Here is a 121,611-nt window from a genome sequence, read left to right on the forward strand (position 1 = left end):
CTCTAAGTTAAAATTATAAAAATCACAGGGTGGCCATATGTGCATCTCTGCTTGCTTGTTATCAACTGGCTTATGAACAATACCAACAATTCCTATCTCGTATAGTTACTGGTGACAAGAAATGGTGTCTTCATACTAACATAATGACAAGAAAGGAATGGCCGACCCCAAACAAAGCAGTAACTCCCATGCAAAGACCTGCGTGCATCCACAAAATATAATGTTATGCATCTGGTGGAACAGCAACAGTATGGTGAACCACGAATTGCTTTCCTAAGATGTAACCATCACTGCTGACATTTATTGTTGATGACTGAGACATCTTGCAGACAGAATTTAAGAAGAACGAGCAGGAAGACTGTGTAACTACTGCAACTCTATGATAATGCCCACATGCTTTCTACTAGAATAACACAAAACACTATACAGGAGTTGGGTTGGGAAGTCATTCTGCACTGAACTTATTCACATGATCTTGCAGCTTCAAGTTTCCACCTTTTCTGCTCTCTATAAAACAACTTTCAAGGAACTTCCTTTCCAGATGAAAATACGGAATTGAAAAGTTACTCCAGCATTGGCAGACAGTTGTAAACAGTGAAGAAGAATATATTATTGATGACTGAAGTCTCTATTCTATGTATCTGTTATGTTTATTAAACTTACGGAAAAACATTAGAAACTTATGCAGCAACCTAATATATGAGCAAGAACTGTAGGTGACTGAACTATCCGGTAGGTGCATAAATTCTCCCAGCTGAGCTTACAGGTGCTGTTTACAGTTTGCTGCAGTATCTGTCACTGTAATAAGAGGAAGATGTGGTTTATGCATGATGACCTCTGAATACATTTCAGTAGCACTGTTTGAGATGCACTGAATGACATCAACCCTGTCAGATAGAAAGTAGGGGAGGACAGTTGCATGGTCCTGTCTGTTCCCCTGATCTCAACATTTTGAATTATTAACTATGAGGCATGAGACAACTTTTTCATGCACAGATATTCCTGTGATTTTTACAAGCCACTGTAGAACTGCAAGTAACATGCAAATAAGTGAATTTCCAGACCTGCTGCAAATCTAATTACTTGACAGTAGAGTTGAAATGGGAAAGTAGAAATGGAGAATTTTATACTGTGTACTCAGATAATATTTTTAACACATTACACGATAAAGTATTTTCCTGACACACACGTATGATTCTTCACTCCCAGCCAAACTCTGGTTTGATCATATACATGTGTCAAAGTTTCCAATGATGAATTCATATAGCCTATTTGTTCACACACATGCATTTGATATGTGTTTAAAGCAAGAGTTTCAGCCTATACTGATATTAATTGCCATGAAGAAAAATAATCCTAATCCTACTCCTAATTATCCAACTCCCCAAGACACTATCCAAATTGAACCCTGCCTGGAACAGTTCCGTCCTCCGTCACAGCGGGACCCACCTCCTCTTCCTCAAAATCACCCTCTCCAAACCTTCCAGGAATTTCTCACTTCCAGCCTTGCCTCTCAATCTTTCTTGAAAAACCTTAATCCTACTCCCAACATCACCACAGCTGAAGCCCAGGCTATCCTTGTAACCATTGATGCCACTTCCTTATACACAAATATCCCGCATGTCCAGGGCCTCGCTGCGATGGAGCACTTCCTTTCGCGCCGATCACCTACTACCATACCTAAAACCTCTTTCCTCATTACCTTAGCCAGCTTCATCCCAACTCACAACTTCTTCACTTTTGAAGGCTAGACATACCAACAATTAAAGGGAACAGCCAAGGGTACCAGGATGGCCTCCTCGTACGCCAACCTATTTATGGGTCACTTAGAGGAAGCCTTCTTGGTTACCCAGGCCTGCCAACCCAAAATTTGGTACAGATTTATTGATGACATCTTCCTGATCTGGACTCACAGTGAAGAAGAACTCCAGAATTTCCTCTCCAACCTCAACTCCTTTGGTTCCATCAGTTCACCTGGTCCTACTCTAAATCCCATGCCACTTTCCTTGACATTGACCTCCATCTGTCCAATGGCCAGCTTCACACATCCGTCCGCATCAAACCCACCAACAAGCAACAGTGCCTCCATTATGACAACTGCCACCCATTCCATATCAAACGGTCCCTTCCCTACAGCTCAGGTCTTTGTGGCAAACGAATCTGCTCCAGTCCTGAATCCCTGAACCATTACACCAATAACCTGAAAACACCTTTCGCATCCTGCAACTACCCTCACAACCTGGTACAGAAGCAAATAACCAGAGCCACTTCCTCATCCCCTCAAACCCAGAACCTCCCACAGAACCCCAAAAGTGCCCCACTTGTGACAGGATACTTTCCGGAACTGGATCAGACTCTGAATGTGGCTCTCCAGCAGGGATACGACTTCCTCAAATCCTGCACTGAAATGAGATCCATCCTTCATGAAATCCTCCCCACTCCACCAAGAGTGTCTTTCCGCCGTCCACCTAACCTTCGTAACCTCTTGGTTCATCCCTATGAAATCCCCAAACCACCTTCTCTACCCTCTGGCTCCTACCCTTGTAACCGCCACCAATGTAAAACCTGTCCCATGCACCCTCCCACCACCATCTACTCCAGTCCTGTAACCCAGGTGTACCCGATCAAAGGCAGAGCTACGTGTGAAAGCACCCATGTGATTTACCAACTGACCTGCCTACACTGTGAAGCTATGTGGGAATGACCAGCAACAAACTGTCCATTCGCATGAACGGGTACAGGCAGACAGTGTTTGTTGGTAATGAGGATCACCCTGTGGCTAAACATGCTTTGGTGCACGGCCAGAACATCTTGGCACAGTGTTACACCATCCAGGTTATCTGGATACTTCCCACTGACACCAACCTATCAGAACTCCGGAGATGGGAACTTGCCCTTCAATATATCCTCTCTTCCCGTTACCCACCAGGCCTCAACCTCATACCTTACCTGTCGTTTAACAACATATTTGCCTCTGTACTTCCGCCTCGACTGACATCTCTGCCCAAACTCTTTGCCCTTACATATGTCTGCTTGTGTCTGTATATGTGCGGATGGATATGTGTGTGTGCGATGGTATACCTGTCCTGTGTGTGTTTGTTTGTGTTTCTATCAACATACCAACACTTTCGTTTGGTAAGTTACATCATCTACACATAAAATTCAAGCTTTCGCAACCCACGGTTGCTTCATCAGGAAAGAGGGAAGGAGAGGGAAAGACGAAAGGATGTGAGTTTTAAGGGAGAGGGTAAGGTGTCATTCCAATCCCGGGAGCAGAAAGACTTACCTTAGGGGGAAAAGGGAAAGGTATGCGCGCGCGCGCGCGCCCACACACACACACACACACACACACACACACACTGGAAACATGGAAACAGAGAACATTATATTACATACTCTGATAATATTTTTAAATCCTTAAAATATAATAATGAGTTTTTCTGTTACATGCTTATAATTTTATAATTGTTCAGTATGTGAAAGGCTGTTTGGGTCATAGACAGGTGTCAAATTTTACAATAATCAGTCCACACAATGAAGATTATTCACTTGCATTTGAGAATACAGCAGAAGTTTTAGTGAATGCTGAAATTAATTATGACACACTCTGATTGTTATAAAAATATATTTATATAATATATACATAAAAGCAAACAATCCTAATTCATTAACATACAATACATTAAACACAAGTATTTCAGTTTGAATGTACAATTCTTGATAAAATATGATTTCCTGATTCAGTTAAGTTCCTTGGTTTCACTTTTCAGAAACAATTTGATGGTTGCTCAGCTTCTTCTGGAACTAAAGTGATTGTGTCTTGACTTCAATTGGTTACTGTTTCTGGCAGTGATTATATCAGAGATCACTGCTCACAGCACCTATAGACAATTCACGCAGTCAAAATATTATGTAACAGACTATTTGACAATGCTGCTGGAACCTAGGACACAGTGTTTACACAATGAACTACAATTCAAGGTACAAAACATCTTTCTGCTTTATGTTAACCTTTGGTTTCTGAAGGCCTTATGTCTCCTAAAAATACAGAATGCTGCAAGAGTAATTCCACCACTGGATCATCTTTCTTGTTACTAAGTCTGTCATATTCAGCTCCAACAGACCATAATGATTCCAGGTCATAAGTCAGTCTTGCAGTTTTGGAAAAAATGTGCAATGCAATATTACCTGAAATAAAGGAACTGCTTCAGATTAATGATGATTATATATAAACATTACTGGAACAACACAGGCAACCTGGCCCATTAACTGTATCCACAACCACAATCAATCAATAAAGTACATAAATTTATATTATTAATTGTATGCTTCCCATTTCTGTTTGTCAAACAGTCTCAACAGGAAGGAAATTGTCAGATAAAAACATAGCCCAGAACAATCATTACACAAAGCAAGAAAATTTCAAAGAGCTAGGGATCTTACCACATTTTTAATTTGTTTGAATGTCTGCCCTACTCTAGTAATTTTTGTTTTTGAGATGCTATTCCACCAAAAATACTGTCATTATTGCCACTTATTGCCATTATCTTGTTACACAGACACGTTTCCTGTCAGCATCATTACTTTTATCTGTGATGCTGTTGTATCCTGGGGCTGATACCCCACACAGTACAGCCCAGGCTGCCTACTCGGCTGATGTCAATGGCATAATAACATGTTTACGGTTAGGCTTGTGGAAGTTTCCGCTCATCCAGATTGCACCATAGGCAGTGCCAAAGTCAGCAAGCTATTTCCTTATGCCAGTCACACACGCAAAAAGAGAGTGTGCAAGTAGTCTTCCACTTGGCCAATATTTAGGAGGCCACACATCCAAAACAGCAATGTTCCAGTTCCAGTGGAATTGTACTCCAGTGAAGTGAAATGATTAGCAGCTACGTCTGCATTCTACAAGTGTTTATCCACGAGTTGCTTAGCCATGGTCATCAAGTAATCTTTGAGTGAGTTTCCAGATTTCTACTCTAATTTACAAATATTTACAGACTACACTGTGTCCAAAAAGCTAGTCTCAATTGGACTCTGATTCAGGAATGCATAGCTCATCCAGTTTGGATTTTGCTTCTAAGTGAGTTTTAAAGGACTTGTGTAATTTATCCAGAGTCTCTTCATAGGACTCAGACTACATATACTGCATCTTGAATAAATGTAGTGACTTATTAACACTGTCATTTGTAGTTCTGTAGATATGTTGGAGAAACTGACATTTATTTAGAGTGCACTACAGCACTCTTTCAGTGCCATTCCAGCCAGTGTACTCAACTAAATTAGCTTACAAAATTGCTACTTAACACTGATTTGTACATTTTATAAATACACTGTTAAAATTTGATTCAGTTTTTTGCAAATACCAACTCCCAAGATACTGTAGGATTCAGAATTTAACTAAAGATACAAACAACTTACGCAAAGATAATTATGTGAATCTCTCATTCCTCACGCTGTATCAATGTTGTCTTAATGTTTCCAAAATTATCTATCAAAACTGCACAAAAATAAGATACACAACTAAGATACAAAACTGTACTGTACCTAGATCCATGGCAATCCAATCCTTTGAGTCTTTACCTTCTATCTCTGGTATTCTATCATGTGGGTGTCGTTTCTTTTTGAAAACTCTTCTTACAAATTCTGCCGTTGCATACATATGCCTTGGTGATTTTCCAGTGACTATTACCATGTAATTCACATACTTAATTTCAGGAGGTACTGACACAACAAAAATATCTAACATATTCTCTCTCCTGAGGATACTCACAAGTTCCTCTATTTCAAAAACACCAGTCACTCCTCCTGCAAATGAGACAGTGATACTATAAGAATTTTTAATATTGGTTATAGAATTTATATCATTTTCTACTATTGAAAAGTAATGAAAGAAGTGTTTGGAACAGGTAAAAATATGTATACTGATTTCAAGCAACACACACAACAGTAAAACGAGCATAAAATAATTAAAACATTGACCTGAAAATAAGTTTTAAATAGCTTACTTTATATAATAAAATGTGCTAAAATCAAGGGTGTGTTTTAGTGACAAAATGCAAATTTATCAATGAATACGTGTAAAATGAAAATGGAAAAATGACATGAATTTAGTGTTTCATTATAAGATTTGAAAACTTTCACATGAAATTCATGCCATTATAGTAAAGAAAGTTAAGACAGACTGTAATTTCACACAAGCAGCTTAACAGCTCATGCATCCAAGCTGCTGATACGAATAACATACAGAAGAATGGAAAATTAAATTGAGGACATGCTGTATGACAATGAGTTTGGCTTCAGGAAAGGTAAAGGCACCAGAGAGGCAGTCTGATGTTGTGATTGATAATGGAAGCAAAACTAGAAAAAGCATTCCACAGTGTAAAATGGTGTACAATGTTTAAAATTCTGGGAAAAATAGGAGTAAGCTGTAGGGAATAAGGCTGGAAAGACCAAGAACGAAATGTTCGGGTTAAAAAGGGTGTAAGACAGGGATGCAATCTTTCATCCCTACTGTTCAATCTGTACACAGAAGAAGCAGTGAAGGAAACGAAAGAATGGTTCAACTCCATATAGTGAAGAAAACATGTGAAGAGTAAAGGAACTTCATGCAAGGGAGCAACACCTGATAATTTGAATCTGAGTTCGCAGTATGTACAAAATTTAAGTACTGTACAATGAGAGAGAACAAAACAACAAACAACACAAAGAGATGAAAGAGTTATTTCAAACAAAATAGGTATGAGAGGTACATATTAAGTTGTCTGTCTGCTCAAAACAAGCAGGAGAAAAAGATTAAGGTTTAAAATCTTGATGATGAGGTCATTAGAGATGGAGTACATTCATAAATGGGGTAAGGTTGGGGAATGAAGTTGGCTGAGTCCTTTTCAAGCTTAAAGAAAACATGGAAGACCTATATCTGGCTCGATGGACTAGTATTTGAACTGTTGCCACTCCAAATATGAATCCCCTGTATTACCACTGTGCCACTTGCTTGGTAAGATGCAGATGATGGTAAACACAAAAATTAAGAGGAAGCTGCTTAAAGCATGACACCATCATACAAACTTATGATAGTTACATGGTGGAAAGGGAAGAGCCTTCCAGGAAACAGCTTTAATTTAAAATGTAAACAAATCCAAAAAATACTTGGAACATCTTAAACATGAAAGCTCAGCATAATAGCAAACTTTGGAGATAAAATGTCAAAAAGTGAACTTATTTTAATAACTTCAATCTAAATGTAAAACATCCAACACGTCAGCAGTTCCCAACCTTTTAGATGTGTGGACCATACGCTTGTGGCAATGGTTCAAATTAGTCCAGCCAGCTGGTTATAGGTTTTCCATGGTTTCTGTAAATAAGTAATTCCTGTACCCACAAGAGAATCAATACCTGTATTAAAACTGGTTAATTTTAGCCTCAAATCATATCTACAGTCATTCTATTTCTGTACTTATTTTTAAAAAAAAGTAAAACTGAAAAGGCTCATTCACATAGATAGTTTCTCGAAAAGCCCACCAAGTGTCTCAGTAAATAGTAATTTAACAATATCTCCAGAGAGACTGAGCGAAATGGCATAATAACTAACGCCCTCAACTCGCATGCAAGAGATACGCGTTCAGTTCCCAGGTCAGCTATCCACATATCGGTTTTCTGCAGTCACCCATGTCACTCTGTGCAAATGGTTGCTCAAAAGGGCCATGGTCACTTCCCTCCCCTCCGGTAGTAAGAAATTTAAGCAATGCTAATCTCTCATAATCTTAGCTGTGGACAGGATGTAAAACACCAATTGCCCTTCCTTCTTCTTGTGTCAGGATATTAAATGAGCAAAATTCAAGCGAGTCATTCTTGTGAACACTTGTGTCCAAGAAAATACCAACTTGAAAATTATGATCAGATTGGTTTGTTTGGGGGAAGAGACCAAACAGCAAGTTCATCGGTCTCATCGGATTAGGGAAGGACACGGGAGGAAGTCGGCCGTGCCCTTTCAGAGGAACCATCCCAGCATTTGCCTGGAGCGATTTAGAGAAATCACGGAAAACCTAAATCAGGATGGCTGGACACGGGATTGAACTGTCGTCCTCCCGAGTGCGAGTCCAGTGTGCTAAGCACTGCGCCACATTGCTCGGTCTATGATCAGATTGTGGCACATTATGTGTTTACTCCATGAGCAGCCAGCCAAAGCTGTGTATCGTACATGCGAGGAATGACTGCTTAAATGCTTCTGTACCTGTTGTAATTAGTCTAATTTTATCCCCATGGGCCACACAGGGATGATATCTAGGGGGGCAAAAATATCTCTAGATTCTTCACTTAAGACTGGTCCCGAAATTATGTGAGTATGCTCTGGCGGGATAACTGGTGCCTTTCTTCAAGTGTCTGACAGTTTTGATTTTTCAGGATGTTCTTGACACACTCATGTGGATCAAACAAACATGTCACCATTTGTACTGCCCTTCTTTGAACACATTCAGTATCCCCTGTTAGATCTCTCTGGTTTAGGTACCATACAACTGCGCAATATTTTAGGATAGGTTGCACAGTGTTTTGTGAGCAAACTCATTGCAGTTCCCCCATATCCTACCAATCAACTGAAGACTACCACCTACTTTTCCTATGATTTAGCCTATACAATCATTCCATTTCATATCAGCACAAATTGTAATACCCAAGTATTTGTATAAGTTGACATTCCAACTATGACTTATTGATACTGCAGTCATGGACACGATTCTTTTGTGTTTTGTGAAGTTCATAATTTCACATTTCTGAACATCTAAAATAAGTTGACATTCTGTCTGAATATTAGTGCAGCTTTTTACAAATAACACTTCATTATATATAAATGCACTATCTGCAAAAAGTCTGCCAGGTTATTAATATGCAGTGGGAACAGTAAGGGTTGCAAAATGCTTCCTGAGAGCATGCCTGAAGTTACTTCCATGTCTGTCAATGACTCTCCATCCATAACATGTTGCATCCTACCTACCAAGAAACCCTCAATCCAGTAATTTGACACTTCATACAAACATTCTTTTGATAATAAGAGTGGGTGTAGTGCAGAGTCGAATGCTTTTTGAAAGGCATGAAATACTGCATCTAGCTACCTGGTTGCCTTGATCCATGGCTTCTAGGAGGTTGAAAAGCACAAGTTTGTTTCTCAAGACCGGTGTTACCACAGTACTTGCCAGTTGGCATGGAGATATCATTCTGTTCAAGGTCCATCATTATGTTTGAGCTCAGAATCTGTTCTAAAATCCTACAACAGATAGATGGCATGGATACTGAATGGTAGTTTGTGGATCACTTACACTACCCTTCTCATATCAGTGTCATACACGTTGCTAAAATTGGGAGATGGGGATATACTAGGCATGACCTATACTGGAATAGGAAAGAGCAACAACAGTTGGCTGAGCTTCTTGCAGACAATGTACAGAAGGGGGGTGGGGTGGGGGTGGGGGGGGGGCATCATCACACACAGCAAGATCCCTGTAGTTACTGGTGCAAGATCCCTGTAGTTACTGGTGTCAGACATGCACCTTTATAAAGTTAGAATCAGGATACAGGCACGCTGCTTTAAAAGAAATGAAAGTAATAGAAGAGCCTCACAAAATGCTTAAGAATGCACAGCAAAGTAAGGTTAGCTTATTTCATCAAAATATTACAGGTCTGAGTAATAAGGGAGGAGAGCTTCTTGCCTATTTGGAAAACTTAAAGAGCTCTGAAAAGATAGACATCCTGTGCCTGTCTGAGCACCACATAACCACAGAGTTAGATAAGTTACATATAAAAGAATACACTATAGCAGCTTACTCATGTGGAACTAATATGGGAAAAGAAGGAGTTCTTAGGTACATTAAGACAGAAGACAAGTTCAAAAACAATAAGACAAGTAGATTTTGTAGTGATCAGCACAAAGAAGTATGCTTCTAAATTAATATTGAAAAATAGTTCACTTTTAATTTTAACTGTATATAGACCACAGCAGGGAAATTTTGGACTGTTTATGAGGACATCTTCAACTTTTGTAGTCCTGTCTTCCTCAGTTGCACGTAATATTACGGTATATTGATAATTTTTACTTATGGACCGTCTGACAGCAACTGAATAAAACACAATTTTAGGGCCATACGCGTTTCGCTTTTATTTTCTGCAAGGCATCATCAGTGGCAGGTTGCGTGGACAATTTCTGACATATTACGCTCCTGTTGCATTTTTGGTGTTGTTCTTCTTCTTATGAATGCCAATTTTCGTTTTTTTTTTTTTTTTTTTTTTTTTTCCCACACTCCACAGCACTATGAACTGAATGCTTGTTTCAATGCAATGTTTATGAGGAGCCTGGATTCCTTACTGTACTATCTGTCAGACGGTAGCAAGTAGTTAATATTCTGTGGTGACTTCAATGTACACCTTCTATGGGATTCTGATAGTAGAAATGACCTGGAAACCTTATTTGAATTCTACAATTTGATCACAATAATTATTTTCCAACGCAGGTGGATAAAGACAGTAGGATTCTAATTGATAATGTGTTCTTTGGTGAAGCTCACAGCAAGAAAATAACTGTTTACCCAATAACAAATGCTCTCTCTGTTCATGATGCACAGTTAGTTAGGATCAATAACATCGTGCCCTACAGTTTGGATACTCCTCAGTGGAAATCAGTAAGAATAATTAATGGCTCCAGGACAAATGTTTTTAAGAATAATTTACAGGAGATGACTTGGGATGAAATTTATAATGAATTAAATGCTAACATAAAATGTAATCTATTCCATAATAAATTCATATTATTATTTGAAAATAACTTTCCTTCATAAGTAAATCAGGAAGGTCACTAAACAGCCATGTAAAATCCATGGACTATTAGAAGGATTAAAGAATCCTGTGAAAGGAAAAGGGAAATGTATCTTTTGGCAGGAACAAATAGGGATCCTGCAGTAGTTACACACTACAAAAATTGCTCAAAATTAGTAAGAAAAGTTATTAAAAATCAATGAGTATGCACATAATGTCAGAAATCAGTAATTTCAACAACAGACTTAAGATTATACGGAATGTAGTGAAACATGAGACAGGACAACCAGCCACAGAAGAAGATAACGTCACTATTCAACTGAATGGAAGTGCTATAAATGATGAGTCATGGGTAGCAAATATATTTAATAATCACTTCTTAAATACTGTAGAAAGCATAGGGACAAACATTTCAAGAGAAAAATCACAGCAATATGTTGAAAAAGTGACTACCATAAAATTCAGTCATGTGAATGTATCACGAACATCATCTGAAATTAAGAAAATTATACATTCTCCCAAAAATAAAATCTCATCTGGTTTTGATAGTGTTTCCAATACAGTACTAAAGATTTGTTCCTGCAAAATAAGCTTAGTCTCGTCTGAAATATGTAATGCCTCACTAACTCAAGGCATTTTTCTAGAGAGACAGAAATATGCCATTGTTAAACCCTTCTTAAAGAAAGTTGATAAGTGACATATCAATAACTACCAACCTGTTTCACTGCTGACATCATTTTCTAAAATTTTTGTGGTGGTGAAATATTTCAGAATAATATCTCACCTTAGTAACAATAAGATCCATAGCAAATCACAGTCTGGGTTTCAGAAGTGTTGCTCTACTGAGAATGTCTTTTACATGTTCACTCACCAGATTTTACAGACATCAAATAATAAAATAGCACCAGTTGGTGTTTTCTGCAACCTACCTAAGACATTTGACTGTATCAATAACAGTATTCTCCTAGATAAATTGAAGTTTTATTGGGACTGATGGAATGGTCAACCAATGGATAATGTCATATCGAACCAAAAGAACGCAGAAAGTTGTACTTAGTAATTCAATCAATACAATTCAGGGACATAACTCTGACTGGGATGAAGTCACATATGGGATTCCTCAAGGCTCAATCTTAGGTCCACTATTGTTCCTGATATATGAAAATGATCCTCTGTCTAATATACAACAAGCAGAATTAGTTCTTTTTGAAGATGAGACTAGTATTGTAATCACTCCAAGCATACATGCAAAAACAGAAGAAATGGTAAACAAAGTTCTTAAAAGTATCATTGACTGGTTTTCTGTGAATAGTCTCACCCTCAATTTTAAAAAGACACAACATACCCAGTTCTGCACATCTAGGGGTACTATACCAATGGTAAGTGTAATACACGGTGAGGAAATAATAAATAGGGTGGAAGCTTCAGAATTCTTAGGTATCCATATTGATGAGAGCTGAAATCGGAAAAAGCAAATTTTGTAACTCCTAAAATAATTTAGTTCAGCCTTGTTTGCACTTAGAATCATCGCAAATCCTGGGGAGAGACAAATCAGTAAGTTGACATATTTTGCATATTTTCATTCATTAATGTCATATGGAGTAATGTTCTGGTTTAACTGATCTTTAAGAAAGAAAGTATTCATTGTGCAAAAAAATGCTGTAAGAATAATATGTGGTGATCACCCACAATCCTCTGGTAGACATCTGTTTGAAGAGTTGGGCATTCTGACTACTGCTTCACAGTATATCTATTCCCTCATGAAGTTTGTTGTAAATAATCCACTACAGTTCAAAAGGAACAAGGATGTACATACTTACAATACCAGAAGGAAAAATGACATTCATTACTCCACATAACGTAGTATTTAGCACAAAATTGATGCACAATGCTGCAACAAAAATTTTTAATCACTTACCCAGTGATATAAAATGTCTGACAGACAGCAAAGTACAATTTCAAAACAAACAGAGAAAGTTCCTCATTGAGAACTTCTTCTATTCTACAAAAGAATTTCTGTTACTGTAAAGTGTAAAAGGTGGTGGGTAGGAATTACTAATTAACATCTGTATATCTTCTTCTTTATATACTTTTATATTTAAAAAGCTTAGAAATGTTCAGAATGTAACCACATGTACAAATTAATTTGCACTGTGAATGTAAAATGTTTTGTTCCACATCATTATGATCTGGTGCGCAAAATGATCCATGGAACATGTAACTAACTTGTAGATGAGTGTGTCCTGTGTTTCCTTCCAACTACTGAGTACAGTCTGTGGTCTATTACAATTACAAGAGGGGCTAACTCACTTACAGAAAGTGATATGGATTCCATCAGGTCCTTGGGGCTTGTCTAATTTTACCTATTTCAGCTGTTTCTCAATCCCACTGGTGCTAATATCTGTGTCCCTCATCATTGCATCAGTGCAACAATTAACCAGGAGCTGCACTCCTGTAACTTCCTTTGTAAAGAAACAGTTGAAAATGAAGCTCAATATATAGGGTTTCGCTTTGCTACCATTAACTTCAGTTCATGTGTCATCCGCAAGTATCTGAACACTAAGTTTAGTGCCTGTAGCCAGTACACCTAAATGGAATTTCTTTAGGTTTTGTGAGATATTTTTCAACAAGATTCTACTACAGCAGTCATTTAATGGTTCATACTCTGCCCCTCTGACAATAAAATGTGTTTAAGTCAGCACCTCTCCATCTATACTGTATACAAAAAGGCGACAGCTCTTGTCTCAGCAGCACCACAGGAGAGAACATCATTCATTTGTGAATTATTTGCATGAGTTTCAAGAGAGGCAACTTATTTTCATTTACCTGGGTGTTTAGTAGTTTAATTTGTAAATTTCTTGCATGTTTGTGTGCTTAGCAGGTGCAGTCTAGCATTTTAATTACTATGAGTGTACAGTCCTGCTATCTTCAGTAAGGGTAGGGACTGGAATTTCTGTGTTCAGCTACACGCTGAGTTGGTGAGCCTTCACACACAGCTCCAGGTGGTGCCGGATTCGGTCACACAACTTGAGTCTGTTGCCAACAGGCACCACTGTGGGGAGCTGGATGTGGAGATCCAGGGAATGTCCAGCATGTTCCATGTGCCCCCCCCCCCCCATTAACCACTACTGTGGTAACCCCAGTTACTGCCTGCAACTGAAGTTTCCTCACCCATGGTCGAGTGGAAACCCGTTCTGAGGTGTGACAGGCAGCAAGACTTTCTGGCAGGCTGATTGAATGGCCTCCACAGTGTGTCTGATAGACAGATTTCAGGGGCCAGCTGTGGCTGATAAAGATCCTGAGCCAGATGCAGTCTTATGTCCTGTTTCATAAGAAGTCTCTTGACCTGCAAGATCTGTGCATTCACAGAGGGTGGGATGACTGGTAATTGGGAGCTCCAATGTTAGGCACATAATGGGACATCTTAGGGATATGGCTCCCAAGGAGTGGAAGAAATCTGCTGTGCACTCTGTGTGCATACAGGGGAAAGTTATCCTAGATGTGTCATGAAGAGCACAGGGTGCAGCCAACTGCAGGTAGTGGCTCATTTTGGTACTAATGGCGTGTATTGCTTTGGATCAGAAGAGATTCTCTCTGGTTTTGTGTGTGTAACTGAAGATATAAAGACTACCAGTCTCGCTTGCAAAAGGCAGAGCTCCCCACCTGTAGCATCGTTGACAGGACCAATTGCAGACTTTTGATATAGAGCCACGTGGAGGGGCTGAATCAGAGGCTCGCACAGTCCTGTGACCATGAAGGCTGCAGATTCCTTGACTTGCACCTCTGGTTGTAGGGGCATTGGGTTTTGCTTAATAGGTCAAGGGTCCATTACACACAGGAGGCAGCTACATGGGTAGCAGGGGTAGTTTTTGGAATGTACTGGGTGATTCTTTACATTTGAGGGTGTCAGGAAAGAACAAAAAGGGCTTCAGTCTAGGTCACTCACAGATGAGGGCAGACCTAATAACCATAGGTATTATGGTAGTAAACCGTTGTCGCTGTGTTGGGAAAGAATCAGAGCTCCAAGCCCTAATAGAAACCACTGAAGCTCAAATCATTACAGATACTGAAAGCTGATGAAAGCCTGAGATAAGTTCAGCCAAAATTTAAAAAAAGGGCCTAATGGTGTTTAATAATGATAAATTAAATACAAATGGTGGTGGTGTGTTTTTGGCTGTTTGAAATAGTTTATCTCGTAGCGAAATTGAAGTAGACAGTTCCTGTGAGTTAGTATGGGAAGAAATTAATATTAATATTAATAATGACAATAATAATTAATAATTGCTTTCTTTTACTTACATAAATGATTTAGAAGACAATCTGAGAAACTCTCTTAGATTACAGATGATACTGTTTCTTCATCTACTCTACTAAACATTTAAATCTTTCAACTTGTTATACTTGCTTTTAGTACTTTACTAATCATTATTGCTGCAGCTTCTTCATGGTAACTGATACTAGTTTCAACATGTATATCCTCAAATGGATTAAGTCCATTTGTTGCCTTTACATCTAACACATCTCCACCATGAGTGGATTTTTGAACTGTGTGTTCTCTGTAGTTTCCAGACAAAGTATTAATTATTTTTTCACATGATATCTTGCCACACCTACTACTTACAAAATTGTAACTCTCCCAATCAGTTGTTGGGTAATTAAAGTCTCTGGAGTCCACTTTCAGAGCTTTTGAAGACAGATCTCTCGGCAACAGGGCAGATTGACAACAATTTCACAAAGCTTGTTTCTTTATTAAATTCAATGCCGACATTCAACTACAGTTTAAAAAACAACAGTGATATTCACAAACAAAATAAAAAAATGATACTCATCATCCATTCATTAGCCTAAGCATGGTACCAGAAAGAAGTGGAGTATGTAGCAATTACACAACAATACAAACCCAAAATATTGGATGTCATGGTGATGAAACTTAAGCAAAATGAAGACAAACAACAAACAAAAAAGGTGTAATAGTTTGCTACAGCACAAGTAACTTCAAAATAGACTGTGATCACAAAACAGAACATGCAGGAATGTTTCTTGCTTTTAATGGTCTCTATGAGCTCCATGAGAAATGAGTGTCATTCTTCTTAGAAAGTTGATCACGCTGCAAATAGATTGTTTACCATATCCTATTGGATTCAGATAAGAAGATAGAGCTGGTCACTCCATCATTCTTCATCACATAAGAGTGTAACAACTCACCAGTGAGAAGCTCATTAGAGAAAGATCCATCATAGTATGTAACATAAATTCTACACAACAAAGTTCACTATTTTGGCTGTCTTCTCTTGCTCTTACAATATTAACTGCTGTATTACTCACATAAATGCAACTGTCTGCCATATACAGAAGATACAAGCATACTACTGTGTTAATTTAATGCATCAGTACTGTTGCAACAACATATGTAACTTTCACATCAATGTCTTTGCTTCCTCAACTAACTGTAATTTTTACATTTTTTTGTTTCAGTTCATGGAAAACAGTGTCTCTGCCTGAAAATTATTTCCGATTCTTAGGTCCTACTACAGTTTAGGCCTTTTTGGTGAAAAGCTTACTTGTTTGACAGTCTTTTTGCTGTGCCTATATGAGACTTAGCATCTCTGCTGTATGGTGACTAGTAATCTATTTTATTTTATTTGATTTTATTTTTTTTTCCATAATACCGTTATTATTCCATCCTGGATTTTTGACTGTTAGAATTAAATTCAATGTATTAGAATCACAGGATAAATTAAAACAAGTATAGCTTTGCAAATGTCCAGTGTTATACATAGAAGGACTTCGCAGACGTACAGGTTGTAGAAATCTTGTAAGTAATTAATGTCTCTGAATTCTCATTTACATATCCACTGACTAAGAAAATACTAACTATCTAACACAAAATAATACAAAGTGGCATTGTATGTTGCGAGATATGAGACACGGTTTAGTTGCGTCAAAAAGTATTAGCCTATTTAGTTGGTCCCGTTTATCTTTCCTTTGTGAGCTGAAAATATATGTTGAGTATGGAGCAATATGATTACTCTATCAACATGTGGTGTTTGTTTTGTTTATGATAGCAAGAGAGGCAGACACAAGAAACCAGGTACCAGCACTCTCAAACAGCACTAGAATGCTCAAATTAATGCTGATTCGATGAACATATTGCCATTAACTATACCTTTAGACAAGCATGGTAAGACACAGCACATATATTTAGAACATAACCAAGGATACTGGCATGAATATTGATCATCTGAACAATATTTCACCCCACCCACTGACTCTATGTCAGTTGCTATGAACTGTGACATTTCAGAGAGGAAATAATAAATCCAGGTACACAGCTGAGTTGATACTCCACAGGCATGCAGTTTAATTAGAAGTTGATTGTGGGGAATGGTATCAAAAGCCTTATGGAAATCTAGAAATTTGGAATCAATTTGAGATCCGCTGTTGATAGCAGTCGTTACTTCATGAGAATAAAGAGCTAGTTGCGTTGCACAAGCAAGATATTTCCTGGATCCATGCTCATCAATATCTCTGAGGCAATTCATAATGTTTGAACATAGCATATGTTCCAAAATTCTACAGCAAACTGACATCAGTGATTTTAGTCTGCAGTTCATCAGATTACGCCTCTTCCCTTTCTTGGGTGTTGGCATGACCTGTGCAACTTTCCAGTCTTTAGACATTGATCTTTTTTGTTTTCTCAAATGAGCAGCTATATATGGTTGCTAGTAGGGAGATATTATATCAGCATCCTCTAAGAGGAATGTAATTGGTATACAGTGTGGAGTGGAAGTGATCTGAGTTGCTTCGCTACACCAGGGATACCTACTTCTAAGTCACTCATGTTAACAGCAGTTCTTGATTTGAATTTTGGAATACTTACTTCACCTTCTTTGGGGAAGGAATTTCGAAAAACCTTATTTAGTAACTCTACCTTAGTGGCATTGTCACTGGAGACATTAACATCACTACTGTGCAGTGAAGGTATTGATTGTGCCTTGCAGTTTGTGTACTTTACATATGACCAGAATTGCTATGGATTTTCTTTCGGGTTTTGGGACAGAATTGTTTTGAGACAACTATTAAAAGCATCTTGCATTGAAATCCATACTAAATTTTGAGCTTCTGTAAAACTTCATCAATCTTGGGAGTTTTGCATTATATTAAATTTGGCATGCTTTTCTTGTTGCATCTGCAACAGTGTCCTGACCTATTTTGTGTAATATGGGGGGCATTAGTCCTGTCTCTTAGTAATTTATATATAGTATCAATTATCTGTCATGTTACTCCTCAATTGCTCAGGATTATTTGCTGCTTGCTAAGAGGTCAAGTAAGTTTTGCAACCGTTTACAATTTGAGTGGGTTTCTAAACTAATTAAATAATTTTTGTAGGAAGCATTTAATACAATTTCAAATGTTGTTTTATGCCTACTATCAGCTCTGAACATGTAGCTTCTCCAGCATTTTGAGGGTAGATTGATATTGTGGTGTACGTACTGTAAGACCTTCGGTACACACACCATCAGATTATTTGACTTGTCGCTCTAACGAAGTAGGCGAGTGTCAGCAATATGTCTCGTGGTCTTATCAAGGCATGTTTATCTTCTGTCGTTAGGTCAGACAATAGAAATGCCACTTGCACACTTAGAGTAGCAGATTGATGGTGACGAACTTTAAACAGAACTTGATTAATTTTCACACACGTTTATTAAAATAATAACATGCATAAACATTACATAACTTGATTCTGGATGCTATTTACAATTGACAATCTGAAGTTCCTTTGGTCTTGGTACGTTAATTTCATTCTCACATATCTCTGATACTTGACAAAGTGTCTATACATTTATCTTCATGGCTATGTACAGGAGTATGATAATCTTCTTAGGTGCAGACTGAAACTTGACTATAGACTGGTACAGACTAATGCAGACTGGTGCAGACAAATGCAGACTCACTAATCGGAGGTCTGTACACTCGTTATAATACCTCGCGCATTCAGGTATCACTGCGCGAGTGTGATCCGCGAGGAGAAAAGGTTCTACGTTAGCGGCAATCTCATTGGCTGCGTTACATATTAATATGCGGATCGGCGGAAGCAGAATTTGGCCCGTCTCTACGGCAGCGCCATCTCATAGTGCGGAGACGGACGAGCGCTGCGCCTGCGCTGTTGTGCTTAGCGGGGCGCGCTCTAGTGGGAAAGTTGTGTACGCGCTGACTACGCGGAACACAACAGATATCAGATTCTATGAGTGGGGTACAATTCTGAGATGATACTCAAGTTTTCTTTGAACATTTCAACAACTATATCATCTGGGTTAGGAACCAACTGTTGCCTGTTGCCCCAACTAGAAGTACTTGATCCTCTTCATTCTAAATCCAACTCAGTGACTGAAAGTAATTTATTACTTGGTCAAGACTAGCACTCAATTTCACAATAACTGTGATGTAGACGCCTGGTCCTAATGTTTCTTGCTGTAATTAAGGCTACTGTTGTTTTATAGTAATTCAATTATGCAACGAAGCATACATGTATGTCATGAATGAAACAATTTGTCACATAGAAACTCTGTACTGAACTGGGACTCAAACCTGGAGCTCTCTCTCTCTCTTTTTTTCTTTTCATTTTTTTTTGTGAGAACTGGCCTTACTGACTGAAATATCAAGGTACAACACATCTTCACTCAAAATTTCGTATCTGCCAGAACCTCCATCACACTTTCTAAAACTTCACAGAAGCTCTCCTGCATACCTTGCTGGACTATCGTTGTAGTCAGAAAAAACAATGATAGTCGAGTTTAAGCTTGTTCTGTTTACCTACATCACACATTCTCTAATAGCCAATGAGTGTTCAGTAGTGTTCTGAGACCTCTACTGTAAATGTCGTAGCCAATGTGAGCATTAAACGTGATCGTAGAGGGTTGAACGTGAATTTCTACTCCATTTGTTGCAAGTTGTCATCGCCGATGGCAGTGGTAAGTGACAAAATCTACATAAGCAAGCGAGAGACATAATTTGCAGTATACACACTTTCTTCAAAAGTGCAAAACATGTGTATGTGTGTACCACAACTCGTGCTTGGAACCAGCAACACAGCAATACTCGTCTGTGCCTTTATCTGATCAAAGCATAATCATTCCTGGCATGGCCACAGCACACAGTTCATCATGAAGTGAAAGATTCATGACGGAATACCATCAATATTATAATGTCATAGCACATGACAAGGCACTGTGTCTGATCAATACAGATTTCCTCTTTTATCATTCAAACTTCCTGTCATTTCAACACAGAAAACTAAACAGTTGCTGGAAGCCAGCAGGGTATAACATTGGTTACCCCAAAAGTGGTTTTACCAATAACAGGAGAAAGCTGTGCTGGGAGTGTGTATAGGATGTGTTTTACTACACAAGTAGTCACAGGATATGATGCATAAGGCATGAAAATGGTTTGAGGAGGGGATAAGATTTGCCAACAATGTTGCAAAGTTTCAAAATATAACAAAAAGCTGATCTGAGGGGCTTGGAGAAATAGTAACTCTGGCGCACCTAATTTCAGGAAATCATAGTCTCAGTGGAGACTTTGAATGACAAATTCAAGGTGCACTATTTGCTTGTAATAAGTGGCCTGGCAGACATCCACTGTTTTTATAATGAAAATATGTAGTATCATATTAGAAGGGAGAAAGTGTCCTCACATAACCCACTCAGGAAGTTGTTGGAAAATGTTCTGCTCTAAGCGCTATCATAGTAATAATTGTTTGGGTTTGAAGCTTTAGCATTAATGGAAATTCAGGTATTCCTATAATGCATCCAACTGTTCTTCTTAAATGCCCAAACATGTTTCATATCCTTGTTCCATCATCAATGGGTATCTTTATACAGTTCTGTTTTAGGTAATAATTATTCTAATGAAATAAGGCCTGAAGACAGTGTCTGAAGAGATTATTACCTTATTTTCTAGAATGTTGGTTTATTTGGGAACATCTTTACTATTTGCCAGTAACTTGCCATCTGCAGCTAAATGATTTTACTGTGAGTTTGGTTGGTCATGTAACAGATCACTTTATCAATAAGTGCAATTTTGTTATACAAAAATATTTCACTGTAAGTAGCAGCATTACTTACAGCAAAATATAATTATGAAATATTTTTGTACAACCAGCTTAAGTTTACAGATGAATTAATGTGTTACATCACCAACCAAATCACAATAACATCATTCAGTTGCAGATGGCAAGCTATCCATATCCAATAAAGTAAAGAGGGTCCCTCAAAAACAACATCCTAGAACAGAAGGTAATAATTTTGTCAGATAAACCGTTTTTAGGTCTACTTTCTTACAAATAATTATTACCTAAAACAAGTGTGCATTTTCCAAATTGTATAAATACTGTCCGAGAATGGCACAAAGGTGTTGTGTGTTTGGACATTTAAAAAAACAGTTGTTTGCACAATAGGTGATCCTAAATTCCATAATAGTATCAAAAGTCTTTCTTAAAATTGAGGATGACTCCTACAATGTGTTGTTTGTGGAGGATGACTCCTGATATTGGCAGGGTGGTGTTATCAAATGTCGAGTAGTGTCTCCTAAACCCACACTGGGAGCAGCTAAATAGCTTCCTGGACTCTAGGAGCCACAGAAGAACACAACTGGCAAGTCAGTTCGGGCTTTATCATGTGAGATGTCAAGGAAATGTTACAACAGCTGCCAAGGAGAGTACTGTCCTCCTCCAGTTGTAGGAGGTGTAATAGAACTACCACTCTCCACATGTTGAGTAGTGGCCATCAGTCCAAACTGCATTAAATAAAACATAGGAAGCTATTTTTTGTTGTAGTCTGAGATTCTGCAGCATACTCTAGTGAATCTTGTTTAGTCCAAATAAAATAGTGTGCTGACAGAGCTGGTTCCACGTCATACATTGTGACAAATCAGTTGTACAACTCTGTACATTCAAGGTAAAATTCAGGCTGTTCCTTATCACAGTTTCACGACACTAGCAAAACATGTAGGACTCTGGTTGAGCTGTTAATTTTGTAGAAATTTTTCACTATTTCTTGGGCTACAACCTCTGTTGCAGAGGCAAGGCTATTTTTCACTACATTAATGAGTGGATATAATTGTTCTCTTCCAGAAGTCTTTGTGTACTCCCATACTTTGGTTGATGATACACAACAGTTTATTCAGAAAAACAGCTTATGCCGTGACCCATTCTTGCTCTTCCCAATGTTGATAGGTATAGTGATTTGTTACCTTTCCGACAAAACTCACAATAACCTATGTACTCCGACACCTATTAGTCGACATTACCGGTAATATGGAGTGTGGCGACCCTTTGAGTTTATGATTCCTTGAACTCTGCTGGAGACACTTTCAATAAGGTGTCTAAATGTCTATGGAAGAATGGAAACCCATTCTTCCTCAAAAGTCAAAACCAGAGAAGATAGTGTTGATGAACGCTGTGTTCTGGAGCGAATTCGACATTCTAACTAGCCCCAAAGGAGTTTCCTAGGGTGCAGGTCAGAACTCTGGGCAAGCCAGTCCACTTCAGCAATGTTATTGTCCACAAGCCATTGCCTTAAAGACACTGCTTTACGGCAGGGGCACTGTCATGCTAGTACAAACAATCATTGTCTCCGAATCGTTCCTGTACTGTATGCAGCACACAACTCACTTAGCATTTTTTGAAGTGCAATAAGGGAACCACAATCTAACCATGACAAACACCTCCATACCGTAACAACAGCCCCTCCGTACTTCACTGTAGGCACTACACTTGACAGCAGGTAACATTCTCCAGGCATTTGCCAAGGCCAAACCCTTCCATCAGATTGATGCAGGGTATAACATCATTCATTACTCCAAATCGCTCATTTCCAGCCGTCCACAGTCCAGTTGCATCATCCTTTACATCCTCTCAAGCACTGGTTACGACTGACTGCAGGCATGTGTGGCTTATGAGGAGCTGCTTGACTACTGTGCCCCATTCTTTAATTCCATATGCACAGTTATTGTGTTAGTCGGACTGCTGATAGCAGTTTGGAACTCACGAGTAATTCCCTACACTGATTTCATGTGAGAATTTAGATTCACCCTCTGCAACGCTCAGTGGTCGCTGTCCTTCTGTAAATGAGGTCCACTTGGTCTCAGTTTAGATGTCTTCGTTACTTTGTGTTTGCAGTTCATAATTACATCACCAACAGTCGACTAGTGGAGCTTGAAAAGATTTGAAATGACCCTAATGAATCTGATAGTCAAGTGACACCCAATGACAAGACCACATTTGAAGTCACAGAGTGCTCTTGACTAGCCTCTACTGCTGTTACTGCTTTTATGATGGTGGATCCACCTCTCATGACATATAGTGGTTAATTTCACATTACATAGGGTTTCTGGATACTTCAGATAGTGTGTGTGTGTGTGTGTGTGTGTGTGTGTGTGTAGCTCTTTCTGACTCAACCAGTGCTACATTTTCTGTACACAAAATGATTCTGCACCTCCACAGTGAAATCTGCTAATCCCTCAATGCAGTCGGATAATCATGGCTCTGTCTAGGAACAGTCTGTCTCCTAAAACAATCAGCAAATTTTTGATGTGGATGGATCAATAGCTTTTTGGATGACCTCTTCAATCATGTGGTCCACCCGCTCCTGGCAGCTATTGTAAAATTTTATCACGATCAGTAGGCAGTATAAAATCCAGGTCACCATGCTAAGTATTCATTTTACACGTCTTCTTTCAGATAATGTTGTCCCAGTCAACTTGATTAAAATATGATGTGTTCAGTGAACACATTGACAGTTTCACATAATCAAACCTCTGCAAAAGCGGAGAGATCTATGGCAGAGAACAACCACACAGAAGTGGTAAATGGCCTCATTTTACATGTGTTTAGAAGACACAGTTCTTCTGGGAGAAAGCAAATCTTCAATATCTCTTACCCAAGAACAAATGTCTGAGGAAAGTATGTTAACATCTCCAGTTAATAATAATAATAATAAAAGGTGGGAGGAGCTGTTGAATGATGCCTGTGAGATTTGACTACTGATATGTTTGTGATCATGTAAATCGAAATTGCACACTGTTGTTGCTCAAGCAATGTGCACCAATACATTTATTGTTTGTAGTTGAGTGACTCCACACTTCATCCTTTCACCACTGAGGGTCATCCTTCCTATGGAGTTTGTAATCTCTACAGACAGGCTGCATTTCAGATGTATCTCTTTCCCCTTTTCTCTTTGGCGTGGAAGTGACACTGTATGAGAGGGGATGGAGCAGAAAGGGTAGATGGTTCTGTTACTAATATGTCCATAAACTATTCCAGTAGTTGGTACAACCTAGCAAGGCGCCATTATCAATTGCTATTTATCTTGTGATGCATGTACCGTCAGACCGATGTTCACCAATTATGGATTAAAGTTAAGTATTCCAGAAATCACGTACTATTTTTGCTACTATAAGACCTTGACCTGTTCCAGACCTCACGCCAGCCTGCGTGAGCTAAACGCGTGCCTTTCGGCTACCCGTCACTGTGGATTGGCTGTCTTGCCAGTCCACAACAGTTCTGACAGTGGCATATTGCCAAGCCACCCTGTCTTTCAGGACACAAGCAGCAAGGGTTGCTGACAGGACACACTTCCCAGTATTCTGCTGAATAAACTGGTGCCACATGCCATCCAGATGACCAACAGGGACATGTGACAAAGGAGTCACATTGTGGTTGCTGACCTCATCCTGGGGAGCAGCAGACCACAAAGACGCTCTCTTGTGATCCAGCTTTCAGACCGAGCAAATGGTTTCCCACTGAACACATCTGTCTCTGCACTCCATGACTGGCCATCAGTGAAACTTGACATGAACAATCTTCTCTGTCCTTCCTATTCCTGTATTTTACCTTCACCCAACAGGCAGACACCTCACTGTTCAGCCTGGACAAGCCCTTATGTGACCTATAATTTCAAAATATAATAAAAATTCAGTTTCTCTCTCTCTTTCATTTCGAACCTCCCATCCAATACCCTCCCTCTCCCACCTCTGGCCAGACTACCACTTCTTGTGCCTGCATATTTCTTCATTTTTGGGTGCAGCATACTCCTTCTTTTGCAAGAGAGACCCAACATTTAGCTGCAAAAATATTATCTAAATTCATACCTTTTTTGGCCATTACTGATTAATGGACTTCTTTGGTTGCCAGAATCAACTATCAAGTTCTTATTTGTGGATTTGCATCTGTAGGTGATATTCCAGCATTCTTTGTTCCTGCTTATTTGAAGCATTGGTCTTTTCATTTGGTTTCTGGAGTACAGATACAAAAAAAATTTGCTATAGCTGGTTGCCTTAAAAACCTTCCGGATTCAGCATACAATATGTGTCTTATTAGTAACATTTGTGTTTCCTTCTTCATTAAACTTTGGGAATTCCTGACCCCAGATTGGACATGTACCTGTGCTGTTAACACAGTATGGAAATCTCTGGTTCACAGGCTGGAGAGAGAGAGAGAGAGAGAGAGAGAGAGAGAGAGAGAGAGAGAGAGAGAATGAATTCTGCAGGGCACAATTTTGATACTATAGCATCGCAACAAGCAGGGTCAATGCTTCTTGCAAATGAAGCCAGTGTTATAACTAATGATTTTAGATTGACAGCACCATGAATAACGTTTCTGAAAGAATTATTGGGCAGGTCTTGACTATATTGAGTGCAACAAAATAAATGGCATAATAAGCCCACGCAACTGTAGCACATGGACAGGAATTAGTGGAGAGAGTACAATTTTCTTAGAAAATGTAAGAAACATGTTATGAATTTCTCAAGCAGCTAAGTTCAACAACTTTAATAAGACCTTTTCATTAATTTTAAGCCACTGTACCATTTGATAATGCGTAAAATACCAGCATGCAAACACACACACAAATCAATTGTGTACATGGTAAGTCATTAAGTTTTAATTATACTTTGAAAGACTAATATTACATAATTATTTGTTGTTTGCAGGTAAATGTCTGTAGTTCTGAGACACATGAAAAGCCCTGTGTCACAGTACCATAGCACCCCAGTACAGGAGCAAAAAAATTATTGACATCCAACAGTCATAGAATCTTAGAACATGTTCTGAGCCCAAACATAATGAGGTATCTCAAGCAGGGCAATGTCCTTCATGCTATCCAGTATGGACTTCGAAAATATCATTTATTCAAAACACAACTGACGTTTTTCTCAGATGACATCCTGAGTGCCATGGGTCAAAGCAATCAGATAGATGCAGCAGTTTTGATTACTGATAAGCATTTGACTCAGTATCTCATCAATGTTTTTTAACAAAACTATGATCATATGGAAGTACACTGTAAATATGATCTTATGGACTACCAAACAAAATTTGTGATGATTTCTTGGTAGGGAGATGAAGCATATTATCTCAGTTGGAACGAAGTAACTTCAAGATTGTTTCAGAAAAGTGTATGGGTACTCTTTCTGTTCACGGTGTAGCTTATATTATAGGTCCAGCAGCCAATATTAATAGTAGCCTTAGTCTTCTCGCAGACAATGCAGCTATCTGTAATTAAGTACTTCCTGAAAATATCTACAGAAATACTGTCTGATCTCGGTAAGATTTCAAAGTCGTGCTGACATTGGAAGTTTGCCTTTGTTGTTCAGATATTTAAAATTGTGCACTTCACAAAAAAAGACAGTATTGTATGACTATGATGGCCATGATTCACAAGTGGAATAAGTCACATCACACAATTTGTGGGGATGTGAAACAGAATGATCACATACAGTCAGTCGTAGGTGAAGTAGGTGACAGACTTCGGCTCATCGGTAGGATTCTGGTAAAATACAATCAGTCCATGAATGACACTGCTTGCAAAGCACTTGTGCACTAGTGCAACCCATTCTACAATATTTATGAAGTATGAAATTACAATGAAATTCAGACCATTAGCTACTTACAGGCATTGATAAATATGAATGGGGAAGTTGAAAATGTGTGCCCCGACTGGGACTTGAACTGGGGATCTCCTGCTTACATGGCAGATGCTCTATCTGATTGAGCCACTGAGGATACAGAGGATAGTGCGACTGCATGGACTTATCTCTGGTACACTCCCCATGAGACCCACATTTCTAACTTACTGTCCACACACTACATTTGTAGTGCCCCTGCCCACTGTACTCATTACTTGCGGAAGTCAATCTACCAATTCTTGTAAGAGTTTGAGCAAATGTGAGCGCACCCGCACTGAAGAAGATCTTTGGCTGGTAAGCTTTATTTATATATGAAGATGGTATTTGTTCTTTCGGACATATCCAAACAGATACCATCTTCATACATAAATAAGGCTTACTGGCCAATGATCTTCTACAGTGCAGATGCACTTACATTTGCTCAAACTCTTACGGGAATCAGTAGACTGACTTCCGCAAGTAATGAGTATAGTGGGCAGGGGCACTACAAATGTAGTGTGTGGACAGTAAATTGGAAATGTGGGTCTCACGGGGTGTATACCACAGATAAGTCCATGCGGTCGCACTATCCTCTGTATCCTCAGTGGCTCAATCAGATAGAGCCTCTGCCATGTACGCAGGAGATCCCGGGTTCGAGTCCTAGTCAGGACACACATTTTCAAGTGTCCCTGTTGATATTTATCAATGTCTGTAAGCAGCTAATGGTTTGGATTTCATTGTAATTTCATTCTTCTAGAGCTGCATTCTTTCGGACATGTATGAAAGAAAAGATAACATATTCATATATAAATAAGGTTTACTGGCCAATGATCTTCTTCAGTGCAGATGCACTCACATTTGCTCAAACTCTTACGGGAGTCGGTAGATTGACTTCTGCGAGTAATGAGTATAGTGGGTAGGGGCACTACAAATGTAGTGTGTGGACTGCAAGTTGGAAGTGTGGCTCTCACAAGGAGCATACCAGAGATAAGTCCCTGGAGTCCCACTATCTTCCGTGTCCTCGGTGGCTCAGTCAGATAGAGCATCTGCCATGTAAGCAGGAGATCCCGGGTTCGAGTCCCGGTCGGGGGCACACATTTTCAACTGTCCCCGTTGATATTTATCAATGCCTGTAAGCAGATCATGGTCTGGATTTCACTGTAATTTCATTCTTCGAGAGCTGCATTCTGTTGGACATGTCCGAAAGAACATATACCATCTCCATATATTTATGAAGTATGCCTCAGATTATGTGTAGCAGGAGATATTGAATGTAGACACAGAAGAATGGCATGAATGGGGGGGGGGGGGGAAGGGGAGGGGTGCATTTCTTTGGATTTACACTAATTCTTCCAGGTCTTCTACAGCTATCACTATCTTGATTGGATGGAGATGTGCCTAATCCAAAAACAAAGATCCTTGTGTGGACCCCACACACAATCAGCTACCTGGTTTCCAGCTGATGGTAGCAGCTGTATTGTTAGACTTATATGTAGCACAGACTGAGGTCTTTTTGTTCTAGGTTGGAAGGTGACAGAGCAGTTGTGAGTTGATGAAGCCGAGGAATGTGGTACATACAGTTCGGCACAGAGTTATTTAACTATTCATTGTTCCAGCACACCATATCTGAATGGAACAAGAAGAAACTTTAACATGTGGTACAATGGGAAGCCCCTCTGACATGCACATGGATGTATTTTTTACATTACATTGACAAAATGAGGTCATCACAGCCAGAGCTTAATTTAGATTGGGGAAAAATGGGAAATGAAATCAGGCAAGGTCATTCTAAATAACTACCCAGATAGTCACTTTGAGATTTAGCCAAAGGATAAAACAAAAACTTGCATCTGGATGACTGGACAGGAATTTCAATCACCTTCCTTACAAATACAAAAAAAGAGGGAGATTAGATTCTAGTTTAACCTCCAACTGATGACTGTCCACAAGCTTGAGTAGGAGAGAAGCAAAGGGTGGGGTGGGATGGGGAGTTATGACTTGGATTGCACATGGATGTGGAGGGAAGTGATTTACAGAAATCAAATAAGACCTAAATCCAAATATCTATGAGAGAAAATTTGCCATTATGAGACATTGTAATAGATACAGTAGAATGGTGCAGCAATCTAAGAGTTGACAGGCGTACTACTAATAAATGAAAATACAAAAGTGATTTTCTATTTGACCTACCAGGTACATTGCTATTCTACGGTTATAAATTTGGCAATTTTTTACTTTGGTAACGAATGAAATACTAGCAAATATGTACATATCTGTTACTAACCGACATCCTACAAAATCAAAAGCCTATCAGAGATCAAAAGTCGTCAGTCAATGGATAATCTAGGCTTTTCTTACGGTATCAGAACATAACTTCGAAGTCAGAAACTCTAAACTCAAACAAAAAAATCAAGAGACTGCGCCAGAATGAGGGCAGAAATATAACATTCTGGATAGTTTAAAATGAGTGGCATGGGCGGGCATTGAAAGGGTAGACAAAAATATTGTTTTATGAAATGAAGTGATATAATATCGTCATATGACATCGTAAGAGGTAACTGCAAATGCGTCTACGTAAAGATACAAAATGTAGTTCTCCTCATGTATAGTATTCGCCGTATATGCCATAAGTTGGTCAATTCAAATACATAGTGTAGTTTTCCTTCATGTATGGTTCTTAAACGATGTTCTAATTTTTTTACAGTTATTTTGTAAGTGCCTCTCAACAATAACTTAAAAAATAAATCACCTACGAGCAAGAGATAATCCATAGAATTCGTCGAAGTCTTCGTGTGTTTCAATATCTTGGGCAACGCCATCACTAATAAGTCTCTCTTCTTGAACATCTAGAATTATAGGCGAATCCTCATCCCTAAATATGCGGTATTTGCCCGCAAAAGCCCCCGAAATCTGAGTCTCTTCATTTTGTTTCTTTGAGTCTTCAACAGAATTATTCCGGTGTTCACAGAAATATCTGCAGTTTTTATATGATGAAGGTGCAAAGTTAACTACAGGTTCAAGTGCAAATAAACGTCTAGTTCGAGAAACAAGTCGGCGCAGCATCATTTCATAACAACACTAAAAACATAAACAAACAATTCAACGCACCACAGTAAATCAAAGATCGTAGTAGTACGCAAACACACAGTAAACGTTACAACACTAAATGAGATCGCTACTTATTAGTACGAAGGAATAATTGATTAGAATTTGTCCATCTCTAAACTTCATAAAGTGCTAGGTTCGCTTGGAACTGTAGCTCTTCTGACGTTATAGTCATGCTAAAGATGTTACTGTTAAACTACATGTGCATAACGTGCCGAGTAAGTTGGCGATAACAGTTGAACGAGTCAAGGTGTATGTTATTCAAACGTTGGTATTTGTGTAAATGTGTACTGTTTACGTTTTTGTATGGTATATGTGGTTGTCAGAGGAATTGTACAGTAGAAATTATTATCCAGCCACAAATCAGACATTTTGATTTGAAATAAGGTAATGTTTTTTACTGCAGATAACGACCACTTGCTGTTCACATCTTAAATCTAAGAAATTACGCAAATTTTCGTCATTTTAAATTTTTCTTGTGTTGAATGTTTCGAAATTAGCCGGTCTAGACCCTATCACAGCGACGTTGTTTCATATTTCTCTTTAATTAATTTGCTAATAATTCACAATTCTTTGATGTAGTTAATCGAATTCACCCATGGTTACCCACTGTCCACTCTAAAACCACACTTCAGTTCACAAGTTCCTGTCAGAATTGGGGTTCCCTTTCTTTTGTCCTCTTTTTAACGGTACAGTGATATGTGCGAATGGTAAAATTCATTGTACGAGATATAAAAAGTCTATTTGAGGATTACTGAGGTCACAAAGAGCAATCTTATCACTCTACCAGACCATCTAGAATATCAGTCTTTTTTCTGAAAAGGACGTTTTCTTCCTGCTCATAAGGTCACATTTACTATTGGTTCAAAATGTTTCCCTGTGTGACAAGGTATAAAGCATTATGTTCGGCATGCCAATAAGAAAGGAGTCATTTATTAACTGTGGGTCTCTTGCCCTGTTTTATATTTCACACAGACCCAGATCATGAAATAAATCAGTGGGGTTCAAGATATGTGATTCAGCATTGTTAAAATGTCATTTTAAAGAATATGGAGAGTTTAGCAAAAATTATATCAATAAACGAGAAGAGAGATCATGTCAGAAGTATAGGCTTGATAACTCAGAATGATTCAGGCAACTTAAGCTACAGACAGATATGTTTCACACTTTTGAAGGTGCATGCAAATAATAAAAATTAACAGAATGAGATTTTCACTCTGCAGCGGAGTGTGCGCTGATATGAAACTTTCTGGCAGATTAAAACTGTGTACCCGACCGAGACTCGAACTCGGGACCTTTGCCTTTCGCGGGCAAGTGCTCTACTGGCAGAAGTAAAGCTGTGAGTACCGGGTGTGAGTCGTGCTTCGGTAGCTCAACTGGTAGAGCACTTGCCCGCGAAAGGCAAAGGTCCCGAGTTCGTGTCTCGGTCGGGCACACAGTTTTAATCTGCCAGAAAGTTTCAATAAAAATTAAGTTTCTACAGGGAATCGTATAACTCTCTTGGCATATGCCTTTCCAAGATTGCTATCTGAGATACTCCTTTGTGATACAGACAAGGGGGAGATTGAGACAATAATTAAATCACTGAAGTCTGAGGACTCTCACGGATATGATGGAGTGCCTAGCAGAATATTAATGTACTGTGCTGCACACGTTAGCTCTGTATTTAATCATATTTGTAATTTTTCCTTTAGGAATGGTCAGTTTCTTGAACAATTAAAGTCCTCAGTAGTAAAAGTCACTTTATGAAAATGGATAATGTAGACATTTTTGATGTATTTCTATGCCATCAGTGTTTGCTAAAGTTATTGAAAAGGCTGTGTATGTAAGGACAATTGAAAATGCTGTATTCTCTTTTCTCTTTGAAGTACTGGGTGGGTTAAACAAAAGGTTTCGAACACTAGACATATTTTTTCGATTTAACTAAGGCATTTGATTGTGTTGATCACAAAATATTGCTCCAGAAGTTGGACCTTTGCGGAATATGGGGAGTAGCTCACAATTGGTTCACCTCTTATGATAGCAACAGACAGCAAAAGGTCATGAGGAGCCCTGCAGCCAGGCGACTAGCACAAATTTTGATGTTCTCGTAAAGATAAGTCATTTTAGGTTATAAAAACATATAGTTTAGTACTGATTACATGGTAAATAGGTGTATTAGTGTGCCTTTTAAGTGTATCATTAAAGGTTTCATTTTTCTTTATGTAATATAGCAGAAAACGTGAAAAGACCGTACAGTCGTATTTTCTGTTTACTTTTTGCTGCAGCAAATCAATAGAATTTCCCCCCCCCCCCTCCAGCAATTTAACAGTAGCGTACCTCTTCCTTATGTAACTCACATTTCTGGACAGTAGTGTAGAGATTAAGTTGTTGTTTCAGAAACTTTGCGCTGTTGTTTTTGTTTACGCACAGTCAAATTTGTGGAACTATATTTTCATGTTTATCTATAATTTAACTGACTTATTCTTAATAAAGTATTACATTTATCATGTGAGTGTAAAGTGCTTGACTTGCTGTAGAATTTTAGGTTGGGGCTTTGGTGTGACGGGTGATGTAGTTTTTTCCATGTGGGTGACTGTGGTGGTATGGGAACAGGGGAAGTAAATGAGACTCATCAGTGGTTTTGTAGAATATGTGGTAGAGATAGGAAGATACTAGAACAGGAGGGGAAAATTGCCACCCTTCAGGCTGAGTTAGATAAGGCCAGGGGAGATCTTGACAGGTTAAGGAGGGAGAAGGGTAAAGAGAGGTGGGAAGTGGCAACAGGAGGAACAGGCCTAGAGCTTTGTCTGACAGCTTTGTGGTGAATGTGGAAAATGTATTTGACCTGTTGCTTCAGTTAGAAACTGGTGAGCCTCAAGCAGTTGCAGGTGTAGACAGGGCACAACAAACTTTCAACAGCAAAATGAAAAGTAAGAATGTAGGGAAATCAGTAAAGAGAAAGAAAGTGTTGTTGTTAAGTAGTTCTCATGGAAGAGGTGTTGGCCAACTTTTGCAGGATGAACTAGGATCAGAATACCAGGTCACCAATTTTTTTAAACCTAGTGCTGGTCTGGAGCAGGTGACAGAGGATTTAGGATCACTTTGCAAAGATTTCACTAAGGAAGACACCGTGGTAATAGTGGATGGGGCAGGTAGACCTAATAGTATTGACTGAGATCCTGGGTACAGTATAGAGTGTGACCTGGCAAAGATTGCATCAGCATCAAAGCATACTAGTGTTGAGTTTGTATCTGTGCTTGAGCGCCATGACTGACCTCATTTGAACTCTTCTGTCAAGAGAGTTAATTTGGAGTTGGAATGGCTGCTTATGTCAGATTCAGGGTCACATATTGGTGTGGTTCCTGTTGATTCTCTCAGTAGGTGGGATTATACTAGGCATGGCCTTCACCTTATCAGGATAGGGAAGGGTAAACTGGCTGGGAAAATAGCAGGAAAGTTAAAGGGGGGAGGCACTGCCATGAGCGATAAAATACCAGTAGTTATAGGGTTCGGAAAAGACCGTTTTTAAGGGTAGGGAGCACAGAAAGAAACCAAATTTTAAGAGAGGTTAGGACTGAGACAAACCTTCAGTTTGAGAAAGAAACCAAAAAACACAATTCTATCTTATTACATCAGCATAAACAGCTATTGGTTAAGAATTTTCAACAGTCAGCAGATATTTTAACTTTACCCAATTTTAACTCAGTCAATGTGAAATCTCAGCTATCCTTATTGCATCAAAATATTCGAGGATTGAGAAATAAAATTAATGAATTAATTATCTACATAGATGAATTAGAGTCCTCAAACCCAGCTGACATAATCTGCCTCTCTGAACATTATGTGACCACTGGTATAGAACTTTTAAGTGTTACAGGGTTTAGGTTAGCATCTCACTTTTGTAGAGGAGAAATGGAGGAAGGTGGAGTTGCCACGTTCATCAGGATCTGTCATAAATTTAAGAACATAGACAGTCTTAAATTTTGCCTAGAACAGCACATGGAAGCATGTGCAACAGAAGCAGAATTTCATAAAAAATCCATCATAATATTAAGTGTATATCGAGCACCTGCAGGTAACTTTAATCTGTTCATAAACCACCTTCAAGCTGTACATGCCCATTTAACAACCAAAAACAAAGAAATAGTGGTTGCTGGTGATTTCAATGTAGATTTCCTTAAAGACTCTCCCAATAAGAACTTATTTGAGTTAGTAACACTATCATTCAACTTAATTCCCACTGTAAAGTTCCCCACTAGGGTAGCCAATTGTTCACAACAGCCATTGATAATATCTTTATAGAAAAGTCCAATGAACAAAACTATATGACAAAACCTATAGTCAATGGCCTCTCAGACCAAGAAATGCAGTTCCTTCTGTTAAATGTTAATACTAAACAGGATATAAAATCTGTTAAATCTGAGCTCAAAAGGGTAATCAATAAACCAAAAATTGATTATTTTAGGACACTCGTCAGAGACATTCACTGGACTGACGTTCACAGTGCTCATGGCATGAATGAAAAATATAACACTTTTTCTAATAAAGTGCTTGCCTTATTTGAACACTGTTTTCCCCCAAAACTAACCAAGGTTAGAGCAAAGTCTACAAAGAAGCCATGGATTACTCAAGGAGTAGGGGTATCTTGTAAAACAAAAAGAAAACTGTATCTGTCAATCCGAAACAGTTCTGATGTTGATGCTATAGCACATTACAAGAAATACGGACATCAAAGCAAATATTTTACAAAGAAAAGATAGTCATATCAGATAACAAAATAAAGACGATATGAGAAATAGTGAAGGAGGAGACAGATAGACCCAGACATGAAGAGGGACAAATAGCATTAAGAGTAAGTGATACATTGGTGACAGATGTGTATAGTGTTGCAGAACATTTTAACAAACATTTTATAACTGTTTCTGAAAAGATGGGGTTGTCAGGTTCTGTAGATTGTAAATGGTCCGCCTAGTCGTTGATATCTCTAGTTGCTGTAATCGCACTATTTCACTCCCATTTATGGAGCTTGTTAGCACTTGATGTTAGGTTGGCGCCATTACAATGCATTGTAGTAATCGCTGCTGCTTGCTGGATCGCTGCTGTGTCTCGATGCTGATGCTGGCTCTAAATCTGGTTGTCTAGGGTTAAAAACATGAGGTCCCGTGTTTTTCATGTGCTTTTGATGATAAAGAACAAACGAAACCAACACATATGTAAACATCAAATATTTATTACTTTGGTGGCCATCTTAATTCCACTGTCCACCAAAGACCATAAGACAACACAAAGTAGTACTTCCTTTACATGTTCTTTGCATTGTTTTTCCATCCCAAACAATAACACAGAAACACACTTCACCAAAGTGACATTCCGACTGCCTGCCTCCGACTGCCTCTCGACCCTTCTCGCTGCTTGTATTTATAACATTGTCAAAGAACTACTAAAAAGAGATATAGTTTATAAGTCACATGTACATCTGTTATCATAATTTGTGCAGAAAAGTTATTAATTTGCATCGAGTGACATAATTTAACATGTTATTAAAATGACAGACAGATTTGTTGACTTGACAGAATAATTCTTTGTTACAAAAAGGTCGTTTTTTAGAAGTTTGTCAATTGACTTCTCTAATTTGCATAAATAAGTAAGTAACATGAATTATTAAGAATTACATTGGTTTTCGTCTAAAATAGGATTGATTACGTGAATACTGAGTGAAAACGCTCCTAGTGAACAAATAGATTTCACTGGGTGATTTTTATTTAAGGAGATCCAAAATACCTAAGTTGGCCACTATTTTTCGTACTTCATATTAATTATTTAAGATAAACTTAGTGTTTTTCATGATGACATTTGCTGTATCAGTGATCAAGTGATATAAACTTTTGTGTGGGTCAGTTATTCAGTATAATTTAATGGGTTGACTGTTTATGGAGACATGTTGTGCAATCATTGTTAACATACACAATAACTTTTCTATAATCATAACTACTCATTAAACTGGTTGAATTTGGAAGGTATAGCATACTTCGGGAAAGTAAAGCCTTTAATATGTTCCGTTACAAGATGCTGCTATGGAATACCTCAGACCAGACATTTCAAGTAACTTCCATAATATGAATTTGACCCTCATTACCCCAGCAGAAATAATGTCCGTTATAAAATCGGAAATACAGAAGCGTCCGATCTTACCCGTCGGCTTTGACCCATGACGTCACAAATATGGCGGAAACGACCATAAACGACATTTCCAATATGGCGGATATAAAAACATCGCATACGTATCATAAACACTAATGACTCTAACGGGACAAGCGTGGGAAATTGGGGGTTTTTGGGTGGGGAGAAACTAAATATACACAAATGTAGCCACCGACCGCCATACAAAACCACGCAAAACGACGAAAAAAATCAACATCACGAAACTGACCAAATACCAAAAAACACATTCTTATCCAGAATCAGACACTTCCCTTGACCTACATAGATCTACAGTAACTCCCGATCCCATAAAATAGGATCGAACACTTCCCTTGACCTATATAGCTCAACAGAACCTCCGGATCACATCCCCCGATACAAAACTCAAAAAACACTTCCCTTAAACCAACATACATCTACAACAGCTCCCGATCCCATAAATTAGGATCGAACACTTCCCTTGACCTATATAGCTCAACAGAATCTCCCGATCCCATCCACCAATACAAAACTCAAAAAACACCACTAACCAAAGCAAACAAACACTTCCCTTAACCTACATACAACTACAGCAGCTCCCGATCCCATAAATTGTAATCGAACACTTCCCTTGACCTATATAGCTCAACAGAATCTCCCGATCCCAACACCCAATACAAAAATCAAAAGCCACCACAAACCATAACAAACAAACACTTCCCTGAACCTACATACATCTACAGCAGCTCCCGATCCCATAAATTGGGATCGAACACTTCCCTTGACCTATATAGCTCAACAGCAACTCCCGATCCCATCTCCAATTACAAAAATCGACATACTCCACCAAACATTGAGATTAACACTTCCCTCCAGCTATATAGCTCAACACCAGTTACCAATCCCATATCGACCACTACCCATGACCTATGATCTCAAACACATCTTCCAATACGAATACCAATACCAACCTTCACAGCCACAAATCTCAATGAAACACTTCCCTATACCCAATACACAACACATACACCAAAAACAAAACAAAAATGGAACTTACCACAAAAAAGTTCTAGCCCCACAACCTAGATAGGCTGAATTAGTGGGGTTAATTGAGGAGTATGTAGAGCCGGGGTCTACAGTAGTTTCCGATGCTTTTTCTTCTTATAGGGGGTTGGGTGAGAGGGGATTTAATCATTTAGTAGTGAACCACAGTTTAGAGTTTAAGAATTATGCACATGTACCCGTCCCTGGTCCGAGAGGCCGGAACTTTAACCAATTTCATCGCCTCACGGCAAAGAGAGCACTTTACAACTTCGGCAATTAATCCGAATAGCTGTAGAAACTTGATCAGGTCTAACGGTATCTCGCCCATCATCGCCCTCAACCGAACACTATTCATGCGGTCTTTCATATCCATTCCTGAACAAAAAACCACAACCGAATACACTCAATAACAAAGTCACCCGACGTACAGCAATTACCATAACATTAACCATCACACAAAACCGTTAACTCACTAATACAAATTCCGCTTCAAAACCGCGAACACAGCACTCACCACTGAGCAACAGCAAACTGACCCCAACAAACCACACAAACGTAAACCATGAACACACCACCAGAGGGCACGACAAACACCCCCACGACATCTACAAACACGCCACAATCACAAACCAAACTCCGCGCCGTAATGACGTCACACACCACAACACGCTTACGTCACGGGTCAAAGCCGACGAGTAAGATCGGAGGTTTCTGTTGACCCATAAAATCTTTAAAATCAAAAACATCTAGTGGGTATGATGAAATATCAACAATGTTAATTAAAAATGTGATTCTGAATTAAGCTAACTGTGTAACCAGTCGTTTATCAGTGGAATATTTCCTGAATGGTTGAAATATGTTGAAGTTAAGCCACTGTTTAAAAAGGGAGATAAAGAAATAGCATCAAATTTCCATCCAATTTCACTTTTGTCAGCATTCTCAAAAATTTTAGAAAAAGTAATGTACAATCGGCTTTACAACCATCTTATCTCAAATAACATACTGTCAGAGTCGCAGTTCGGATTTCTAAAGGGTTCTGATATTGAGAAGGCTATCGACACTTACAGTGAAAATGTGCTTAATTCATTAGACAAAAAATTGCAGGCAACTGGTATATTTTGTGATCTGTCAAAGGCATTTGACTGTGTAAATCATAATATCCTTTTAAGTAAATTAGAATATTGTGGTGTAACAGGAAATGCTGCAAAATGGTCCAAATCTTATCTCTGGCAGGAAACAAAGGGTGTTATTAGGAAAGAGACATGCATTAAGCTATCAGGCATCATCCAACTGGGATCTAATTACATGTGGGGTCCCACAAGATTCCATTTTAGCACCCCTACTTTTTGTTGTGTATATCAATGACCTTTCATCAGTAACATTGCCAGATGCCAAGTTCGTTTTGTTTGCTGATGATACAAACATTGCAAAAAATAGCAAATCAAGCGTAGTCTTAGAAAAATCGGCTAATAAAATATTTGTGGACATTAACCACTGGTTCCTAGCCAATTCATTGTCACTAAACTTTGAAAAAACACACTACATGCAGTTCAGAACTTGTAAGGTGTGTGCCACGAGTATATGCCTAACATACAACGACAAGCAGATAGAAGAAGTGGACAGTGTTAAATTCTTGGGATTACAGCTTGATAATAAATTCAACTGGGAGGAGCACACCACAGAACTGCTGAAGCGTCTTAACAAATCTCTATTTGCAATGCGAATTGTGTCAGACATTGGAGATATAAAAATGAAAATGCTGGCATACTATGCTTACTTTCACTCCATAATGTCATATGGGATAATATGTTTTGGTAATTCATCAAGCAGGGCTAAAATTTTCCGGGGACCAAAAATGTGCAGTACGAGTTATATGTGGTGTGAACTCAAGAACATCCTGCAGAAGCCTGTTTAGGGAGCTGAGGATACTACCTACTGCTTCTCAATATATTTATTCCTCATTGAAATTTGTCATTAAAAATATATCACTTTTTAAAACCAACAGCTCAATTCATGGAATCAATACTAGAAATAAGAATAATCTTCACAAGGATTTAAAGTGACTTACTCTTGTACAAAAAGGTGTGCATTATTCAGGAACACACATTTTGGAATTTCTCAGTAGAACCAACTGATTTGTGTGTGTGTATATAGAAGTGTAATATAACTTCTGCACAATTTCAGTGCAATAATGTGTTCAATGTAAATAAGTATTGTAGTAGTTCTATTACATGTTTATTACCTTATAAATAAATAAAAACTTTTTTTATTTTAAATTTAGTGCATTAGTGTCTGTAAAATGATTCTTTGATATAGTGTTCATTAAAAAAAATGATCATCATTCCAGTTGGGACCTGTGGAAGGTACATTCGTTTATTTGTTTCAGTTGTAAATATTTGTCGTGTGTTATTGTTTTTCTGACATGTTCTACATCCTGAAGGACCTCCTCACTATGGAACAATTGGAATGAAAGTAAATCTAATCTAATCATTATTCACTGTGTTGAGAATGGCTGTGATGTGGGGTCTGAGTGGGATACGGTCAAGTGGGGGGTGCCCCAGGGATCAGTGTTGGAACCACTCCTGTTCCTTATTTATATAAATGATATGCCCTCTTGTATTATGGGTGACTAAAATATTTCTGTTTGCTGATGACACTAGCTTGGTAGTAAAGGATGTTGTGTGCAACATTGGCATGGTTTCAAATAGTGGAGTTCATGAAGTAAGTTCATGGCTTGCAGGAAATAAACTAACGCTAAATCACAGTAAGCCTCAGTTTTTACAATATCTAACACACAATTCAACAAAACCAGACGTTTTACTTTCACAGAGTGGGCATATGATTAGGGAAACTGAACAGTTCAAATTTCTAGGTGTTGCAACAGTTTGTTGCGAAAGCTTGAATTTCATGTGTATGTTTGTGTTTGTTTGTGTGTCTATCGACCTGCCAGCACTTTCGTTCGGTAAGTCACATCATCTGTGTTTTTAGATATATTTCTAGGTGTTCAGATAGATAGTAAACTGTCGTAGAAAACCCACGTTCAGGATCTTGTTCAAAGACTTAATGCTGCCATTTTTACTATTTGAATGGTACCTGAAGTGATATGGAAATTAGTCTACTTTGCTTATTTTCATTCGCTTATGTTGTAGGGTATTATATTTTGGGGTAACTCTTCCCATTCTAAAAGGATATTTTTGGCTCAGAAACGGCAGTTCGGGCAGTAAGTGGTGTAAGTTCACGAATCTCTTGTCGACTTCTTTTCATGAGTCTTGGTTTTTTGACATTGGCCTCTAATGTTTATATTCATTACTGTCATTTCTTGTTAACAGTATTAGCTTATTCCCAAGAATAAGCAGCTTTCACTCGGATAATACTTGGAGAAATCAAACCTGCATTTTGATTGGATTTCCTTAACTCTTGTGCAGAAAGGTGTACAATTTACCGCTGCATCCATTTTCAATAACCTACTACTAGAATTCAAAAATCTTAGCAATAATCCATGCACTTTCAAAGCAGAACGAAGAGTTTCCTCATGGGTACTCCTATTCTGTCAAGGAGTTCCTTGAAAAATTAAGCTGATTCTTGTTGCATTGCTGATTGTGTATACTTGAATTTATGGACTGACTTTTTTTGGGTTCATAAACATTTAATTTTTATCTGTTATTACTTTTATGTTGTAATTTCATGTGGTGACATGTTCCATGATCTTGGATTTGCTCCTCAATTTGGTCCTATGGAACTTGACATGTAAATAAATAAATGATTGATTTTAATAGCGTGGAAGTATTTTTGCTGCTTGGCATTTCCATGTCTATATCCATACTACTATATAAAGACAAAATGTTGTTTAACATTATTACCAAAAACCTTGAGAACTTTGTGGCTGATTTACTTCAGATTTTTACATGATGCTCTAATAAACATCCAGGCAGGTTTAGGCTATACAATTTTTGATATATGTAGTATAGAAAGGGAAAGAGTTGTTTCCAAAAAACTTGAGAATTTCACGACCTATTTACTTCAAATTTTTGTGGTTAACTGTAATAAACATAGGCTGAATATTTTTAATATAAATCACATAGAAATATTAGTAAGTGGTGGAAACATTGTTGGCAACAGTCTTGAAAAGTTCTTGAATGATTTACTTCAAATTTCCCTACAATACTCTAGGCAATTTCAAGAGTAATTGAATGACAGTCAGTGAATATTTTTTTCCACTTTAAGCCTAAAAATATCCAGAATCACTGTTAAGGACAAATTCTGTTACTGTATTTTCTACATAAACAAAGAAATATAATTTTTTAGTGCAACAGTTTGTTTCATTCATATAACGAGACATACGCTATGAACAACTCGTCTGTTGCCTGTATAAATTCACAAAGATTCTGTTATAGAGAGAATAAATGGGAAACAAAATGGTGTAGAAGATAAATGCATTGAACAAATATTGTACTAATGAAATTTTTAAAAAATCCCTGATAATGCAATGATACTTTATAGTAACTGAATGACACTTTCACTTGAAAATTACTCATTTCATTTGAATTGTTGATTGGGTGGGAAAAATGGCACTTATTACTTTAGGTGCAGCCAGTTTCTCTACACACACACACACACACACACACACACACACACACACACACACACACACACACACCGGCAAACATTTATCTTCCTTTGAGGGAAATATTAGTATCCTTCCATTCGAATCATTTTTTCTACGAAATGAAATTCCATAACCATCTAAAACGTAAATCAACTACCCACAAAAAGTTTTGACCCTTTTTTATGAGCACAGGCCGCCAGAGTAAAATCCTCGTGAAGCAAGGCATTGCGATTAATCATCCTGTGAATGTGCTTTGGTTGGCAGGTCATTCCACATCAAAACACGCAACAATTGAAGGATTTGTAACCCTCTCTCTCAGATTTTCACAAAACTTTGCACATTTGCTTATACTTATAACACAGGAACTTCTGCAAAATCATTTTGGTCTCAGACTGCAACTGTATTTTACATCGAGTTCTGAATGTAGTGATATTCTGATAACAGGGCTCTGAAAGAATGTCAATGCAAAATGGTTCTATGTACATAAATGCCCATAACTTAAGTGTTTATGAAGCTTTTGATTTGGAATTTTTTTAAGAAGTTAAGTACGACACGTAATTAACAGATATCCAGTTTTCAAGCAGTAAAGTTACAAAGAAATGTTTTTAAAAAATATTAATGTATGTCAATTTTCGATTTCAGAAAAATTGTGGGCATGTGCTTATATAACATTTCTTCAACCCACCGGGAACCCTATTTTGGTCATAAATAATCCCACAGATTGTAAACTTTCTAGTAAAATAAAAATTTGAATGGGCCTTCTGCTAATTGACACACACATGTGAAATCAAAATACATTTTACTGTGGTGGATAAGGGTCATAAGTAAGTTCATCCACTCCCTGTCTCACTCCCCCAGATGCAGAGGTATCAAATTAGCATATTTAAGTGTAACTCGTTCTAGTCAGGCAAATTAACCTCAAGGGTGAAATTTTATTTCCTTTCATTTGACTAATTCAGTAATGTTTTAAAGACTATAATATATGATTTATGTGTTCAGCCAATCATCTGCTCACAGTGATTAAAAAAGGTGTTCCTAGAGAGGCAGAAGCTTGTTTGAAACATTTATAGGCATGAAAACAATGCAACAATTGCCAAAATTTGTTGTTGAGAATAGCTGGCATGCTACAATTAGTCTACTTGGCCCCAGTTGCTCATTGTATTTCTGTGAGACAGGCCATATCTGTTTGTGGTGTGGACCTATATTTCCACTTTTATAAAGCATGTTTTAAGTACATTAGTGCTCAGTGAATTGCAATGGAAAATGTGAATTCATGCACTGTTAGAAAATTATTAAAAACAACATGTCGGTTGACAACTTGCCCCTTAATAGAAACTCCCCCCCCCCCCTCCCACAAAAAAAAAAAAAAAAAAAAAAATTAGAAGAACTGAATGAAGACCAACGAGATTTGATATTGCTGTGATCCAGTATAAGCTCTCTACAAGATCAATAAAATGCTACTAGATGTGGATATCACAGATACTGTTACTTAACTTTTTGAAACTGGTCATCAAAGAGCTTGTTGTGATCTTTACAAAAACCACAAACAGTTGAAAAATCTTTGAGCTCAGTTTGCTTGTCTTTGTCTAAAGCATTAAGTACTAAAAGAATATATGTAAAACCAGGCCAAAAACTGTGCACAACATGTCATAAAATGTGTGAACAGAAAACTATCATCAGTGATATCATAGAAATGAAAGTGACACAGATGACCCGGAGGTGACATTTCATGAATCAGTACTAAGAAGCCAAAGTATTGAGGATGTGAATAACACTTTACATTATTTGGGGTGCTCTCCCCTAAAACTTCACTCCATTCCAATTCACAGCAAAGCTTCATATGACAAGAAGCAGTTAGAAAAAGTGAGGGATGTTTTGGAAAAAAAAGTGTTCAGGCATTATATTGCAGTATTGAAGATTCTGACTGTAGAGAAGAACAGTTTGATGATGAAATTGTAAAGAAAGCCAAAGATTATGATGTCATGATATTGTTAATGAAAGAAAAAGTGGCTAGCGTAAGAGTACCTGAAAAAATTCAAATTTAACTTTAGCTCCACCCTCTTAGGCACAAGAAAACATAGTGTCAGAATTCAGTGTTAGTGAGTATGTGGTTCGACAAGCAAGGAAACTGAAAACAGAAATGGGTAACTTGTCAATTCCTAAACCAAAAAGGGAGAAGATATTGCTGATGAAGTGGTAAAAATTGTCACAATTTCTACCAAAATGATGAATAAACGCGAGTGTCACCAGGAGCAAAAGAAAAAGTTAGCATTCAGGAGAATGTATATATAAAAAAAAATCCTTTGCAACTTAAGAGAACTGTACTCTTGTTTTAAATGGGAGAATCGAAACATTACCGAGCGAGGTGGCACAGTGGTTAGACACTGGACTCGCATTCAGGAGGACGACGGTTCAATCCCGTATCCGGCCATCCTGATATAGATTTTCCGTGATTTCCCTAAATCGCTCCAGGCAAATGCCGGGATGGTTCCTTTCAAAGGGCATGGCCAACTTCCTTCCCTAATCCGATGAGACCGATGACCTCGCTGTCTGGTCTCCTTCCCCGAACCAACCAACCAGCCAATCCAAACATTAATATTGGTCTTTTTAAATTTTATTCGCCAAGACCGAAGTTGTGTATTTTAGCTGGTGCTGATAGCACTCATTCAGTGTGTGTGTGTGTGTGTGTGTGTGTGTGTGTGTGTGTTGTATCTACCAGAATATAAAACTGGTTTTAGATGTGGAACACATTGAAGAAACATACAAAGAACTTATATAATTTCTCGTGTGTGACTGAAAACGACGACTGCATGGTTAATCACTATGATAATTGTCCCAGTGATGACAGACTGTCAGAATTATTAAACAGAAATTAGCTTACAATGATGCTGATGATGAAATTGGGTTTAGCCAGTGGGTAAATACAGACCATCAAGCAGAATTGGTAAAGCAGTCTGCAACTGTTGGTGAATACATAGACTTGTTGGTAACAAAATTACAGGCATTTAACCACACTCACTTATATATTTCAGTCACAGTCATTGAAAAAATTGAAAAAATCTAACCCCGGAAAAAGCAATTCGGTTAATAGACTTTGCTGAAAACTACAGTTTTGTTATTCAGAATGAAATTCAGAGTTGCCACCAGACAAGGAGCAGCTGTACAATCCATCCCATGTGTGTTTATGTGATTAATGAAGAAAGTAAATTGGTAGTAGTGAACCACTGCTTTATAAGTGATGATAGGAAATATGATGGAGGATTTGTAAATGCTGTCCAGGAAGAAATGGTTAAGTGGCTGGCAGAGCATTACTCACAAGCGAAGAAAGTGCGTTGTTTCACCGATGGATGTGCTGCTGAATATAAGAATCGAAAAAGCTTTAAAAAATTGCATGAGCACAAAAACGATTTTTCTATTGATGCTGAGCAGTCCTCTTTTGCTACTAGCCACAGTAAATCTGTGTACAATGGTTTGGGAGGAACTATAAAATGTATATCGAGAAGAGCTGGTCTTCAACTAGTGGATGATGCACAAATAACAACTGTATATAGTGTTTATGATTTCTGCAAAGCTAATATTGACGAATGTTTTTTTCACATCTTATAGAAAGTCAATGTAGATTTCCTAAGCAAGAAGCTCGAGAAGAGATTTTTGACAACCCCCACAATAACTGGTGTCAGGAATTTTCACCATTACAAACCACTTCTGTGGAGAGTAGAAGAGTAACTTCTTCTGAAAAGCCTTCCTTGATTTTTTCATTCAATGAAAATGCCCGTCAGTTGACATGAATTGCAAAAACAGATATAATGTCTAATAGGATAGCAGCAATCAGTGAATTTTACAATGTTACTTATAATCCATCTTGATTGCAAAATTTTTATTCATATGAGCGGTTTCGGTTCATCCAGAACCATCTTCAGATCTGTAACAATAATGATACTAATTTACTATTTCACGAATGCAAATCTTTTTCATCCTATCTAATCAACATCAGACGTACCAGAACGTACCTGATATTTTGGTTACAGGAGTACCCCGTCCCAATCCAGCAACTTCCACATGCTGCATCACATAAAATTGGTTGGCGGAATGCACGTCATTTATATTAATTGTATTTTATTATAAAGTGTGTTCATGTGTAAGCTTTTTAAAATATTTTTTTTCTTTTAGGTGCAGTTAACTGTTTTCAGTGATGGCTGACGTCAGAGACATATTGGAGCTTGAAAGGCCTCCAACCCCTGAAATAACAAAAGAGGCTATTTTGGGACCTGAGAAGGTAAAGAGAAAGCCATTCACTCCAAAGGTCTCAAAACGGCCAGAAGGAATGCATCGTGAAGTATTCGCTCTACTTTATACTGACAATAAGGATGCTCCTCCAGTCTTCCCAACAGACATGGGTATGTCTTAACACTTTTCCTTACATGATATTTGTCATTTTGATCTCTCTTCATTATATAAAATTTTGAATGCTTTAACGTTTGGGAATAAAAAGAGCGTTGGGAATAAATATAGCTAAAAAATGTGGTTATTGTACAACAGTATTGAAACTGGGAAGGAAGTAAAAAATGTCTCCCTGTGTATAGTGAAGTTTACATTATTTATCAGTATTATTATTTGTCATATAATGAGATGGATGGGAGAAGAACTGTTGGTCTACCTCCACGTCCTGTATGTGAACCCGGAACACAGTAATTTTACTGTCATGGTCATTACGTGAGATGTATTTGGCCCCTGAACATCATGTGACCACTGGTATACGTATGTGTTAATGGTGCATGAGGTAGGTTAGCATCTTACTTCTGAATAGTAGATATAGAGAGAGAACAAACTGCCACATTAGAATGACCAGAATTTCAAGGAATGGAATCTCCAAGTTGGAATATCAACAATATAAGGAAAAGATAAGTTGCTACTTACCATAAAAGTGACACATTAAGTTGCGGATAGACACAACAAAAAGACACTTTCACATTATCTTTGAGCCAAAGCCTTAGTCACAAAAGGGCACACACACACACACACACACACCTGTCTGAACTGCCAGAGGTGACCGTCATGTGTGCATAAGGTGTGCTTGCTTGTATGAATGAATGAGTGTGTGTGTGTGTGTGTGTGTGTGTGTGTGTGTGTGTGTGTGTTTCTTTTTTTGACAAAGGTTTTGACTGCAAGCTAATGTGTAAGTGGCTTTTCGTTGTGCCTGTCTGAAACTTAATGTGTCATGTTTACAGTAAGTAGCAATATATCTTTTCCCTATATATTGCAGAATTTCAACCACATTGATGTCGATAAATTTTATTTAGAGTAACATCTAGAAGCGTATGTGACAGAAGAATAATTTAATAAGAAATCTTTTGTAAAGTTATCTGTGTATTGAGAATCTCTAGAAAACTTTAATGTTCTCATAAATCATCTTGAAGTTCTTTTGATTTATTTAGTATTTTAAATTAGAAAAACAAGGCAGGAACAGTGGCCACTGGTGAGTGTGATATAGCTTTTCTGAAGACTCTCCCAGTAAACATTTATTAGAATCAGAAACATGGTCATTCAGTTGAGTTCTTACGTGGATAGCTAAATGTTTTAAAAAGACACTGGTAATATCTTTAGATACAGATCTAATAAACTTAACTTGCACAGGCAAAGTTCGTAATACTGCTAACAGACCCATATTAAAGTACAAGAAAATATCCTAGCTTTTGGGACTAATATTTCTTTTCTTGGGAAGGAAAGAGGGATAGGTTGTGGGAAGAATAGGAAGGAAAGGAAGTTGCTTTAAACCACAGAGTGGGAGGAACCCACTCGTAGTGAGGATGATGGAAGACAAAGGTCTTGTACTTGTGTGTGTGTCTGTTGACAGTACTAAGAATTTTGCCTGCTGATGGTAAGTATAGGCCAGCATTTAAGTCTCATAATTATGAAGTTTCTCATGTGAATTTTCCTTTGGATACAGATTTAATGAACTTGTAAAACTAGGCATGTTGTTCTTCTTGTTGACTCATAATACTGATCAAGATACGAAATTTATTGTCTGATTATGGGCGGGTAGTAAATAAACAAAAAATTAATAATGTAAAGGGACTGCTCATACATGTGAACTGGAGAGATTTCTATAGTGCTCATGATGTGAATGACAAAACAATTTTATTAATACAGATATCATCTTGTTGAACATCTGTTTTCACCTAGATGAGTGGAATAACAATATCAAATCTATAATGACCACAAGAGATTCACAGGATGCTCCAGTACCCTAATAACGTACTTGAGTTACAGGTACTTAAGGTTTTTAGTACTTTATTCTCTCTTTCGACTGTTCTTAACATGACACCGTAATCCTCTGGAGTGTAAGTACTTATTGAAGTATAGCAAACAGATGCAGTGTGACTGAAAACACCCACTAAACTACATTGTATCTTCCCAAAATTTACATTGCCATTCTCTTTTTTCGTTACTACAAATTTTGTGTCAAATTTCTGCTTCAAAAACTCTGAAAGATCCATCGTTGTACAATTAAAGCAGAAATGTCACATAAAATTAGTGTATATTACAGTCAAAATAACAGTAATCGTCAATTGAAATGTTGCTTTAGTGCTGCAGTGCTCTCTATGCTAGGGCTTGTTGGAGGTAATATGCTTTTCCAGCGTGTGTACGTGCATATACCAGTGGTCACATGATGTTCGGGGGGCAAATACATCTCACGTAATGACTATGACAGTAAAATTAGTGTATTCCAGATTCACAGACAGGATGTGGAGGTAAACTAACAGTTCTTCCCACACTCATTTAATAATACAATAGAAGGACAAATAATAATACTGGTAAATGATGTAAACTTTGCCATATACAGGGAGACATTTTTTACTTCCTTTACAATTTCAGTACTGTTGTACAATAACCACATGGCAAGCTCAGCCAATTACTGTCTTTCAGTTAAATGTAGAATTTGCATCAAGTGCACTTTGTATTTTGCATTCACAAAATATTGCCAGATATAGAAATCATAATAATTCTCCAAAAATCCCCAGGATTGCACAGACCTCAGACTCTGGACCTCTGGCTTCCTAGCACAACACTTGAGCAACATGCTATCAAATTTTATCCAAACATTTTTGTAGCCTTACTACTGCTAAAGAAAGCTGTCTGATATCTGTTTTAGGGCAGGGCTACAAACAAATGAAAGCTAAACTTGGAATGCGGAAAGTACGTCCATGGAAGTGGATGCCTTTCACAAACCCTGCGCGCACTGACGGAGCAGTGTTTCATCACTGGCGTCGTACTGTTGATGAAGGAAAGGATTACCCATTTGCCAAGTTTAATAAGGTAAGTGTTTGTGTTTTGTTTCAGTCATTGTACTATGTGATAATATTGAAGCTGCTAATAGTTGTCACTAATCCGTATAAAGTGTTATAGTATTCCTGTAAGAACTCACTATAGCATCATTTTTCTACAGTATTGTCACATAGAATCCAGAATCACATTATAGTTTATAGAGCATGGTCGCCAACAAGAACCAATAGTTCAATTTGAAAGCACGTTTACTGAACACATATGAAGCACTTGCAGAGCTGAACCAACTGCCTAAGCATAGTGTGCTCCTTCTTATACACATTAGTAATGTTCTAGCAAATTACAAAATTTCACAAATAAGCAAGTCTCACAAATCAGAAGCATCAACTCATAAGTATTCACTGGAGGCAAGTATTGTACGGGTGGCCTGCACGTCACCAGCCAGAGACTATGGTTGCTTCACCAAAGTGGATATGCACAGCACGTGGCATTTCTCCCCTTCCGCACAAACAGCAGCATGCTAATTCAGACTGAAATGCAGATTCCTGGTTGTGGATCTAACCAGTCATCCTTAGTGTGGCAGCGCTGATGGATATTTGCATTCTCATTGAATTGTTATGTCCTTATGGTCACTTCAAAGAGTAAATACAGTTGCTTCCATTGTGGCATCATGATTGTTGGACAGATTTATGTTTCTTGTATGGGAAGCCCCTGCTGTTGAAATGCTCCTCAGCACTATGATGGGGCTTTATGCAGAGGACATATACAGCGTCTCTGCACTTTTATCGCCTCACTGTTGGATCGCCATCTTTGACGTAAGGGGTTAGGATCCAATACAGGTCAAAGCTGCACTGTAATTATTATTATTATTATTATTATTATTATTATTATTGTTCTTGTTCTTGCTTTTTCAGTTCTGGTGATGAGTGTTTTATTATAATCATCATGAGCATAATTGGGTTGAAATGGAAACAAAGTTATTTCAACCTCGCAGCAGCAAATCAGGAAAAATGGTGAGGAGCTTGTAAAGCCCTGTTGTGCCTTGTTTTGTATGAAAAGTCATGACAGACAGTATTGTCTCTCTACCTTTATGTTTGACATCGATGTAATATCTGCCAGCATACTATTAAAATGTCTTGTCATGTCATTTGCCATTAGGTGGTAGGCTGTTCTCATTCTGTGGACCACATTGCATAGCAAAACTGATTCGACACGAGTCTCGATTGAAACACTTTTTTACAATCAGAGATCATTCGCATGGTGCTTCATGCTTCAAGATTATGTCTTCTCCAATGTACCTGGTGATTCCTGGAGCTTCAGCAATGGGCACAGCTCTGGTGATAGTGTAGTGGGTGGGGTAGTCAGTGTATGCTATCATGCATTTATTCCCATTTGTTGACTTGAGAAACCTCTCCAAGGGGTCAAATTCTGATCATGTGAAATGAAGGAATTGGTGCCAGGCACATGTTTTCATCTTTGGCATGCTCTACGGTGGCTTACAAAATGTCTGACAATTTGGTAGACCACTAGCTAATGACATCTGATTCTCATTCTGTCAAGGGTCTTCGTAAATTCCAGGTGACCTGATGTTGGAGCATCATGAAAATACTCCAGAACGAATAGATGGAAATGGGCCGGGAGCACAAGCAACAATTTTTGTCCTGTTGGATCGTAATTCCTTTTATGAAATATTCCATCTACATCTATCTGATTACTCTGCAATTCACAATTAAGTGCTTAGCAGACAGTTCACTCACCCACCTTCAAGCTATTTCTCTACTGTTCCACCCATGAGTTGCGCATAGAGAAAACGAGCACTTAAATCTTTCTGTGTGACCTCTGATGTCTCTTATTTTATTATGATTATCATGTCTTCCTATGAAGGTGGGTACCGACAGAATATTGGTGATTGAACTTTCACGAAACTCTCTCCCCTATTTCGCAATAAAACAAAATGAGCTGCTGCTCTTTGAAGTTTTTTGATGTTCTCCGTCAGTCGCATCTGATGGGGATCCCACACCACACCAATAGTCCAGAAGAGGAGGGTCATATGTGGTGTAAGCAGTCTCGTTAGTAGATCTGTGGCACTCCCTAAGTGTTCTGCCAATAAATTACAGTCTTTGGTTTGCTTTCCCCATGATATTACCTTTGTATTCATACCAATTTATGTTATGCGTAATTGTAATCTCTAAATGTTTAGATGAATTTATAGCCTTTAGATTTGTGTGACTTATCATTTACCAGAAATGTGGTACTTATGTGAATGACTTCATACTTTTCAGTATTTTGAATCAATTATCACCTTTTGCACCATACAGGTGTGTTGTCTAAATAATTTTACAATTGGTTTAGATCATATGATGACTTTACAAGACAATTAATGACAGAATCATCTGCAAACAGTCTGAGAGGGCTGCTCAGACTGTCCCCAATGTCATTTATGTAGATAACACTTTCTTGGAGAATGCCATCTATGGCTTCTGTGTTACTCGAGACTTTCCGTCAGTTACTTCAAGCTGTGACCTTTCTGACAGTAACTCACAAATCTAGTCACACAGTTGAGGCGGTACTCCATAGGCATGCTATGTGATTAGAAGTCGCTTGTGAGGAATGGTGTCGAAAGTATCCTGGAAATTTAAAAAATCAATTTGACATCCCCTATTGATAGCACTCATTACTTTATGAGAATAAAGAACTAGTTTTGTTTCACAAGAAAAATTTTTGGGGTGGGGATCTTTGCAGACTGTTTGTTAGTAAATCATTTTCTTTGAGGTAATTCATGACGTTAGAACACAGTATATCGATCGTAGCCAGTGAAAGCCACGTAACTGCACTTTGTTAAATTTTACAGGAGAAGTAAAAATGGTGTCGTAAAGAATAATATGAAGTGATACAGAAAGTTGCTACATGTGTAGTTATATAGTAGAATCATAGCTATTGACAGAGTAGAGAAATCCATGCACTTTCAAATCTCCCTTTGGTCACAGAGTTATTGGTTGCTGTAATTATGAGGTTTTCACAGACAGATTGAGTTATGAGGGTTTCAATGCCTAACATCGATATGTTTCAAAATCCTACTGCAGATTGACTTTAGTGATATGGGTCTGTAATTCAGCATATTACTCCTATTTACTTTCTTGGGTATTGGTGTGACTTTGTCTAAATTGTCCTTCGCCTGCTGGTTCGAGGGTCAGAATTGACCGGAGTTATTCCTGCCTGTCATAAGAGGTGACTAAAAGGAGTCTCCTACTTTCCAGCCTGAAGTATTATGGTTGCCTATTAGGGTTTGACCTCCACATTTTCCAAATTTTTCAGAAGTGTGGGCCATGTGGGGAAGGTCACTTTATGTGATGCATTATGTATCCATTGTGCGCCTAATATTCTCATGCCTCTGTAACTCCACTTGTAATCTAGCCATTGGGCAAGGACACCTTACAGGGTGCGTAATCTACATACCTTGTGCATTGTCATCTTCTGCACCCATGATGATAATGAATCTTTTCACACCCAATGTCCAGTGCAGTAGCCAGTCCGTTGTCAAGAGGCCATCATGTACCCTCTTACTTGTAGCCCCCTGACAACACAGGAATCGCACTGCTGCTGTCTAAGCAGCAAACTCCCCACATATGCCAAGCAGTAGATGCCCAGCTTCATGGGGCATCAGCACTCCTGACAACAGTCATCGTGCCAGGTGGCCGTTGTTGAAGCTGGATGGCACCTGTGGGGAGTCCCTGGTCAGAGTGGGTGGCCTCAGAACAGATGACCCGCAGTGAGGCGGACCAAGTCATCTTTTGCTGATGGCTGAATAGCCCCATCAGTCTCTAAGAAAGGAATGCTATACTTCAGTGTTGAGAAGTATGATCCTAAATTGTTCCCTTCCCTGGCTACACCGTGGGGGAAACATAGGGCTATAGAAGAAACAAAAGGTTTCGAACACTTGGCATATTTTTTGATTTAACTAAGGCATTTGAGTGTGTTGATCACAAAATATTGCTCGAGAAGTTGGACCATTATGGAATATGGAGAGTAGCTCACAATTGGTTTACCTCTTACTTTAGCAATGGACAGCAAAATGTCATTATTCACGATGTTGAGAATGGCTGTGATGTGGGGTCTGAGTGGAGTTCGGTCAAGTGGGGGCTGCCCCAGGGATCAGTGTTGGTGCCACTCCTGTTCCTTATTTATATAAATGATATGCTCTCTGGTATTACGGGTAACTCTAAAATATTTCTATTTGGTAGTGAAGGGTGTTGTGTGAAACGTTGGCTCGGTTTCAAATAGTGCAGTTCTTGACCTAAGTTCATGACTTGCAGAAAATAAACTAACGCTAAATCACAGTAAGCCTCAGTTCAAAACAACAAAACCTGAAGTTTTAATTTCACAGAATGGGCATATGATTAATGAAACTGAACAGTTCAAATTTCTAGGTGTTCAGATAGATAGTAAGATGTTGTGGAAAGCCTACATTCAGGATCTTGTTCAAAGACTTAATACTGCCATTTTTACTATTCGAACAGTATCTTAAGTGAGTTATCATTCGACACGAAAATTAGTCTGCTTTGCATATTTTCATTCTCTTATGTCATATGGTATTATATTTTGGGGTAACTCTTCCCATTCTAAAAGGTATTTTTGAGTCGGAAACAGGTGGTTCAAGCAAGAAGAGGTGTAAGTTCACGAACCTCTTGTCGACCCTGTGCATGAGCCTGGGTATTTTGACATTGGCCACTCAGTATATATACTCCTCACTGTCATTTCTTGTTCCTAAGAATAAGCAGCTTTCACTCAGTTAATACTTGGCAAAATCAAACCTGCATTTTGATCGGACTTCCTTAACTCTTGTGCGGGAAGGTGTGCAATATACTGCTCCATCCATTTTCAATAAGCTACCACTACAATTCAAAAATCTTAGCAATAATCTACGCACTTTCAAATCGAAACTGAAGAGTTTCCTCATGGATCACTCCTATTCTGTCGAGGAGCTCCTTGAAAAATTAAGCTGATTCTTGTTGCATTGTTGATTGCGTTCTCGTTTCAGCGACTCCCTATAAAAGGCTAAATGTGGTCCAGAGGATTAGTTTTCATTGAGACCTCCCATTTGCAGTCCGACAACAAACTACACACCAATGTAGTACAACAGGGTGTTCACTTCATCCGACGCATTTATAGGGGACCAGAACATAATAGGGTTGCTACCGGTGCCTTCATCTTGACTTTTGAGGATAATTCGTTACTCCCCCTGTGTGGTGCTCTGAGTGCTGAAAGTATGGGCACATGTCTTACTGGTGCAGTTCCAGCACCACATTTAGAGACTTAGAATGCCCATTGCATCCAAATACTCCATGTGCCCCCCTCCCACCTGTGTCAACTGTAGAGAACACCACTATGCCTGCTCACTGGACTGTATGGTTCTTCAAAAGGAGAGGAAAATTATGGAATACAAGATCCCAGACAGGCTGACTTACCAAGAGGCTAAAAAGAAATGTGACTAGTTGGACCCCATTCGGTTGACCTCCTCCTGTGCTGCAGCTACAAAGACATTGACCTTGCCAGTGATGATAATCCCTTTGTCTCTGCCTCCAACAACTGGCCCTCAGTGTTGTTCCCATAGCACCTACTTTGAGAGCTATGTCCCCCCAAACACTGAGGACATCATCAGTCCCCCCCAGCCAGAGAAGCAACAGCCTCCTCCACCCCCTCTCACATGGAAAGGGTCCCCAAGGTCTCACCCCATGCAAAAGTGGACACTAGCTAGTGGCTGAAGAAGCCACAAGCTGCTGGTGAAAGGGCTTCACACTCTTCATCTGCACCTGACACTACTTCAGAGAAGCCCTCCCAACAAGCCCCTAAAGAGAAGTGAGATCTGGTAAGAAACAAGAAACTCCAGTGACCCCCATACCACCACTTCCTGCCAGTTCCGCATCTGAGGATGAGGCGGAGATTCTAGCATCCCCCGAGGACCTAGATCTCGCTGATGCCTCAGCAGCAATGGTAATAAATACAAGCACTCAACTGGTGGCTGCAGATGACCCTGAGGCATAAACTGCCTCCTCGGTCCCTTCATGCCTTCCCAGATTACAGAGAGCATCATCCTCCTGTGGAATGGCAGTAGTTTATTCCCTCGCCTGGCTGTGCTATAACAACTCTTAAGCATTACACCTGCTTTCTGCATTGCTCTTCAGGAAAACCTAGTTTCTGTTCTGGAAGCGCCGCCCCCCAACCTTTGTGGCTGTCGGGGGGGGGGGGGGGGGGTATTACAAAAATCGCAATGACTGTGACAGTGTGTCAGGTGGAATGTGTACATATGTTCTTACCTTTGTCTACAGCAAACCTGTGCCGCTTCAAGTAACTTCAGAAGTTGTGGTTGTCAGGGTGAGGACAGCGAAGTAGATTACCATTTGCAACATCTACCTTCCTCCAGTTGGTGAAGTATCATACAATGTATTGGCTGCACTAATTTCTTAAATTCCTCCACCTTTCCTACTTTTGGGTGATTTCAATGCCCACAGCCTTCTTGGGGTGGAACGAAGGCTACTGGCAGTGGCAAAGATGTTGAGAATATAGACACCCCACTCATTTCAATATGGCACATGGCACATGCTCGGCCATTGATCTCTTAGTTTGCAGTTCTGGTCTTCTACCATCTATACACTGAAGAGTTCATGATGACTTGTGTGATAGTGACCACTTTCCACTCTTCCTGTACGTCCTCCAGCACCACTCACCTGGATGCTTGCCCAGATGGGCTCTCATCAATGCTGACTTGGGTGCTTTCATGTCTACTACCACCGTTTGATCTCCATCACATGGCATTATCAATGTGGTGATCCGGAATATTACTACAACCATTGTTCCTGCAGAATCATCAGCAGTCCCTTGTTCCTCAGGTTGCTCACGGCAGAAGACAGTGCCTTGTTGGTTGCTGGAAATTGCCGTGGCCATAAGAGATCATAGGCGGGCCCTACAACATCATAAGTGGCACCCTTCAATGTATGGCTCCATACCCAGGTCCATCAACTAATCAGAAGACAGAAGCAGGAGTGTTGGGAATGGTACATCTCCACCATTGGAACACGAATCTCTCCTTTCCAAGTTTGGATTGAGACCAGGTGCCTTTATGGATATTAGACCCCTGCAGGTATACCTGTGATTTCCATGAATGGAGCTATCAATACTGACCCAGATGCAATCACAGATCGTTTTGCTGAGCATTATGCATGAACCTCTACCTCTGAGAATTACCAGAACAAAAGCACTTATCTTTTGCTGCACACCATATTGAGCCATATCATGCTCTGTTCAGTTAGTGGGAATTTCTCAGTGCCCTTGCACATTGTTATCCCAACACAACCCAGGTCCAGACAGCATCCACATCCTTGCCATCTTCAGCTGCATCTTGAGTGATGGCGAATTCCTGTCACAATGGCAAGAAAGCATTATCATTCCAGTGCTAAAACCTGGTAAGACCCTGATAGGTATGGATAGCCTCACCAACATTCTGTGCCAGCTGCTTGAATGTATGGTGAACCGGCAGTCCTTGAGCCTTGAGGCCGTCTGGCTCCATCCCAGGGCAGTTTTCGCCAAGGTCACTCCACCACTGTCAACTCGGTATACCTGGAGTCTTCCATTGGAACAGTCTTTTCCTGCCGTCATCACCTTACTGTCATCTTTTTTGACCTGACAAAAGCCTGTACACATACCTGTGCACTGACATTGTGCTGGCTGGGCATACAGTGCTGTGATTGCACGGTGGAAAGTGGTCGAGGGTGCAGTGCGGATTGTGTCGGATGAGGTGGGTAGAGGGAGAGAGAGGTAGGAGGCAGCAAGAGGATTGAGGGTGTGTTCAGAGGGAATTAGCATGTTTGCTGCCTAGGAATGGGGGAGTGCAAGGTGGGGGGGGGGGGGGGGGCGGCATTTACACAGGCTAGGCATGTGATGCATAGATACCAGAATTAGTGTGGGTGTGGCACACAAAGGAGACGTGGATTGGGATGGTGTGAAATGACAGAAGAATGGGAAATAGAGTGGAAACTGTCTGGACAGTGGGTTAAGAGAGACAGTCTAAGAGGACTGCGGGAGTGAAGGATGTGTTGCAGGGATAACTCCCATCTGTGTATGCCAGAAAGGTTGGTGGTGGAGAGAAGAATCCAGAACAGAAGGGGTGGGTTGTGAAGCTGCCACTGAAATGGAGCATGTTGTGGTCAGCTTTGTTCTTGGTCATAGTTTGACAGGGGTCATCCATTCTGGTGAACAGCTTGTTGTTTGTCATACTGGAAATAAAATGATGACTGGAAATAAAATGAGTGTATGGTGCCATTGGCCGGGAGGCCCCATACGGGGCAGGTCTGGCCGCCTTGGTGCAGGTCTTATTACATTCGACGCCACATTGGGCGACCTGCACACCGAATGGGGATGAAATGATGATGAAGACAACACAACACCCAGTCCCTGAGCAGAGAAAATCCCCGACCCAGCCGGGAATCAAACCCGGGCCCCTTAGGACGGGAGTCCGTCTTACTGACCTTTCAGCTATCGGGGCGGACGTACTGACAACAAAGCTGTGCAGTAATTGGAGCAGAATTGGTATACAGCATGGCTATTTTCACATGTGGCTCTGCCTCTTGTGGGGTAGGATAATGTGAGAGTACAAGATTTCCCAGATGTATTTTGATCATAGTTTTTTGAAATTAAATCATTTCATTGATTGAGGGGGAAATATCACGCCAATTTTGAATGTAAATGAGCAAGTGTTATTAGCAGAAGGTCTGTTTATTTGTTCATATATTATTTTTCTTGAGGTATTCTGCATGAGCTTAGAGGCCATCTCAGGAACATTAAAATGGTGGCTGTTGTCATGACATATGGACTGATCGGTGGCGGCAAAGAATATTCTGCACAAAGCATGACGTATAATACCAATGACCAGAATATTAATAATGTAAATGCTGATGTATATACTCTTGCTTTTTGCTTTCTAAGCTTAGAGTTGGTTCATAGGAAATGTACATAACTGATTAAGTTCAGATCACACTTGTAATAGAAGGCATAATAAAAGCTTTCATACAAGTCAGAGTTATTGAGTTCTGGTTTTGGGTATGAATAGAGTTCTTCAACAGCCATAAGACAAGTTTAACAACGAGTCAGGTGTCCACAGACTGCTCAAAGCTGAAGATCAGTAACTATGTAGTTTAAAAACTAACTGAATACTCGTATGTGGCAACCCTGGTGAAAAATGAACTGGAAGACAATTAAGCAATACCGGTACATCAAACTGAATAAGAAGATTCAAGATCAATGAGGAAAATTTTGGTATGAAAGAAACAGTGCTCTTACAACAAACCATTATTAACCAGACAAGACTGTTGTAGTGGAGTTATATATTCTGCTTTCAGTAGTAACGCTGTTAAAGCAGTAACTGACAGTACTGATGTTACTATTCAGTGTCCAAGATAAATGATTGTACGATGCTGAAATACTAAGAAGCGGTACAGCCAAAAGCACAAAAAGTTAAATGCAACAGATTTTAATAATATATGCTTTTAAGCTGACAGATTCATATATTGGAATTTCTGTTCATGAGTAAATCTGCTTATAGCAACATGATTTGACTTCAGTTGTTAAGCAGTTCTCTTGTGGAATTATGAGAATACTTCATACAGTCTGGGTCCATTTATGAAAAGTGAAGACGGAATTTGAACCACAGTGCATAATACCTGTTCGGAGTGGTTATTTCATCCAAGTAATCCTGTGAACAATGAAGAATTTCAGCTACAGCTACCGAGATATGGACAGCTGAAGCACTAATGAGGAGTGGCCGTGCATGTCGTCCAAGGCATAGAAGGTCGGCAGCTGTCTGTGAGCTGTTGCAGTTTGACGAACCAGTGCCAGGCAGCATGCAGTACCAGCAGCAACAGCCAGTGCCAAAAACAGCAAACAGTGTTGTGGCCATATGTGATGAGGCACAAAATGCCATAATTTGGTGGACTTGGATTGTTTTTTCCTTCTTTGTAAAGCCTAGTGGTGTGAACATATGAATACGGTGATTAAAGTGAAGTATTTATTACAACGATGACTTGTGAATATAGTTGGTTTTTATCACGTCATTGTGTCACTTATACATTCTGTTGTTACAACAAGTGCTGTTACATTCAGTAAATTGCAACCAGGTAATTACAACAAATATACATACACCCATTCCACTATTACATCAACTTAAGTTGGATATAATTCACTACAGATACTTTATTACGATATATAGGTATAAATTTGTTTTAGTTTGACCATGCCATCAGTCATGCAATAGCTGGTTCACTTAAATAGAACAGTTATGCATATGGATGACAAGTTTACCCAAGTGAAAACAGACTGCTGCAAATTGACACCAAACTCATGAATTTAGAAACATGGAAATGAATTTACTACCCAACGTAATGGCAGAATAGATACATTGGAAACAAGATTGAACATGGACTTCGATCATATTTCTGAAATAGACAGGCAGTTGGAGATAGTGGAAACTAAACAAGACAGTACCGTAGAGCATGTACATTTTATCAAGGCAGAAATGCCAAATTAGTGTGAAGAATTGAGATGTTAGAGAAAGAACTGATGGATACCAAAACAGTGTTATATACTTATACTCACAAGAATATTGATGTTCTATCAATAATATTTAATGAATTGGAACTGAGATTATAAAAACTTGAATTAACTAAGGATGTGCATTGTACAGCAGTACGTGCTAAAACTACAGAACTAGTTGACAACAAATATACACCTACAATGTTTACATGTGCATTGTCAGGAACACCAACGGTTCACAGCAATGATAGTTTTAGTACAGACATAAATGCAATGATATCAAATAACGCTTTGAGGTTAGAAGAGACAAAGAAAAATTAAGAAAAGAAGTAGAAGCCCAGTTATTAAAGAATGTGATAATACCTAATAACTATGATGACTACTGTAACACTGAGAAAAGGATTAAATAAGTGATTTCTTAAGTTTTCACCTTAAGGCAATATTCGCCCAGTTTTATTTCTGAAGTCATTTGAGGGCATGTTATCCAATTCCTGGTCAGATACTAGTAAGATACAATTTGTAATAATCCACTTGACAGACCTGCACAGTGGGGTATGTTACAGGTAGAAGAATTCACATCGTTGATTTCGAGACAGCATTTAAGTCTAAGTATTGGAGTAAGGGGGGCTAAAAGAAACTGAGATTAGAACTTTCAGGATCAAAACCTTACAATAATGGTTCATAGAACAGATATAGAGATTTTTAGAGATTTTATGGAGTGGCATTTCAACAAAACAAAATATCTATATGATCTTATGAGAGATAAACATTTATTGCAAGTTGTCACTAGCTGATTACCATGGTGAGTAAGGGACAGATTGTTAGCAAAGGATTGGGGAAAAGTGAACAACTTACTGGAATATTTAGAACACGTAGATACAGTGGAGAGGCAAGCTGAAAGATGGGACACAGGCAGCACAACCAATTATAATAACCAATACAGTAGTGTTAACAGAGGATTCTCACCTCACTAAAGAGGATGCTACAAATAGAGGAAACAGGGTATGCAATGGACATGATTATAATCATTCTGGGAATAGATACAGAAATGCAACAGCAAAAATTATCACAAAAACACATTTAATGGTGCTACTACCATGAAGAGGGAAAACTAATAGACTTCCAAGAAGAGGCTTGGTCCTCTGAAGCAATACCAAGGGAGCCACAACAAATCGTTTCAAGCTTAATGAAGTGTGATTATGATCACAGTTTAACATATGTTTTATTATATGAAGATGACTCACAAATAAAAGAATATATGAAAGCAAAATTAACATCCATTGTAAGTAATGTAACTGTGAAAGTTATTTTAGATTCTGGTGGTGACATATGAGTGGTAGGTTCATTTGTTGGATGCTTTCCCTCAGTTACCAGTCATAAGAATAAAGATAACAGACACAACAGGCAAACCAGTATATGCAGGATTGTTCATTGTGCGAATCATAGTACACTCCTAGATAAATTGAAGTTTTATGGGATTGATGGTATAGCCAACCAATGGATCATGTCATATCTAACCAAAAGAATGCAGCAAGTTGTAGTTCACAGTAATTCAACCAACAAAATCCAGGGACATAATTCTGACTGGGGAGAAATTATATATGTGCTTCCCCAAGGCTCAATCTTAGGTCCACTACTGTTTCTCATATATGTAAATGATGTACTGCGTAATGTACAACAAACAGAATTAGTTCTTTTGCAGATGACACCAGTATCGTAATCACTCCTGATATACGTTCAGAAATGGGAGATATGGTGAACAAAGTTCTCAAAAGTATCATTGACTGGTTTTCTGTGAATGGCCTCATCCTGAATTTCACAAAAACACATCATATTCAGTTCTGCACCTCTAGGGGTACTGCACCAGTGATAAATGTAACACATGGTGATGAAATAATACATTGTGTAGAAACTTCAAAATTCTTATGTGTCCATATTGATGAGAATTTAAATTGGAAAAAACACATTTTGGAACTTGCTCGAATGAAAAACAGCCCACAGTTGCACTAAATTATGTTTATTTTAAACCTTGACCATGGTTTCTCCTATAATAATATAGCCTTCTTCAAAAGTCATACACACTAATAAATGAAAAATGTCTTCGCCCAGCGTCTGCGTCAAGACCAGCCATTGGGCTAAGACAATTTTCATTTATTAGTGTGTGTGACTTCTGAAGAAGGCTATATTATTATAGCATAAACCATGGTCAAGGTTTAAAATAATCATAATTTAGCACAACTGTGGGCTGTTTTTCATTCGAGACAATTTCTTAACGGTTGCTGTTGTCACTGCCACGATGAAAATAATGACATTTTGGAACTCCTAAAAAAACTTAGTTCAGCCAGCAAATAGCAAATTTTGGGGAGAGAGAAATCAGTAAGTTGACATATTTTACTTTGTTTTCATTCGGTAATGTCATATGGAATAATGTTCCGGGGTAACTCATCTTTAAGAAAGAAGGTCTTCATTGTCCAAAAACGTGCTGTAAGAATAATATGTGTTGCTCACCTGTGATCATCTTGTAGACATCTGCTTAAGGAGTTGGGCATTCTGACTACTGCTTCACGGTTTATTTTTTCCCTCATGAAGTTTGTTGTAAATAACCCACTACAGTTCAGAAGGAACAATGAGGTACATAATTACAATACTAGAAGAAAAAATGATTCCAGAATGAAATTTTCTGCAGAGGAGTGTGCGCTGATATGAAACTTCCTGGCAGATTAAAATGGTGTGCCGGACCGAGACTCGAACTCGGGACCTTTGCCTTTCGTGGGCAAGTGGTGCATTTGCCTGCGAAAGGCAAAGGTCCCGAGTTCGAGTCTCGGTCCGACACACCGTTTTAATCTGCCAGGAAATTTCATACCAGAAAAAATGATGTTTATTACTCAACATTATGGTTATCTTTAGCACAGAAAGGGGGGAAACAATGCTACAACAAAAAATTTTGACCACTTCCTCAGTGATATAATATGTCTAACAGAGAGCAAGGTAAAATGTGAAAATAAATTGAAAAAATTTCTCCTTGACAACCCCTCATATGCCGTTGAAGAATTTCTATGTTTGTAATGTGTAAAAGATGGTGGGTAGAAATCGCTAACACTACCTGTATATCCTGTTTTCATTTTGTGGGAGAAATAATAATAATAATAATAATAATAATTATTATTATTATTATTATATGGTCATGTTTAGAGTACAAAGAGATGTACAAATTAATTTGCAATATCAATGTAAAATGACTCTTTCCACATCATGACAATTTATCGTGCAAAATGATCCGTGGGACATGAAAGTAACTAACCAACTTAAGTTTACATTAAACAAATACACATTTCAACAAGCTGTGCTTGTTGTGAAAGGTTTAAATGTACCTATGATTTTGGGTATAGATTGAATGTCAGACAATAATGTATTGTTAAACTTCCAAAATGAAACAGCAACATTCATATATGGACATGAAGAGGATTTAGCTGCCATTCATTTTGAGCAAAGCAACACATCCAGATTAGGACTCACTTGAATGACAGGAAGTACACTATAACAGGATGACAGGCACCAGTTAGTTGTAGACGTGAACAAGTGAATGAAGCAGATATAGTTCATAACATTAACAGATCAAAGAATCTGTATATTCATGAAAAGAAGGATATGATTTCTTTATTACATAGACATACACTCCTGGAAATTGAAATAAGAACACCGTGAATTCATTGTCCCAGGAAGGGGAAACTTTATTGACACATTCCTGGGGTCAGATACATCACATGATCACACTGACAGAACCACAGGCACATAGACACAGGCAACAGAGCATGCACAATGTCGGCACTAGTACAGTGTATATCCACCTTTCGCAGCAATACAGGCTGCTATTCTCCCATGGAGACGATCGTAGAGATGCTGGATGTAGTCCTGTGGAACGGCTTGCCATGCCATTTCCACCTGGCGCCTCAGTTGGACCAGCGTTCGTGCTGGACGTGCAGACCGCGTGAGACGACGCTTCATCCAGTCCCAAACATGCTCAATGGGGGACAGATCCGGAGATCTTGCTGGCCAGGGTAGTTGACTTACACCTTCTAGAGCACGTTGGGTGGCACGGGATACATGCGGACGTGCATTGTCCTGTTGGAACAGCAAGTTCCCTTGCCGGTCTAGGAATGGTAGAACGATGGGTTCGATGACGGTTTGGATGTACCGTGCACTATTCAGTGTCCCCTCGACGATCACCAGTGGTGTACGGCCAGTGTAGGAGATCGCTCCCCACACCATGATGCCGGGTGTTGGCCCTGTGTGCCTCGGTCGTATGCAGTCCTGATTGTGGCGCTCACCTGCACGGCGCCAAACACGCATACGACCATCATTGGCACCAAGGCAGAAGCGACTCTCATCGCTGAAGACGACACGTCTCCATTCGTCCCTCCATTCACGCCTGTCGCGACACCACTGGAGGCGGGCTGCACGATGTTGGGGCGTGAGCGGAAGATGGCCTAACGGTGTGCGGGACCGTAGCCCAGCTTCATGGAGACGGTTGCGAATGGTCCTCGCCGATACCCCAGGAGCAACAGTGTCCCTAATTTGCTGGGAAGTGGCGGTGCGGTCCCCTACGGCACTGCGTAGGATCCTACGGTCTTGGCGTGCATCCGTGCGTCGCTGCGGTCCGGTCCCAGGTCGACGGGCACGTGCACCTTCTGCCGACCACTGGCGACAACATCGATGTACTGTGGAGACCTCACGCCCCACGTGTTGAGCAATTCGGCGGTACGTCCACCCGGCCTCCCTCATGCCCACTATACGCCCTCGCTCAAAGTCCGTCAACTGCACATACGGTTCACGTCCACGCTGTCGCGGCATGCTACCAGTGTTAAAGACTGCGATGGAGCTCTGTATGCCACGGCAAACTGGCTGACACTGACGGCGGCGGTGCACAAATGCTGCGCAGCTAGCGCCATTCGACGGCCAACACCGCGGTTCCTGGTGTGTCCGCTGTGCCGTGCGTGTGATCATTGCTTGTACAGCCCTCTCGCAGTGTCCGGAGCAAGTATGGTGGGTCTGACACACCGGTGTCAATGTGTTCTTTTTTCCATTTCCAGGAGTGTATAAATGTATTTTCAACATGCCCAGGCATTATTAAAGACTTTATTTGTGGGTTGAGGATTAAACCACACAATCCGTTTTATGGCACTCCCCTTCTCCATACCAGTATTGAGGAAGCCATTAGTACAAAAATAAATTGAAAGAATTTTACAATGGAACATTATATAAATGTCCAATAGTTGTTACAACAATCCATTAGTAGTTGTTAAAAAATCAGATGGCATTTTACTAATAGTGGTGTGTTCATGAACTGTAAATAAAACAATAGTGCCAGAGAGGGATAGGCTCCCTGTAATAGAGGAACTGTTAGCCAAGTATGAAGAAGTGAAATGTATCTGCACAGTGGACCTGATGGGAGGTTACTGCCAGATTGCCTTACACAGTGATCCACGGAAGTATACGGCATTTCTGTTTGAAAGAAGGTTGTATCAGTTCCAAGTGCTACCATTCTGCCTAACAATTCAGTCTCTGTTTTCATAAGAGCTTTGGATAAAGCAAGAAGCAGTGAGTTACGAAGTTAAGTGTTGCTGTATGACAACAATGTAGTAGTAATATCCACAACATGGGGAGAACACCTGCAAACAATGGATGAAATTTTCATGAGATTAAGTTCCCTGTGTGTCACCGTGAAATCGTCAAAATCACAATCTGGGAGAAGCAGTGTTAAGTAATTGGGACATACAAAATTGTTAAGGCTTTCGTGGCCACTTGTTGACAAACTGCCTATTGGCTTCTGTCTCGGGTTCTTCGGCCGACGTTCATCTAATGATTTTTCTGACGTTTCGCCAGCACGAGTGGCTGGCATTGTCAAAGCTTCACCCTCCATTGCCGGTGGTGAACTGGAGGCGAGCTCGCGGCCGCAGACTATATGTACCTGGCGCGCCAACGTCCGAGGGCTTCTCCGCGGTCATTTCCGGTGCGGTTCTCCTCTTGCTACCTGCGACGGTCGTTCGCTGCAGTACGGGAAGCCAGGATCCGTTTACCTTAAGGCTTTCCTCTTTCTTGTTGAAACTGTTCGCGTGTTTTTGTATTTCTACAGCTTCTCTGAACAAGCGCGTGTGATAGTGCTTCTCTACAGACAGAACTTCCGTGTCGGCGAATTTTATAACGTGGTCGGTCTCATTCAGTGCGTGCTCTGCCACGGCCGATTTCTCCACCTGCCCCAACCTGCAATGTCGCTTATGCTCTTTGATCCTGGTGTTAATGGATCGTCCAGTCATTCCGACATAAACTTTTCCCGCATGTGCAAGGTATGCGGTATATTCCCGACATTGCAAGTGGGTCTCTTTTCTCCTTCGCCGATCTAAGACACTCTTTGGCAATGATGTCCTCCCTAGGTATAGTTCTCGGGATGATAGCGAAATTCCCTCCTTTTTGCCAACACCGAAGCAGCCATTCGGACCCTTCCTTGTGAAAGTGCAGAGGAAATACGCACTGAAACAGCCAGGATACTGCGCCGAGCAAAACCACCAGCTTGCAACCTGAAGAAAGAAGAGGTACAAGCCATTAAGAATCTCAACGCCGACAAGAGTATATTGGTACTGCCTGCCGATAAGGGGAATGCGACCGTCGTAATGAAGACCGAAGATTACGAGCAAAAGATCCGAGACCTATTAGATCCGACGACGTACCGAAAACTAAGCGCAGATCCGACGCAGCGTATCACTCGGAATACGAATCGATTAATCAAGGCGTCTTCTCTGCCGGCGGACATACAGAGAAACCTGCGCAACACAGAAGCCCTACCACCTCGGCTGTATGGATTACCCAAGATCCATAAGAACAACGTTCCACTGAGACCGATCGCTAGCGCTCATGGCTCACCAACGTATAGACTGGCGAAACACTTGGCCTCTCTGCTCCAGCCACACGTGGGAAAGACCGACACATACATTAAGGACTCAGGACATTTCATTGAGAAGCTGAGGAAGCTGAAACTTGCGCCAAACGACATCCTGGTCAGTTTTGATGTTGTTTCGTTATTTACGAAAGTGCCACTCAGCGACGCTCTGGAGCACATCGGTTCCATGTTCCCGCAAGACATCAAAAAGCTCTTCCATGCATGTCTCACCACGAGCTATTTCACGTGGAATGGCGATTTCTACGAACAACTGGAAGGCGTCGCCATGGGTAGTCCTCTCAGTCCAGTGGTGGCCAACTTCTTCATGGAACAATTCGAAGCACAGGCACTGGACTCGGCGACTTGCAAACCTAAGGTGTGGTACAGGTACGTCGATGATACTTTCGTGGTGTGGAGCCATGGTGAAGAACAGCTCGGTGAATTCCTGAGACACTTGAATAGCCTCCGTGCCAACATAACATTTACCATGGAAGTAGAAAAGGACAAGAAACTGCCATTTCTAGATGTCCTGGTCACAAGGGACGGCGAAAACCTGGGACACAGCGTGTATCGAAAACCGACACACACGGACCGATACCTGCACAAACTGTCAAACCACCACCCGAGCCAGAAAAGAGGCATGATTAGTACGCTCGTAACGAGAGCAGGACGAATATGTGAGCCTCAACACCTCAAACGAGAAATGCAACACCTGGAAACTGTTCTGAGGAGCAATGGGTACTCCACAAATTACATTAGAAGTGTAACAGAGCCAAACACTCGGCGAAGTAAGGAACCAGAAAAAGAAATGTCAGGTACGGCCTTTCTGCCATACATTCCCAGAGTGACGGACAGAATCGGCCGTATATTGCGCAAACATGGCGTAAAGACGATTTTCAAACCGACAAGGAAGATCAAAGAGTGTCTTAGATCGGCGAAGGAGAAAAGAGACCCACTTGCAATGTCGGGAATATACCGATAACCTTGCACATGCGGAAAAGTTTATGTCGGAATGACTGGACGATCCATTAACACCAGGATCAAAGAGCATAAGCGACATTGCAGGTTGGGGCAGGTGGAGAAATCGGCCGTGGCAGAGCACGCACTGAATGAGACCGACCACGTTATAAAATTCGCCGACACGGAAGTTCTGGCTGTAGAGAAGCACTATCACACGCGCTTGTTCAGAGAAGCTGTAGAAATACAAAAACACGCGAACAGTTTCAACAAGAAAGAGGAAAGCCTTAAGGTAAACGGATCCTGGCTTCCCGTACTGCAGCGAACGACCGTCGCAGGTAGCAAGAGGAGAACCGCACCGGAAATGACCGCGGAGAAGCCCTCGGACGTTGGCGCGCCAGGTACATATAGTCTGCGGCCGCGAGCTCGCCTCCAGTTCACCACCGGCAATGGAGGGTGAAGCTTTGACAATGCCAGCCACTCGTGCTGGCGAAACGTCAGAAAAATCATTAGATGAACGTCGGCCGAAGAACCCGAGACAGAAGCCAATAGGTAATTGGGACATATTGTAAATACTAAGGACATTAACCCTCAGTCACACAAATTGGGTGCAATAAGACTGTGTCCAGAAACAACTAACAAAAAACCAGCTATAATCATTTTTTGGGATGGTGAGTTTCTACAGAAAATTCCTTGCCAATTCAGAGCTGAATGCACCAAGTCTGATGAAGTTATTAAAACAGAACACAATATGGAGATGGGATATAAACTGCCTTGAAGAATTTTCAAAAATAAAATAAGCATTGGCAGCATGCCAACTGCTGGTTTACCTGAATTTCACTCTCCATTTTCATATGGCAGTGGAAATATCGGATTATGGGTTGGGATGTCACATATTCCAGGAATATGTGACTGATCACACATTAGAGAAAAAACCAATAGCTTTTGCTAGTAGAATGCTCACTCAACATGAACACAATTACAGCATTACAGGAAAGGAAACATTATCAGTAGTGTGGACATTCAAGAAATTTAAATACCTACTAGCGGGAAATTCAATATGTACAGCAATACATACAGACCATAGCATGTTGATATTTCTATTAAAGAGCAAACTACAACACAGTAGGCTAATATGCTGTGCTCTCTTTCTACAGAAATTTCATTTTACTATTAAGTATATAAATGGGATAGATAACATAATACCCGACGCACTGTCTCGACTACCTGTAGGTCTCCAGTCAAACCAAAATGTAAAAAAAGGGCAAAATTGCTGTTTATTTTCTGAAAGTAAATGCATACAAGAAAGACAAAAAAATTTTTGCAAAAACTTAGAAAGTGAACAAAAAGAAAATAGTCACATTTACAAATTCATGCCTTGCACCAAAGTCACACTGACACTACTGACAGTTGGAAATTGTACAAAGGAATATTGTTTCATATTAAAAGCAACACACAGAGACGGTTACTATGCATCCCACAAAATAGCATTAATTTAATGACTTGGTATGTGTGTATAGGATATGCTCATTTCAGACCAAAAAAGTGAATCATGCAAATTTTACTACTTTAAGAATAGGAATCATCTAGTTAGAAAAATTCTGTGATCCTGTGAGATGTGTCAGGAAGTTAAAGTACAAACTATTAGTGTGCTCACTACATCGTTCCCCATCATTACATTCAATTTGTGGGATTTATCGGCCGTGGACTTCTATGGTCCTCTGCCTAGGAGCAGCAGAGAAATGATGTATGTATTCGTGGTATTTGAATGCGGGGACAATCTAGTAAAATTATACTTGTTAAGAAAGGCTGCATCTCATTATGTTGTAATGATATTAATAAAACATTTTAAAAATGTGGGTAAGTCAAAAAATTTGCTTTTGGATAATGGAACTCAGATTCCAACCAAACAGTTTAAAGAATTTTTGGCATGGGAAGGCATGAACCGTATCTTAATTTCTAAATTTCACTCTCAAAGTAATGCAGCAAAATGGGTCATGTGTGAATTACGTGGTTAGACTTTCAAAATGGACCGACATGGTGATAGAATTTTTGAAAATGTAAAATAGGTGCAATATTCAGTTACAAATGTTGCCCCAATGGAATAGTAGGAAAGCAGATAGAAGGAGACTCACCTGTGAAGTGAATTAAATGGCTACAGGGGGATGTTGGACCACAGAAGTCACTGAATAATGATGTGAATAATTTGCTATTAAGAGAGGCTGAGAGAAGGAAAAAGTGATGGAAGAAAGATACACCCACACAGTACAAGGTGGGGGATTTAATTTTAGTTGAGTCATAAAGAGTCAAAAAATGAAAAATTATAAGTAAGTTTCACCCCTTAATAATGAAGATGTCATACCCAAAAGTAGCCATATTAACTGGCCTGGGGACAGGAAAGGATAAAGGTATGTACAATAAGGCTTGAGACCATTCATTAGCAAAAAAGAAAAAGAGTAATAATAATCGACATAGTTTTAGAATTGTCTATAGTATAATTAAACAATGGAAAATCCAGGATGTTAGAAAACTTCAGAAATTTATGGGAGGATTTGTTTACTATTCAGCAGAGTCAAAAGATGTGCAAGATTATAACTATTTTTGTGATGTGTAGTAAGGGAGTATAAGAGGAAAGATAGACATAGGGAAGAGACAACTCGTAATATTGCTTCAGTGTAGGACTATGAAGGAGCATGTTTTGAAAGGAGACCCTGGAAAAGAGGTGGTATGTTGTTGAAGCTTAAGGTATTAAAGGTGTCATTATGGATCTTCACAGGCAACTTTCATGTTATATTGTTTTGGGAAGTGAACTAATTGAGATTATTTTAAAGTTTGGTGTAAAAAGCATAGTGTACTCGAAAAGTAATCGTCCACAGCTTGTGGTCTCGTGGTCGCGTTCTCGCTTCCCGAGCATGGGGTCCTGTGTTCGATTCCCGGCGGGGTCAGGGATTTTCACCTGCCTCGAGATGACTGGGTGTTTGTGTTGTCCTTATCATCTCATCATCATTCATGCAAGTGGTAAGATTGGACTGAGAGAAGGCTGGGAATTTGTACGGGTGCTGGTGACCGCGCAGTTGAGCACCCCACAATCCAATCATCATCATCATCATCATCATCATCATCATCATCGTCATCATCATCACCGAAAAGTAATGATTGAGTGTAAGTGTACTTGGAGACAGCAACGATTGGAAGAGAGGCTGTCCTTGGTGTTGAAAATGACTGAACCTGTCATCCTAGCATGAAGAATACTAAGGGTGTGGGTAGTAAGGTTAAAAGTAAATGTTGATAGTAAAGGACCTGGTAACATGGAATACCAGAGCTGTCGTAAGAACTGTGTGCAATGAAAATGGATAAAACCTTAACCTTTCCATGGTCTCTTATCTATGGAGGTTGTAAAGTGGCCATGTAATTTAGAATATTAGGCTAAACCTATTGATGGGTCATCAGGAAAGATAAATTTTTGTGTCACTTTCAAGTCTGTAAAATTTTGTAATTTATGAATGGTTGTCTCACTCCTTTTCGAACGCTGGGAAATGGTTAGTATCTTTTCTACGGGAAGCTAATTTTAATTTGAATACGCTTTGCAAGGGAATGGTATGAGTGAAACTTTCAGTACCAAATTAGGTAACATATCTTCTGATATATTCTGGAACTACTACTGTACAGTGGACGAAAAGGACTGCTTGTTTCTAATTGTTGCATTGATGATTTACCTGATTCATTTGGTGATGCCACTTATGTTTATACATGATTTTGTATATACTGCATTACAGACTTTTGATTAGTCTAAAAAGGAAGAAGAAAGACATTGGCCAGAGTGAAATTTATAGAGTATAACATGATTAATTAAAAGTTACTTTCACATTGGATTACTGTAGGTGGAAACTGGTAAGTAGTCAGACGCTTGTTCATTTATAAGGGAGCGGCAGGTGTTAGGGTATGAGATTTCCCAGACGTTTTGTGGCCAAAGTGTTTGAAATTAGATAATTTTGTTGATTACAGAGGATATGATATGCCAATTTGGAATGTAAAGGAACAAGTATTTTTAACAAAAGATCAGTTCACTGTTCATCTAGAAAAATTGTACAGAGGTTAAAAATTTAATTATTTTGTGGGAAGATTCAGGAAGGAGAAGGTCTTCCAGAAGATAATAATGTAATTGTTGATGTATATACTCTTGTTTTTCTTGCTTTGTAAGCTTGGAATTGGTTCATAGGAGATGTACCTAACTGATAAAGTTCAGGTTGCAATAAAAGGCGCAATAAAAGCCTTCATACAAATCAGAATTGTTGTTGTTCTGGTTTTGGATACAAGTCAAATTCTTTGACTGACATAAGTAGAGTTTAACAAGTCGGTGGTTCACAGACTTCTTGGAGTTTAAGACCGATGAACAATGTAATAAAAAAACTAGCTGAACCCTCACAATAAGCCTATAACAGGATTGGGATAGGAAGTGCTGAGTGGGTGGATTGGGCAGGTCTTGCACCTGGTCTTCCACAGGAATATGTTTCCTATGGCAAGCAGTTGGGAGTGGGAGAAGCCTGGGGATGGACCATGATGTCATTTAGGTTGGATGGGTGACAGAATACCACCTCAGGAGGGATAGAAAAGGTCTTGGATAAAGTTCCCTCCTTCCTCTTTTGTGTGTGCCTGTCAGTAACTCAGTGCTTCTTCTATTCGGTGAGTGGCCACCTTTACTCTTAAATTATATACCTTCTACCAGAACTTACCTGCTATATATCTGTATATGTGTTTGACAAGGGAGTAGGGCTCTGGGTAGTCTATGTCACCATATTGCATCTCAGCATCTTGACACCTTTGCATCTAAGAAGGAAGTTTTCATACATCTCTTCTGTACTGAAATGAATCTGCCAGTTTATACTCTTACTTTGTTGTAATAGATGTCAGGTACTTCCCCTCAACGATCCATGCTAAAAAGACATCAGCATCATAAAACTCACTAGCTGCTCTTCATTTATAGTATAAGGGATTGATTTTTTGAAGTTTCCATCTACAAGTTGGCAGCCACAGATCCAGGTGGAATTGTGGCATCACATATCAATACCACCTCATGGCATATCAAGTTTATACTAGAGCGGCAAGTTTCTGTCTGACATCAATAGTGGTTGTGCGGGATCTGGTGGCTGCTGAGCCAACCTCCAGCAGCTCTCTCCTATAACCATCCTCTGCCACCACAATATAGACAACCAGCAGCAGCCGTTCGACCTACTTGCACTTGGAACCACTATGCAACAACACCTTTGTTTGTTATCCTTGGTGACACAGATAATATGGCTCAAATGGCTCTGAGCACTATGCGACTTAACTTCTGAGGCCATCAGTCGCCTAGAACTTAGAACTAATTAAACCTAACTAACCTAAGGACATCACATACGTCCATGCCCAAGGCAGGATTCGAACCTGCGACCGTAGCGGTCGCTCGGCTCCAGACTGTAGCGCCTAGAACCGCACGGCCACTCCGGCCGGTGACACTGAGATAGCTGGACGGTGATTCTTGCTGCAATATTTGTGTTGAGTCTTTGGATGCCTAGAGAAATGCAAATTAAGTAAATCTCCTGTTTCTTCTGACAAAAGTTGCTATATTACACTGTAGCCTAGCTCTCTTACTGTTGTGTACTGTTGTGTACAAACAGGAACTACTATACCCTCAATTCTACTATACCCTCAATTTTAAATGCCATAGTAATATTAGGCTTATACAAACATGCAAGACTGTGCTTGCTTGGATCACTTAATTCTTCTCTTGAGTATTTGTGGGACCAGCTGTTTGACTGTACCAAAAGTGAAGTAAATTTGTATGGCATTATTAGGCGGGAGTCCTTAATTGGACGCCATTTCAGTTAGTTGTGTGACCTTAACCAACCCCTGTAATGTTACTAGAGAAAGGGGACCTAACAGTTTAATGAGGAATCTGAATACCATGTCATTCCTGGCATATCTTCACATCAATGAGAACCAATTAACCATGATATACAGGGTCTTCAAAAATCAACAGTAATTTTAGTAAACCTGTAGCCTTGTATTCACAAAATACACAATTTGACAATCATTTGCTACGGGGTACAATGTAATTATTTAATAAGAATAAATATGTGAATAATAAAAATGTTAATAATTTGTAACAGATCCTCCATTTTACATTATGTACCCATTCAGTATGAGCTCTAATTAGCTCAAGAAAAGGTTAACAGAAACTGCTGTCAGTCAGCTAATCATGAAGTTATAGTTCTCGGTTGGCATCTTCAGCTTAATGAACACTGAAAACTTTGAAACCTTGGAATTGAGTAGTTTAAATACTAGTATGAAAACTTAAGAAATAGTGTTGGTGTATTCTGAAAACTCTTGTCTAAAATAGAGTTACAGAACCTTCACACTCTTATTTAACCAGCAGCACAGCTTTTCCAACTAGTGTACATTGTTCATATTCAGTTGGTGCACTCTGTGATGACCATTGTTGTCCAGATGATAGTTTGCTTTCCATGAAATAGAGTTTGTTATCGGTATCCTTCTTGCCGCATGGCTTTTCTGTCTGTCAATTTATTGGCATTACAACAAAACAAAATGTTAAAGTTCATGGAAGCAGTTGCCTCAAAATCATTCATATAGGTAGCAAAAGCCTCGCTTCAATTTGTGGATGTCCAAAATAACAGTTTTACACAGCACACAATATGCACTGTACCATTTGCACAAAATTTTTGCAAATTCTAAGTCTGATCACTCAGAACCAACATCCAAAACACAGAGACAAAAGACACATTTGTCACCTCAGCTCACAACCACAGATAGACTTACTGACCGACTACTCTGTATCCAAATCTTCAATGACTTCACTGTTACTTGAGTGGTGGCCTGTGTCAACTTTATAGTAACATCATTCTTTCAAGCACATGCCAGTCAGTGCTAAGCATTCACAGCATACACTCTCATACAGTGGGCTGAAGGAGAGCAACCCAATTTGTAAAAACAAATGTGAAACATCTTACCAAAATCAGATAGTCAGTTTCATCTGATTGCTTTTACTTTGGAGAGGCTCATTTGATCAGTGAAATTAAGCAAACTGTACCAATCTCACTCAAAAACTAAAGCTACTCAGTTTTCCTAAAACACTATGAGTGTGATCAGACACTCCACGGAAAATAAGGAAATTTTATGCAATGATCGAGAATTTACTTTACAATTATGCTTTCTGACATAGTTTCATACTATATTAATATGAATTTGGTGTTACAATATCTCATGTAAACTCCAGTAACTTCTATCATTTAATTTATAATGCAGTAAGTTTGCATAGCAATAAAACACAAAATTTACAATGCCTAAAATAATTGGTTGCTTCACTTGGGAGTTGAGAGTGATAATGTTTCCTTATAACATAACACTTGTGGACACTCATGAGTAAGTCTCTTATTTATAGAGTGCCCACGAAATTTAATATTTTCCTTTTATAATTCAAAATCTACCAACTAGAATGATATGAAATTTGCATTCTTGACCTCCATTGTTGATATACAACATAAAATCTGTAGGTTTTGTAACATCTCTTTTTTATGTAAAAACTGAAGTCCCTTGCATCTGTCTGTATATCCATTATAATCTCAGGAACTGCTGTAGGGACTTCTATCCAGTGTTGTCTAATAGATACACAGATTCACGAGGAAGGTATGTATGTCATTTATAAATGCTTTGTACAATTATGATGAATTAAAGTTAAGTTCTGAAAACAATGCCATTTCCACCTGGTGAACAATCGCAATAACTAGAGAGAGCAGCAGTGCCTCCAGAACGCAACAAGTGTGATCTATTTCATATCTGGTGTGGTGGTCTAGTGATAGAACATGTGGCTGAAAACTGGAAGGGTGTGGGATTGAATCCTGGCTGGATCACTTTTCTCCAGTTTGCTTTGTAACTTAGAATTCACCTGCCAGTGATGTGGACATACACATTTCAAAATATGATAATTTCTGACTGTCAATTTCTGCTTCCCTCAGATTATTAATAGCAATTTGCATTCTTAATGCATTGCAAATTCTTCAAACAATGGGCAGTGAGTTACTCAACTGTAAAATATAGTAATACATATGAGCAATAATGAAAAGATAATGATAGCATCATTGGGTTGTGTTGTGAAACCTACAGTTTGAAATAATCAAATATTTTTAAGCACTATCTTCCCTGCTATAGTTTGAGAACATCTGCATAACGAAGGAACATGTGACTCCAAAATATTTATTCTGAAAAACTACATCAGAAACTTTGCTTTGATTATATAAGTACAGCCCTCAAACCCTTCATTTGCTGAGGACAGACTTGACAACCCTGTGGTTCCTGAACTGGGGACTGGTACACGCCTCCAGTTCTCTGTTACCATAAGCTGTGGGCATGTTTCGGCAACCATGTATGGCCCGGCAGTAGAGCATTGTGTGTCAAGGATCTTGGCTTGACGGCCCGGATTGTGAGGATGGTAAAAACCTCTATAAAAAAAAAAATCCCTCAATCTCAAGGTGGTGCTGTGGTCACTGATGAGGTGCATGGCTGTCAACATGGAACAGTTGTTAATGAACAACCTCTGTGGAAACTGTCTGCCACACCTCAGTTGTATGAGGCTTACCTAGGCACATGGGGCTCCGTCTAGGTGGACTTTTATCCCCATAGTTGCTCGTGGGACCAGGGTGGATCCTTCGAACTTTTGTCTGCCACCTCTGCACCACATTGAACTACAGTAAAGATGTTGTGACACGCAGAGACTTTGTGGACATCCCCAAAGAAGAGCTGGAAGTTTAATGGGCCCAAAAGGCATTGTAGATGTGCAGAATAAGGCGGGTTTTCTTTGCTTAACCGTGCAGCTCTATGTTCCCAACCCAATACTCTGTTTTAAATGCCAGCTCTTTGGGCATACCACTCTTGATGTAAGGGAAAAGCCACTTGTGGCAAATGTGGTAAGGCTGCCCACGAAGGAGCCAGATGTTCATGTTCTCCAAAGTGTGTGAATTGCTCTGGCTCTCCCCATGTCTGGAGTAGGGACTACTGTGTCTTCCTTGAAGAACAGAAGGAAATTAAAACAACAAGATGGATATCCTATGGTGAGGCCAAGAATATTTATAAGAACATGCAGCCCCCAACGTTCTGTATCTCCTTTGCTTCAGTTGTTAAACAGCCAGTACAGAAAACCAATGCTGCTACACAAACAGAGGTAGCTAGTGTTAGCACTAGTACCTGTGTTTGTCAGTGTTCTTGTGCTGCTGCGGTTACTTCACAGCCTACACTTCCTTCCAAAACATCAGAAAAATCTGTGGTCACTAATGTTGCAGAGCTTCCTGCTCCCCCAAAGGTTCAGTCTGGTCCACTATCCAGCACTGCTGCTACCACTACTGTGATTGTAACTCTGGAACCTACCCAAGGCAAAAAATCAAAAGCCAAGCCCACCACTGATGGAGTCATGAAGTAAACAGTCCAGTAATGTCGATGTCATCCTGTCGAATGTCTCTGCTGAAGGGTACAGCTAATGAACCATGATGTGGGACAGGGGCAATCATCTCGCCCCCACCAATTATGGGCTCCCCTCCCTGGTGGAAGCACAGGCCGAAAGTACATCTGTGATAGATGGCTCCTACATTACAGTGGAAAATTAATGGGCTCAGGACACATGTAGAGGAACTGAAACTGCTAACACAGAATACCCCCTGTGCCTGTGTTTACAAGAAACACGTTTAAAAAGCCACTGACACCCCTGTGCTACTGGGTTATAGCCTTCACTGAAAAGATGATGTGACTGGGAACAGAACCAAGGAAGGGGTTGCTGTGTTTGTCGATAATACACATCACTCCTCTGCTCTTCCTCTGGCTACTGACGTGCAAGGAGTTACTGTTGAAATTCATGTGTGTCAGAGGGTCACTGTTTGCTCACTGTGTCTACCTCTGCAAGATGCAGTAGCCTCTGAGGCTCTTCTAGATCTTGTGGAACAACTCCCGTGACCATTTTTTGTCATGTCTTGTGTGGCTCAACCTCAACTTGCCCTCAGGGTCAGGTTTTGAAGAGCCTCATGATATCTCATGGCCTGTGCGTCGTCAGCATGGGTACTCTCATCATTCCTGTACTACTACTGGGTCATTCTCAGGCATCAACCTTTCTGCTCTCCAGCCCTCACAGACTCTCTTCAATGACCTACAATCTAGTGACCATTCACCTGAGGAGAAGCCACCAGCAAAGCTAACTGGACACTGTTCAGTCAGCTGGCTGTGTTTAAACACTGTAATAGCATCCAGGAATGGGTAGACCACATCATATGAGTGATCCATCATGCCACTTATCTATCAATTCCAAGGTCTTCAGTTGGTAACCTGTACCTTGGTGGACAGGCAAGTGCCATTCAGCAATTTGGGGCAACCGTGTGGCTCTCCAATGTCTTAAATGCCGCCCGACAACCACTTGGCCTTTCAGATCACAAAAGCCATTTCTCTAAATAATTAAGGAGAGCAAGAAAAGGATGTGGCAAGTGTTCGTGGACTTTATCAATCGTTCCACTTGTTCTACAACAGTATGGGAAGCCATCTGGAGGATTTCTGGTAAACACAATCTTTTACTGATGGCAGCAGTGCTGAAACAAGGGTGTCTCCAAACAACAGCTGGAGGTATCTCTCAGATGGTGGCAGAGCTTTTTTGCAAAAACTACTGCCAATGCCAGCCAAGATCCGGCACTTTGCTGCTACCATGCGTCTGTAGAGAGCCGCAAGTTGGCCTTCGGATCCCACAATTCTGAATCTTACAAGGGTGGTTTGAAAAGTTCTTAGAACAGAATAGGAAAAAAGTATCACATCACAGAAACTTTTTTCATTTTGTAATGTAGTCTCCTTGTAGATTAATGCACTTGATCCAACAGTGTTCCAGTGCCTTGATCCTATCTCAGAAATGAGTTTGTCAACTCTGGCTATCAATTATTCGTTTGAAGTGAATCTTTGTCCAGCAAGAAAAATTTTCAGTTTTGGGTAGAGATGGAAGTCTGATGGAGCCATATCAGGTGAATAAGGCTGCTGTGGCAATGATTCCTACCTCAGTGCATGTAATTTTGTCATGGCGATGGCACATTTGTGCGGGCGCACATTGTCTTGATGGAAGATGACATTCTTCCTTGCTAAACCTGGCCTTTTTTCGCGTATCTTTTGTTGCAATTTGTCCAGGAGATTAGCGTAGTATTCTCCAGTAACTGTTTGCCAAGTGGGGAGATAATCTACAAACAGAATCCCCTTCGCGTCCCAGAACACTGATGCCATGACCTTTCCCGCCAAAGGAAATGTCTTTGCTTTCTTTGGTGGCAGTGAATCAAAATGTTCCCACTGCTTTGAGTGTTGTTTTGTCTCTGGGGTATAGTGGTGCATCCAAGTTTCATACATGATATACACTTCAAGATTGCAGCACTTCTTTCTCCTATATCATGGGACTGGGTGGATGGAGTGACTTCAGCCAAGTTTGACTGGGTATATAAGGCTGCTAGTTGCCGGCAGATGTCAAAATTTGATCGCTTCGTGCCACAACAGCTGACACCATAGGAAATAACTGCACGACGTTCCTTGGTTAATTTCATGGAGAAGATTTTAGACAATGCGACGCTGTCAGTTTTGGGCAAAGGTCTTAATTTTGCACCTACACCAAGTGCAGTACCTCTTATAAGTTTCGTAAGTGGTGTTGAACAAGCTGTACATCACCTTCCTATGGACATTGCTGAAGAAATAAGATGGGAAACTGGTTGGGTTCTTCTGAAAGCTCCTCCCCAATGCAGTAATATAACCGCTGAAGAAAGGGCTGCACTACAGAACCTTTGAGAAGATCCGGAAATAGTGGTGCTTAAGGCTGGTAAAGGTAATTCTACCGTTTTGTTACCTCGTGGGTTGTATTTGGAGAAGACGTGTAGTCTACTTAGTGATACTATGTATCGGAGAATTGATCAAGACCCAACAGCAAGTGTGCAACGGAAGACGTGTGCACTTTTGAGCTCTTCCTTGCTAGCTCCAGAGACCATCAAGCAGTTAAGACCACATGGCAGTGTACCACCGAGACTGTATGGTCTTCCTAACGTGCATAAAGAAGGTCTGCCTTTACGGCCTATAGTGAGTAATATTGATGCACCCACATATGATTTAGCCAAACATCTAGCTTCATACACGGAACTCTGCTGATTTTATCAACAGACTGGCAGCTCTCCACTTAAGTGGTTCAGATCTTCTAGTGAGTTTTGATTTAGTTTCCCTTTTCACAAAAGTACCTCTTGCAGATTCTTTGATTCTAATTGGTCAACAGTTTGAATCAGACATTACTGCTTTGTTTCAACATGCTCTTTCCTCAACTTATTTTATGTTTAACCAGGAATATTTTGAACAGTCTGACGGTGTCGCCATGGGCTGCCCTCTGTCTCCTCTGGTGGCTAACCGTTTTATGGAGGAACTAGAGAAAGATGGCTGCCTTCCATTCCTGGGTGTTTTGGTTAAACGGAGGTGTGGTGTCACCGCCAGACACCACACTTGCTAGGTGGTAGCTTTTAAATCGGCCGCGGTCCATTAGTATACGTCGGACCCGCGTGTCGCCACTGTCAGTAATTGCAGACCGAGCGCCGCCACACGGCAGGTCTAGAGAGAGACTTACTAGCACTCGCCCCAGTTGTACAGCCGACGTTGCTAGGAAAGGTTCACTGAGAATTACGCTCTCATTTGCCGAGACGATAGTTAGCATAGCCTTCAGCTAAGTCAATTGCTATGACCTAGCAAGGCGCCATTTCTCCTTTGCTATGTATCTAATGAAGCATGTACAGTAACAAGACCAATGTTCACCAATTATGGATTAAAGTTAAGTATTCCAGAAGCTACGTACTTTTCTTTATAGCATTCATTACGTATCCTGTTTCAGACCTCACGCCAGCCTGTGTGAGTTTATAGCGTGCATTTCGGCTTCGTCAAACAACACGGTGTTGGCACTTCTGCCGGCACTTCAGGAAGAGTGACGGCACAGTGGGACATTCTGTCTATCGTAAACCCACTCACACTGATTTGTATTTGCATTCTTCAAGTTGCCATTACCCATCCCAGACCATGAGTGTACTTAAAACCCTTGTGCACAGGACACATACGGTGTCAGATACAGAGAATTTGCCTAAGGAACTTGCACATTTGAGGACAGTGTTCAGAGACAATGGGTACTCGACCCGCCAAATTAACAGGGCCTTCTCAACTAGAGCCAGGAACTGGGAAATGGATAAAGAGGAGAATGCGCCAGCCAAGTCCCTAGCTTTTCTTCCCTTCGTTGGAAATATCTCCTTCAAGATAGTGAGGATTCTTAATAATTTTCATGTGAAAGTGCTTTTTTGCCCGCCTTCTAAGATTTCGGATTTGCTGGGATCGGTGAAGGATGATATGTTACTGCGGAAGGCGGGGATTTACAAAATACCATGTCAATGTGGTATGGCCTATATAGGAAAGACAACGCGTACAGTGGAAGAGTGTTGTACAGAACATCAATGTTGCACTCACCTACTGCAGCCAAGTAAGTCTGCAGTTGCGGAAAATTGTAGTTCTAACGGTCATTCAATGGAGTACGACAAAACTTCGATTTTGGCCACAGCAACAACTTTTTGGGACTCCATTATCAAAGAATCTGTTGAAATACGCATTGCGGGAAATCTAATGAACCTTGACAGTGGTTACCAATTGAATAACGCATGGAATCCCATCATCTCAGAAATTTGCTCGAGACAAAGACGCCAGAAGACTTCGATAGCTGCGGCCAGCGACAGTACCGATGGCAGCTGAGTACTACAGTTCCACCAGTGAGGGCGCTGTCTCTGGGTGGTGTGGCCCATCTGTCTCCGCAACTGCAACGCATGTGCGGCAGTACTATCAGTGCACTATAAAGCTGGAGCGGAGCACATCTTCGTCAGTCCTCGTTCGGCTCACCTGAAGATGGCTGGCAGTTGTCCAGCCGAAATATCGTGCAGTGAAGTTTATGATGACCGACTGCAAGCCCGAAATCTTTTTGAACAATGTGGGATTTGTCTGATACCTGACAGTTGTCATAGATGTGTATGAAAGCAATGATGTACCAAAGTACATCTCAGGCATGCAGTCCTATGGGTTCAGTCATGTTTTGGGCTGGTATCATTTACTGATGTCAGACACCTCTCTTTCCTATGAAAGATCATTTGAGGGCTGTGTATTAGCTCGACAGAATCCTCCACCCTGCTGTCCAACTACCCATGATGATAATTCTTGAGCATACTGTGCACACCTCATGAACATTGTCCTTCAGAAAGCAGGATTCAGCTAAATGGAATGAGCTGTGAAATTTCTGAACTGAAACCGATTGAATATGCTTGGGACTCATTTAAACTTTCTGTGCAACATACCAGGTACCCTCATAACACACTGAATGATCCTAGGGGGACCACTGACCACTGTTGAAGAGTGGGACAGTATGCCAAGTGAGATTCGAGCATAATACAGTGTGGGAGTTGAAGAAACGTGGCGTTGAATGTTACCCACAAGCAAAGTTTGATTTCACAGATGCACTTTCAGACAGGCTGCCTTTATTTTTGTTGTTTTGTTTTAATTTACTGTAAAGCTGTTTCATAACCCAAATTCTTTCATTCTCTACTCCCTTTCAATCAAATATCAGACACCTTCTCAGACAACCAGCTTGAGCAGTTTACATAATCTTTCAAATAAATAAAAGATTATCATTTGTTCTGCACTGATTGAGTACACAAGCTTGATTTATAATCTGTAAGTGTTCTGTACTATAAAGTTAAGCTACTTTGGTCACACACCTGTACAGTTTATTCAGATTTTTTTTTTCAAGTTTCTCTATCTAAGCCTCTTGATAGGGAAACAAATTTGGTTTTGTTGTTTCAATCAAAACAAATTTGTTAATGCTCTAGAAAACATGTTTGAGATTGGATTATGTGTATTGGTGTTGCAAGTGAAAAATTTGAATTTGTAAAATTTTGTCAGCACTTGGTATTAATTTGCTTTAATAATTTCATTGAAAATAATAGTGCTACTATGAGTATGTTGGGTTTTTGTTGATTAAATTTGTACCCTGTATTTCTTGTTGCTCATAAAATTTCAAGAACTTTCAATAGTCTTGGCCTGATTTGTTTGCCAAATATATTTTCAATTTTCTATGTGGAAACAGTTTTGTTGTATTCCTATTAATACTATTTCATTTGAGCAACATGACTTAAATTGAGAGAGAAGTGATCCTTATTTCTGGACTCTTATCATGTCAGTATCCATAGAATGGACTCTGTTTTTGGTCTGAATATTACATCCCCCCCCCCCAAAAAAAAACAACACCTTGAAAGTACTCAAAGTATTAACCCCACCAGCGACATAACCTATAAATAACCTAGGTCTTGTGCACCTTACACTGACCTGTGTAACAGAAAGAGAACAAATTTCATGAAAAACAGTCGTAGTTGCTTCCAGCAAGGCAGCTTTGTCGTGAATGTACGCAATAGTGTGTTCTAGTTTTATTGGATACAGTAAATGCTGGCATTCAACTGTCCCCCCACAGAAGAAACCAACAGAGTCAACAAATAGCTGCTAATCAATACAGTAAGGAACCCTCTTCCCCCATGAACCATGGACCTTGCCGTTGGTGGGGAGGCTTGCGTGCCTCAGCGATACAGGTGGCCGTACCGTAGGTGCTACCACATCGGAGGGGTATCTGTTGAGAGGCCAGACAAACATGTGGTTCCTGAAGAGGGGCAGCAGCCTTTTCAGTAGTTGCAGGGGCAACAGTCTGGATGATTGACTGATCTGGCCTTGTAACATTAACCAAAACGGCCTTGCTGTGCTGGTACTGCGAACGGCTGAAAGCAAGGGGAAACTACAGCCATAATTTTTCCCGAGGACATGCAGCTTTACTGTATGATTAAATGATGATGGCGTCCTCTTGGGTAAAATATTCCGGAGGTAAAATAGTCCCCCATTCGGATCTCCGGGCGGGGACTACTCAAGAGAATGTCGTTATCAGGAGAAAGAAAACTGGCATTCTACGGATCGGAGCGTGGGATGTCAGATCCCTTAATCGGGCAGGTAGGTTAGAAAATTTAAAAAGGGAAATGGATAGGTTAAAGTTAGATATAGTGGGTATTAGTGAAGTTCGGTGGCAGGAGGAACAAGACTTTTGGTCGGGTGATTACAGGGTTATAAATACAAAATCAAATAGGGGTAATGCAGGAGTAGGTTTAATAATGAATAAAAAAATAGGAGTGCGGGTTAGCTACTACAAACAGCATAGTGGACGCATTATTGTGGCCAAGATAGACACAAAGCCCATGCCTACTACAGTAGTACAAGTTTATATGCCAACTAGCTCTGCAGATGATGAAGAAATTGATGAAATGTATGACGAGATAAAAGAAATTATTCAGGTAGTGAAGGGAGACGAAAATTTAATAGTCATGGGTGACTGGAATTCGTCAGTAGGAAAAGGGAGAGAAGGAAACATAGTAGGTGAATATGGATTGGGGGGAAGAAATGAAAGAGGAAGCCGCCTTGTAGAATTTTGCACAGAGCATAACTTAATCATAGCTAACACTTGGTTCAAGAATCATAAAAGAAGGTTGTATACCTGGAAGAATCCTGGAGATACTAATAGGTATCAGATAGATTATATAATGGTAAGACAGAGATTTAGGAACCAGGTTTTAAATTGTAAGACATTTCCAGGGGCAGATGTGGATTCTGACCACAATCTATTGGTTATGAACTGCAGATTGAAACTGAAGAAACTGCAAAAAGGTGGGAATTTAAGGAGATGGGACCTGGATAAACTGAAAGAACCAGAGGTTGTACAGAGTTTCAGGGAGAGCATAAGGGAACAATTGACAGGAATGGGGGAAAGAAATACAGTAGAAGAAGAATGGGTAGCTCTGAGGGATGAAGTAGTGAAGGCAGCAGAGGATCAAGTAGGTAAAAAGACGAGGGCTAATAGAAATCCTTGGGTAACAGAAGAAATATTGAATTTAATTGATGAAAGGAGAAAATATAAAAATGCAGTAAATGAAGCAGGCAAAAGGGAATACAAACGTCTCAAAAATGAGATCGACAGAAAGTGCAAAATGGCTAAGCAGGGATGGCTAGAGGACAAATGTAAGGATGTAGAGGCTTGTCTCACTAGGGGTAAGATAGATACTGCCTACAGGAAAATTAAAGAGACCTTTGGAGAGAAGAGAACCACTTGTATGAATATCAAGAGCTCAGATGGCAACCCAGTTCTAAGCAAAGAAGGGAAGGTAGAAAGGTGGAAGGAGTATATAGAGGGTTTATACAAGGGCGATGTACTTGAGGACAATATTATGGAAATGGAAGAGGATGTAGATGAAGATGAAATGGGAGATAAGATACTGCGTGAAGAGTTTGACAGAGCACTGAAAGACCTGAGTCGAAACAAGGCCCCGGGAGTAGACAACATTCCATTAGAACTACTGATGGCCTTGGGAGAGCCAGTCCTGACAAAACTCTACCATCTGGTGAGCAAGATGTATGAGACAGGCGAAATACCCACAGACTTCAAGAAGAATATAATAATTCCAATCCCAAAGAAAGCAGGTGTTGACAGATGTGAAAATTACCGAACTATCAGTTTAATAAGTCACAGCTGCAAAATACTAACGCGAATTCTTTACAGACGAATGGAAAAACTGGTAGAAGCGGACCTCGGGGAAGATCAGTTTGGATTCCGTAGAAATGTTGGAACACGTGAGGCTATACTAACCCTACGACTTATCTTAGAAGAAAGATTAAGAAAAGGCAAACCTACGTTTCTAGCATTTGTAGACTTAGAGAAAGCTTTTGACAACGTTAACTGGAATACTCTCTTTCAAATTCTGAAGGTGGCAGGGGTAAAATACAGGGAGCGAAAGGCTATTTACAATTTGTACAGAAACCAGATGGCAGTTATAAGAGTGGAGGGGCATGAAATGGAAGCAGTGGTTGGGAAAGGAGTGAGACAGGGTTGTAGCCTCTCCCCAATGTTATTCAATCTGTATATTGAGCAAGCAGTAAAGGAAACAAAAGAAAAATTCGGAGTAGGTATTAAAATTCATGGAGAAGAAGTAAAAACTTTGAGGTTTGCCGATGACATTGTAATTCTGTCAGAGACAGCAAAGGACTTGGAAGAGCAGCTGAACGGAATGGACAGTGTCTTGAAAGGAGGATATAAGACGAACATCAACAAAAGCAAAACGAGGATAATGGAATGTAGTCTAATTAAATCGGGTGACGCTGAGGAGATTAGATTAGGAAGTGAGACACTTAAAGTAGTAAAGGAGTTTTGCTATTTAGGGAGTAAAATAACTGATGATGGTCGAAGTAGAGAGGATATAAAATGTAGACTGGCAATGGCAAGGAATTCGTTTCTGAAGAAGAGAAATTTGTTAACATCGAGTATAGATTTAAGTGTCAGGAAGTCGTTTCTGAAAGTATTTGTATGGAGTGTAGCCATGTATGGAAGTGAAACATGGACGATAACCAGCTTGGACAAGAAGAGAATAGAAGCTTTCGAAATGTGGTGCTACAGAAGAATGCTGAAGATAAGGTGGGTAGATCACGTAACTAATGAGGAGGTATTGAATAGGATTGGGGAGAAGAGAAGTTTGTGGCACAACTTGACTAGAAGAAGGGATCGGTTGGTAGGACATGTTTTGAGGCATCAAGGGATCACAAATTTAGCATTGGAGGGCAGCGTGGAGGGTAAAAATCGTAGAGGGAGACGAAGAGATCAATACACTAAGCAGATTCAGAAGGATGTAGGTTGCAGTAGGTACTGGGAGATGAAGAAGCTTGCACAGGATAGAGTAGCATGGAGAGCTGCATCAAACCAGTCTCAGGACTGAAGACTACAACAACAACAAGGAACCCTTCCCCACCCAACCCCAACCTTCCACAATCAAATGCAATCCACATATTTCCATACATGCAATAGTAAGGAATGGCCAAATACGAAACACATGAGTGTATTGGTGTGCAGTCATTCATAACTTAGCCCACTAAACATATGACAAAGAGATCTCTTCCAGTAACATTAGAAGTTACATTCAGAGCAGCGGACGCACGCTGTAGAGGAAAGCAGTGCTTTCTGAAGTTGTCATTGATAGTGTTAGGCTGTGCTCCAATGTCTATTCTTCTAGAGGTTTTACCTGGGACGTAAGGTGAGCAGCTCTCCCATATTTCCCAGGATCTCCTGTATAATAGCAATATTTTCATAATCCTGCCAGCTTCATTACTGACCACCAGTTTCTCCCATGTATTTTGTCAATAATCACTGTTGCAAGTATTAATCCCATGAACTACTATTGGTAGTTCAAGTTCCCTGGCCGGCCGCTGTGGCCGAGCGGTTCCAGGCGCTTCAGTCTGGAACCACGTGACCGGGGTCATGGATGTGTGTGATGTCCTTAGGTTAGTTAAGTTTAAGTAGTTCTAAGTTCTAGGGGACTGATGACCTCAGATGTTAAGTCCAATAGTGCTCAGAGCCATTTAAACCATTTTCAAGTTCCCTGAATTACTCATCTTGAAAAGTTTTGTTCGACTATCAGTATGGTTATTGACATGTGAGAGAGCACTGTCATGCTTTGCATGCTCTCCTGTTTTCATGTATTAAGGTCTGTATGAAATACTTGCTAATTTTCTTTTCAAAATTACAATGTTAAAGTTCCTACACTAAGCACATATAGTTAAACCATCAGAATGGTAGAAACAAACTCACCCCACAGAACTTTATTATTCAGATCATTCATTTTGTTGGCCTGATTGCAATGAGCTAGTTAGTTTCATCAGAAATAATGGCCATCAAAAGTTACTGCAGTTATAAAATTTTGTACATTTAGTCATAGGGAAAAACTTATGAGTTAACAGGTAAATTCAGAAAGAAAGACCACTTCCAAATTAAAGAGGCTATTTTTCCCCTTTGTTTCTAATAATCAAAACCTAATTAGTTTAAAAGATATTGTTAGTTAGAGATTTCACCTGGTCATAACTTCCAGTGTTAGTTATAGCCAAAGTAAAGTGAACTGTTCACTCCATCTGTATTGCGTGAAATTTTAGTTTTGAAGAAATAAGAACTATTATGCTCTGCGTATGTCCAAAATAACTACCTGTCTGTAAACATTAGAGACTGTAAGTGACCTGGTCATCACTGGTAGGATCTTAAAGCGATGATAAAAGACTGGTAAACTTCTGAGCTTAAAAAGAAGTGTCTGGCTATTTATTTTAATAAGTCCTACTACAGCACTTTCGGGTGATGATCCAGCAAAATTGCTCAGCTATCGAGTCTTATTCGGTAAGAGGTAGGACTGGTTTACATGACAGACATGATCTGTTTTTGGCTGCTACAGAAAGAAGACGGTTTGGCCCAAGGGAGTGCGAGGAGTGGAGAAAGAATGACATAGTGTAGGCATCTAGAAGGTACATGTTAGAAAATATAAAATAAGAAACATGTTTTAAACACTTGAGTTATAGTCATTTCTTAATGTATACCACAAGTGAGTCTAATTACATGCTTTTGCACTCTAAAAGCTCTCTCTCGGTTTACCGAGATACTCCAGAATATGATACCATATGACATGTAGAGTCAAAGTAAACAAAATATGGCAGGTTTTTTTTATATTATATCTCCATTGTCACCCATTCCAAGATAATTTGACATAGTTGTGTAGTGGAAGTTTATTACAACTAACACTAAATCTCCCTTAAACCTCACTTAAAATCTTGTTCAGTTGTTGGTCATCTCCCCTAAAACCATGATCAAATGTTGGTTGCCTTACTGCTACATATCATCTGTCATTTAGCTGTGCCTGTTTGCAACTTGAAGCTCCAAGGCAGGGATAAGAAGAATGCCTGTTGCAAGCAGTCCTTTCACCTGGTAGGCCATCCAAACACGCCTCCAAGCATGACTCAAACTTTCAATGTCACTTATGATTTGTGTGTAACACCAGTGACAGTGGAAGTTTACGTTGGTCCTGGACATGTGTTCAGATAGTCCCACTTCTTAAGGTGATAGTTCCCAATAAACAGTAAATAAGTGTCCAAAATCTGGTCTGCGTCACATGTCAAGTTGTATTAGATGAATAAGATTGTGACAACTATGTTAGTGAACTAATTTAATTGATTAGAGTGGGTACCATAGACAGTACTTCTTGACATAAAAATATGATGCCTATTGTGATTCACTCCTCGATCGTTGCCTCATGTGGTAACTGTTTGGAAGAGCACGAGAGGAACTGTGAGATTGATGCTCTGAACTAGTTGTGAAATGTGCTTGGATGGTTCATTTGGTAAGAGTGATAATGACCAAGGCTAGAGTAAAGTCCCTAGTCCAGCACACACCTTTAATCTAGCACAATGCCTCATGATAGCCTTCACATCATCTCTGAGCTACAGCTTCATTCTACCTTATAACTTGACTATTGCTCTGTTGTTTTATACAAAAGTCATGCACTTTCTGATTTACTGTGAATTTCTTTAGTATTTCCTTTTCTAGAAAGTTCCTGTTCCAACATACACGGATTCAGAGTACCTACACTATTTACATAATGAATCATGGAGCCGACAGGAAACTGACCACCTGTTTGATTTATGTAGGCGATTTGATTTAAGGTTTATTGTGATGAAAGACCGCTGGGATCGCACTCGCTTTGGTGATAGAAGTGTTGAAGATCTAAAAGAGCGCTACTACGAAGTCTGTGCAGTTCTTACCAGGGTATGTTCATTGTTCATGATTCTTCATTTTGAAATTATAATGTGTTTCTTCTGTAGAGTTAACAGATTTATATGTTCTTACCTATACCACTCATTCAGGTGCGGGCCAGTTCAAGTGCAGAAGCAAAAGTTTACGTGTTTGATGCAGACCACGAACGGCGAAGGAAGGAACAGCTGCGGCGGCTTTTTGAAAGAACACCTGAACAGGTAAAATTATGTCTTAGAAGCATTATAAATAATCTGTATGCTCTGTAACAACATATTGACTTTCCAGTCACATTTACGTATTATTAACTTCACAGTTGAAGTGAGGGTGTTAGGAAATTAAAGTTGAGTGCTTTGAGTGAGGCTCAGTGAGTTCACTCAGCAGCAGTATGAAGGCTCATTTCTCAGTTGTTTACCATTGTGAATGCTGCTTCCTAACAGATAATGCAGAAGTATGAGAAGCCATGGCACTTGTAACCATTTTTTATTTATTCTGTATTTTGTCATAATTTTCTTGCTTTTCTATACACTGTGGGACATCTTTTAACAACTAGCTGGCTCTGCAAAAATCATTTTTGTCATTGTGGGGTGGTTTCTTAATGAAACATGTTTTGCTTGCTCATATTAGGCATCTTAACTGTATTCTGCAGTTGATAGAAATGTGTTCTTCAGTTTCTGAGCTGAGCAAACACTGTAATGAATAGAGACAAATAGTCTCTATTGACATGAGACGTTAAGTGATGGATAGCCATACAAACAAGGCATTGGACAGTGTGTGAATACAGTCAGACCACAGAGGTGATAGAATGTGTGCTCTGAAAGAGAATGCATTGAGTGTGAAAGAAGCTATTTGCCTACTCTTTTCTCTCAACTACGTAGCAGCTAAAGTAGCAGGATTGAGGATCACAGTTATCAAAACGAGATTTGTTGACCGAAATCTGATAGGCATTCTTCTCAATTTCCCTGAATAGATAGCTCTATCGTTAGTAGGTATGATGCAATAAACCACATATGCACAAAATGTGGAAAAGCTTCTCAACTCTGTCAGAGCAGCATGTACAAAATAAAATCAGTGTTATTTAATCTTAGACAATGAAGTACCATAGTAAGACCAACCATATTGTATATTTCAGAATGATCTAAAAGAGGCAGAGTGGAAAATGATAACTGAAAGACTGAAATATACTAAAAAAAAGTGGGACCTATTAAAAGGAAACAGTTACACAACTTGACACAGCAAGAATTGGTTCAGTTAAATAGAGCATTATAGCAGAAATGAGAAAGAGGATACAGTATGTAGCATTTTATATGCTAGTTTTCGTTATATTGTATTCATCGCAGGTGCATATGGAATAACCAAAAAGACACTGGACACATATTTTGTACGCCAGAAGTTTAAATACGCATTGTGCCATCCAGATTTAATTTGTTCACTTTGTTATGTTTGACAGAGAGTCGTAGTAAGTACACTTTTTAACAATACATTTTATTATCCAGATTTAATTTTTTTATTATGTAAATCAGAGAGAGCAATTGCCAGGATCACTTGTTTGAAAAGGACAGTTGATTTACTCCCTCCTTTTATGTCCTTGCAAGGTGACAAGGATACAGGAAGTAAACAGCAATTCCCAGTAACATTTGCAAGAGTTTATTGCACAGTGGTTAACAATACATAACATCTGGTATCACAGACTGAAGGCTTTACGGGAACTGTTACAAAAACAATGTAGTGCTCTGATGTGTGCACAGCTGATGCCTGGTGATGCTCGGCAAGGCACAGCAGGTGCCTGGTGATTGGTGCTGCAGTGAGACTAACTGTGTGAGCGGCCTGATGAGGGCAATTGATGCTGTGGCAAGAGGGGTGTGCGGGCACCTAGTGAGACAAGCAGTGTCTATAGCCCAAAGAGCCATCAAGGCCGTGACAGGCATTGGCAGTCGCTGGTGAGGCAGTTCTCAATCAGCAGTGACAAACTGGGGCGCAGTGGGGCTGACAGCCCTGTGAAGGTAGTGGTGGCAGCTGGGAGGTAACTCTTAACCAACGGTATCACCTGAGACGTCAGGATACCAATGGAGTGCGCAGTATTAGGAGCTAGTGAGTTGGCAATGATGTCATCAGCTCTTGGGGACTGATGGAAGTAACAACTAGACCAACAGTGGCCCATGATATGGATGAGCCAGTGAGACAGATGGTGAAAATCTGACTGATGGTCCAAAAGTGGCGAGCATAATTGCCCAGAGCTGGAGAATCTACTGCCTGGTAGTGGCCTCATTGTGAGTTATAAAGGCAGGCAGGTTGATATTTGCATAATTACGTGATTGATCGCAGTGGTGCTACAGACAGTGTGTACTGGATGAAAAAGTTGTTTCACAATCGCAGTGCCACTATAGGCTGTGTGTGCGCAGTTTAGCGTGAAACTAGTGCTTCTAACAAGGAAATACATGTGGCTCAGTTATGAGACAACCCACAGGATGTGAGGTAATGTTGGTGGTTGTAGTGGCCTGTTTAATGGCCAGCTACAATAGCCCACCTCCTTAGGAGGAGATGGCAGGGCCGAGATAGCAGAGCCATCTTGGCCAAAATGAAAGAGAAAGAAGGAGAGAAGAAGTCAGAGACGCAAACCTAGGCAAATGGGCCATTAGGAGCACCAAAATGGGTGATAAGAAAAGGATGGACCAGAAGATTGTTAGTTCCTGCAGGAAGTGAAGGCGACAGCCATCTAGTAACGAGGGCTTGCAAAAAAATATGCAAAACAGTACATGCTATGATGAACAGAGGAGCATGTCAGGGGCAACAAGCACCACTGAAAATAAGAATAGCATGACACCCATGCATCCAGAAAAGAAGCATGTGCTGGAAACACAATTTACTTCACAAGGTGGGCAACAGGTGCTGGGTGTGGAAGCGCCGAAAAGACACAGAAGAATGCTAGAATGGACTGAACGGTGTCCTGTGACGCGGGAAACAGAGAGACAGCATTGTCATGCCATCGGCGGCCAATGGGAGACTAGCTCGACCAACAGCGACCACCTGAAACACAGTAATGCCTGTGAGCCATGTAAGTATTTGAAGGGTCAGTAGCAGCCAGTGGGAGCAAGGAGCTCAGCCATCAGTGGCTGCTGGAGATGTGAAGGTAATGACAGGATGTCAGCACAGCAGCAAGGCATACATCGAGACACTGGTGGCGTGGCCAGATGCCAATAGGCCAGTGGGACATCAGCTGGGACGCCAGTGGGCTCGGCCAAAAGCGGTTGGACCATTGGGACATTGATCAGATGTCTGCAGCTGCCATGAGGTTGACTTGACAAACATGACTGCTGGATGTTCAAACAAATTTCGGGCTTGCAGCCGGTCGTCGTTCAATACTTCGCACGATATTTCAACTGGGCACCTGCCAGTCATCTTCAGGTGAGCCGTCGAGGAGGACACAGCAGCAGCCACGTCCAGATGTAGGCCGCCTGATGAAGATGCTGGGGTTGCTGGAACAACCGCTTCACCAGCTTATGTGTCTGTACAGCGCCGGTCGCACAGGACAGTGGCCACAGATGAGGCGATGTGTGTGGGATCACATTGCCTGCTTTTGACTGAAGGTGGACAAGCTTCCAGTGATGGCCTTGAGGATGATGAAACCTGTGGGATGTAGGGAAGTGACAGCCGAAGGAAGCATGGCTAAACCAGTGGCGGCTGCCAGAGGGAGGACACAGTTTTCTGGATGACAGGCTTCAGCGGTGGAGAGGAGTGTGGCTCAACATGTAACAGCTGCTGGTGACGTGACTGGGTCTCTGGAAACTCTGTCCATCAGCAGCTGAGCAAAAAAAGTCACTATCCACAGCAGCCACCAGCCACGTCTCTCAAATGTTGGGCATCGGCAACCAGGGAGCGTGGCAGCAGCTGGCAGGATGACAGGTGTTTGGTTCGCGAGGCAGGCAGATGCGCCGAGTGAGACAAGATGTGTTAATTCATTAATACAAGATGTTTGATTATTAGTTGACAGCCATACCTGCAACTGATGTATTGTGGCAGAGCTGGAACACCTCATCACCAGCTTTTATCTCCTTACACAGTGGCAAGATCATAGGAAGTAACCAGGAGTTCCTAGTGAGATCTGGTAGAGTCTGTTGCATAATATTTAACATCTGGTACGATAATATTGTAGGTTCTTCCAGATCTGGTCTGGACCCAGTATAGTGCTATAACATTGAATTGAAATTGTATGTTACAAAAATTCTCATCTTGTAATAACATTCCCTGAAGTCTATGAGGTGTGTCAGAAGTGCTGCTCAGCATCTACTTTTGTTATAACAGCTGTGCTTTTTATATATAACTTGGCAGTGAATAACCTCCTTCAACAATTACCTTCATTTTTGTACTCATTCTGAGAGAGATAATACAGAATATTTCCATTGTATCTCATTGGGATGTAATGTTACATACTTCAACTTTGTAATGTTAACATGCTATTTTACATTTGCAGAAAAGACATTTGTCTGCATCACGTTATTTCCTTGTATGTGCTGAATATTAATGTTGTTGTTGTGCCTGAGACAAGCTTGAGTTCTTTCATTATTATGATTATTATTACCCCCTGCCCTGCAGTGACTGCCAGGAGAGAAAAATGTAGGTGGTGTATGATCCATATGAGCTGCAACAGGGAGAGGTGGTAGACTGATGGTGCACATGAACATCAGATGGAAGACAGGGCAGGACAACATTCGATGGAAGTTGCATGACTCGTTCTGGAGCAAGAGGGTTTGCTGTTTCATGAAATATAAATCCAAAAGCATGGAAGGAGTATGTCCCAAAAATATTATATACTTTGGAGTCAGCTGCTGCTAGAAAATTTACTGGATTAGCGACTTGGTTGTTAAGTGAATAAAATTGGAAGTTTTCCTAGTAAGGGCCCATATTGATGTCCATAGGACCAAAGCTTTGTCTCAGCTCTGCAAGGATAGTGACTCTAAGTAAGTGGATCAATTACTGAGAAACCACTCTCATACAAGTGTGTGGTTCCAAGCATATTGTTGAACTGAGCAGTTATTTTAAACAATTGCAGCACCTGTTCATGAGGAAATTCTTGTTGGAAATTCCCAAATTTTCTGCAGTATGAAAGTTTTATCCATCATATGGAAGAGAATCCTTCACCTTTAGAAAGTGCACCCACAAACTTTCTGAAAGTTGCTAACTTTCTCATTAACCCCAGACTTGCGACCAGTCAATGCGACAACTCCATCTGTTGCAGTCAAGGAAAATTTTCACTACAACAATTATGCTTTCTAAGCAAGAAAATTTATTGTCAGCCACAGTTGTCGTGCATTGGGATCAGATCAAGGAGTTCTCCCCCACAACATTGAAATCAGTGTCAATACCACTCATGAAAATGGCAATCTGAGTAGCATCAATTGTAGCATTGCTTTTGTCCAAAGCTAAGGAGAAAATAACCCAATCTTTATCTGTATTTGAACTGCACTTCCATGTTGCTCACAGTTTCTTCAGTACATCTGTAAATGCTTCACATTGACAGAGGAAATACTTTGAGAAGAATGATTTCAGCTGTACATAAAATTTTTGCAGTATTCACAAAATATTCTTTTAGAAATTATCCATTGCTGAAAGAAAGCGCTGCTTTTGCTCTTTTAAGAGCTATGAGACAGATCTGTTTCATTTCTGTATCAAATTATTCTCTTCATGTAAATTTGTTACAAGAACATGCTTACTTCTTTATTTCTGTGCAGTCTTAGCTTTAGCAGTTTTGCCTTCTTTACTCAGTATTCTAATTCATAGCTAATGTCTCATGAAGCAATTGGAAATGTCACATCACATTATACTTCTTCAACACCAACATTACATCAAAAAACAGTCACTGAGGTCCCCTCTGTTTCAATAAAAAAGTAATTTTTTTCTCACTGTAGGTTCAAACATCAAAGATTCATTAGATTTTCATTTCAAGGATCATAACTTCTCTTAGACCATTTCCATCTCACTAGTTGTGTCTTATTACCTCATATTAGATCTCAACATAGATAGTGCTGACAAGACAAGGTCAACAATCTGTATTGCTGGGCTTACGTCTATTTAAAATGCCAGAACTAGAATGAGTAGCGAGATGGAGAACAACTTGTGCTGACAGAGTGGGGATGAGCCTCTGCTTGCACCCATACCTCTCAATATCCGCATTTGCTCAGCCTGGTCTAGATTGTGATCAGCTTTTAGCCAATATTAGTAATATAATACCTGTAACAACTAGGTAAAAATACTGTAGACGGAAATTTTGGGTAATTGTGTTACATTATACTTGGCATCAGCAGCTAGAGACTGTGGTCATGTGTGTGGGTTGTTGTGCCTGTCTGCAACTCAGCATCACTATATGGTGAGTAGCAGCTATTGTTTTCATAATATTGTTGTATTACATTATTAGCATTAGGCAATTAGCATTGAATCATTAGCTTTAGGCTTAGTTTAGGACATTAAATTTTCCCAAGGCATTTCCAGTGTTGTCTTAGGTAATGGGAAATTCTTTTCTGTTATATTTTCCAGCATGAGTTAATGTTATTCCATTTAATTAAGTAATGTTAATGTTTCAGAGCATAAACACAACAAATTTCATAAGATTGAATGATGCACTTGGTTAATTACTTTCATGTTATTAACCAATAAACATTCAATTTGAAGTAGAGATGCTGAGTCGCGATACGTACAATAAAAAGATTCACACAATCATAGCTTTCGCCCATTAAGGCCTTTGTCAGCAGTAGACATATATCCACACACACACACACACACACACACAGACACGCAAACGCAACTTGCACACACATCTGCAGTCTCAGAGGGCTGAAACTACACTGCAAGCAGCAGCACCGGCGCATGATGGGAGTGGCAACTGGGTGGGGGTAAGGAGGAGGCTGGGGCGGGGAGGGGGAGGGATAGTATGATTGGAGTGGTGGACAGAAAAGTGTTCCACTTTAGACGGAGGGCAGGAGAGAAGGTGCGGGGGGGGGGGGGGGGGTGGTAAGTAGCAGAAAAGAGAGAAAAGAGAAATAAAAAGAAATTAAAAGACTGGGTATGGCAGAGAAATGATGGCTCTGTAGTGCTGTAATGGAAACAGGGAGGGGGCTGGATGGATGAGGAAAGTGACTAACGAAGGTTGACGCCAGGAGGTTATGGGAACATAGGATGTATTGCAGGGAAAGTTCCCACCTGCGCAATTCAGAAAAGCTGATGTTGGTGGGAAGGATCCATATGGCACAGGCTGTGAAGCAGTCATTGAGATGATTGACCGTAATTATCCTCCCATTCTTGTACAAAAACAAATCTCCCGTGCTTTATCTTTCCAGTCCCCAACCACCTTCCAAAGTCCCACTGTCTGGCCACAGAGGAGCATTCCCCTCGTAACTCAGTACCATCTGGGACTGGAGCAACTGAATTACATTCTCCGCCAGGGTTTTGATTACCACTCATCGTGCCCTGAAATGAGAAATGTCCTACCCACTATCCTTCCCACCCCTCCTACCGTGGTATTCCGCTGTCCACCGAACCTAAACAATATACTCAAACTTCCTGGCAGATTAAAACTGTGTGCCCGACCGAGACTCGAACTCGGGACCTTTGCCTTTCGCAGGCAAGTGCTCTACCATCTGAGCTCCCGAAGCACAACTCACGCCCGGTCCTCACAGCTTTACTTCTGCCAGTATCTCGTCTCCTACCTTCCAAACTTTACTGAAGTTCTTCTGCGAAACTTGCAGAACTAGCACTCCTGAAAGAAAATCTCATTGTGGAAACATCCCCCAGGCTGTTGCAAACCATGTCTCCGCAGTATCCTTTCTTTCAGGAGTGCTAGTTCTGCATGTTTCGCAGGAGAACTTCAGTAAAGTTCGGAAGGTAGGAGACGAGGTACTGGCAGAAGTAAAGCTGTGAGGACAGGGCGTGAGTCGTGCTTCGGTAGCTCAGATGGTAGAGCACTTGCCCACAAAAGGCAAAGGTCCCGAGTTCGAGTCTCAGTCGAGCACACAGTTTTAATCTGCCAGGAAGTTTCACATCAGCACACACTCCGCTGCAGAGTGAAAATCTCATTCTGGAAATATACTCATCCATCCTTACACAACCCCTGCTCCCAGTCCCTTACCTCATGGCTCATACCCCTGTAAAAGACCTAGATGCAAGACCTGTCCTATACATCCTCCTACCACCACGTACTCCAGTCCAAGACTAACATCACCTATCCCATCAAAGGCAGGGCTACCTGTGAAACCAGTCATGTGATTTATAAGCTAAGCTGCAACCACTGTGTTGCATTCTATGTAGGCATGACAACCAACAGGTTGTCTGTCCACATGAATGGCCACCAATAAACTGTGACCAAAAAACAAGTGGACCACCCTGTTGCTGAACACGCTCCCAAACATGATACCCCTTATCTCAGTGACTGCTTCACAGCCTGTGCCATATGGACCCTTCCCACCAACACCAGCTTTTCTGAATTGCATGGGTGGGAACTTTCCTTGCAATACATCCTACGTTCCCATAACCCTCCTGGCCTCAGCCTTCATTAGTCACTGTCCTTACCCATCCAGCCCTCTCCCTGTTCCCATTCCAGCACTACACAGCCGTCATTTCACCACCACACCCAGTCTTTTAATTTCTTTTTATTTCTCTCCTCACCTTCTCTCCTGCCCTCCGTCTAAAGTGCAACACTCCACTGTCCGCCACTAACCACCATACTATCCCTCCCCCTCCCCGACCCAGCCTCCTCCCAGTCGCCACTTCCATCATGCACTGGTGCTGCTGCTCGCAGTGTAGTTTCAGCTCTCTGAGACTGCAGACGTGTGTGCAAGTTGCGTTTGCGTGAGTGTGTGTGTGCGTGTGTGTGTATGTGTGTCTACTGCTGACAAAGGCCTTAATAGCCGAAAGCTGTGATTGTGTGAATCTTTTTATTTTGCCTATCGTGACTTTGCATCTCCGCTATATGGTGAGTAGCATCCTGGATTTTCCATTGTTCAATTCGAAGTAGAGTTAAACCTGGCCTGTCTTTCCCTAGGTGGCAGGTCATTTATAAATAGGAGTAAATATATAAATAGTAAAATGTGGGAATTTGACATGAAAAATTTTGCTTATTAGATAGTACACTTTGTAAGGTATTGTCTGTTGAGTGTTTTCATAGAAATTTAAATATCATTAGTTTCATCACTGTACAGTCTGTTTTTGTACATGTGCAGATAGAGGAGGAACAAACTCTTTTGAATGAACTGCGGAAGATTGAAGCAAGAAAGAAGGAAAGAGAAAAGAAACAACAAGATCTTCAAAAATTAATAACAGCTGCTGACAGCCAGTCTGATGTCCGGCGAACAGAAAAGAAAATAACAAAAAAAAAGCTGACTCATCAAATCAGGCCGAGGCTAGATGCTAATGTAAGTGCACGATATAAGAGCATATATACATATGTTGCAAAAATAGTGCTTTTGGAATTATTCTCTGATGTATGTTACAGATGGTGGAAACAGCAGGAATAAAATTCCCTGATTACAAGGGTAGTGGTGTGTCTCTGCGTTCCCAGCGTATGAAGCTACCAGCAAACATTGGCCAGAAGAAAACTAAAGCTATTGAGCAGTTGCTTCATGAACTTCATATTGGTATTGTAACATTAGATGTAGTACAAACAAGCATTTTGTTTACTGGCTGTTCCAGAAACTGTAATGTTAGCCTGTTTATCATGATGTCACATAATGCATGCTAGTGAGGTGATGTCTCTTCTCATCATAGTGCAGGAATAGTAAAATTTAAATGTCTGAGAAAATTGTTTTAATGCAATGTAGTATTTTCACAGTACTTTTCTGCATAGAAATTAAAGTAATTCATTGCAACGGGTAGTACATTTTCCCGCTACATTTTGATTTATAATATTAATTTTATCAGAAGCAAATTCAATTGAGAAAACTAATAAATTATGAGACAGAATTGCTGGCCAGTACGCACCTTCAGAAGACGAAATACTTAGTTCAACCAATAAACACATGTAAAAGCAAAGTAATGATAGAATCCTAGCTTTTGGAACTGTTAGACTGATTTCACTCCTTCCCGTGTTGTCAAAAATTTTTGAGAAAGCAACGTACAACAGAATACTGAACCATCTTTCTGAGAATAACCTTTTAACAACAGCCCTGTTCGGCTTCTGTAATGGGTTCTCTTGTGTGAATGTGATTTATGAACCCACAAAAGCAATTCTAGCAGATCCAAACAACAAAAATTACACTGTTATCATTATCTGTGGTCTTGCCAATGCCTTTGACTGTGAAGACCAGGGGTTCACTATGTACCGCTACATATTTTTAGACATTTGGGCCTACCCATACATCTTATTCACTTGTTGCATCCTGCTGAGGTGGTGGAAAGGGGGGGGGGGGGGGGAAGTTACGGTATGAGGGGAATAATTTTCACCATCTTGCTCAGTGCTGACAACACACAGATTTTGCATCAAGCTGATCAACGTCTATGTATGATAGAAAAGTGACACACACACAAGTAAAAAGGTTTCGTGGAAGCATTTTTTTGTCATTCATGTTCTTATGTGTTATTTATTTGTAGCAAATAATATGAAATCAAATGAAATAAAGCCAAATGTAAGAGAGCAATGACTAGTGACAGGAAAATCATTTTATTTTATCACCATATTTGGTGCTATTTGTTTCAATATCAGGTTTTTTTCCCCAGTTTCCTTGTTATTTTTTTCAAGTTTCAGTGCAGTTTTTTTTCCCTGCCAACTTTGATGCATTTCTGTAAATTAAGTTTTATTTTTGCCAAATTTGCTGTTATCTTGCCAAGGTCACTGTTGGGTTTTTTGCCAATTTCTGTATTATATTTTTCCCATTTTGGTGTTTATTTTTTCCTATTTCAGGGCTTTTTTGGCTAATGTTTTGAAACAATGAATATTTTTTTGCCATATTCAGTGTGACTTTTTTGCCAAATTCTAATTTCATTGTTATTTTTCCACCAAATTTGGTCTTTTTTTGACAAACTCAGTGTTATATTTTTTCTTTTTGTGTTTGTTTTTTTCCTGTTTGGTGATATTTTTCGGCACATTTGGTGTAATTTTTTTATGTATTCAGTGTTTTTGTACTAATAACACTGTTATTTTTGGCCTCTTTCCAAGCTGTTTTCAAAGTCACATTATAGCTTTTTAAGATTATACATGAACTTCAACCTTGAGGTGAAAGAAGGCAAAATAGAATTTCACCATTCAGTAACCATCAGTTAAGAATATTGGTAAATTGTCCTCAAATTTACTACACTTTTTATAAGGGAAAATGACAAATTTCATAATATTTCGTAAAAATTACCAATTGTGTCATATTTCTCTAAAACAGACAATTTTGTGTTATCATTTTCGTGAAAATTTAATGTCCCTAGGAATGACATTTACAGTATTTACTGATAAAAGTATTTATTAAACTTTTACATCACAAGTAAAATAAACCAGTTGTGCAAGAGACACGTAAACTGAATATGAAGTACAAAAAATTCAGACTCAAATCAAATTTTTATGGTAAATTAGACTTCGAAATCAGCAAATCAGTTTACGTATTTGGATTCTGATCAAAGAACTATACATGTTTCAGTAGGAAACATGTTGCTGTTTATCTGGCTCGACTGAACTCAATGTAGCTCCCAAGTCTTCTTCATTACTAAGTCTGTTTCTCTATTTATTTTTATCGTACAACTCAGAAAACCCAGTTTCACACATGTAAGTAGTAAGAAACGGCACCAATAATCAGACTGCTTATTTCAAAAGAGGGTATTCTGTTTTTATTCACTCCCAAAAAAAGGGGAGTTTTCATTTTGAAAGCATCTGCCACTGAACTGTTGTTAGCCATTTCAATTAAAGCTTCTTTTATTATTACTTCTTCGCTACTTTTTCTGTTGATGGATTTCTTACCCAGTCACATTTTGTGTAATTTACAGGAAAGTAGTTCTCAAAACTTTTTTGAATGATCTCTAAATGTGTGATAATGTCCCAAACTAAATCTTTCATGGGAGCTAGTTCATTGTCTTCCAAAACTGATGTAAAAGTAGAGAATGTGAAAAAGGTATTGTTCGGTATTTGTAATCTAAAAGGAATCACCTCTCTTTTAAAAGAAAGTATTTTGTTATTGCTAAAAAAGCTGTTGTGCTTTGGCCTTGTAGGCCCATATCCAAAATGCAAAGCCTGTCAAAGATACCACCTAAATAGGCCAATCTTGATAACCACTGATCATCAGTGAAAAAATGTTTTCATGTTATTGTTTTTGTCACTAAGAAACATTGAAAACAGCCATCAGTTCAAATATTTGGTTGTAATCTTGCCACGAGAAGCCATTTTGCTTCAGAATGAAGAAGAAAACTTTTAAATTTACGTACCATATATTCACACAATAGTGTGAATAGCTGTGAGTTTAGAGCCCTTGCCTTGATTCAGTTTACAAACTTAAGAGCATCAGTCAAAACAGTATGAAGTTTCACGAATTTCTTAGAAGCCAATTCTTTTCGATATGTTATAAAGTGTGTGCTTCGACAGTAGGATGTAACATTCTTCACTTTTACTGCCAGCCCTGTTAAGTGACCATATATTGCCTTGGCCCTATCTGCACAATTACCAACACATTTTTGCCCAGCAGTACCTACTTTTAACAAATAAAGTCCAACCTTACTGAAAATATTTTCTGCTGTAGCATTTGACTTGAGCAGTTCGTAAACTTAAAATCTTTTCTCTTATTATTATCTTCATGTTAGCAAAAGCATGCAAAAGCAAGTAACTGTGCCATATTTGTGACATTTGTACTCTTGTCTAGTTGAAGAATGAAGTAAGTACACTCTTGGAGTCGTAATAACAATGTCTTCGATATTGGAACACATCTTCAATTCTCATTTTTACCACATTGTCAGCCAATGAAACTTTTCATATTTCTTTGGCCACTTCTCCCAAAATTGCTTGGGCCATGTCTTTTGCCCCTGGCAGTAATGGGGCCCCTCACAAATTCAATATTTATTGTGAATCATATTGCTGCACAATATTTATGCCCGAGCGCATCAGTTAGAACTCTGCCTTTGTAGTGAACATGTCAATACTTAATGATATGGAACTTGCATGTATTGTGACTGCAGTTGCTGCATGCTGCAAAAATAGAAGCAAGAGGAAACAGCAGTGGACAAAAAGTGGCTTGGAAGGCATTCTACACACAGCCATCTAATGTACTAATAGAACTTACAGCAGAGATGGATCACTGCAGGAATTTTTTAAGAATGAAAAAGGAACCTCTCACTGAATTGGTGAACTTTCCTACACCACATGTACACATATACATGTCGGATTTCATTTACCACTATGCTGGAAGCTTCCTACAAACATGAAAAGAGTAAGATACATTGCTTTTGAGGATAGGTAGGCATTGCTGTTATGTTTTTGTGCAGTAAATAATTTAAGTTTCTGAAACGAACAAATGAGCAGTTGCAGTGTTATTGCCCTGCTCTTAAACACTTTTGGCGAATATTTCTACAGCTAATTACTGAATAAGTATCTTGAATGTGTAATCAAACAATTCCTCTGAATGCATCTTAACAATTAACTCCTTTCATCTGTCTTTCCTCTCTCATATACATACAGCATTGCTATTTCAGTGGTTTACATGTCCGCAAATCACAAAGTCTCGACAGGAGCAACTAGGTATTGCCCAATACCATCCTGCAGTATATTGTGCTAGTATCAATATTTTTAAAGCTCTGAAGTCTCCTTCAGAGTAGTGCACAAACTGCCAATACCTGTTTCAGACTGTCAGTATTATTTGCAATAAATATTGAGCAAAATTCAAATGGTTCAAATGGCTCTGAACACTATGCGACTTAACTTTTGAGGTCATCAGTCGCCTAGAACTTAGAACTAATTAAACCTAACTAACCTAAGGACGGCACACACATCCATGTTCGAGGCAGGATTCGAACCTGCGACCGTAGCGGTCGCTCGGCTCCAGACTGTAGCGCCTTGAACCGCACGGCCACCCGGCCGGCCAAGAACAAGTGTTTATAATGATCACAGCAGAGAGATTCAATAACAAAGGGAAACTCTTCTCAATAAAAAATAATACAACTTCTCAGACACACAGTGAATACACATACTGGGGCGGGAAGACTATGCTACTGATTGACAAGTCCTAATGACGGAGGGTTGAGTGTGACCTTAGAAGTTAAGTCCCATAGTGCTCAGAGCCATTTGAACTTGTTCTTGTTTACCTGTGCCTTATTATTTCTTAGCAAGCATTGCCCTGTGGGAGATATAGCAGCATTGGTTTAGGTTTTTTAACTAGTTCCTTGGAGGAAGAAGCAGCTTCCTGGCTTAAAAATCACTTCATGGTTAACTTAAAACACTGTCATGTATAAGTTTCATAATCAAGTTAAACTTCTGATCACAATTATAATAGTAAAAAATTAGCTTGTAATACACACAGTCAAATCCCAGACACATGCTTTCTTCATACCATACTGCCACTTAATGTAACGCCCAACAGCATGACAATAACAATGGGAAATTGTTCACTGTGTAATGACTACTGCAGTGTCACACATTTTTACATTGCATAAGTTAGCAGCAGTTAAAGAAGCAGCACAAAAACTTCCAAATAACTATCAACAAGACCGTCAAAACAAGATGAATTATTCCCAGCAAAGGCAGCGATGACTAATGAAGGGAAGGGTGGGGAGGCAACAGTTCGAAACAAACATTTAGTGGGAAATTCATTTTGTTTAACATTACACATAGTGAGAAAATTGACTGATAAAATTAGTCTATCATTTAAAGTTTAAAAATAAGTTAATGTAAATTAATAATTTTACTTATTTCAATATGTGTTTTGTTTACTTGTATGCATACTACCTGCAATACCCTTGCATACCACCAGTGGTGCAAGTGCCACTGTCTGGGAACCCATGGTGTAGATGATAGAATTCTGATAGGGAAATGCAAATAGTGTAGCATTAAAGGTCTTTCCCTTGTGCGAATGGAGTCATAAACTATCAATAGAAAAGCAAGGGTCACATCAGATATAATAGGAATACGATTGAATTCAAATTGGTGAAACATTAAATATGGTGTGTTGCAAGGTTCAGTGCTTGGCCTGCTCCTGTTCTTGATCTACGTAAATAATTTATAAAAGACAATGCAGGACTCATCAAAAACTGGAATGTTCACTGATGACACAAGTATAGTGATCAGAGGTCCATACAAATTTATATCAGACACAGCCAGGAGGATAATGGAACAATCTTACAACTGGTTCACAGCCAACATTTTAATCCTTAATATTGCAAAACTCTTATTATGCTATTCCAAACAAATAAATATGACTTACAGGTACTAGAAGTAGAGAACAAGGGGCTTACACTGAGTCCCAGTATGTGAAGTTCTTGGGCATCAAGATGAGTGTTAAACTAAGGTGGTGCCAGCATGTGGTCAAGTTAACCAAAAAGTTCAATTCTAGCAGCTTTGCACTCAAGAGTCTTCTCTCACAGTGTTGTTATCATATTTTGCACGTTTTTGGTCAATTCTGTCCTATGCAGCAATCTTCAGGGGCATTGCAGTGAAGGTGGATAAAAAAATATTTATTCTGCAGAAGCATAAAGTAAGAATATTGTATGAAGTTGATAACTAAACACCTTGCAGCAGACTTACATTTACATGCCAGTACACATACTCCCAAACAGTGTTTGTGGTTAATATGAAAAAGATTACTGTCACTATACTAGAAGTAGAAATAATTTCCATATAGACTGCATCCCCCTCTAGGGTTAATAATGGAGTTTTATGTTCCAGTGCAGAAGTCTGTAACACATTGCCAGTGGGCATATGGTAGAAAATTGAAAATCCCCAAATACTTAAAACACAAAGTAAAATAATACCTCATTAGCCATTACTTCTACAATCTGTCTGAATTCTTGGATTCGGGAATTTAAATTCTGCCTAACCCTAATATTTCTAGCAGACAGATTCTAATATTGCCAGTATGTACAAAGCTGATAGTGGTCTGTTCAAAGTTAAAATGCTTTGTGTGAAGTATTAGGTCAGTGTTTGTCAAACTTGCTGCTTATGTACTGATCTTATTATTCATCCAGAATCTACATAAATTAGTAATTTATGAGCCCTCAATGGACCAGCCATAGTAAGGGTGCGGTAAGTTAGCTGTCAGCCCCCAAGAATTGATTGTTTAAAAGTTGACACTATTCAAAACACTTTGTGTTGAATGTTTTTTGTTTTGCAAGGGTACCGCATGCCAGTCAAGATTTTTGTAATTTTTTTACATTTATGATGCATGAAGTTCAAAACTCAAAAATACCTCCTCCAAAGCCATTCAATGCAATCGTCAAAAATTTTCGAGAAAATGGACTTTTTAAGTTTTCCAGTCACATTTAATATACTAAAATAAGATGAATGTACAAATGTGAGCAGTGTGACTCTGTGGTAGAGTGTTTTCTCACTGTGCGGGGGGGGGGGGTCAATTCCAGGTGGAATCAAATTTTTTATTTTTTTCCATTCGGTTGAAACACTAATGTCATTTAAATATAATTCATTAATTATATGCTAATTAAACTTCAGACTATTTGGGCATAGCTTCTGCAATCTTATACAGTGCTCCAAAGCCCAACTTTTTCATTTACTAAGTGTATACACTATTAAAAATGGAGACATCTTTCTGCATTTGTGTTGTTTCTGTGTAGCCTTATATTTGGTAAGACAGTACTATGTATTAAGTATCGCATATGATGTATCCTGCCTTTCCCAGCACACACATTTTCCCATTTTTTTTATTCTACCTCCACAAAAGACACACATTTCTAAATGTTTGAAATTCTCTGCTTACTTTTCAGTTTGCACTTGTATATTCTAGTCTTGTCACATGTATTATTATGTTATATGTTGCAGAATTAAACCCCATGCCAACAGAAGACATTTGTCAACATTTTAATGAATTGCGTAGTGATATGGTTCTTCTGTATGAATTAAAAATGGCACTAGCAACATGTGAATTTGAGCTGCAAACACTTCGTCATCAGTATGAAGCCCTCAATCCAGGAAAGGTTAGTACTCCACAAATGATTCATTATTATTATTATTATTATTATTATTATTATTATTATTTCAGAGTTTGTGTTTGTCAAAACCATTAAATTATGTCTTTTTTGAAAATGACAATGGCCAGAAGAAAATAAGAGAAATACTTTCTTCAAAAGAAGTGACAACAAGATGACAAAGCCTTTTCCTTTATTTCAGGAAAAGGTTCTTCACATAATACTGTATAGTGCAGTTTGTTTCAATAGCTATAAATTTTCAACAGAAATAGCTTTGATTTTATTTATATCAAGAGGAGAATTTACTTGAGAAGACTCAAGAGTCCTACTTTTGGGGTAGACATCATAGAATTCACTAACTGAAAACTCCCCACTCATCAATAGCCTCCTAAATAAATAAAAAACTTAGATTCAAAATGAAAGATTTAAAGCTAGGAACCAAGGGAACCTTCATATAGCATCATAGACAAAAGGACTGAAGAAAATGGGGTTAGTCACAATTGTAGTACCAGTTTCACTTTCACAGTGAGACCTTGTATCACATTTTGTATCCTGTCCACATCTTGTGGCTCCATGCTAAATATCGTGTGGTTATTCCAAAAGTTCTGCATTTATTTTACAAAACAAAATACCTATACAGGCCTTCAACATAATCTCCATTGGTGCTTGTGACAGCTTCCCAACATTTTGGCTACTTCGGTATTCTGGGTAGGGCACCTTCATTGTTGAGCTGTCTGGTTACTTGGGAATCTTTAACAGTTGTACCAGAATGTTTTCCATAGACTTGTTGCTTCAATTTGGGAATCAAATCAAAGTCTGGTGGCTCTTATCAGAACTGTATGGTGGATGGGGAAATATTTCCGATCCATATATTTTGAGCATTTCTCTCACTGGTAGGGCAATATACGGTCTCTCATTATCATGTAAAATGAGGACACCAGCTACAAACATGTAAGGCCTTCTTTGACAACTTTTTAGGCATGAAACATTTTCCAGTATGCGCATGTTACATCCCCTGTGGTGCTTCCTTTGTAGCTACGACTCCATTCGTGTCATACCAAAAGATCGTTATCAGTTTCACCTTTGGAATTTTTTTGGGCATGGAGAGTCGGAACATATCCATTGCGATGACTGAGACTTCAGTTCTGGTGCAAAATTTTGTATCCACGTTTTATCGAGTGCAACAATCCTTTTCAGAAACTGTTCTCCTTCCATTCAATAAGGCTGCAAGTTATTCTCTCTTCAACTTTTCAAGTATGAGTCTGTAAACTGAAGTGACAGACATTCTGGCATTGTATGCAGTTGCCTCATGTTTCTCATCAATCCTCTCTCAAAGTGTCATTAACAATAGCATGAGAGGTGTAGTCTGTTGCATTGATGGTCATCTGCTTTTGGGTTGTCCTCAGTGACCTATTCATGGGTCGCTTAGAGGAAGCCTTCTTGGTTACCCAGGCCTGCCAACCCAAAGTTTGGTACAGATTTATTGATGACATCTTCATGATCTGGACTCACAGTGAAGAAGAACTCCAGAATTTTCTCTCCAACCTCAACTCCTTTGGTTCCGTCAGATTCACCTGGTCCTACTCCAAATCCCATGCCACTTTCCTTGACGTTGACCTCCACCTGTCCAATGGCCAGCTTCACACGTCCATCCACATCAACCCCACCAACAAGCAACAGTACCTCCATTATGACAGCTGCCACCCATTCCACATCAAACGGTCCCTTCCCTACAGCCTACGTCTTCGTGGCAAAAGAATCTGCTCCAGTCTGGAATCCCTGAATCATTACACCAATAACCTGAAAACAGATTTCGCATCCTGCAACTACCCTCCCGACCTGGTACAGAAGCAAATAACCAGAGCCACTTCCTCATCTCCTCAAACCCAGAACCTCTCACAGAAGAACCCCAAAAGTGCCCCACTTGTGACAGGATACTTTCCGGGACTGGACCAGACTCTGAATGTGGCTCTCCAGCAGGGATACGACTTCCTCAAATCCTGCCCTGAAATGAGATCCATCCTTCATGAAATCCTCCCCACTCCACCAAGAGTGTCTTTCCGCCGTCCACCTAACCTTCGTAACCTGTTAGTTCATCCATATGAAATCCCCAAACCACCTTCCCTACCCTCTGGCTCCTACCCTTGTAACCGCCACCGGTGTAAAACCTGTCCCATGCACCCTCCCACCACCACCTACTCCAGTCCTGTAACCCGGAAGGTGTACACGAAAAAAAAGGCAGAGCCACGTGTGAAAGCACCCACGTGATTTACCAACTGACCTGCCTACACTGCGAAGCTTTCTATGTGGGAATGACCAGCAACAAACTGTCCATTTCCATGAATGGACACAGGCAGACAGTGTTTGTCGGTAATGAGGATCACCCTGTGGCTAAACATGCCTTGGTGCACGGCCAGCACATCTTGGCACAGTGTTACACCATCCGGGTTATCTGGATACTTCCCACTAACACCAACCTGTCAGAACTCCGGAGATGGGAACTTGCCCTTCAGTATATCATCTCTTCTCGTTATCCGCCAGGCCTCAATCTCCGCTAATTTCAATTTGCCGCCGCTCATACCTCACCTGTCTCTCAACAACATCTTTGCCTCTACTTCCGCCTCGACTGACATCTCTGCCCAATCTCTTTGCCTTTACAAATGTCTGCTTGTGTCTGTGTATGTGCGTATGGATATATATATGTGTGTGTGTGTGTGTGTGTGTGTGTGTGTGTGTGTGTGTGTGTGTGTGTGTGAGTGTATACCTGTCATTTTTTCCCCCAAGGTAAGTCTTGCCACTCCCGGAATTGGAATGACTCCTTACCCCCTCCCTTAAAACCCACATCCTTTCGTCTTGCCCTCTCCTTTCCTCTTTCCCGATGAAGCAACAGTTTGTTGCGAAAGCTTGAATTTCGTGTGTATGTTTGTGTGTCTGTCGACCTGCCAGCACTTTCGTTCGGTAAGTCACATCATCTTTGTTTTTAGATATATTTTTCCCTATATATATGGGAAACATTCCACGTGGGAAAAACCCACATCCTTTCGTCTTTCCCTCTCCTTCCCTCAGCCGGCCGAAGTGGCCGTGCGGTTAAAGGCGCTGCAGTCTGGAACCGCAAGACCGCTACGGTCGCAGGTTCGAATCCTGCCTCGGGCATGGATGTTTGTGATGTCCTTAGGTTAGTTAGGTTTAACTAGTTCTAAGTTCTAGGGGACTAATGACCTCAGCAGTTGAGTCCCATAGTGCTCAGAGCCATTTTCTCCTTCCCTCTTTCCTGATGAAGCAACCGTGGGTTGCGCAAGCTTGATATTTGTGTGTGTGTTTGTGTATTTTTTATTGTGTCTATCTACCGGCGCTTCCCTGTTTGATAAGTCACAGCATTTTTTTTAAATATATATATTGATGAGATAGTATAATGCTCCTCTGCTCATTCAAGTGCATTCGAAGAATTTGTCTGGTGATCTTCGTATTTGATATTTATGAAATTCTCCACGGAGATTCCTCCCTTTGTAAGTTTCATGCACAGCATTCCTTTTCGCTTTAGTTTCTTAAGTAATCCTAATTCTGTAGCCTTACTCTCCAGCTACAGTATTCTACAGGTTAGGGATGCTGTTTTATTGAAACAGCTGGTTGGCTCTGAGCAGCCATCTTGTAGCGCGACACAGTTGCTCGCACGCAGGACACCCAAGTTTTCGCCCGATGCTGCTGTTTGTCACTGGAGTGTCGCGTATCCAGAAGTTGCTCGCTTCTGTCGCTCACGTAGGACACAGCCTAAGATAACCTATGATCCACTCCACTATTCCCACACACCTTTCTCAAAGCATTGTAAATTTCCAGTGGGTTCTTTCCATGCAGGGATTCGATTTTGATGTAATGCTGGTCTATGGGTAATCCAAGATGAGTCTGTTTCAGCTTCCATTTTAAGACTGAATCACTCATGACACAGCCATGCGAACCAGCAAACACATATACAACCATCACGCCTGAAGTCTCGCTCACAACTGACATGAATTTCAACTTGATCACACCATCATAACGCCTATGCATGCACTGTGTGCAGGACTTTTGAAATGACCTGTGTACCGATTGCAAGTTAATCAGGATAGTCTCCCAGAAACACAGGTCAATACACAACAAGACAGAATGACTGAGAAAATAATAAAATGCCAGAAACAGATGGAATTTTAAAGTGACAGAAAAGGATGTCGATATCTCACTGATTTACAGTATGTGAGGCAAAAATTAGTGACATCTGAGGTATGGAAGGAAGATGCAAATGGCGATGCAGCAGCTGCAGCCAAGGAAAGAAAGGCAGTCGGACAGTCCACAGAATATGAAGAAAAGATAAAATAAATTTTAAAACATTTGAACTATGGTAAAAGATGTGAGAAAGGGAAAAAGAGAATGTACCTGAGGGAAACAAAAAGCCTAAGTTGAGGTCTGGTGGATGGCTGTTGCTTTAAGTTCTTCCCCCCCTCCCCCCTCCCAATCTTCTTAACTGTTAACTCTGCTGTTTCTAACACTGTAGAATTGTCACTTGAAGAAAGTCTGTGTGATATTATGACAAAAACGCAGTGTCCAGTGGAGGCTGCAAGCACAAATTCTAATTGCGAATTATTTTCTTTTGAATCTTTCTTGCCTTCCGATTATCGGATGAAATATTATATGAAGTTCTTGTCCCATAAAAGGAAAAAAAAATTAAAACTGCTACACTTATTCATTAAGCTATTTCCATCTGGTACCCATATAGTTGTTTCTAAGTGAAAGTGATGTATATGTTTCAGACTCTCCCTGTACCAAGTGCAATATCTTTAGACTCTGAAGAATCTCGTACACAGAGTGCTGAAGGTGATGCTCCAGCTGTGAAACAGAAGGCAATTTCAGAAGTTATTGATGTAGTAGGTTCACCTGGTACACCAAGTGCACCTTGATTCCATAGCATGTACTTTATATCTTGTATATTTTCTGTAGATTACATTTTTTCTCAAAATGTTTAATTTTGTACTTTTATGATTTATATTTAATTCAAACAGTAGTAGAGTATAAAAGTAAGAGTGTAAATATTCATTGATCTGCATTTACATAAAAAGTAGAAAATGTCCGATGGTGTAACTTAAACTTCTTTTGTATAAAAAATGGAAAATTAGTAACATGACTTTCTCTTCAGTACTATAAATAAACTGCTCGAAAGCTCAGCAACACCTTCATGACTTTTTGTTGCAGACCCCTTTCTCAATACTTTTTAGAGCACAGCAAATTTGTAGGTATAGCCAGTACTGGACATAAAAGAATGCCTGAATGCTCATTGGAGTGTAGTAGAGTGAACCACTGTTCAGTTTGCCACATGTCTCTAAGGGTAATTTCATGCTTTGACAGTGTGCTGTCACTATAAGACAGGGGAAGTTGTCCTCAAATTGGCACACACCAGGAATGTAAATTTGTCACACATTAAGAGTCTGAAGAAAAATAACCAAACTTAAGAAACTTTGAACTGTTCTGCCCTCTCTTCACCTGATGTGAAAATCAATGCACTGTTATTGTAAGAACTAGTCTGTAGAATGTAGCTACCAAGTTAAGCCTAATGGCCCTGCTTTTCAATAGTTCACATAGCATACACACTGAACATCCAGAACATTGACTTATCAATACAGTGAAACCTCTATATAACATTTTTCAAGGGACCACAAATTCTGAACACTGTATGGAGGAAAACACTATAAAGAGGAAGGCTTCCAAATAATAATTGTAGGGCATTACTGAAGATCGTGATACCACTAATCAGCTTTGACAAATGGTGCCATAGGATGACATTTTAAATTTTCACATCACTGTAATATGATATTCATCGAAAATGATCAATGTATCGAATGATTAGTTTTTTGTAATTAAAACATGGGGTCCGGTAGGTGGATGGGTGAAAGTAAATGGCGCCAAAAAGATCGCAAGCAGAATGTGTGTCACATGTCACGTGACCAGGTTCTGCCGCTGACATATGAAATACGCTGAGCACGGGCTTTCCAAGCCGGTGCAAACTGTGAATCCACAGAACGGAAAATGATGTGTCTACATCCAGTCACTTAAACATTGTAAAGAGGTAAATAATTGACCATGGTTCCAAAAATGTGAGTGTTACATGGAGGAAATTGTAATGTAGAGGAAACACAGTAAAGAGGAAAATTTAACATTGTTTATATGGGCTTTTAGTCGGGACCGAAAAAAACAGATGTAACCTAGAGGAAAACATTATATGGAGGAACGTTATAAAGAGGTTTCACTGTATAAACCAGTCCAGGTAATAGTAGCATCACCTGGCGAGGAATAACTGCTAGTCAGACGCATGTACAGTGCATTTTGTATCTGTTGGAGTGCTGTCCATGTGCAGAATGGGGAATGGGCACGATCTGAGTTTGCAAGGGCAGATTGTGACGGCTCAGCACAAGCATTTTGGAAACTGCACAGCCTGTCAGGTGTTTGATGACTGCTGTGGTGAGTCTTCAACAAGTGGCAAAACCAAGGTCAAACCCCACATCCAGACATCGTGAGGTTGGGTTGCCCCCTCATTACTGCGTCGGACGTCATAGGCTGGGCAGACTGATAAAACAGGACAGGCGGTGAACTATGGTGGAAATAACATCAGATTTGTGCTGGGCAGAGTACAAGTGTGTCTACATACACAGTGCACTGAACACTCCCAATGATGGGCCTCTGCAGTCGGCGACCGATGCATGTACCAAAGTTACCACCATGATATCCGTTAGTACAGTGGAAATGGGCACATGATGTTGGCACAGTGGCAGAGCATTGCATGGTCTGATGAATCCCGATACCTTCTCCATTGTGCCAATGGGAGGGTGTGAATCCGTCTTCCAGGGGAACAGTTCCTTGACATCAGTACTGTGGGATGGAGACAAGCCGGCAGTGGCTCCATTATGCTCTGGAGAATATTCACGTGGGCATCTATGGGTCCAGTGGAGTTTGTGCAAGCCACCATGACAGCCAAAGAGTACCATACACTGATTGCAGACCATGTACAGCCTTAATGACAATCATGTTTCCTGACTGCATTGGCATATTTCAACAATATTATACGCCATACCACGAGGCCAGGAGGGCAATTGAGTAGTTAGAGGAACACAGTGCTGAGCTCCAACTGACAAGCTGCCGCCCCCTCCCCTCCCCTCCCCTCCAACTCTCCAGATCTGAACTGAACATGGTGTCTGAGCTCATCATGCCCCTTCCAGGAACTGACTGAAATTAGATGACTTGTGCATGCAGATGTGGTGCCAACTCCATCCAGCAACCTACCAAGACTTCATTGCTTCCTTGCCATGATGCATCACCAAAATGCTGTCTATTAGGTACACATAGGTGGTCATAATGTTTTGGCTGATCAGTGTATATCTATTCTAAGTTAATATGGAAATAAGTATTTACAAGAAATAACTCAACCAAACACATTTTGATTGTATTCACATTCCAACCTTTTATTCTCCATCAAACAGAATTGCATTTTCTCTCCCATAATTTTTACTTTGTTCTAAACTTTGAATTCAAAATCAAATATTCTGTGGTCAGTAAGAAATATAAGATCATAGTTTATTCAGCTCTTAATGACAGCAACATTTTTATAAGTATTACACTTACTATTTACTTAGCTTGATATCTTCTCTTACATTTTTAAACTTTACACCATGCACATCCAGAGTTGCATTCCAAACGTACAATAATTCCAGCCCCAAAGCAAGGAGGTGAGCAATTGCTTCTTGGGCTTGCGTAATAAGGTGGACTGGAATTGGAGACTTGTGTTTTCAGTGAAGGAATAGTGAGCAACACGATATATTGAAACAGAGAAGGAAAATGTGGGAAAAAAAAACTAGATTTGGATGGGAAACAGGACATGATGTATCCTCCACCACACACCATGTTGGGGCTCAGCGAGTATAGATGTAGAAGAAAACAATTTATCTTTTAATAGGTACTAAAAATATTGCCACAAATTCTGTAATCTAAAACTGCTTAAGATATTCCAGTCTCTTCATTTACATATTATGAAATTTTGTGAACATATTGGAACCCTGCACTACAGCAACCATGTTGTTGTTGTTGTTGTGGTCTTCGGTCCTGAGTCTGGTTTGATGCAGCTCTCCATGCTACTCTATCCTGTGCAAGCTGCTTCATCTCCCAGTACGTACTGCAGCCTTCTGAATCTGCTTAGTGGATTCATCTCTTTGTCTCCCTCTACGATTTTTACCCTCCACGCTGCCCTCCAGTACTATATCCTCCCTTCAAGACACTATCCATTCCGTTCAACTGCTCTTCCAAGTCCTTTGCTGTCTCTGACAGAATTACAATGTCATCGGCGAACCTCAAAGTTTTTATTTCTTCTCCATGGATTTTAATACCTACTCCGAATTTTTCTTTTGTTTCCTTTACTACTTGCTCAATGTACAGATTGAATAACATCGGGGAGAGGCTGCAACCCTGTCTCACTCCCTTTCATTTCCCTCAATTCTTATAACTGCCATCTGGTTTCTGTACAAATTGTAAATAGCCTTTCGCTGCCTGTATTTTACCCCTGCCACCTTCAGAATTTGAAAGAGAGTATTCCAGTCAACATTGTCAAAAGCTTTCTCTAAGTCTACAAATGCTAGAAACGTAGGTTAGCCTTTTCTTAATCTAGCTTCTAAGATAAGCCGGAGGGTCAGTATTGCCTCACGTGTTCCAACATTTCTACGGAATCCAAACTGATCTTCCTCGAGGTCGGCTTCTACCAGTTTTTCCATTCATCTGTAAAGAATTCGTGTTAGTATTTTTGCAGCTGTGACTTATTAAACTGATAGTTCGGTAATTTTCACATCTGTCAACACCTGCTTTCTTTGGGATTGGCATTATTATATCCTTCTTGAAGTCTGAGGGTATTTCGCCTGTCTCATACATATTGCTCACCAGGTGGTAGAGTTTTGTCAGGACTGGCTCTCCCAAGGCTGTCAGTAGTTCTAATGGAATGCTGTCTACTCCTGGGGCCTTGTTCCGACTTAGGTCTTTCAGTGCTCTGTCAAACTCTTCAAGCATCATATCTCCCATTTCATCTTCATCCACATTGTCTTCCATTTCCATAATATTGCCCTCAAGTACATTGCCCTTGTATAGACTCTCTATATACTCCTCCTACATTTCTGCTTTCTCTTCTTTACTTAGAACTGGGTTTCCATCTGAGCTCTTGATATTCATGCAAGTGGTTCTCTTTTCTCCAAAGGTCTCTTTAATTTTCCTGTAGGCAGTATCTATCTTACCCCTAGTGAGATAAGCCTCTACATCCTTACATTTGTCCTCTAGTCATCCCTGCTTAACCATTTTGCACTTCCTGTTGATCTCATTTTTGAGACGTTTGTATTCCTTTTTGCCTGCTTCATTTACTGCATTTTTATATTTTCTCCTTTCATCAATTAAATTCAATATTTCTTCTGTTACTCGAGGATTTCTACTAGCCCTCGTCTTTTTACCTACTTGATCCTCTGCTACCTTCACTATTTCGTCTCTCAAAGCTACCCATTCTTGTCAATTGTTCCCTTATGCTCTCCCTGAAACTCTGTACAACCCCTGGTTTACTCAGTTTATCCAGGTCCCATCTCCTTAAATTCCCACCTTTTTGCAGTTTCTTCAGTTTCAATCTGCAGTTCATAACCAATAGATTGTGGTCAGAATCCACATCTGCCCCTGGAAATGTCTTACAATTTAAAACCTGGTTCCTAAATCTCTGTCTTACCATTATATAATCTATCTGAAACCTGTCAGTATCTCCAGGCTTCTTCCATGTATACAACCTTCTTTTATTATTCTTTAACCAAGTGTTAGCTATGATTAAGTTATGCTCTGTGCAAAATTCTACCAGGCAGCTTCCTCTTTCATTTCTTACTCCCAATCCATATTCACCTACTATGTTTCCTCTCTTCCTTTTCCTACTATCGAATTCCAGTCACCCATGACTATTAAATTTTCGTCTCCCTTCACTATCTGAATAATTTCTTTTATCTCATCTTACATTTCTTCAATCTCTTCATCATCTATGGAACTAGTTGGCGTATAAACTTGTACTACTGTGGGAGGTGTGGGCTTCGTGTCTATCTTGGCCACAATTAGGCATTCACTATGCTATTTGTCGTAGCTTACCCGCACTCCTATTTTTTTTTTTTTTCTTTTTGTTCATTATTAAACCTACTCCTGCATTACCCCTATTTGATTTTGTATTTATAACCCTGTAATCACCTGACCAAAAGTCTTGTTCCTCCTGCCACCGAACTTTGCTAATTCCCACTATATCTAACTTTAACCTATCCATTTCCCTTTATAAATTTTCTAACCTACCTACCCGATTAAGGGATTGGGCATTCCATGCTCCGATCCGTAGAATGCCAGTTTTCTTTCTCCTGATAACGACATGGTCTTGAGTAGTCCCCACTCGGAGATCCGAATGGGGGACTATTTTACCTCCGGAATATTTGACCCAAGAGGACGCCATCAGCATTAAACCATACAGTAAAGCTGCATGCCCTCGGGAAAAATTACGGCTGTAGTTTCCCCTTGCTTTCAGCCGTTCGCAGTACCAGCAAACCCGTTTTGGTTAGTGTTACAAGGCCAGATCAGTGAATCATCCAGACTGTTGGCCCTGCAACTACTGAAAAGGCTGCTTGCCCCTCTTCAGGAAGCACACGTTTGTCTGGCCTCTAAACAGATGCCCCTCCGTTGTGGTTGCGCCTATGGTACGGCTATCTGTATTGCTGAAGAATGCAAGCCTCCCCACCAACAGCAAGGTCTATGGTTCATGGGGGTGGGGAGACCATATTGCTATTGACATTATCATACTCAATGAATGTATTTTTAATTTAATTACTGCTGGACAAGTATCAGCACACATGCCCATCAACAGTTGCATCAGCATTACAAAAAACAAAATATCTAACAGTCAAAGTATGGAATGACAGATCCCTGAATCGTGTATGTAAGTTAGAGAATTAAAAAATGGAAATAGATAGGTCGAAGTTAGATAGCATGAATTATTGAAATGCAGTAGCATGAAGAATAGGACCTCTGATCGGCTGAATACATGTAATAATGAATTAAAAAGAATGAACATTAACAGCATAGTGAGCACATTATCTAACCAATATAAATACAGAGCAAACAACTACAGAAGTATGCTTTTAAAGCCTACTATCCCCGCAGATGATGGGATTTTAAAGAAATTAGTCACAAGTTGAGAGAGACAAAAATTGAAAGATGATGAGGCTGCAGTCAACTGTAGGAAAAAGAAGAGAAGAAGGAATAACAGAACATGGACTAGCTGAGAGAAAGGAAGAGGAAGCTGCTTGGTAGAATTTTGCGCAGAAAACAATTTACTCATTGCTAACACTAACTAACAATCAGGGAAGAAGGTTGTCCAAGTGGAGATACCCGAAGGGTTTCGTTATTATATCCCAAAAGCCACATTTTAAACTGGAAATCATTTCCAGATTGAGAGAGGGACCCAGGACATAATTTATTGATAATTTTATAACAGATTAAAATGAAATTTCTGAATTTGAAGAGATGGGATGTGGATAAATTGACGGAACAAAAGGTTGCTGAAAGTGTCAAAATAACCATTAGGCATCTATTACCTGAAACGGGGAAAGGAATACAATAGAAGGCTAATGAATAGTTGTGGGAGATTAAATAGTGAAGACAGCAGAGGGTCAATTATTTTTTTAAAAAAATTAGGTGAAAGGAATTACAGACAGCTAAAATATGAGTGACACGGTGTACGAAAGTAAAGCAAGGATAGCTATAGGAAAAATGCAAAGCTGTATAAGCATCCATGACTATGGGATTGATATGTGCATCCTACAGGAAAATTAAAGAAACATTTGGAGAAAAAAGTAACATCTGTATAGAAAGCCAGTACTAAACAAAGACGGTATGATTGATAGATGGAAGGAATGAATGAGGTGTGATCAAAAAGTAACAAGAACTTTTTTAATTTTGTGGATTTCATACATCCTATTTTCAGATCTTTTCTTTTTTTATCTTGGTAATACACATCTGATGATGTCTGCATATCTTTTGGGTCATGCCAATTTTTTCGGATGTTTTGGGCATGAAAAGTGTAGCAGCAAAGTTTGTCCTGAAATTGTTGAATTTCAACCAAAACCAATGTTGCGTAGACATTGCGGAAGTTGACAAGGCTCCAGAACTTCTAAGGAAAGATATAATAGGTGTCGAAACCAACGTCCAGTCATCCCAATGGAAACTGCCTGAAGAGCCAAGATCGAAAATATTGACAAGTTTGATCACATGTGGTGGGTCTCCTCACTGTTTCCTTCTGTTACAATGGGATAGTGCATAATGAGTCCATGCCTTATGGTTGCATGGTGAATAAGGAATCCCAATGTATTTTACAGGCTATAAGACACTTTTTTCCTCAAAAATTCAGGTGTGTCTTAATATTCGATGCGCTAAAAACACTGGCTCCTCCTGCCCCACCATCACAAACCCAGAACACTGTCTAGCATACGAAGTGTCATTGCAGTCTATGGTACCAGTGAACTGTAGTTGAAAGTTATTTGTGTTCTTGGTAACAGTACAATATTCTTGTTAGTAGCTAGTTTCATGATGGAAAAAATAAGTATGATGAGGGCTGTAATTTGAAAGTAATAGCATATGTAGAAGAACATGGAAACAAGAGTAGCTGAGCAGCATTTCGGCCCTCCATTAACAGAAAAAAATTACCATTTGTGATTGGTGGGCTAGTAAAGAACTGTAAAAATGAACACTAAATGTGCAAATAGAAAACTGAATGTAAACTGGCCAAAACTAGATGATAATGTATTGAAATGGTTTCGAGGACACCGTCAAAATGGCATTGGAACTAATACAAAAATGATTCAAATACACACTTGTAAGCTAGCGTTACAGTGGAACTTAACAGATTTTAATGGTGGAGTTGGTTGATGCTAGAGGTTTATGAAGTGTTAAGGACTTAACATGCAGAACAAAACCAAAATATCTCAGAAAATGCCACAGGAGTACAAAGAGAAAATATTATCTTTCTATCACTTTATTATTCAACATTGACAGAAAAGCCGTGTAGAATTAAGCCAAATAGCAAACCTGGATGAAACTCCTCCGACATTTGATGTGCTGAGTAACAGAACTGTTGCCAAGAAAGGTGCTAAAACTGTAACTATAAAAACAAGTGGACTTGAAAAAAAATGCACTACATTGTTGTCCTTTCATATTGTGCTGACAATACTAAACTTAATCCAATGATTCTTTTCAACCAGGTGGTGGTGTTCATATACATGACAAGGGTTGGATGGACTAGACTGGTATGAAATTTTGGATTAACAGAGTGTGTGAGAGAAGGAAAGGTGCTTTATTGAAGAAGAGTTCTCTTCTTGTGCTAGATCAGTTTTTTTAAAAAAAAAACAGAGAGAGAGAGAGAGAGAGAGAGAGAGAGAGAGACGTACAGAGCTTGCTGTTATTCCAGGACTAACTGACTTCACAATCGCAACCTCTTAATGTCTCAATAAATAAACCATTTCAACTGTGTATGAGAGAGGAATGGCACAGATGCATAATATGATTGATGAAACCCAACATGTGTCAATGGATAAAAAGAGTCATGGTCTCAAGTAAGAGAAGACATTCCTGTTAAATCTTTCAAGAAGTGCGGCATAAGTAATGCTCTTGGTGGCAGTGAAAATCATTTGTTATATGAAGAGGAGAACAATGATGGAAGAGGGAGAGAGAGAAAGTTGAACTGACAAGATTCAGGGATTTTAAAGGTCACTTCAGTTTTATATATAAGTAACTTTTTTAGTCTGGCTTTGCAGTCTAATAATAAAAATGGTAAAAATGTATTTTTTTAAAAATTGCTTCAGGATTAAGGTGTGTCTTATAGTCCATAAAATGCAGTACCTGGAAGTTAAGTGCCATTTATATGAAGCAATCCAAAGTAAACGACCAGAACTGTGGCAAAACCACTTGTGGAAATTGCATCTTGATAATGCTCTCACTCATACCTCAAAGATTGTTCATGATTTGTTGGCAAAAAAACAAAACTTATGTTGCCTTGGCCACTGTATTCGCTGGACATGGCCCCCTGTGACTTCTTTCTATTTCGAGGTTGAAGAGAACTATGAAAGAACATCATTTTGAGATAAAACAGAATTGCTGAAGGAGCTAAACACCACAACAAAAAGTGAGTTCCAGAAGTGATTCCAAGATTGGAGAAAGCGCTGACAAGTGTGTTATATCTGAAGGAGTTTACTTTACAGGGGACAAAGTTGATGCTGATGAATAAATATAGGTTCTTTATGAAAAACAAAAATTCCTGTTACTTTTTGATCACATATTGTATAGGAGAGCTATATAAAAAAGCCTGAAAATATTATTGAAAGGGAAAAGGAAATGTTTGACAATGGAATGGGGGATGCAATACTGAGAAGACGATTTGACAGAGCATCGTAAAGTCTAAGTCAAAACCAGGCACCTGAAGTAAAAAAAAAAAAAAAGTGACAAAACTATTCCACCTTATATGCAAGGTATACCTTAGTCCTCAAGTAAATGTAATAATTCCAATTCCAAGGAGGACAGTTTCTGACAGGTGTGAACATTACTGAACCGTTATGGTTGTATATTACAGGCAAGATTATTTCCCTTTTTTTCTTGTGTGTGTGTGTGTGTGTGTGTGTGTGTGTGTGTGTGTGTGTGTGTGCGCGCGCGTGCGCGTGCGCGCGCTTGTTTGTTTTGGGCACTCAATAGTGAGGTTATTACATACCAAAGAATGGAAAGAGCAGAAGATGACAACTTGCGAAGATCAGTTTGGGTCCCAGAGAAATGAGGGAACATATGAGGTGATACTGATCCAACAACTTATCTTAGAATATAGGTTGAAGAAAGGCACACCCTCTTTTACACGACTAGTAAATTTTGAGAGAGCTTTTAACAGTGTTAACTGGAATACTCTCTTTGAAGTTCTGAATTTAGCAGAGCGCTACAACCTGTACAGACACCAGACTGCAGTTAGTAGTGTTTACAGACATGAATGGGAAGTAGTGGTGGAGAAGGGAATTACACAGGATTGCAGTTGACACCCCATGTTATGACTGTGCATTGACCAAGCAATAAAGGGAACTTGAATTCAAGAAGACAAAATTTTTAAAAGGTTCGTTTCTATTAGAGACAGAAATGGACTTGAAAAATCAGTTATACACAATGACAGTATCTTGAAAAGAGAATATCAGCAAAAGTAATGGAATTAAATTGGGTAATGCCAAGAGAATGAGACATTAAAAGGTGACGACCTGTTTTACTGTTTGAGCA

At 39.7% G+C, this 121,611-nt stretch overlaps 2 protein-coding genes across 2 annotated transcripts; one reads left to right on the forward strand and one right to left on the reverse strand.

Moving 5' to 3' along the window:
• Positions 1 to 3,655: 3,655 nt before the first annotated feature.
• On the reverse strand, positions 3,656 to 29,877 carry LOC126262626 (uncharacterized). The gene is made up of 4 exons (XM_049959384.1): positions 29,499 to 29,877; positions 5,548 to 5,808; positions 4,012 to 4,188; positions 3,656 to 3,881 (listed from the first exon to the last, which is right to left on the reverse strand). Exons 1-4 carry the CDS (start codon positions 29,809 to 29,811, stop codon positions 3,859 to 3,861), a joined length of 774 nt encoding a protein of 257 aa, XP_049815341.1. The 5' UTR covers positions 29,812 to 29,877; the 3' UTR covers positions 3,656 to 3,858.
• A 248-nt stretch (positions 29,878 to 30,125) lies between these two features.
• On the forward strand, positions 30,126 to 111,231 carry LOC126262627 (DNA methyltransferase 1-associated protein 1). Its single transcript, XM_049959385.1, has 9 exons — positions 30,126 to 30,237; positions 45,833 to 46,059; positions 48,816 to 48,979; positions 88,969 to 89,187; positions 89,286 to 89,393; positions 98,382 to 98,573; positions 98,654 to 98,795; positions 106,106 to 106,260; positions 111,033 to 111,231. Exons 2-9 carry the CDS (start codon positions 45,855 to 45,857, stop codon positions 111,177 to 111,179), a joined length of 1,332 nt encoding a protein of 443 aa, XP_049815342.1. The 5' UTR covers positions 30,126 to 30,237; positions 45,833 to 45,854; the 3' UTR covers positions 111,180 to 111,231.
• Positions 111,232 to 121,611: the final 10,380 nt, after the last annotated feature.

This window comes from Schistocerca nitens, chromosome 6 (assembly GCF_023898315.1).
Source record: "Schistocerca nitens isolate TAMUIC-IGC-003100 chromosome 6, iqSchNite1.1, whole genome shotgun sequence".
NCBI lineage: Eukaryota > Metazoa > Arthropoda > Insecta > Orthoptera > Acrididae > Schistocerca > Schistocerca nitens.

Excerpts from the sequence above, each read along its gene's own strand:
- LOC126262626 (XM_049959384.1), bottom strand. The coding sequence starts at position 29,811 with ATGATGCTGCGCCGACTTGTTTCTCGAACTAGACGTTTATTTGCACTT. Across the intron at positions 5,809-29,498 it reads CTATGGATTATCTCTTGCTC|GAGGAGTGACTGGTGTTTTT; the intron begins GTAGGTGATTTA and ends TCTCATTTGCAG. Across the intron at positions 3,882-4,011 it reads AAGGCCTTCAGAAACCAAAG|GTGCTGTGAGCAGTGATCTC; the intron begins GTTAACATAAAG and ends AATTGTCTATAG.
- LOC126262627 (XM_049959385.1), top strand. The coding sequence starts at position 45,855 with ATGGCTGACGTCAGAGACATATTGGAGCTTGAAAGGCCTCCAACCCCT. Across the intron at positions 98,796-106,105 it reads GCTTCATGAACTTCATATTG|AATTAAACCCCATGCCAACA; the intron begins GTATTGTAACAT and ends TATATGTTGCAG. Across the intron at positions 106,261-111,032 it reads AAGCCCTCAATCCAGGAAAG|ACTCTCCCTGTACCAAGTGC; the intron begins GTTAGTACTCCA and ends TATATGTTTCAG.